Raw genomic sequence first — 127,284 nt, forward strand, 5'->3', positions numbered from 1 at the left:
AGCTCTGCCCCCGTTCCACCCCCATTGCAAGGGGCGGAGAGGGGGCGGGAGCTCAGTGCACTGCTTCCGACTCTTCCAGAACCACCCCCCTTCCCCCTGCAGAGAGGGACACTGTATATCAGCCAGGCGTGAAAACCCAGCCGATATACGATCGTCTAAATGCGCCCTTAATGTGAACGAATCATGGATCTGCTCCACCACTTCTCCATACATTGTCTGCTTTGATGTGTCAGCAATCGGCCACTTATCCAGGCAGGTCAGAGAAGAGGATCCTTGCCTATCAGACCCTTTTATGACATATGACAATTTTGGTCAGGCAACTTGCAGATAGCAGTGTTGCACTGCAATCTTGCATCTAATGATTGTCAGTGGGGGTCACATTGTAACGTGTGACTGAGGGCTTATTCAGACGATTGTATATCGGCCGGGTTTTCAAGCCTGGCCGATATACAGCGTCCCTCTCTGCGGGGGGGGGGGGGGGGGGGGCTGTAAGAGCCAGGAGCAGTGCTCTGAGCTCCCACCCCGTCTACACTATTTGCAATAGGAGGGGGCAGGACAGGGCGGAGCTAAGTCTGAAGCTGCCCTAACTCCAACACTACAGTTGCAAAAATGTAGGATTTTTGATTGTAGGCTGCAAGTCACATTTGATTTGTTTGCAACGTGTCTGCGATTTGGCTATTCTCTAAAGGGCTTTAAATGTAATTGATGGACTATCCTCAGGATAGGTTGCCAATCAGCTGATCTCTTGCCTGCTGGCAGTGCCACAATACTAAAGTGTACAAAGTGGAAGTATTGAGCTCCAATCCCTATGTAGTGGACATTGGTTTTCCAGGGAGAATACTACTGATGACCTATCCTTAGGATAGGTCATCAATAGTTGATCAGCTGGGGTCTGTCTCTCGGGACCCCGACGGATCAGCTGAGTGAGTGCATGCAGTCAGCGCTACAAATACACAGAGGTTGGAGCTGAATCAATGGAAATCTCTGTGCCGAACCTCTGTGTAGTGGCTGACGCTTGTAACTGCAGGCACAGCTCGGACCACAGCTGATCAACTATTGATGGCCTATCCTTAAGATAGATCATCAATGAATACTATTTTGTCTAGAAAAGCCCTTTAACAGCAGGAACTGCAGCTCTTAAACAATTGTGCAACAGCAAGTCACAGAAAAGTTGCACAAATAGTTTTTGGTCATACAACTGTGATAGTATCAAGAAGCCCTGTGTTATATTTATTATTCAGGGGTTAATATGGCTTGGTCCAAAGCTTGTAGAATCAGCGTTTCCTAGTAGAGGGGCCTTAAAGGGGTTGTCCCGCGGCAGCAAGTGGGTCTATACACTTCTGTATGGCCATATTAATGCACTTTGTAATGTACATTGTGCATTAATTATGAGCCATACAAAAGTTATAAAAAGTTTTATACTTACCTGCTCCGTTGCTAGCATCCTCGTTCCCATGGAGCCGACTAATTTTCGCCCTCCGATGGCCAAATTAGCCGCGCTTGCGCAGTCCGGGTCTTCTGCTCTCTTCAATGGAGCCGCTCGTGCAGAATGCCGGCTCCGTGTAGCTCCGCCCCGTCACGTGCCGATTCCAGCCAATCAGGAGGCTGGAATCGGCAATGGACCGCACAGAAGAGCTGCGGTCCACGGAGGGAGCAGACCCCGGCGGCCATCTTCAGCAGGTAAGTATGAAGACGCCGGCGGTTTGTTTTTTTAACCCCTGCATCGGGGTTGTCTCGCGCCGAACGGGGGGGGGGGGGGTTAAAAAAAAAAAAAAAAAAAAACGTTTCGGCGCGGGACAACCCCTTTAAGTGCTTCCTGGGGACCATATTTAGTTATTGTATACACATTCCCTTATGTATTCATTTGTCAGCACTAAACATTTATAATTTGTTATTTTTAGGGTGTTGTTTCCCATGGTTGGAGCAGCAGACCTTGTTCTGTACTACTTTGCTGCTTTCCAGGAGCCATAGCCTTTTAATGTTTCGGAACAAATAATATATTGTGTGCTTTTGGTTATTTTTTTTAGGGGGATTGGGGAAAAAAATTGTGCCATTTGTTTTTTGGAATTCATTTTTATGGTGTTTAGGGTGCATTCAGACAACCGTATATCGGCTGGGTATTCACGCCAGCCGATATACGGCGTGTCTCTCTGCAGGGGAGGAGGCTGGAAGACTCGGGAGCAGTGCTCTGAGCTCCCGCCCCCTCTCTGCCTCCTCTCCGCCCCTCTGCACTATTTGCAATGAGGAAGCGGAACAGGGGTGGGGCTAAGTTCTGGGAATTGGCTCCACCCCATCCCGCCTCTCATTGAAAATAGTGCAGGGGGGTGGAGGAGAGGCAGAGAGAGGGCGGGAGCTCAGAGCACTGCTCCCGACTCTTTCAGCCTCTTCCCCCTGCAGAGAGAGACGCCATATATAGGCTGGGCGTGAAAACCCGGCCAATATACGGTCGTCTGAATGCACCCTTAGTGTGAAAAATAAATGTGATAACATTATTCTCTGGGTCAGCACATTTACAGCGATACCACGTTTATATAGTATTCTTTGTTTTGCTATTTCTGTACACAAAAAAACTTTTTTTAAGATTTAATTTTGCGTCACCGCAATCCATAACTATAGCATTTTCATTTTTCCATCAATAGAGCTCTATAAGGGCTTGCTTTCCTTATGTCCATGACAGAACTAGTGGGAGAAACCACCTCCAATCCAGACAGGAAACCGGAACCTCCCAGATCTCTTTAAAGGCAGGCATACCCTTCACCTCTTAGGTTCCCGCTTCCTGTCTATAAGACAAGTTGGAGGAGGTAGCTGCTGCATCTGCTCTTTCAAGGATTCTTCTAGATGTTTAAAAATGGTGGACTGCAAGGCTTCACTCCCAAAACTCTATGGCATTAGAGGTTACCTGTCCCTGATGAAAGTCTCCACTAGAAGTCTCCGAGTGAGGCTACCTACACACAGGCAAGAAACTGTCCTATATCACGCTCATCCATGTGTATTTTCACGGCGATGGGAGGCGTTTTATGAAAAAACACACCTCCCATCACTTCAGTAAAGTAGTGCTCCTCTGGCGTGGCTTTCAGCTCATGGTATATGACTCCATTCAAGAGAATAGGGTACGTATTCGTGCAAGATCTGTGAGTTTCTCAGCCGTGTGTAACCGGCCTAAGTCTGTAATCCTCCTCATCTGCTGCAGCCGATACTATGTTCCCCTAGCTCTGAAGGGATACTTCTGCAGTTTCGGGAGAACCCTTCAGTGGTGGTGTACTCCCTGGGTTGTTGCACCTGGCCTGGAGGTTTGTGGTGCTTTCATCATCAGATGGATTTCAGGTGTGTACTGCTCTGGGCAGTGTCTAATAACCACGGACTGGAGCAGAAATGAGCACTTTCTGAGTGGGTCTCCAGCCAGTCCAGTAGAATTACCCTGCAGAAGGCTTCTTTCCCACGCTCATATATATGCCACGTTGGGAGAGCTAAAACTAGTGAACAGGCGCACAAATCAAACGTTTCTGCACCCATTTAGATAGCATGGGGCCCGGCGCATATACGCCGAGAATACCATGCCGTCGCCCCTTTTCCCTCTCTCCTCATCGCAGGCTCACCTGTCGTCCCCTCCCCACTCATTCTTTGCAATGGGAGGGGTGGGCAGAGCTAAGTCCTGTCCCACTTCTTCTCATTGATGGCTATGGACAAGGGGTGGAGAGGGTGGGATTTTAGCTCCGCCTGCATCTATTTTAGCTTCCATCCCCTCCTATTGCAAAGAATGAACGGGGAGGAGAGCAGAGGGAGAGAGTTTAGCAGCCACGCTGCTAAACTCTCTCCTACCTCTGGCCGCTGCTATGGGCTCCCATATGAGTCCATGCAGCGACCAACGTATTCCGGGCCAAAAGATAGTTCCAGGACTATCTTTTGGGACCGACGTAAAAACGCCCGGCGCTATACTGGCCAGCCTGGCGCTTTTATGTCTCAGGAATACGGCCATGTGATCTGATGCATTGGAATCCAATGCATCAGATAACAGCGTTTATCAGCCGGCTAATATACGCTCGTGGGAAAGAAGCCTAAGGGATTGAATTCTGCCTTTGCCTTAAGCCTTCATGAATGAAAAATTTAAGGGGATGGCTATATGTGCGCTGAAGGACTTGTATGGTGGTGTTTGCTTGTCGCTTATGGCCTTTGCCTTTGGATCTGCCTATGGCATAAGTGGCCCTGGATGGCTTTGCCTATAGCATCGCGGCTATGCCTGAAACCTGGGCTCTGCCTTTCTGGCCTCAACTGACTTTTACCTGTAACTTTTATGGCTTTGTGGCTTTTGCCCTGTGGCCGAGCAGCCTTTGTGGGTTTGCCTTTTAACTTTTGTGGTTTACCTATGGTCTATAGTCTTTGCCTAGATCCTTTTTGTGTTTTAATTAGGGCCTCCATACCAGACTTAGGCACTAATAGCGACTGTGCTTGGCCTAGGGCTTGTGACCTCTGGGCCTTGCCTATGCATGCTAGCCTGTAGGCTTGTGGCTGCTGAGCTTTACCTATGGTTCTACCGTATGATCTGCATCTAGGCTCTGCTTATGTCCTGTTTACTCATACCCTCTGTGTTGGGCTACTAGCCGGTGATCTCTGACTTTGACAGGTGATCTTCAGTGGAAAGACCATAGATGAAGCCTCTTTTTCCCCACCACACATCATCAGTACGGTGTCTATGGTAAAGAATACCTATGGAAATCTGAGGTAAGACTGTTCTGATGATTGCACAAGATGACAAGTACATGGAGGTTACAATTTACCTCCAATGGAGAATTTTTAGGCTGGGTTCCCACGGGACAGAAATCTCACGGAATGTCTGCAGCAGGATGGCACTGATATTCCGCAAGATTTCCGCAGCGGAAAGGCTGCTTCAAAACCCCAACCATTTGGCGCAGGTTTGAATCGGCTTTTCAGCCCATATTCTGCTGCAAAAATCTCTCCCCATAGAGTTATTAGCGGAGACAGTGATACAATTGACATGTTGTGGATCTGAATTTCCGCGCCGAATGTCAGTTTCCGCATGGCTTGTTGGCAGTGTGTGATTGAAATTTTTGCAAATCTTGTCCACTTTGCTGCTTAGTCTCCAGGTTTAAAAATGCATGTGGAATTCTGTGTGAACCCAGCATTATATAAAAATCTTTCTTCCTAAAGTTGCATCCTTTAAAGCAGGTTTCCCCAACTCCAGTCCTCAGGGACCGCCAACAGGTTATGTTTTCAGGATTTCCTCAGTGTTGCACAGGTGATATAATTATTGTCAGTGCCTCACACATTACCACAGGTGTTCTTACCATAGGATATCCTGAAAACATGACCTGTTGGTGGTCCCTGAGGACTGGAGTTGGGGACCCCCTGCTTTAAAGGGGTTCTGTCATTATATAAAAAAAAAAAAAAAGTTAATTCCTACCTATTCCTTTCCAGGAAGCCTTCTTACCGCATCTTCTCCTCACCGATCTTCTCCTGGCTCCTCTAGTCCCTCGGGTCACCTCACCTGCAGTCTTGTGGATCCTCTTCCTGTGACAAAGCGTACCTTGCCAGTATTCGGCTTCCTGCAGGTCATTAGGGGTTAAGTTTCATATGCTAGTGGCGAGACATCGCCCTGCAGGGAGTGAACTGCAGCTAATGGATGCTCTAAAAAAGGAAGGGACTTGTTATTTGTATAGCGCAACTTATTCCGCAACGCTTTCAGGTAATTTTATTTATTGCCCCCCAGCTAGCTGGGTACTCATTTTACCGACCTCAGAAGGATGGAAGGCTACCTAAACCATGCGGGGATCAAACCTTCAGGTCGTGAGCGAAAGTTTAGGACTGCTGCCTTAACAGTCCGTGCCACATGAGGCGCAGAATGCTAATGATCCATCTGCATGGAGGTGAGGTGAACTGGAGGAGCCAGGAGAAGATGGGTGAGGAGAAGATGCTGTAAGAAGGCTGCCTGGGAAGGAGCATCAAATCGTGTTCCATAGTCTAGTTGGCTCGAATAGAGAAACCAGTACAAAGGGTTAGTTGGACCATGGCATCCAAAAAGCCGTTCTGTAGTCTGTAACTTGGAACATCTATTTGGTTGGCAGCTTTCATCCTCAAAAGACAATGCCAATACTTCAGGCCTACAAGACTGTTTTGGGGATTCACTGGTGCTTTATTGGTGGATTCTCCAATGTAATGAGTTATTAGCCGTCAGTAGATTATTATTTCTAGCACAATATCATTAGCACATGGCAGGTTTGTTGTGACTGTCCATCATCTGCATAGAAATTGCAGAAATCCATGTGTTTGTCACCAAAACAACCCCATTTAGAGGAATAGGACAGACTTTTCCGTTGGTTATTTCAGTCACATGTGAATCTACCCTAGGGTTGTAATCACAGGGATGATGTATCCACAGTTCAGTCTGAAGTGGGGAGAACTTGTGGTTTTGTCATTTAAAAAACAACTCAATACTTGCCTATTCCTCCCCAGGCAGCCTTCTTCAAGCATCTTCTCCAGTCCCCCGGGTCACCTCACCACAAGCCAGACGGATCCTCCTCTTCTTGTTATGATGCATCCATTCTCAGCATTCTTCTTCTAGCAGGTCAGTGTAGGTTATGTCATTAGTGATGTAGTGGTCATAGTCTAGCAGCTAGTGCTGATTTATTGCTGAGACTGTGCATGCGAGAGTGCATATAGTATTGCAGAAAGACAGCACACATGCGCAGTCTTGGCAATAGATCGGCACTCCCTGCTAGGCTATGAATGCTACGTTACTAGTGATATAGCATACATTGCCCTGCAGGAAGGAGACTGCAGAGAATGGACGCTTTGTCACCGGAAGAAGAAGAATCGGACGGCTGGAGGTGACCCGGGGACTGCAGGAGCCAGGAGAAGATCGTCTGGGAGAAGATGCGGTAAGAAGACTGACAGGGGAGGAATAGGTGAGTAGAGAAGTTTTGTTTTCCAATGACAGAACCCCTTTAATTCACACCAGCAGTTTTTCACCAATAGTTCAAGTTTGAGCAGCGTGTCTGGCTCTGGTCTGCTAGTAGGCGGTGGGGATGTGGCGTCCTCCGCTCGCTGATGACACTTGTATCTGAGAATCTGGGGCGCAACTGGCTCGGGTGATTCCGGCCTATTGGAAAGCAGCGGCTCCCGTGTCCGTATAATGGCGCTGAGCCTGCACCCGGGCCGGCGTGGGGCTGAGGAACCCGGCCAGATATTGCGCTTGTCCACGTGTTTTACCCGCGGATGCGTGAAGCTTTTCATATAAAACCGCCTTGCATCCCTTCTGGGAAACTGCGTTCCTGCTGCGCTTGTTTCACACATGGCGGCACGTGTTCCCCATTGATGTTGATGGGACACGACACCTCACAGGGCAGCGGTGTGTTTGATGGGACACGACACCACACGGGGCAGCGGTGTGTTTGATGGGACACGACACCACACGGGGCAGCGGTGTGTTTGATGGGACACGACACCACACGGGGCAGCGGTGTGTTTGATGGGACACGACACCACACGGGGCAGCGGTGTGTTTGATGGGACACGACGCCTCGCGGGGCAGCGGTGTGTTTGATGGGGCACGACGCCTCGCGGGGCAGCGGTGTGTTTGATGGGGCACGACGCCTCGCGGGGCAGCGGTGTGTTTGATGGGGCACGACGCCTCGCGGGGCAGCGGTGTGTTTGATGGGGCACGACGCCTCGCGGGGCAGCGGTGTGTTTGATGGGGCACGACGCCTCGCGGGGCAGCGGTGTGTTTGATGGGGCACGACGCCTCGCGGGGCAGCGGTGTGTTTGATGGGGCACGACGCCTCGCGGGGCAGCGGTGTGTTTGATGGGGCACGACGCCTCGCGGGGCAGCGGTGTGTTTGATGGGGCACGACGCCTCGCGGGGCAGCGGTGTGTTTGATGGGGCACGACGCCTCGCGGGGCAGCGGTGTGTTTGATGGGGCACGACGCCTCGCGGGGCAGCGGTGTGTTTGATGGGGCACGACGCCTCGCGGGGCAGCGGTGTGTTTGATGGGGCACGACGCCTCGCGGGGCAGCGGTGTGTTTGATGGGGCACGACGCCTCGCGGGGCAGCGGTGTGTTTGATGGGGCACGACGCCTCGCGGGGCAGCGGTGTGTTTGATGGGGCACGACGCCTCGCGGGGCAGCGGTGTGTTTGATGGGGCACGACGCCTCGCGGGGCAGCGGTGTGTTTGATGGGGCACGACGCCTCGCGGGGCAGCGGTGTGTTTGATGGGGCACGACGCCTCGCGGGGCAGCGGTGTGTTTGATGGGGCACGACGCCTCGCGGGGCAGCGGTGTGTTTGATGGGGCACGACGCCTCGCGGGGCAGCGGTGTGTTTGATGGGGCACGACGCCTCGCGGGGCAGCGGTGTGTTTGATGGGGCACGACGCCTCGCGGGGCAGCGGTGTGTTTGATGGGGCACGACGCCTCGCGGGGCAGCGGTGTGTTTGATGGGGCACGACGCCTCGCGGGGCAGCGGTGTGTTTGATGGGGCACGACGCCTCGCGGGGCAGCGGTGTGTTTGATGGGGCACGACGCCTCGCGGGGCAGCGGTGTGTTTGATGGGGCACGACGCCTCGCGGGGCAGCGGTGTGTTTGATGGGGCACGACGCCTCGCGGGGCAGCGGTGTGTTTGATGGGGCACGACGCCTCGCGGGGCAGCGGTGTGTTTGATGGGGCACGACGCCTCGCGGGGCAGCGGTGTGTTTGATGGGGCACGACGCCTCGCGGGGCAGCGGTGTGTTTGATGGGGCACGACGCCTCGCGGGGCAGCGGTGTGTTTGATGGGGCACGACGCCTCGCGGGGCAGCGGTGTGTTTGATGGGGCACGACGCCTCGCGGGGCAGCGGTGTGTTTGACTGTCCCATCGAAAACAAGAGGCGATGCGTTCCGAGGAACACAAAAAAAAATCGGACATGTGACTATTTTGACCCCGCAGCATCGCTCATGTTTAGGACTGCGGGCGTTCGTATTTGCGCTCGTGTGACTGCAGCCTGACCGAGTCGTACTGCAGCAGTGCGGCGTGCCCCTTAGTAGGTGGTGGGGGCACCGAGGAGTCATTATGGCATCACAGCCGCCTTACCGGCGAGCATCTGCTACCCTCCACCACTGCCTGCCTCAGCTTTGTCCTGCATGTAACACTGATGGCGGACCGTGCAGAACGAGGGCTGCAGTACCAGACACCGCCGCACAGGTAGGGATGTCGCTGTCAGCTTGTGCCCCACACACTGCTGTCTCCCTGGAACCCCCCGGTAACAATATGCCCCTGTTGTTTATGCCAGCACTGTCTGTTGCCCCCCGCCCCAGGACCCCGCGGACATGCGGCGCTGAGCTGTGACTGGAGCGGCGCCCGCCCGCTTCCCACTCAGAGGATGAGCTGCCGCCGCTCCCGCTGTTCGGACTCGGCCGAGGGCGTCCTGTGATTGGACGCAGTGGGTCACGTGTGGCGGCGGACAGCTGGCTGCGGCTGATCGCGGTCGGTGCTGTGTGCCGGGGCTGTGCTGCTCGGCCTCCGCTTCTCGTCCTCCGCCGCAGCATGGGAGACAAGAAAAGCCCGACCAGGTGAGCGGGAGGCGGCGGTGCGGGGCGGGAGGAGGCCGCGGCCTGCAGACATGTCTCACACTTCTCTCTTCCTCAGGCCGAAGCGGCAGCCGAAGCCGTCGTCAGACGAGGGTTACTGGGACTGCAGCGTCTGCACCTTCAAGAACAGCGCCGAGGCCTTCAAGTGCCTGATGTGTGATGTGCGCAAGGGGACGTCCACCCGGTGAGCCCTGCGGCCCGTGCCGGGACAATGCGCCGCGCTGACCCCGCCGTCCTGCTGGCGGCGCTGTGCCGCCTCTCCTTACACAATGGTCGGGGCAGGAAGTAGCTGGCGGACACCATTGTGTCACCTGGTCACATCCATTGGGGGCGCTCTAGATGGCTGCAGTAAATGTACCCTACAGCTGTTACCCCCACCCCAATCTGGTAGGGACCCCCTAAACTATGCCCTTACCTGGCAGCGGGCAGCAATGGGTTCTGCAATGTAAACTAACCATCCATGCAATAAAATAACAATAGTCAGCTAGAACTCCTCCCCCTGGGAAACGGTGCAGCGATCCCCGCCGGTACCGACCACCAATCGGGTCCGCAGTGTCACCGCCGGTGGTAGCGGCATGATGTCCAGAACGGTGACGCTGCCTCTGATTGGCTGCAGCGGTCACCTGACTCCCACTGAAGTCGGATGCATTACACCGCTTCCCAGGAACAGAGGCAAGTGTGATGGATTTTACTGCTCGGGCGGCTGTTTATCGGGTTGTGTCACTGCGAAATATTGTTCTAACGGCGGGGCTTGGGGTAAAGCGGAGGGCACACTCACCGGACACAGCTGAGCGGCCTTGGCATGGACATCCAGTGGAAGATGGGTGATCATAGAGGTGGTGGGGCTTGGGGTAAAGCGGAGGGCACACTTGCCGGACACAGCTGAGCGGCCTTGGCACTTGGCATGGACATCCAGTGGAAGATGGGTGATCATAGAGGCGGTGGGGCTTGGGGTAAAGCGGAGGGCACACTCGCTGGACACAGCTGAGCGGCCTTGGCACTTGGTATGGACGTCCAGTGGAAGATGGGTGATCAGAGGCTGCAGCATCATCCAGACTCCTGGCATCAGAGCTCACTGGGCCTGGAATGCCTGGAGTTTTGGACTGTGGCCACGGCGGTCACCTGACTTCAATAACACATTGATTCCCGTGAGCCAATCAGCTGTGTCCTGATGCAGATGGGTGAGGATGCCCTTTTTGTTTTGTTTTTTTTTAAAACTGGCCAAGCTTGGAAAACTTTTTTTTTTTATCAGCAGAACCCCTTTAAAAAAAACAAGTTTTTAAAGTGACCTTGTCACCATTTGGTGTGCTCTAGTGCCTGGACAGCCCCGTGGCCCTTCGACCGTCTGTCGTCCTGACTGTATAACCCGTCCCCCCTCTCTCTTAGTGTCATGGAGGGGGTCTCCTACATTGGTCCAGATCTCACGTATGCGCGGGGACCACAGGCCAACGCATGCGCACAAGAGGCACTTTAATGTGCCAACGATAGAACTTCTGCCGGTCTGTGGTCACGTCACGGGTAAGATCTGGGCCGTCCTGCGGATGATGATGGAGACGTTCCCCACATCACAGATGCAGAGTAGGAACGGATGGCCTAGAGCGTGGGGTAACTGGTCACCAGCTTCTTGCTGCCCGGGCACGGAGGTGGGATTTACTCTGTGGGATGTGTGTATTTCATAGTGCTATAGATGGCGCCTCAGTCCCCCTGCAATAGAGCTGGGAAGAGCAGTTGGCGATGAGTCAGATACTTGCTGCAGCGGTGCGGAATTGTGGCGTGTGTCCATATGGGGGATTTACCTTCTCCGTTCAGCGGTGTCACTATGGTAAACGTAGAAGTGGTCAGAAGGTGAAGGTGCAGATACTCTAAGGGTGAAGTCTGATATGACTTGTATGTTCAGGTCAGCACATTGTGCATCAGTTAGCAGCAGGAGTGCCGTGGCCATCGTGGATCTTGTAGGGGGGCCCAGGAACCAGCAGCTGTATGGGAATAAAGGAGGGACAGAAATGTGGAAATAGCGTATGACATCCATGCCTTAAGGTACATGGGGTTATAAATCATATTTCACAATACTACCAGTAAATTGTAACTAGATCAATAGGACCTGTAGAGTGGAGGTAATGGGACACAGATGCTGCTGGGCAACAAAGTTCCATTGGTTGGGGGTTTCCAGATTTTTGTCCACCCCTATAGTATAAACCCCTCAGGTCCTGGGACAAAAGGACTGCCTGGGACCAGAGGATCACTGCAAGGGTTCGCTCACATGACACTAATTTGCTGTAGATTCTGGTGCAGATCTGTAGTAGATTTCACCCTTCAAATTGAAGGGGTGAAATCTGCAACAACATCTACAGCAAATTAGCAACATGTGAGCGAACCCCAACTGTGTGTATATATATATATATATATATATATATATATATATATATATATATATGTGTGTGTATATATATATATATATATATAAACATATAAACTTTTAAGTCATAACTCACAGTTTAAGTTTTCCGCTGAGTGAAGCCCCTTATACACAGGATGATTGCCAGGCGCTGAAGCACCCGACGGCTGTCCCACAGGAGCCATCATTGTTCAGCGCTTGGAGGCGGATCAGGCGAGATCTTCCAGCCCATCCACCTCCATTCACAGTAAGCAGGCCGTCTGTCGTGATGATCGATGCAGCGGCGGACCAACAAATTATCGCTGATTGGTCTTTCACTGCTTGCTTTTACACTGCACGGTTATGGTGCAAACTGCCCCATCTAACAGGGGGTTTGTACGCTATCCATGCCGTGGAACGGGGACTTGCTTCATCTTGCACTGATCCTTGGGTATCTGATGTCTTGCTGTTCATTGATGTGATTGGCTGTGGATTTGTCACCAGTGCAGAAACCAGCGTTGGGACGGAGCCATGGAACAGAACCCATCAGGGACATAGACCCCACTCTGGTGTCCAGTTTACAGGGTTGCCACTATATGTGGAGTATAGGACAACGTTGTACTCCAAATATGAGGCCCCCTGTATAACTGACACCACGGTGGTCTTACTGATGCAAGTGAGGGCTTCCGTTTGATCCCATCCGGATTTTAATTGCGGCGCTGTTTTCGGCAGCTGGGACTAAAATGCCGGACCTAATCGCACAACATATTAAATAATGCTGTGTGAACACTGCCACCGGGAGCTTTCTTGCAAACACCCATAGCAGAAGGCTCATATGTAATGTCAACACAACCTTTAGGCCTCATATCCACAGGGAGAAGAAGAATTAAAATCCACAGCGGATCCGCACCCCATTGGAATGCATTGACCACCCGCGGGTAGATAAATACCCGCGGATGGTCAATAAAAGTGAATTAAAAAAATTTCTGGAGCATGAAAAAAAAAATGAGCATGCTCCATTTAGGTGCCTGTCTCCCGCGGGGACGGCTCCCGCAGGCTTCTATTGAAGCCTATGGAAGCCGTCCGGATCCGCGGGAGACCCGCGCCTGAATTAAACTCGCCTGCTCTGGGCGATGCAGATCTTCCTTCCTTCGCGGCAGGATCTTCTTTCTTCGGCCTGGCGAATGTGCCCGGCGCATGCGTGCGGCACACAGCCGGCGTGCCGAGCACATCCGCCGGGCCGAAGAAAGAAGTTCCGGCCGCGAAGAAGGGAGGGCCCGCAGCAGGTGAGTTTATTCTTATTTTAATGCCTCATGTCCACGGGGCAGGAGGGACCCGCTACGGATTCTCCATGGAGAATCCGTAGCGGGCCCGATTTTTCCCCGTGGACATGAGGCCTTAGGCTGGGTTCATACAGGGCGGAATTACTGTGGAATTTCTGTGCAGACTTTCCGCATGGAAGATCCACCTGCAATCTTAAGCTCAAGACTAAGCAGCAAAGTGGACGAGATTTGAAAAAAGTCTTGTCCACGCTGCGACAGTCCCTTGTGGCCAAGCTGAAACTGACATGCTGCACGGAATTCAAAGCCGCGGCATGTCAATTGTATCGCCGTTTTAACTTCAGGCACTCTCCTCTCTATGGAGAGAGATGGTGGCGGTGGAATAAGTTGCTCTCAAAACCCACGCCAAATGTTTCAGGACTTCAGCTTTGGAATTTCCGTGCAGTCCCACTGCGGACATTCCGCGGGATTTCTGCCCTGTCTAAACCCAGCCTCAGGCCTCCCTCACACATGCGTTTGCAGAAGCACAGTGTTTTTCAATGCTGCGCTTACCTTAGATTCAGCCCAGTTTCAACAGCGCTGGAATGCGTTATGCCAATGTTTTGGCTGAGTTTTCAAAACGCAGCCTAGGCTGCTGATAAAAGAAAAAAAGTAATACTCACCTAGCAAGTTAAGTCACTGTCCCGGGCACCGCTGTCACGACCTTGTAATGCCAGCCGATCGATTGCTCCGATTGGCTTAACGCAGTTGAGTGACAGCCGGCTGAGCCAATCGGAGCCAGCACTGGATGCATCCAATCACAGCCATTTAATGAATAAATGGCTGTGATTTGATGTAGCTAACGCTGGCTGCAATTGGCTGAGTGGGCTGCCACTCAGCATTGCTCAGCCAATCAGAACAATCTCTTGTTGGGGGCGGAGACTTCAAATCCCCGTCACCACAGAAAAAGTTCCCCTGCCGGCTGACAAGCCGCTGGAGCGCCGCCGGGGACAGTGACCTCACCTGCAAGGTGAGTATTGATTTTTTTAAATTTTTTTTTTAATTTTTTGGGGGGCTAGGGCGTTTAGCGCTGCCAAAAGTGTGCTTCTAACTTGTACCGCGTGTTCGGGAGTGCTGAAACCGCTGCCCATTCATTTCAATGGGTGATGCAGGGCTGAAAATGGCAAAAAAATAGAACATGCAACGTTGTCAAAGGGCAGCGTTGAAGATTTGTGTGAACAGCCCCATTGAAACGAATGGGAGCTTTGTACAGTGTTCAGCGCAGCGCTGAAAAAGCAGCGCCAATAGCTGCACAAAAACGCCTGTGTGAGGGTGGCCTTAGGCTACCTTTACACAGGTGAGCGCGATATCTGGCCAAGAAACTCGGACCGATGTTGAGCTTGTCACCGTGCGTGTTACCCGCTGATGCGAGGTGTTTTTTTCATACAAAAACACCTGGCATCACTTCTCTGAAATTCCGATCCTCTGACACTTGTTTTACACCCGTCCAAGAATTGGCAAGTGTTTCCAATTGATTTTAATGGAAAACCTCATATTGTATTTGCATGCACATCGCACAGCATGTAATGTGTTTGACTGTCCCATTGAAAAAAATGGGTGATGCGTTCCGAGGGACATGAAAAAATAGGACATGTAATCGCTTGTGTATGATTCCATTCAAAAGGATGGCGTTCATATTCACACGTCTCACAACGCACACAACTCACATAAGATTTACGCTTGTATGAAGGTAGCCTTACTGTAAAATTAACCATTAGTAACTAGAGGCCATCAGAATGTGGGGCTTATTTACTAATGCTTTCTAAAAGGTAAGCTGGTGCAAACGTTAACTAGACAGTCTTAAAACTTATCATTCAGTGACCAATCTGGTGCATTTTAAGACTGTCTAGTCTAGTTTAGGCCACCTATTAGTTGGCTTAGTTTATGCAAAAAGTGGCGCATTTCAAAGCATATTTAGTGCAATTTTTTTGCTCAATTAGGCCATGCCTCTTTTTCGTTGAAGTCGGAAAAGCTGTCCAAAAGTGACTAAAATCACATGATAAATGTGGTGCAAGCATGTAAAAGGTTTTTCTTTTTTTCTGGTGTAATTTTCACCATAAATAAAAGTTGTATTTTGAATAGTACATAAGCCTCATTATTGGTAGCTTTTAAATGTTGGTGGGGAAGAGAAAGACCTGGAAATAAAAACTGATATCCAACAAGTAAAGGCCCATTTACACGCAAAGACAAACTTGCAAACGATTAAAAGATTGACAGTTTTAGCGATCATTTTGCATAAAGTGTTAATGGACGCTAATGTCCATTAACACTTTATTACCATGTAAAAGGGCCTCCAGGGCTCTGTACACAGCTCAGTTGTTCTCGCACAGGCTGTCAGCAGAATACAATGTAATCTCGAACTCCCGTGCAGAGCACAGTGTGTAGTCTGTGTTATCATCTTTCTGGCTGAATGATGCATTTAAAGCTCTCCTTAAAACATTGTTCAGCCGAAGAGTGTGCAATGGCAGCGTTTACACGCAACAATTATCGCTCATATGCCACTGTTTGAACGAATTTTAAGCCATTATGGTTGAGTGTAAATGGGCCTTAAGACTTGTGTTAGATCCAGCACTTGTAGATCCTTTGTGACTCAACGGAAACAATCAAACTTTATAAAAACCCAATGGTGATCGACGTTCAGTAGAAGCATGGAGAGGGTCTACATGTTGTGGCAGTAATATGGACACAAGAGAATTTGCAAAGTTTGGGCATGTTCTCATGTTTTCAGCAGAGTTGTGGCTTCTGTTGGTAACAGTGCTTTGGTAGATCCATTGTGTAGTGGATACCGCCGGCACCTGACGGACTCTGTTGTCTTACAGTGACGTCTGTCGGGTTTATACCGTGTTGTCCAGTGTTCTGCAGCGTCATTCTCCTCGTCAGATGGAGTGGGTGTCTTGTGTGCTCGCAGCATAGATGTGAACAGAGCCTTACCCAACATTTTATGCACATTTGAACTTTAAAATTGTGGAAATTGTTTATCAGAGTTTTGCTACATCATGATAAACACGTTAGTGGTGCAAAATGAGTGCATTTCCATCAAGAAGAAACGCAGAAAAATGTAGGACCAAATCTGTGGAAAAGTGCTGCAAAGTAAGGGCGCTTTTACATGACTGTTTTTGTGTTCAGTTTTTTGTGAGCCAAAACCAGGAGTGTGTCCAAAATACAGAAGAACTGCAAATCTTTCCACTAGACTTTCTCTCCACTCCTGGTTTGCGCTCACAAAAAACTGAACACAAAAACTGTCTTGTGAAAGCACCCTTACTGAAATCTTTGCCTGGGAGAGACCTTGCTGATGAAGGATAACTACCGTGTGCCTTGTTGCTCTTCTCACTCTTGCCATGGTGTATGACCTGTAACATAAAACTGTCTTCCACAGCCTCACCTTTGTAGCAAAGTTTGGCTGTTTCTGACCCAGTTTAAGCCTCCTACTCAGCTGTTTCTGTTTCAGTTAATGACTGTTTCAACCTTCATATAAAAATGCTGATCAGTATCACCTGTTTGGTATAATTGGTTAATCATACATCTGACTATAATCCTACAAGTCCCGGACTTTGTACAAGTGTACCTAGAAGAATTGATGCTGTATTAAAGGTAAAGGGTGATCACAGCAAATATTGATTAGACTTGGATTTCTCTTTTGTTCACTTTGCATTATGTTAATTGACAAACTATTAATACTTCTATTTTTGAAAGCATTCTTACTTTGCAGCATTTTTCCACCCCGGCCTAAGGGTGCATTCCCACGAACGTTTATCGGCTCGGTTTTCACGCCGAGCCGATATACGTCGTCCTCATGTGCAGGGGGGGGGGGGGGGGGAGGATGGAAGAGCCAGAATGCAGCGCACAACTTACACAGTGCTGTTATTATCCATATATTCCATAAAATAGTTTTCTTAGACATGTCTTAATTGGCTTTTGTTGGTTTTAAATCACTGGCTTGTGTAGTCTGCAAACAAGCTGGGATCGAGAATAGAGATGACCGAGCATACTCGTTAAGGCAAATTACCATTGCCATTTTCAAGTACATGCCTGCTCGTCCGAAAAAATTTGGGGGCCGGCGGGGGTGAGTTGCGGGAGTGAGCAGGGGGGAAAGAGATAGATCGGCCCCTGAATCTTTTCGGGCAAGCAGATAAGTACTCGAAAATGGCGATACTCGCTCTAGTAATTTGCCTTAACGAGTACGCTTGCTCATCTCTAATTGAGAACTGTGCATTTAAGGCCTCTATCACATGAGTTACAAAATGCATGTATGTGATGCCCAAGGTTGCCAATGGGTTCTTTCAGGCTACAAAACATAGGAATGATTTTGTAGCCCATGTGAATGAGGCCTAAGGCTGTATCCGCACAGGCGACAGCACTGCTACAAAATAGCTGCCATATCGCTGCTATGTACACACGATTTTGTAGCGTCAGTGATGCTTTTTTTTTTGGGAAAGTAGCAGCATCAACAGGGAAACATGGGCTACAAAAAATAGCAAATCACGTCTGTTTAGAGCATGCCGCGATTTTGTAGCCTCACAATGTAGTAGACTACAAAACATCGCTTGTGTGGACAAACCCATAGGAAAGCATGGGCTCTACATACGTGCGATTTGTAGCACTGTCGCATCGCTACTAAATTGCCCATGCGGATATAGCCAAAGGCATACTTCACACGGGGGACACGGTATCGCCGAGAGAAAAACGCAATTGAAATAGAAGCCCTACCCTGAAAATAAGTCATAACTGCAGGGGGAAAAAAAAGTACAGATACTCCCCGACTTGCGAACGGGTTCCGTTCCGGGAGCCCGTTCGCAAGTCCGTTTTGTTCGCAAGTCGAACAAGTAGTAGTATGGAGCGGGATCGCGGGTGGATCGCGCTCCATACAACGTCGGGTGCCGGCTGTTCTTGCAGCGGACACCCGGCGGCAGCAGTTCCGACGAGCCGCGCCGCTTGTCGGAACTGTTAACACTTTAAATACCGCTCTGACAGCGGTATTTAAAGTGTTAACAGTTCTGACGAGCGGCGCGGCTCGTCGGAACTGCTGCCGCCGGGTGCCCGCTGTAAGAAACAGCCTGCACCCGACGTTCAGGGGGCCCGTACAGCGTCCCACGATGAGATCGCGGGACGCTGTGTGGTTGCTAGGCAGCCGGGGACCTCCTGAAAGGCCCCAGGGCTGTCTATGCAGAGTGCCCATCAAGCGCACGGCTTGCTAGGCGCTCTGCATAGACAGCCCTGGGGCCTTTCAGAAGGCCCCCGGCTGCCTAGCAACCGCGATCTGACCGGACAGGCTTCTATCAGGCTTGATAGAAGCCTGTCCGGTCCCTGCACAGTATGATGTAATGCCATAGCATTACATCATACTGTGCAAAACAGATAGTTCGTATCTAGCGAAATTCGTAAGTCGAATGTTCGCAAGTCGGGGACTATCTGTATACTTTACCTAAAAGCGCTGTTCGGGGCTCCACTGCATCTTCTCCCCCGGTCCCCAGCACTGGTCGTCTTCATCTCTTCTGGCCGGGGATTTAAAAATCCCTGCCTCCTTGAAGAGCATGTTGTGATTGGCTGAAGCTTAGCCAATCACAGCCAACACTCATTGAATGGCTGTGATTGGTTCATCAAGCGCTGGGTGTGATTGGCTATGCATCAGCCAATCATAGCCAGCGCTTCCAGGAGGCGGGGATTTTCAATCCCCGGCCAGAAGAGAAACAGTGCTGGGGCTAGGAGGAAAGATGCGGCCGGGCTGACAGCGCCGGAGAGGTGATGTACACTTATTTTTAAATTTATTTTTATTTATTTCTTCCTGCAGCTAGGACTTAGATTAGCTTTGACAGTAGGATTTCCTACTGTCCAAGCTGCATTGCACTGCACGAAAATCGCATTTTTATGTGATGCAACAGAGGGGAAAGCTCCATAGTGAAACATGGGCTACAAAACCTAGGGGGTTACGTGCATATCGCCGTACCCGCAAGGTTTTTGTGTCGGGATGTTGCATGTTACAAAACATTGCACATATGGTGTAACCCATAGGAAAGCATGGGCTTCACATACATGCGATTTGTAGTATTGTAGCAATGTGAGAAGGAGGCCTAATACCCATGTTGACTTTTGCACAGAGGGTAAGAAAGATTACAAAAAAACTGCCTGAGCATTAATCATGCATGTAATTTTTGCGTATATTATATGGTTCCATGTCTAGTTTTTTTTGTAATGTTAGAAATGTCTTTAACCTCTTCACGTTTCACATATGGCTGTATATGTCCTAACTGCACATACCCCATGCAGTTAGCATGTATATACCTGTCCAGAGCGGGCTCAGGTGCTGAACCCCCTTCATACATGGCAGGTGTCAGCTGTGTCTTGACAGTTGGCACCTGTCTGCTACAGCCACTAATGGAGATAGCTCTGATCGTGGTTACTAGCCCTTTAGGCTAGTTTCACACAGGCGAGAGTGATATCAATATTGCACTTTCCACCATGTGAAAGCCCCATGGATGCGAGACATTTTATCTGAAAACAGCCTCACATCACAGAAGGGAATCCCTTCCTCCTATTGCTTTCAATGGGGCCGGTGGCAACAAATCCACAAAGTGCTTTATCACCCAATATAAATAAGAACTGGGGAGTGCGCGGGTGGCAGGGAAATTGGATGGGAAAGGGTTAAGGATCTGCGCAACTTTCGTGGCATATTCAGACAAGTGTGCCCTTTTATGTTTATATAATCCGTGTTGCATGGGTCAGTTCTTTACTTTCTGCATCTCGTGTGTTTTTTTTTTTTGTTGTTTTTTATCATTGATCTGATTTTTTTTATTTTTATTTTTTTTACAGGGATTATCAATCTGTCCAAAATCCTCATTCACTGTAATGGGTCAGTCTGCTGTCCATGTGCAATCAGTTGCAAACGCGGACCTGAAAATTGTTTGTAAATAAGCCCTAAAATGTGTGACACCGTTGTGGTGAAGTGATCATAGTGTGGGCCAACTGCAGCGTGGCGTACGTGGCTACTGCAGCAGCGCCCCAGGGCTTCTATTGATGAGTGCTTGTGCAGCTTTTGTCTTCAGCCTATATGAATACAAATATTTGCCAGACATAACGTTGCTTTCTTTCTGCAGGAAACCACGACCTGTTTCACAGTTGGTTGCGCAGCAGGTAACGCAGCAATTTGTGCCTCCCATGCTGTCAAAGAAAGAGAAAAAAGACAGAACAGAGAAAGAAAAGAGTGAGAAGGAAACCTCTATTAAAAAGAACAGTAACAAGAAAGCCAGGTAAAAGTCTTTGAAATAGTTTTACACTACATTGAACTGTCAACTGCATTTACCTAAACCCAACATATAGCAAAGTTCAATGAGGTTCTGTGCTAAATAAGGCAAAACTAACAATCGCGTAGAAAGTCCTAACTTCCTGGCATAGTCTGCATTACATTATAATGCCAGACACCTCGTACGTGGCGGATTATACACTGCAAAGTCTGTATGTAACGCACTGACTTTGGTGTGGATTTTGACATAGATTTCCTCCCTCACACAGGCGTTTGCAGAAACGCAGCATTTTTCAACGCTGCGTTTACTGCAGATTTAGCCCGGTTTCAGCAGCGCTGGCATGCGTTATGCCTGCATTTTCAGGATGCTGGAAAAAAAATAATTCAATCCCCACCTCGCAGGTGTCGTCGGGGTCACCACCGTTGCTTTCGGAGCTTTGGGCAGGCTGCCAGGATGTATGGAAGGAGATCACCCTGCAATCTCTCTCCATACACGTCCTGCAGCGGCAGAACGTAAAAACACTATAGGGCTGTCATTAAGGAGTTCATTTAGAAAGTGCATCTAATAGATGCGAGCTCTTAAATCGTCTGTTTTGTGACAGACTGAGAACTTAAGTTGAGTGGCCACTCCAACTCACTGACTGGTTGGCACAGCCCAGGAGAGAATGACTACATAAGTAAAATTAAAATAAGTGTAAAATATAATAACATCTACATTTATTTTAAATGACAAGAGATCAGTTTTAAATTAATTCTGTATGTTAATCTATATATCTATGGATTAAAAGGGCATTCCCATTTTTGACATTTACATCTGATGGATGGGGTCCCACACCTACCTTGAAAACGAAGGTCCTATGGCACCATCCTGCCTGGCGAGGCAGCTGCTGACCACCGCATCTAGGCTATGATTAAGGGGAGGGTTGGCTTGGATTACTGACCTCACCGTGATCTTCTGTTTCAATAACTTCCATTCGTTTTTATGGGTATTACAAAACCGGCAGAGCACAGTGAGCTGAGCGGTTTCTGTAATGTTGACTACCTTTCCATTCTATTTGCCACATGGATGCAGTCACCAGAGGCCACCTCACCAGGAATGACCAGGTCGGTGGAACACTGCTCTCAAGATACAGTAGATGCATGGCCCAGAGGTTGGACCTGTCTCTATTTAAGTCATTTATTTCCTTTATTTCCTATCTATGGGATTTGCCATAAATGTCTAAGATGGGATTGACCTCTCATTGTACTGTATAACTCATCTTTATTTATATTTTTCTAATAACAAACTGATTTATAGACATTAACCCCTTCCCGTAACTGTACGTCTTGGCTCCCTGGTACTTATCCATAGGGCGTAACTGTACGTCCTGTTGCGTTAGCGAGAGATCTCGCGCTGTCCGGCAGTGGGAGCCGGCTGTCACCGATTAGTCGGCTTCCCCTCTACAACAGCAGGGGTGCATTGAGACAGCGACCTCCGCTGTTAACCCTGCCGCGATCTGTGTAGATCGCAGTATGTAAAGGGTTCACAGAGGGAGTGCGACAGGTTGCCATGGCAACAAGACGCCAGATACAGGCGTCCAGATCACAGTGCCTATGATCGCTAATACAAGCGATAAGGCATTGCAGGACAGAAGTCCTGCAATGCATTATCATAGCAATCAAAGCTGCTTTGTAAAAGTCCCTTACAGAAACCTAAAGTGTGTTTTGAAAGAGAAAAATAATGTAAAAAAACCCCTTTTTGTGCTTTTTCCTAGATTAGCATAAATTATTATTTTTTTTTATAAATTAAAGTCCCACATTTGGTATCGTTGTATCTGTAACGACGCGTTGTATCTGTAACGACCCAAAACATCTATGGCAGAATTTATGCATTTTCTCTGCCTGCTATCATAAAAAATTAATAAAAGCTTTACAATAAAAACTACAGTTCACCATACAAAAAACAAGCCCTTATACGGCCGTGTCGACGGAAAAATCAAAAAGTAATGGCGTTCGAAAAATGGAGATGGAAATAGGCCAAAAATCGGTACGTCCTTAAGCCCAAAATAAGCCGTGTCCTTAAGGGGTTAATGGTGATATAGCCATAAGATTGCCCAGCTTTTTTATATTTCTTTTCTCTAGGCCACGGTTGAAAAATGTGGACAGAAGTAGTGCACAGCATTTGGAAGTTACTGTGGGGGATCTAACAGTCATTATTACAGACTTTAAAGAGAAGACAAAGTCCCCTCCTACATCCAGCGCCACTTCTGTGGACCAACATAGTCAAAGTGGATCTGGTTCAGAAAACACAGAGAGGGGAATATCCAGGTCATCATCGCCCAGGGGAGAAACCTCATCTGTAAATGGAGAATCTCATTAAAATTTGTCTAGTGTTTTCTAGATATTGTGACAAGAAACTTTCTTTCTGCCAATATTCACCACAGTTACATGGGGGAAAAAAATCTGACGCAAATCTGATATTTTTGAGAAAGTGAGTATGTATGCACTTATTTTTTTAATTCTATATTTTAAGTGCGCCTTGAAAGATACAACTTTCAAGGTAAGTGACACCAAAAGATGAAAGGGTTTGCATCATCCGAAATATTTACATGTATTCATGGTTCCTGTTGCTTGATGTAGGCACTTGGATATTTTGCAAACGGCAATAGCCCGCACTAGCTACCATGTCTACTCTGTGTGATATTTGCTTTATGAGCCTCATCAAGGTACAGTAGTGACAGGGACACTATCACAGAATTCTTTATCCAGTCATTGTTGTTTTGCTTTAAGCAGCTATACCTTCCTGACATCTTTTTTCAACATCTGTATTGCTGGACATATGCCTACATATTGGGGGCCATAAGTCGTAATCTCTTGTAATGTGACACTTCGCTCTGTAAAGGAGACAGCCATCTGTTATGGCTAACTTACTGTATGAGAGTCTCCAGCCAGCATTCGAGGACCTTCCACACTTACGGAATAGTGTGCAAGAGAGGAGAGCTGCAGTCACAGTGGTGGGCTACTAAACCTCGCCGTCTTCTACAGTACATCGGTGGCTCAGCTATTCAGGGAGTAGAACAAGTGTTGTGACTGGGTGAAGCAGTCTGTGGTGGGAGTCTTCACATCGGCAAAACACAAACTGTACAGCGGATATCTTCTTGGATTGTTCACAAATATGGAACTAGACAAAACTATATATAGTTTTATGAATGGATCCCTGAAAATGCTACTAACCCCATGAGACCAGAACAGTACTCTCCATCAACAGTTGTCCACTGCTACACGCAACTTATTTTGACAGATAAAAGCAAAATGAAATCACATGAAAACTATAGGGCTAAAAAGTGCATATGTGTAAATGTCAGTCATGAGGAAATGTATATAGACCCTTTCCGTTTTAGGTGTTGCTGGCCCTTTAAATGGACTATCTACAGTTAGATGTCATTTAATTTATTGGTTTGTATGTGGCACCTTGCAACTTCTTAGTAAAGCAATTTATATGATCTGTCAAGCAATTTGACTCCGCATTGGGTTATGACACACTGCAGTAAAGTTTCTTTAATTTAGCAGTAGCATGACCTGAAAGGTAGTGGATCAAACATTGTGTTGGAAGGACATGTAGAAATAAATTTTGAACCTTAAACTACAGATAGACAGGACTGCAGTTCAAGATAAAACTGAAGTAATTTCACCCTCAAACTTGCTAATATCTTAAGGCCCGTTTACATGCAAAATTAATCTTTCAAGCGATTGAAAGATTTAAAGTTTTAGCGATCTTTTTGCATCAAGTGTTAATGGCCAGTAATGCCCATTAACATTTTATCAGTTTCATTTGCATGTAAAAGGGCCTCAAGGAGCTGTTCGCAGAACCCAGATTTGACTAATCACACGCCCAGCTGTGCTCACATCTGCATTGTCCTTGTTGGGGCTGCCAGCAGAAAACAATTTAATCTCCTGACTCCTGCGGAGAACACAGCTTGCAGTCTGTTAAGAGATACTATATCTCTTTTCGGTTGAATTATAGATTTTAAGTTCACCTTAAAATCATCGGTTAGACAAAAAAAGCACGGTCGCAGCGTTTACACGTAACTGTTACGCTGATTTTCGGTTGTTTGAATGAATTTTGAGTGATAATCGTTATGTGTAAATGGGCCTTTAGAGTAGTCCTCGCAAGGCTCATCTGCCTTCTGTTTGTTGCCTTGAGATATTACAAATTCTTAGTTTATCTTTTACCAAACTGTTCAGTGCTGGGTTAGGGAAACTTTACTGCAGTTTTACTTGGATGTAGTTGATTGGGGTTTTTTTTGTTTTTTTTTAAATAAAGCTGGAAGTTTTTGCACAGGTAATGAATTTAGGATGTGTTTCAGTGTGTACAAGCCAATAAATTAAGGACTTCTAAATGTAGAATCCTTCTGTACATTATAGAGTTTGTAAATCATCGTGTAGACTTACTATGGAATGGCAGTGTAGAATGAAACTAAGACCTCAATTCAAAGAGTCCTCGAACACCACTAACCTCTCTTGGACCCACGTTTTAAAGGCTATGGACACATTTGTATTGATTTTTTTTTTTTAACTGTTCATTTGCTTCCTAAATGCAAATTTAATGAACTTTCCAAAGAGTCCATTAAAAATGTCCTTCTATTTTGTTGTTGGAGAGTGTAACTCCTTTATTTAGCTGGCTGTCCTGCTGCTTCTGACATGGATCCTGCTGCACATTGCTCCTGGCTGTATCTGCTTTCTGCCCCCTCCCTTGTTTCAGTGTTAGTAATGCAAACAGGGAGGAGGAGGAGATTGTACACAACAGATTGGGTGGAGGGGGGAAGAACATCTAAATTTTGAGGAAGGGCAAATTGCTCAGACTGTGGATGGATAGGTGGTCTGAAGGGGGAGTGCGAGAATCGAGTATGTATGTATAGAAAAAGGAGAGTACTGGCTGCATGGAAAGGAAGGGAATTGGACATACTTCAACATCAGTTTCTGTCAGTACAACGAATAGCGCCATCATGTGCTGTAGAAGGAGAATGCACTACAGGAATGTACTGTGCTGATGTATAAGAGCTAGTGAAGACTGCAGCATCCTGGACTTACCTCAGACGTATAAAGTATGAAAATAGAGGGTTGAAAACTGTATATCAAGGGGGCTGAAAATGACAGCCTGAAATTTAGTGGTTTTTTTTTTTTACTCTTACCTGTTAACATGTAAAAACTGTTTTTCCTGTCAAAGGTGTCCATAGCCTTTAAACCTGCAGACTTACTCTATTCACACCAAGAAAGATGGGCGATGCTTTTAGGTAGGGTAAAAGGATTAGACCAGTCCCCACTATTAGGCTGGGATCACATATAGTGGCAGTATGCTGTCATTTTGCCATATGTTTGTTGGCTGTGTGTTTGTTTTTTTTTCTTTTCTAGAGGTGAAACGTGTAATTAAAAAACAAACAAACCACATATACAAAGTTGTGGTATAACGAATACAATTTGGCCATACAGCACACTACTGCTACATGTGACCCCAACCTTGGGGTGCTTGTAGACGCAAGGTTTATCATCCAAAAAATCGTTCAAGTGAATGATAATCGTTCAGTCTAAGGGCTTATTTGGACGACCGTATATTGGCTCAGTTTTCACGCCGCGCCGATATACGGTGTCCTTGTCTGCAGGGGGGCGGGGAGGATGGAAGAGCCAGGAGCAGGAACTGAGCTCCCGCCCCTTCCCCGCCGCTCGCCACTATGGGAGGGGCGGGGCGGAGCTATGCGGTGAGACTTAGCTCCGCCCCCGTCTTGCCCCCTCCTATTGCAAATAGTGGCAAGGGGTGGAGAGGGGGCAGAGCTCAGTTCCTGCTCCTGGCTCTTCCATTCCCCCCCCCCCCCCCCTGCAGACAAGGACACCGTATATCGGCTCGGCGTGAAAACCCAGCCGATATACGGTTGTCTAAATAAGCCCTAAACGTGAGCCATCGACTGAATAATTGTTTGCTTTTTGCTCGTCACAGGAGTGTGGCCAGTACCTGTTGAAATAATTGAAAGTCTGAAGCAGCTGGGAAAGTGCTCACTTTTAATGGAAACACTATGAGCAGGTACTGGCCGCATACATCAATGTATTATCCATACAATGCTGCATACACAGGCCGTCGATTTATCGCTGCTTTGCATGCACAGAAAACCAGCGAATATATAACAAAGCATGTGTAAAAAAGACACAATTGTTCCGCTCACGCAAATACACATGCGCTGGTGTAAAGTCGGCCTAAAGGTATACATGGAATAACTGCAGTAAGGACAAAGCCTTTTACTGATGGCTGTATCTATCCTACCCACAGAAGGTGCTCCATTTTGTCTTTGTTGGATAAGGAAAACCTTGATGAATTGAGGGTCGGTTGCAACACAAATCCCATTGGGCTGCAAGTCATTTGAATAGGACTGAGCTTGCAGTATTGTTCACAGCCACTGCACAATGTATGGAGCTGTGCGGGTGCATTGCGGCTACTGCAATCAGATGATCGTTGGAGGTACTGAGATTCGGACCCACCGATTTTAATGAGTCCTGGAAATGCCCCTTTTTAAGAGTGTTTGTTTTTTTTTTTTTTTTTTTTTAGCGTATAGGTGTCAGAACTACTGACTTATTTAGCTTCTGTCTAACACTGGAGTTGGGCAGCTGTGGATGAGACAAGTGATTTGACTGCATTGGAAACAATTTTGTTACATTGATCTTACAAATACCATATTTTTCTGACTGTAAGGCTGCCTGCACACGAGCGGAAATTCCGCGGCGGCATTTCCCCTGGAACTTCCACCGCTGGAAGCCTGCATAGGATTGCGTTAACAAACGCAATCCTATGCAGACGGCTGCGCGAAATCTCGAACGGCAAACAATTCGCGGCATGCTCTGCGAGCCCCGCACAGAAACGTCACTCACCTGCCGCCGGCTCCGGTCTGCGCATAAGCCGGCACATCAAACAGCTGGAGCCGCGGGCACGGGTGAGCGCGCTGGCCCCTGCAAGCGCTCGGGTCGGGTCCCGCAGCGAGAATCCTCGCCGCCGGATCCGACCCGCCCGTCTGCAGGCGGCCTAAGACACAGTTTTCAGCAAAATAAAATCTTGCTGAAGTGCGTCTGCGCCTTATTGTCCAGAGATCGACACCCCTGACTACTGCTTGTAATCAGTCGGTGCTTTGATACCGTGCGTTGCCCCATCATCAGCAGAACTCTGCAGTCCCACATACCGTGGCTGCACAGCCCTTCCTCTCCCTGCAGATCAGTGCCACCCTTCCCAGCAGATGGCGCTGAAGATCAAAGCTCTGGCAGCAGCTAGAGGGTGTCATGTATTACTGCACTTGTATGTGGGGATTTAATGCTCATAAAAGCAGTGTTTAACATGGCAGCTGTGTATGTGTGTGCGTGCATGTAGCAGGGCTGTATGTGAATGCTACAGAACTGTGTGTATGTGTTTAATGTGAATTTATGTGCTTGCGCCATTGTTTGAATGGACACACTAAGTTTAATAGGAGCTGACCACTGTTAATCCCTTTTTCTCCATACTAGAACAGCAAAGTTAATGAAAGTAGCCCCTCCGCTTTGTTAGACCCCCAGAGACGTTTAAATTACTGTGAAATATTTTTTCCTGTTTTCTAAACCCGGGGTGCGTCTTATGGTCCGAAAAATATGTAATAGATCTTCAGTAGTGGCTAGGCTCTTAGATTGGGTGAAGCTTCCCACTGCTGTCCTAGTTAAAGGGAACCTGTCATCAATAAGTGCTGTAAACTAAGTTTAACAATGGGGTCAAGGACCTTAAAGGTGCTTTTTTTTTTTCCCTAATACTTGCCTGACTCCCTTTTAACTTGCGAGTGGTGCTTGATTCATGCTTTGGACTCCTCTCTGCAGTCAGTCTGTGCATACACAGTGTTCTCTATGGGTGTGCATACACATTGACTGCAGAGAGGAGTCCAATGCATAGACTTCCCGCTGACTTTCAGGGCTGAACCCCCCCCCCCCCCCCCCCCCTCCCCTGAACTCTTCGTTCCCTGTTCTAGAAGCCCATTAACTTAGTGTATACTGCTTATAAGTGATGACCGCTTCCCTTTAACCACAGGAACCCTTGTGAGAGGGATGACCTCCGGTAACAATTGGTCAGTATCAGGACCCCCTTTGCTATGTCTACATGATGCTTACAGTTCATTGGGCTTTTGTAAGTACAGATGAGCACCTGGTCATTTTCTTCACTGTTTTTAATCCTTTTTTTTTTTTTTTTTTTAAATCAAAAACTTGGATATTGTAAGTTTTCCCCAAATCTAGTAGTTCACAAGCATTCCTCCTTGAGTTGCTATTGGTGACCTCCTCTTTAGCTGGCTGTTTCTCTATTTTCTGACACAATGATAGGGCACACATTCTGTCTTACATGTTTCCGATTAATGTTGAAGTGCCATGGACACGTGGTGATCATTTTGTTATGCAGTGTTATTAGTAATTCCATCTTCACTTTTTAGGTTGGTGAGTACTAACACATTCTTCAATAGATTTCTATGGGCATGTATTGAATATAAATTTTCTAACATAGATGAAACTGCCTACATATGTATTCTTTGGATAATTGTATGCATAGTTATGTACACAACTCACAAATCAAGTAATTTAGTGCTACAGGAATTTCAAAGTAACTATCTTAAATGCACCTGCTGGTACTTGGTGTGAATTACATAGGAAAGATATAAATAAAGCCTTTGTATGAAATTTTGCCATTTATTTTGTTTTTATACGTGTATTTTGGGCAACTGTTACTCTGGATTTTGCTGCTGGCTGTAATACTTTGTCATGAATTAAAATGCTGGCACGTTTTTGTTTTCCTTTTTACTGTTTTTGCTTTAATGAAATGATTCATTTAACTTCCATAACTTATTAGTGAAAAGTGAATTCTGTATTTCAAACCTAAACTGAACAATAATGTTGCTTTCTCCTAACGTCCTGTTACCTGAAGCATTTTGTGTCATTTTTGACCCTCCGTTCCCATAAGTTCTAATTGATAAAAAAAAAAAAAAATTGCACCCTCCCCCCCCGCTCCCACCTGCTGACTGCCGCTACTCACCGCTCCCCCGCGCCGGCAGCCGAACCTTTTGTCTCAAGCGGGCAGGTACTCGCTAAGGGCAATGTTCGCTCAAGCAATTGCTCTTAGCGAGTATACTCACTCATCTCTAGTATTGTGTTCTGTCTGCATTAGTGTTATAGCTTCTGTTCGTATTGGAGCCATCACAACTAGGCCTGATCAGTTTTCAGATAGACCTCATTAGGGCCCATTCACATCTTGTTCTCTGGTTCCATTTAGCATATACAATGGGAAAACTCCCGATTTATACAGACAGAGCCTACCAGTGTCCTCCATTCTGATACATTATGAGATTTTTCATGGCCGGTCCATTAAACTATTATGCATACGTTTAATGTATTCATTACCCATAGGCTATAATGGCATCATTAAAGCAGGTGCTAGTACAAACCATAAGGACAGCTTTACTGCAGGACGCACAAGGTAACTAGATGTACCTAAATGGTCATTTGCATAAATAACCCGCATGAATACATATATAATCGCATATATGGCATGTCTGCTATATATATATAATTTGTGCAACCACTAGAGCTTGTGTCAGTGTTCAGACTGTAGCCAAACATCCCATTACACCTGAAAGATATGTCCTTTATGCAAATGGTTCAATATTGAACTACTGTGCCCTTTAATATTGGGGGCTCGATAATGTATTAATTCCCGATGGAAGGCTTTGTTTACGTGTTCAAAATTTCAGAATCTCCCCTGACTCCAACACTTGCCATTCCCATTACCGCCAGTGAGTGCCGGAGTGTAGAGAGCCAGTTTAATAGATCCTTCATGAAAAGCTTATGACCGATCTGTTAAGCAGATACCTAAGATGAATACCATCCATCAACCTTAGGCCAATATGCTAGCTGACCCATTGTTGTACAGTAGTGTATGCTGTTATTCCATAACTCTCCATTTTTCTAAGGTATGCTGAAAAGCACCTGGCAAGATGGAGGCCAAAAAGAAAGTCCTTTTGCTTCTGTCTGACTTAATAGAGCCCTAAATGTTAAAGGGGTGGTCTCGCGAAAGCAAGTGGGTCTATACACTTCTGTATGGCCATATTAATGCACTTTGTAATGTACATTGTGCATTAAATATGAGCCATACAGAAGTTATTCACTTACCTGCTCCGTTGCTAGCGTCCCCGTCGCCATGGTTCCGTCTAATTTCGGTGTCTTCTTGCCTTTTTAGACGCGCTTGCGCAGATCCTTCTTCTCCCTTCGGCTCCGCTCGGCAGTATCGGCATTTTGGCTCCGCCCCCTTGTACGCATCATCGCGTAGCTCCGCCCCATGACGTGTGCCGGTTCCAGCCTCCTGATTGGCTGGAATCGGCACATGACGGGGGCGGAGCTACGCGATGACGCGAAAAGGGGGCGGAGCCAAAACGCCGATGCTTCCAAGACCAGCCGAAGGGAGAAGATGCATCTGCGCAAGCGCGTCTAAAAAAGCAAGAAGACACCGAAGTTAGACGGAACCATGGCAACGGGGACGCTAGCAACGGAGCAGGTAAGTGAATAACTTCTGTATGGCTCATATTTAATGCACGATGTATATTACAAAGTGCATTAATATGGCCATACAGAAGTGTATAGACCCACTTGCTTTCGCGAGACCACCCCTTTAAATATTTTAATCAGGGGCTTTCCCAACATATACCCCAAAGAAAACCTGAGTTGTGAAAGCCCCTTAAAGGGCTTCTCTGGGACTTAAGTATTTTGTACATTTGGTAGTGGCAGTGCCTCATACTGAAACTCTGTTCCTTTGACTTGAATGGGACGGAGCTGCAGTACCTAGCACAGCTCCTACAAAATGTATAGGACCGTACTTAGTAAGTAATGGGCAGGCCATCAATGGTAAAGTCCTGGAAACATCCCTTTTGGATGGTGTCCATCAGGTTTCTGTCATGGTTTGGGTACTTTTGTAGGCAAGAACAGTGCTAAAGACAGCTTTATCTGTACTGTAAAATGTACCAGAACCTCTGAGGGCAACCCAAGAATGCCAGTGTGAATGGAGCCTAAAGTTTGGTGACCCTGCCATGATTGTAATGCTTTGAACAAAAATGGTGCTATAAGAGTGCATTCACTTCTGAATTCTGTTAACTGCGGATTAAAAATCCACCAACCCTTTTAGAAAGGTTACTTTGGTTCATTCTGTCCAATACACTAAAATGCAGTATAACCTGCGCTTCCTTTCTTTGCTGGCTTACAAAGTCATTGAAAATCAAGGAGGGTTCAAATGGCTGGACTGGAGTTGCTTTCCTAAATTTTACCTGGTTTTGGAGCAGCTGCTTTTTTAGTTTGTTCCATCTTAACAGGATATTGCAATGATAGACTTTCTTATATCTCAGACATGTCACATGATCTACACTTATATCCTGAACTAGTGGTCCCAATGATCATTTCGGTGAACAGATGATGTGTAGGTTTGGACAACTCTTGAAATTGAGCGTTCCAGGCTTCCACTGACCGGATCCGATCGCTGGAGTATATCGAATTACTATTCCCAACCCTATGCATATTCACATGGAGGCCAGGGCTGCCTTGTACCACGATGACAATTGTCAAGTACAAAACCCCTTTTTACTTTGCTTGTTATTGCCTGTTGTGAAAATCCATTATTTGGTATCCTTTATATGTATCAATAAACTATTTTTATGAACACAGGTTTTGCATTTTTGTTTACAAACACCAGTTAAAATAAACATGTAATGTTACCCATTTAAAGACTTTTGTATTTCCTGCCATTTGTGATGTATCCAATTCTGTACGTAATGTTTTAAGTCGGTACCCGATGCACAGTGGTACTGCATTTTGTAAGATGTTAGCTGTGAAATACAGTTAGTTAAAGAAAATAAGTCTTCTGTGTTATGTTTCCCGTATACATCGTACACATCCATAGTCCTGTGTCTTGGGTTTCCAGTATTTGGCTGGATGCAATCCATAAGCAACTGAAAGGCTATGAAGATGGAACAAGTAGTCTGGGCTATGTAGCAAACAGTCATAGAAAACTGAAAGTTGGGCACATGGAGGCGTATGGTGCGTCGTTCTCCCCTAGAAGCAGTGCATCTAATATGGTCCCCAAAACAAACCTGGTACAATTTGTTTTCTTCTGTAAAGGTACATTCACATGGGTGATTTTCACGCACAATATCTAACTGCTGTGATATCAGATATTGCGCGTGATGTTGATTCAAATTATTTTTCTCTCGGACCGGTTCTCTCCAATCGCTGCATGTCCTTATTTTTAGATGATTCTGTTTCACAATTGCCAATTATTCCCTATGTGCTTCAAAAAAAAGCATTGCACATACATGTAAATGCGAGTTTGATGTGTTTTGAATATAAAAGTTGCATGTTGCAGCAACGCAATGCAAAGAGCATAATACTTTTTAAGGATTTTACCCATGTGATTTAATTTTTTTGCTGCGTGGTGTGTTTTTTTTTTTTTTCAATGATTTTTTTTTCTTTCTGTTTTTAGTATTTTTCCTTGTTTTTATATATATACATATATATATATATATATGTATATATATATATATGTATATATATGTATGTATGTGTGTGTGTATATATATATATATATATATATATATATATATATATATATATATGTGTGTGTGTGTGTATGTATTTTTTTTTTTTTCCTTACTTGGTTACAAAAATATATATTTTTACCACCTATGTCCCCCATGTTGTGTTATAGGACCTTGGGTCATTTATTTCATTTCACACTTTTCCACTGTTGCTGGAATAACCATAGGACCCCCAGTTACAGGGGAAAACCTCTACCTGTAGTGACATCAGTCACTAAGAGAGCTGATCTAGGACTGCAGTGCCAGGAGCAATCGGCAGTCACGTGATCGCTCAGTTGAATAGCAGAAGTAATGGTTCTGCTTTTTCTCTTCACTGCATACCACACACAGAGCGCTATGTAGCTTGTAAGGGAGAGGGCAGAAGCTGTCAAAAACGTCAGTATTTTCCTTCAGGTCCTTGGGGGTCTTTGGCAGCTAAGGACCTAACCACCTCTTGCTAGTTCATGGCTTTAATCCTGTCCCTAGCCCTTAAGGGGTTAAGAGCACAATATCCATCCAGATTTCTCGGACCTATATCGCACTTGCCTATGATTGCACCCTGAGATCCATAAGGAATTCTATGGGGGAAAAAAACACTGTGAAATTGGACACCTATCAGGGTCCCAGCACAGTCTATGGGAACCCTATTATGGCGCTGTTGAACCCTGAGCGTTTACTCACCTTGTTAGTATTATGACCTATGTGTTCAGTTAAAGGGAACTTGTCCGCACCATAAACATTTTGCTTGGATCCTGAGGAGTTCTGGGATGTACTTTTTATACTCTCCCTGTTCCTATGCTGTCACCTGCGGAAGTCTAACATTGTGACTACGCCCTCATAGCCTGTAGAGATGCGTCCGGGTGGCATATTAACTTATTCCACAAGACTTCTGCTCGATTCACAACCTGATTGGTTGTTTGGGTTGGCTGATCACAGTGATTGGTTGTTTGGGTTGGCTGATCACAGTGATTGGTTGTTTGGGTGAGTATAAAAAGTACATCCCTATGAGCTCTGTGCCTTATTTTTTGGTGCTTATAGATGCAGACATGTTCCCTTTAAGTTCCGCTTAGTTTTTTTTTTTACCATTAGTCTAATGGCTGCTGTTAATTTCAGATTTGCTGGTCAAAAGCCATGAGAAAAAAAGTACATATCTTGTCTGCTGTATGTCTGATGAATTCTTGCGGAGTTTCATTGTGAATGAATTGTTTTGGTATGGATAAAAGCTTTTGTTACATTTATTAGGATGGTTTTATACACGTCCGTTTTTAGAAAAATGTCACTGCAACTTTTTCCCGTACGCCCGAGACCGCCTCCTATGCAGATGGCAAACAGGAACCTGCCAGAGCACCTTTCACCTCCTCCCTAAACCATCCATAAGACAGGTTGGAGAATGCTGAGGTAGACGCTGCGTGGCTGCCTCGGCTCTTTTAAGGGTTCTTCCAGATGGCTAAAGGTGGCGGACCGCAGGGCTTCGCTCCCAAACTAAACTCTTTGGCCTAAGAAGCTACCTGTCCCCACTGTAAGTCTCCACAGGGAGCCAATGGGGAAGCCTGGAATCCTCCTCTCATCTGCAGTGGATGCTGTGTTCCCCCTGTCCTTTGGAGGTTATGAGGGAAGCTGCCTATAGATTAATAGCTTATATGACTCTGCCTCAACCCATTAGCCTTTATGACTTTGCTTGTAGACTTACGGTTCTACCTGTAGGCTGATGGCTTTTCTGCCTTGGCCTATAGCTTTACCTATAACCTTATGGCTCTGCTGATTGGCCCTATGGCTGGTTTTAGCCCTGGGGCCTTTGCCTTATGGCCTAAAGATCTTTTATGGGTTTGCCCTGTGGCCTAGTGACCTTTGTGGATTTGTCCTTTTTAAGTTTTGTGGTTTACCTATCTATAGCCTTTAGGCTTTGCCTATATCCTTTTTGTGTTTTAATTAGGGCCTCCGTGTTGGACCTAGGTACGAATAGCGACTGTGCTTGGCCTAGGGCTTTTGGCCTCGCCTATGCTGAGCTGTGCCTGTTGCTCTATGATTTATAGCCTCTAGGATCTGCTTATGCCCTGTTTACTCATACCCTCTGTGTTGGGCTGCTGGTGGGTGATCTCTGACTTGTGATCTTCAGTGGAAAGACCATAGATGAAGCCTCTTTTTCCCCACCACACATCATCAGTACGGTGTCTGTGGTAAAGAATACCTTTTGGAAATCTAAGGCAAGACTGTTCTGATGATGGCACAAGAACAAGATGATAGATGGAGGTTACGATTTACCTCCAATGGGAAATTCTCTATAAGAATCTTGCTTCCTGAAGTTGCTTCCTTATGTGGAGTAGTTGGAGGAGGATTTTATACTCAGGAACCTTTATTTTGGATAAAATGAATATATTTAGATGGCTGAAGTACAAATTATATTGGTGTAATATTGTGGAAATAGGGTCTTCCTTTCTGGGAAAGATACTTCCCAAGAACACAATCAAACTGGTCCATAGGAGGCAAGTTGGATCCTGGGGTCTAAAAAATCGTTCTGTAATCTGAGGCATCAATTTGTTTGGCAGTTTCATTGGTAAAGGAGAATGCCAATACTTCAGGGCTACAAGACGGTTTGGGGGCTGCACTGGTGGATTCTCCAATCTAATGAGTTATTAGCCTGAAATAGTAACCTACTGAAGGTTATCCTGTCGTCATGCAGAATCCCGCAGACATGGGGCCTAAAAATAAGAATTACTTACGTGTCGGACGCTGCGGCTCTGCCCTCCGTCGCGGCCGGATCTTCTTCCGCCCGGCAGATGTGCAACTTTTTTTTTTGAAGTGCTCTCCCGCACTGGAGAGCAGGAATTCAGCTGCGGGTGTGCCGCGGATCCGGATGGCTTCCATAGGCTGCAACAGAAGCCTGCTGGAGCCCGCACTAAAGTGGAGCATGCTGCGGGTGTTTTCCCACACACGCAATCCGCGCCTCAGGGGAAAATGACATCCGCAGGTATTTAACTATCTGCGGGTGTCCAATGCATCCCTATGGGGCGCGGATCACACGTGCGGGTGACCGGCTGCGGATGTGTAGTCACTGTGGCTGTTTTTTTTTTTTTTACGAATCGTGCCAATGTGATAAAAAAAAGTGACAATCGCAGACGGCCACGTACATCAGCCTGAACTCCTTTACATTTCCAGTTTATTTTACACTTGCCGTATCAAGCTGCGACGGCGGGTGCGGTTGTTTTAAATACAAAAGCACTTTGCGGACAGAGGGCGTTTGCACCCAGTGCTTACACCAGTATTTCCCCGGTGGGGTCGGCATCTGGACTCCTGGGATCATGAATCCCGGTGTTGCCTGTAATTAGCAGTTTTCACCTGCCTTTTACTGGGGGTAAATCCTGGGTGTAACGGCGGCCGTGAGTTGGCGCCACACCTGGAGGGTTTTGTTGCAATTTTTCTGCAAATACAAACTGCATCCATTCATCGAAAACAGCTTGTATTGTGAAAAAGCATGTATTTTAGGCTGCCTGTCCCCAGCATCCGGCAGACGAATCTCCACAGTTCGCCTATCTGACATAGGTGCACCGTGGAGAATTGCAATGATTCTGCCCTCACGGACAGGGGGCGGCGCTTTCCATAGCAACGCTAGGGCGAGCGGTCATTGCATTCATCGCGGTCGGATTATCGCCGAGGGAAACGCAATTACAATTGGCCCGGGGACATTAGGCCTAATTGTTAAAGAACTGCAACACAAACGCATGGTGTGCACGCAGGCTGATCCGGCCTCTAGCAGGGCATTGATGGTCCCCGCCGGCAGCAGCGCAGGTCCCGTTCACACAAAGCGGCCACCAGATGTGCTTGTTCTGCGGCACATACACGGCGCCCTGACCCCACGGACCGGTGACTGGCAGCACATGCAGACCGCCTGCTCGGCCGGCAATCAGACCTGGTCCTCTGCTCGTGTAAAGGCCCCTAGGTTCTGGCCGGTCACTGACTCCCTGCAGCCGGGCCGTCCCCGGCTACTAGTAGGCAGTGCGGCGTCCGAGCGGCCTACAGTACTATCAGCCCTCCTCCCTCTCCGCCCCGCCGGCCGCGCCCCCAGACCGGGGCTTGGAGGTCCCGGAAGGAAGCGGCCGTGTAGCAGCCGACGAGCTGGCCCGGAGCAGCGGGCAGTGTGATGAGGCGGCCGGCATGGCGGCTAGTGCTGCTATGCTTGGTCTGCGGCCTCTGCTCGCTGCTGTACGCGCTGAGCCACAGGGGGAGCCCCGAGGCGGAGCAGCCCGCAGCCGCTGCAGTGTGGCGGGGGGCGCTAGAGCGGCGGCACAGGTAGGTACCGGCAGGAGGGGGCTTCCCCCACATACCAGCTGTGTTATACTGTGCCAGGAAGAACTAGCTGTAGAACCTGCCATACCATTACAGGGGGACCCCCATCCCTGCCTGCTGGTGGGGATCCCTCAGCACCTCTACAAAGAGGAAAGAGTAGGGGAAAACTTTTAAGCAGGTTGCAGTTTGTACTTTTGTCTTGGCGTTAATTTAGGGCTCCTGCCCATGGACGGATATTTGCTGCGGAATCCGCGACGGGCATCCGCAGCACATCGCGCCCGTAGCATGCTGTGGGGAATCGATTCTTCCCGCACACTTGCGGAAACCAATTGCGGTTTCTGCAAGTGGAGGAAAAATTGCAGCATGCACCATTTTTTTCGTGGATTCCGCGCGGACGGCTTCCACATTCCGCAATCACATTTGAAATGCAGGTGTTTAAAAAAAATAAAAATAAAAAATATCGTCTCGCCGTACGGGCCATCCGCAGTGCAGATTGTAAACTGAAAGTACAGGTACGTGCGGACGACGCTGCCCTAGGACCCGTCTCCGCTGCGGGATTCTGCGTGCTGAATCCGGCACTGCCGTGTACAGGCAGCCTTATTTACAGCTGTACGCAAATGTTTTTATACACATCCAGCGAACCCTGAAAAACCCCGTAAAGCGCTCAGTAATGCTGCGTTTTTACGGAACTATTATAGTTCAAACAAGCAAAAACGAAAAAAATCATTCGGTTTAAATGCGGCCAACGACTGAACGAGAACTGCGCGCTTTTCATTCATCGTTTGTGTCTCAGCCGGCATAAAAATCATCGCCGGTTCGCTGGCTTCTCGTTGCGTTTAAACGCTCCTCGCTCAGTGCTTCGCATAGGAATGTCAAACGCTAAATGAGAAGTGAGCAGTGATCCGCCTGTCTACACGTTCTGCGTGAGCGCCAATGAGTTAGCGGTGGCGTGTAGCTGAGCCATATGGCAATGTGGTGGCCCCGCACACAACATAGGAGCCGGGCAACAAGGATCACAGAAGTGGCAGATCTGGCACGTCATGAACCCGATCGGACCCCAAAGGACTGCGCTGACTATAACTGGGGCCGGCAGAGGTCCATCCGGCTACTGTGAATCTCACCTGACAGAATAGCACAATGTTGTCTGCGACAGAAGCAAATAACAACCCTTTTATACGGAACAATTAATAAGTCGTTGGAGTGTCGATCGCGCCTGAGAATATTGGGCACAACGCGCTGTGCCTGTGTAGGTACCACCCTAGGGGGATTATCAGGGAATAAGTTGGAGAAGCATTAAGGGTGCCTTTACACTGGCGATGAAACCGCACGATTTCCCAGCGCTGAGAAATAGCACCATTATGAAGCCAATGGCTCCATGCACATTTGCGATGTTTTAACGCTTGCGATGGAGCGTGAAAACAAAATCATAGCATGTCCGTTCTTTTTGCGATCTCACCCATTGCCTCCAATAGGGCCAGCAGCACCAGCCCCAATGGGAGATGATCACAATCCTCTGCCACTGCTGTGACAGCAGTGGCAGGGGACTCCCCATTGCGAGGATTTTTTTTTTTTTTGGGGGGGGGGGCGGGGGAATGAAATAGAAGCCTACCCAAAAATAATCTCAAGCTAGAAAAAAAAAAAAGATTTACATTACCTTAGAAGCGCTCTCCTCTCCAGCGCATCTTCTGGCAGGTCCCTGGCACTCTTCTTCTGCTGTTCTAGCCTGGATTAAAAAATCTCCGCCTCCTGAAAGCACTGCCACTGATTGGTCACAGCACTCAGCCCATTAGAGGCAGCGCTTAGCTGTCATTCAGCTGTCACAAGCATCTCCCATTGATTTCAATGGGGTATCGCTGCTGCTGCTGGCTCCATTGAAATCAATGGGGGAAGATCACTATCTCCTGCCGTGGCTGTGACGCGAGGCTGTTTCCCTGCAAAAGTGTCTCGCATCCAGGGCTTCAGAAGGATTGCGAGAGCGGTATTGGGGCGTCAATCACATCCCGATATCGCTCTCGCCAGTGTGCAGGGGCCCTAACAGAGTGCACTGGCCCTTTAAGTATGGGGGCGAATGCATGCGTGTGCAAGAGGCTCAGAACTGGGGAAGGACACCGCGTAGGGGAGAGGAATGGTGGCCATCTGTGGCAGCAACAGGAGTGGATGAGCAAAGATAGTGGCCATAGCAGTGTGATGTGACAATATCTTGTGTTTATAAGAAGTGAATACAAAACTCCAGCCTTACGCCTTTCAGTAGGTCAGCTTCGTCATAGCCTCTAGTATGCTAAAACAAAGCCCTGGGATAATTGCATGATTAAGGGCTCCTTCACACTGGCGATCACGATATTGCTGCAAGAAAATCACTGTTTTTTCAGGCGATTTTTGAGTGTCAGCAATGCTTCTTGTGAAAAAGTGCACATCGCTACTGTTTCCGATTTTCTCGCGCATTTTTATTGTGCGATAGACCAATACAGGTTTCTAATGTAAAAAACGCATTGCACATAAATCGCAAGTTCGTGCAATGCAATAAAAAGGAGTCTACATAGGGAAACATGGGAGATGATAAAAAGCAAAACGCAGAAAGATGGGTCGCGCTGCGATTTTAAAATCTTGCAACATCACACGAGTGAAAACATCGCAAATGGGAATGAAACCATTGAAAAGCACAGGTTCCATAATTCTGCGTTTCCTCGCACAGTCGCATCAAACATTGCGCGATTTTATCGCAAGTGTGAAGGCACCCTAAGTCATGTAGTGTTAACGGCCTTTCTAAGGGGGTCTGCATTTGCTTACTACAGGCTATGGGTGAAGTGCACTGGTGAAATGGGGAAACCAGAAGTGGGTCCACAGCACAGAAGGGGTGCAGATCTTTGCCTTGTAGCTCCTGTCTGCAGGCAGCACTCCTGTTCTTGGCTTACAGGTACTAAAGCAGAGTACTGGCCATATACTGGTGTGTGATGAGGCACTACATGAAGATTATTACAGGCTGCCGCGCTATTCTTCATTATTACAGGCTGCCGGCTCCCTGGAAAGAGGATCAGTATGCTGGGTAAATTACAGCGGCATCAGAATGCTGTTGGTATAGAAGATGGAGATATATCTACCAATACATTTACTGGCATGCAGACAAACGCCAGAAGAGATTCGTCAGACTTCTGTTTATACTTTTTCCTTGTTTTTGAATCAATATTGTGTTTAACTAAGAAACTGTTCAAAAACTGCCACAAACTTTGTAGGGTTGCAGCATTGTGTACTCCCGTGCGGGGGTTACGCACTGCCAAAAACCGCTCATGCAAGAGAGCCCTTAGGGGTTAAATAAATTATCTAAAATGAATCGTGGTTTTAGGGCGCTCGTACACGGTAAATATTTTCATGCGACTTTTGCCGCAGTGTGGGTAGAGCCCATGCTTTCCTATGGGTTCTTCCACATGAGCGATGTTTTGTAGCGTGAGAGATAGCGAGATTACAAAACCCTGTCATGCTCTATACAGCCGAGATTTGCAAATTTTTTATTTTTTTTTGTAGCCCATGTTTCCCTATGGTTTTTGTGCGGTGTGATGCAACTTTTAGGCTGGGTTCACACAGGGCGGATTTGCCGCGAAAATTCCGTCTGGAATGTCACCGTGTCAAATCCGCCGGCGGCCGCTAATCCCGGCATTAGCCAGGCATGTGGACGAGATTTGTCAAAAATCTTGTCCACATGGGATGGCCAATCCATTGCGGCAAAGCCGGCAGAAGCTAACGCTGCAGCGTGGATTCCCCAGCCGCAGCATGTCTAGTTTTTTGGGTTTTTTGTCCATTGCGACTGCGCTCACCTCTATGGCTGGGGTCGCACGGGACGTATTACCGGCGAAAATCTTGCTGTTTTCCCGCAGCAAAAACCTGCAAGATTCCAGCCGAAAAAGTGCTGCTTCAAAACCCGCGGTACTGTGCCGTGGGTTTTCGAGCGGCTTGGCCGCATGCTTCTCTGTTGCAGCCGGCGCTCCCAAAGAGAGGAGCGAAGAGAGGAGCGCAGTTTCAACGGGAAAAAAAGACATGCTGCGGCCAGGGAATCTGCGCCACAGCTTCGGTTTTTGCCGGCTTTGCCGCGACGGATTGGCTGCCCCCTGGTGTAGACGAGATTTTTGACAAATCTCGTCCACATGTTTGATAATATCAGGATTAGTGGCAGCAGGCGAATTTGCCGCAGTGAAATTCCCACGGCAAATCCACCCTGTGTGAACCCAGCCTATGGGAGCGCCGACCACAACGGAAAAGCATGCGGCAAAGCCAGTCCAAAACCCATGGCTAAGTGTTGCGAGTTTTGAAACGGTGCTTTCCCGGCGGTAATCTCTCGGTTTTTCGCTGCGGCAAAACCGCGAGATTTCCGCCGGGAATACGTCCCATGTGACCGCAGCCTTACAGTATGAAATCCTCCTGTGAAAGCCCTAAAATAAGCCCTAGCTGCGTAAAATATTGTGCTCACCATACATGGGAAATCCCCCAGGATGCAAAGTCTTTCGATGTTGACAGCGGCAGCTGAGGTTCGCGGAGCTTCTCTAAGTGTTTTCAGTGGGAGACCTTGCATCGTATCCTACGCACTCTGCGCTTTTTTTTTTAAATCCCGGCTTTTCCTGCGTTGTCGCGAGTACCCCCAGCCTTTCCGCTATGTCAATGCAGAAGGCCCACGGGTTGGACAGCTTCCATTGACTTCAATGGAAGCCGCATGTGCTAAATGTGCACTGAAATAGAGCATGCTGCAATTTTTCCTCCACAATCAGAAAATCGCAATTGAATCCCGCTCGTGTAGAATAATAATCTTTATTTGTATAGCGCCAACATATTCCGCAGCGCTTACATAGACAGGGGGGATACAGAAAGACAAAAGTACAAACATTACAGAACCACAGCGAAATAGAAATCAATTGATGGAAACAATAGGGGTGCGGGTCCTGCTCCAACGAGCTTACATACTACAAGTAATGGGGTGATACAGAAGGTAAAGGGGCTGGAGATGTGTACGGCATGGCGAGGTGGAGAGTGAGGGGTGATATACAAATAGACAATGGTCAGACATTTAGCCGTGTGACGGCAGAATCAGTAAGACTGCAGGAACGGTTTATGATGGCTAGCAGGGATTGCAGTCAGTAGGTCAGGGAGCATGTTATCAGGCGGAGTACAGAGGGGTTTATTTAGGGAATGCGGTATGCCTCCCTGAAGAGGTGCGTTTTTAGAGCACGCCTGAAGTTCTGCGAGTCCTGGATTGCTCGGGTAGCCTTTGGTAGTGCGTTCCAGAGGACCGGTGCTGCTCTGGAGAAGTCTTGGAGGTGGGAATGAGAAGTTCGAATTAAAGGGGCGCTCAGTCTGGTTTCGTTAGCAGAGCGGAGAGCCCGGGCTGGTTGATGTATTGAGATGAGGGAAGCGATATAGGGGGGCGCTGCGCTGTGGAGGGCTTTGTGGATGAAGGTAGCGAGTTTAAATTGAATTCTGTATTTAACGGGCAGCCAGTGCAGTGACCGGCACAGGACAGAGGCGTCCGAGTAGCAGCTGGACAGGAAGATGAGCCTGGCTGCCGCATTCAGGATGGATTGGAGAGGGTAGAGTCTGGTGCAGGGGAGGCCGATCAGCAACGAGTTGCGATAATCGAGCCGGGAGTGGATGAGGGCAACAGTAAGCGTTTTTAACGTGTCTACAGTGAGAAAAGGGTGGATTCTTGCGATGTTCTTGAGGTGCAGCTGACAGGTTCGGGCAAGAGATTGGATGTAGGGGGTAAAAGAGAGATCAGAATCAAATATGACCCCAAGGCAGCGGGCATGTTGTCTAGGAGTTATGGTAGCGCCACACACTGAGATGGAGATGTCAGGATGAGGTCGGTTAGTGGAGGGTGGAAATACCAGTAAGTCAGTTTTAGAGAGGTTTAGTTTTAGGTAGAGAGAGGACATGGTGTTAAGAGACAGCAGACAGACAGTTAGTGATGTTTTGGAGTAAAGGTGCAGAGATGTCACGGGAAGAGGTGTATAGCTGGGTGTCATCAGCATACAGGTGGTATTGGAGGCCAAATCTCCTGATGGTTTGTCCAATAGGGGCTGTGTAGATAGAGAAAAGAAGGGGGCCGAGGACAGAGCCCTGGGGGACCCCAACAGCAAGGGGAAGAGGAGGGGAGGTAGAGCCAGCAAAGGAGACACTGAAAGAGCGGTCAGATAGGTAGGAGGAGAACCAGGAGAGGTCAGTGTCCTTTAGGCCAATGGAGCGTAGCATACTGAGGAGGAGTTTGTGGTCAACAGTGTCAAATGCTGCGGAGAGGTCAAGGAGGATCAGTAGGGAGTAATCGCCCCTCGATTTGGCTGTCAGTAGGTCATTGGATACCCTTGTAAGGGCAGTTTCTGTCGAGTGTTGAGGTCGAAAGCCAGACTGTAGGGGGTCTAGGAGAGAGTGCTCTGATAGGTAGCTTACAAGGCGGGAGTAAACCAGGCGTTCTAGTAGTTTGGAGATGAAGGGGAGGTTTGAGATGGGTCGGTAGTTGGCAGCATCAGTCGCGTCCAGAGTCGGCTTCTTTAGCAGTGGGGATATGATGGCGTGTTTGAAAGAAGAGGGAAAGATGCCAGAGGTCAGAGAGAGGTTGAATATAGTGGTGAGATGGGAGATGACCACTGGGGAGAAGGAACGGAGGAGGTGTGAGGGGAGGGGGTCGCTAGCGCAGGTGGTGGGGCGAGCAGAGAAGAGCAGTTTGGAGACTTCTTCCTCTGTCGCTGGTCTGAATACAGACAGTGAGCAGGAGCTAGATGCAGTGCTGACAAGACTAGGGTCAGGGCTAGTCTGGGATTGGGAAGTTATTTCCTGACGGATGTCATCAATTTTCTTTTTGAAGTAAGCAGCCAGCTCTTTGGCACTGAGATCCGTCACCGGGGGCTGCGGTTTAGGGCTGAGAAGGGAGTGAAAAGTATCAAAGAGCCGTTTAGGGTTGTGCGATAGTGAGGACACTAGAGAGGTGAAGTAGACTTGTTTGGCGTGGTGGAGGGCGAGGTTGTAGGTTCTGAGCATGAATTTGTAGTGGAGGAAGTCTGCGGACGTTTGCGATTTCCTCCACAGCCGTTCAGCACTTCTAGAGCACCGCCGGATGAAGCGCGTTTGAGGCGTGAGCCAGGGTTGCTGCGGTCTACATCGGATGGCTCGGGTCCTGGGGGGCGCCGCTTCATCCAGGGCATGTTTGAGAGCGGTGTTGTAGTGAGCGGCGGGCAGGTGAGGAGAGAGATAGGGGACAGAGAGGACTGTAGGGATTCAGCAAAGTTCTGGGTGTGAATGGCCTTAAGGTTCCTGTAGGTACTGTAGGTAGGTGGGTCTGGAGAGATGTTAGGGAGCGTGACAGAGAAAGAGAGGAGGTTATGATCCGAGAGTGGGAGAGGGGAGTTAGTGAAGTTGGAAGCAGAGCAGAGACGGAGGAAGACCAGATCCAGAGTATTGCCATCCCTGTGAGTGGGAGAGGCTGTGAGTTGAGAGAGACCAAGGGAGGAGGTGAGCGAAAGAAGCTGAGAGGCAGATGGGGAGATAGGGTCATTAGTGGGGATGTTAAAATCACCTAAGATGATGGTTGGGATTTCACAGGATAGGAAGTGGGGGAGCCAGGCGGCAAAGTGAGAAGAAAACTAGTTTTTTTTCTTAGTATGCTATGGGTGGTATCTGCTGTGAAATCCAGAGGCGGACACCCACTCCGGATATCGCAATGCAAATGAGCCCGTGTGCAGGCGGCCTAAAACATACCTTTTATTAATATCATTAAAATCAATGCCATCCAATAATCTAACAAATCCAATGCATTTCTCTAGGTTGTTCAATAACCTCAGTTCATCAGGGAGTAAAAACATCCTACAAAGATAAGAGTATTGTCAATCCTCACAACCACCAATGCAGGTCATTGTATATACATTTAATAACTCCTTCCTCTGGGAGGCATAGGTACGTGCCCCATGTATCTCTCATCCCGTCCATCGGGAACTGCTTGCGGCTGATAAACATGGAGGTCCACCAAGGTAATTGACGCACACCATAGAACTTCAACTAAAAAAGACTAGCATGGGACGTCGCGTTGGATGAATGCCACGTGCTATTCCTTTTAAGCAGATTGAAGGTCTATAGCATAGTATAAATAATTTGGGCTATTTAGTAAGTTAACCCTGGATTTGACTCTTGACAATTATCATTCATGACACAGAATTTACATTTTTCTTCCTGATTAGACAGAGACATTAGTAGGTGGAATCTGTAGGACTTTCACTATAGCTTTCATCCTGTATACTTTCAGATGACCTGTTCATTAAGTATACTTTATTCGATGATTTGACTGATCCATCAGTTGTTAATTTTTTTGGCTTTTCTATTCCTTTTTTCCCGTGGTCTTAGACTTAAGCCTTTTTGGGACCACATTTCTGGCCAGGGTCTTATCGGGGTGAGTGTTCTGCCTGCCATTGCTAACGGTGAGAATAGGACACAACAGGGTATGATTTTAGGATCCCTCCTAATTGTATCAATAAAGTTATGTTCTAACTTTCTAGAAAGGGAAGACTTTTTTTCCCTCTGATATTGGCCGCCTGCACACAGGCGGAAATCCCGCGGCGGGATTTTCCGCGGGATTTCCGCCACTGAAAGCCTGCATAGGAGTGCATTACAATACGCACTCCTATGCAGACAGCTGCGGTTTGGCCGCGCGGCAAACAAACCGCGGCATGTCCTATTTCTGTGCGGGGCTTGCCGGCTCCGGTCTGCACATGCGCCGGCTGCCCGGCAGCCGGCACATGAAAGAGCCGGGGCCGCCAAGCGCGGGTGAGTACGCGCTCGTCTCTGCAGGCGGCCATACACCTGTTTATTGCTGTCTTGTATTATATTGGCCCTCTAAGGACAGTACATAGTTGGTGTTCAATTCTGCGAGTAACTGAGCTGCAGTTAACAGAATTTAGAGAGAGGCTTTATGGCAGTCTCATGGGCTAATCGCACAATGAATAGGAAGGGACCCATTGACTTCTATGGGCAACTATTCTTGTTATGCTCTTTCAAGGAAAAGGCTACATCCCTAAAATTTAAAATATAAATCGTTCAAAATAAAATGTTCAACCCCCACTTATCTGTGGTGTATAGCACCAAGCTGTATTGTTACACTCACAGACTTTTCCCAGCATGATGGAGCACCATGTCACAAGGCAAAAGTGAGAACTAAGGCCTCCCTCACACAGGCATTTTGTACAGCATGTAGCGCTGCGCTAAACGCTGTACAACGCTCCCATTCATTTCAGTGGGGCTGTTCACACAAGCGTCAAAACGCACCGTTTCGAACGCTGCGCTTGGACAGCGATGCATGTTCTATCTTTGGGCGTTTCAGCCCTGCGTCATACATTGAAATGAATGGGCCGCTGTGTTAGCACTGCTGAAACGCGGCACAACATTTTGGGCAGTGCTAGCTGCACAACCTAAAAAAGTGATTTTTCACCTGGCAGGTGTCATCGGGGTAATAATAATAATAATCTTTATTTGTATAGCGCCTGCACTGCAGGCTCCCGTCCACTTGCCATACCGTTAGAGCATCTTCTGCTAGAGACAGAGATTGAATTTCCCGCCTCCAGAAAGAGATTACTCTTAATTGGCTGAGTCGGATGTGAGTGACAGCCCTCTCAGCCAATCAAAGCCAGCGCTGAATGCACCAATCACAGCCATTCATTTAGTGCTGGCTGTGAATAGCTTGTGGGCTGTCAATCGGCCGACTCAGCCAATCAGAGCAATCTCTTGCTAGAGGCGGGGATTTCCAATCGCTGTTGTTCGCAAAAGATCCCCTGCCAGCTTGACAAGTGCAGCCTTCCCCGATGACACCTTCCAGGTGAGTATTGATTTTTATTTTTTTTTCAACGCAGCCAAAACGCTGGCATAACGCATGCCAGCACTGCTGAAATTGGGTTGAATCTGCAGTAAACTCAGCATTGAAAAACATTGCATTTCTGCAAACGCCTATGTGAGGGAAGCCTTAGTGGCTCTGTGAACAAAACCTAAAGATTTTGGGTCCATGGCCAGGAAACTCCCCAGATCTCAATCCCATTGACAATCTGTGATCAATCCTCAAAGGCGGGTGGACAAATAAAAACACAGAAATTGTGCTAAACTCCAACTACTGATTAGGTAAGAATGGGTTGTCATCAGTCAGGATTTGGCCCAGAGTCTGATATACAGCATGTCAGGGCGAATTGCAGAAGCCTTAGAAAAAAATGAAATGGCAGTGCTGTCAAAAGTTTAAAAACTTATGCAATGTGTATAATTGTACTTCAGTAACCATAGAAACATCCGACTAAAAGATCTAAAAATACTGCAGCAGTAAGCTCTGTGACTACCAAACTTTTTGGCCACAACTGTACTTAATATATTTACTGTGGCGTCACCAGGTCTGCTGGCCTGGTAACATCCTTTGTATGTCACGCGGCTTCTTGTGTAGAAGCCCTTGGTCTGTTTACAAGATGTCGCTGATTATGTCTCTGTCGGACCTCCTTTTGGCTGCAACGGTCACGTGAGTAAACAGCCACATGAACCCTGCAGACAACGAGTAAACAAAGCCATGGCGGACAGGAGCGACAGCAGGGGAAGGAGCGCCACGATATATATTTTTTAATGTCTAGTTGTCCGCTTACTACCACCAATGATTTGTATCAGAAAACCTCTTTAACCCCTTGAGTGGCACGCCCGGAAATTTTCCGGGACGAGCTCCACTGCTCATAGTGACATAGCCCGGAAGATTTCCGGGCTATGTATCACTATGGGAGCTGCAGAGCACAATGCCACAAGCTGTGACAGTGTGCTCTGCCTGCACAGACCCACAGAGAGCAAAGCAAGGGCTTTGAAAAACCAGCAGAAGATATTGCCGATATGCCGGCAATCTCCTGCACTGGTTTGTTTACAGGTTGCCATAGAGACCATCGGCTTGTCAGAAGCAAGCCGATGGTCTCTGTGGCAGGGAGAGCTGGTTGTTAGCTGTCAGAGGACAGCTAGGTACCAGCTCTTACAGCAGAGAGCAGAGAAAACCTCCGATCTCTGCTGTGTTAACCCTTTACATGCTGCAGTCTATGTGACTGCAGCATGTAAAGGGCTGTCACTGCAGCATGTAAAGGGCTGTCACCATCGGACCCCCGGAATGTGATCAGGGGTCCTGAATGGGTCCCTGTGGAAGTCCCCTAAAGGGACAAAAATAAATAAATAAAAGTACAAAAATTAAAAAAAAAATAATAAAAACACTTGTCTCCCTTTACTTTGTAAAAAATCAAAAATACAATTACACATGTGGTATCTATGCGTCGTAATGACCCAGAGAAGGAAGCTAATACATTATTTAACCCCTTAATGACATGGCCCCTTTTTTTCTTTTTTCCCCATTTCTTTTTTTTTCTCCCCTCTGTTTAAAAAATCACAACTTGTCCCGCAAAAAACAAGCCCTTATATGGCCATGTCAATGGAAAACTGAAAAAGTTATGGCTCTTGAGACGCAACTGCAAAATTAGTTGAAATTGAATGATTAGACCATTTAAAAAAACCTGCCCTGGTGGGCACGACAGGGTGGTAGGAAACCCGCCACTCAAGGGGTTCATGGAACCCCAACATACCCTACTGTAAGTGATGTGCGGGGTTCATATGCGTCATGGAATACCTGGCAATGGCATGACATTTTCAGATTTGTCATGGAATTTTTTCTGAGTAATAATAATTTCTGAGATTCTTGTGTGTTTTACTTCTGTTTGTCTAAAACAATTTCTTTATTCTATTAGAATCCATTATTGTGTTTAACACTATAGGCCAAGAAACCCAAAGAAATTGTTTTGGATTAGAGATGAGCGAGTATACTCGCTAAGGGCAATTGCTCGATCGAGCATTGCCTTTAGCGAGTACCTGCCCGCTCGAGACAAAAGGTTCAGGTGCCGGTGCGGGGGAGCGGTGAGTAGTGGCAGTGAGCAGGGGGGGGAGGGGAGAGAGAGATCTCCCCACCGTTCCTCCCCGCTCTCCCTTGCAGCTGTCTGCCCGCCGCCGGCACCGAACCTTTTGTCTCGAGCGGGCAGGTACTCGCTAAAGGCAATGCTCGATCGAGCAATTGCCCTTAGCGAGTATGCTCGCTCATCACTATTTTGTGTCAACAAAACTAAAAATACACAAGAATCTCAATACTTAAAAATACAAAAAAAATTCAGATTTTAAAGTGCATTTGAAGTTTTTTTTGTTCTGAACCGGCCTCTCGTGGTTGGGATTTATTTTTTATTTAAAAAAAAATGTAACTGAAAATGGCTTGACTTAGCAGGGTGTATCTCTTATTATTCTTATATATAAAACAATTTAAAATAAAGGTTCCTTCACACTGTCGATCGCAATCTCACAATTTCCGTACGATTGCGACAGTGAGTGAAAGCGCAGAATTATAACACCAATGATTTTCAATGGTTTCCTTCACATTTGGGATGTTTTCACTCATGCAATATTGCGAGAGAAAAAAAAATCACAGCATGTCCTATCTTTCTGCGTTTTATGTTTTTTTTCAATCTCCCATGTTTCCCTATGGAACCTCCTTATTATTACATAAGTGGGAACTTGCACTAAAAAATTGCGGCAAAATTGAGTGAGAAAATCGCAAGTGGCAGCAATGTTTTTGTGAGAAAAAACAGCTCTGATGCTCAAAAATTGGAGGAAAAAAAGTCATGATTTTGCTGCGATATAGCCATCACCAGTGTGAAGGAGCCCTGAACCTTTGATTTTTGAGTTTTGCGAGTGTCATTGAAAATCAAGATTTTGTCATGGAAATTTTTTTTTAAAAACCTGTATGAACCCTGATAGATTTGAATGGTAACCAGTCACACTACCATTCTGAATAGAAGCTGAGTACTAGTATGAACCTTATGTGCTGTGGAGTATGCCACGTTTTTTTTCCAGGTTGAGGTACAGGTAGGCCCAATGCATCTTAAGGGGTCTACGAAATGTGGTTGCTCTCATAAGGCCTAAGTGTCAAGATACATAAATGTTTGCCCCAGTTGTAAGAGCATGTGATGCAGAGTGCTAAGGCAGCAGAAATGCAGTCCTAATCTCTCGTTCACAACCTGAAGGTTGAGAGTTCAATCTTCGCTTGGTTCAGGTAGCCGGCTCAAGGTCGACTCAGCCTTCCATCCTTCTGAGGTCAGTAAAATGAGTACCCAGATTGCTGGGGGTTAATAAATTACTTGAAAGCGCTGCAGAATAAGTTGGTGCTATACAAATAAGATTTATGCAGTTGTATGCTTCTACATTAATCTAAGAAATGTGGAGATATTCCTAATGCAATATGTAAATCAAAGTATAATAAAAACTTACATAAACGTTAACATATCAAATAACTATTCTGAAATGTAGTCCAGTCATAGACTAAGGTAACAATCCATGAGACATACAGGAGGGATTTAGCTCTAAATGATGCCATCGACACAAACTTCCAAAATAATAGCAGGACATTTAGCTCAAGTAACGAAAATTACCATATGTCAACACAAAAAATCTAAGCAAAAATAAATAAATGAGATTAATGAAGAAAACTTGCATAATTGGCATACCCATGGCTCTAATAAATCATAGGTGTGATGGGGTAATGAACTGTTGCAGGGGAATCCAAATGCTAATCAGCAATAGCTGAGCCCTACCATCTGAGTGCAGTGTCTGGATTCGTAGCCCCAAGCTTTGGGGGCAATGTAGTGTATCTTCCCTCCTTAACCCTTTCCAATCCACTGTCTGACGTCTAAAGACATTCTGATTGAAGGCTGTACAGCTCCGATGTCAGAAGACGTCCAGCAGGGTATTCTTACTGTAGATTACTGGCCGCTCTGTTGTCGGGGGCCTCTCCAGCATGTCACATATCGCAGTACTGGCTCTAGCCAGCAGATGGTGCCATTGTATAATGGCAGAAAGAGAAAGCCCCCTAGAAAACCCTGAATCCAAAATTGGATTGCAAAGGGTTAAGAGAATGTAGTGATTAGCATTATTCTGCAGTTATGGAGAAGCCCCTTTACCTGTGTTTTACACTCCTTGAGAGTTTTCTAACCTTTTCTTTCCTGATCTGCAGCTCTCTAATAGCTGGAACCTTTTGTATCTTATTCTGTCAGGTGTAAGAATTATTCTGTGTCTTTCTGGAATCCCTATTGGATGCTGCCCACTGGTGTTTGTGGAAAAGACTGCTTTTGGGAAGCTGCGTTTAGGTAGGACTTGTCTTTATGGATTTGTAAAGGAATAGATGCAAGCTTTTTGGTTTGTCAAGTGGGCGTAACATTCAGGGTTTTTAACTTTTCAATATATGGGCCTGAGATGCAGCCAAAGCGAACAGTTGGAGAGACTGCAAAGTTTTTGTAGTTAGAATCAACTGGTATTGTTGTTTTTGTTTGCGTCTTTTTTTTCTTTAGGTTTCTTTTTCACCGCTGCAGTTATCCCGATCAACAAGCGCTCATTGTAACAAAAAACAAAAAAAACGCCTAGAAGGGGTTGTCGTAATTGAATGGAACTTACTATGTGTGATTTGTTACATTGATATATGATTACAGTATCAGAGAAAAAGGATCATTTATTGTGGAAAACGTAGCCCTTAAAGGGAGGCTCTAGTACCCTGTTGTACCGCCTCTACCTTGGATACAAGATGTGATATGGGAAGGCATGGAGGCCCACAGGTTCCGTATAGTATCCTACAGCATATTGGTCCACATTTGTTGTAATGGACCCTGTAGGCTGATAAAGTTGGTGCTTGTAACAGGCGCCGTCAGACCAAATGTTTTTCAGCTGAGTGCCTGGAAATGGTTCCGTCAGACACGGACCTGTAATGTTTGTGCCACTTGTCTGAATGGCAAACAAGGAAGGAGTTGGAACTGTTCGTACTTGTTAAACAATCCTCTTTACTGGTGGTCTATTGAAGGTGGCCGGAGCCCAGTCATCTTGTGGTGTGCACCCGCTGGTCCCAACAGTCTGGTCAAACGGCCCAGGTTGCAGACAATATGTCAATACGACCATCCAGCTCCTCACACTGCAATAGTGCGCCTCCTCACAATTTCTTAACTAGACAAGATGCCATTCAGTCCTCGTTCACAGGGGCGACACGGCATCACCGTGTTTCTACGGTGATTCCGCAATTTTGTAACGCTACAAAGTCGCGCAACTTTGTAGCCCCACATGTGAGGATTTTAGGGGGGCGGGGGGGGGGGGGGGTAGGGCTTGAAATATAAGTCCTACCCTGAAAATAAGCTGTAGCTGCAGAAAATAACAAACTAACAAAAAAAAAAAAGACTGTATACATTACTTTAGAAACGCTGTCTGGTGCTGCTCCTGCAGCTTCTTCCCAGGTCCCAGGACTATTCTTTTTTTTTTTTTTTATCTATTCTGCCTGGGATTGAAAAATACCCGCCTCCTGGAAGCGCTGGCTGTGATTGGCTGATGCTTAGTCAATCAGAGCCAGCGCTAGATGGATGGCTGTGATTGGTTCATCGAGCGCTGGCTGTGATTGGCTAAGAGTCAGCCAATCAGAGGCAGTGCTTCCAGGAGGCGGGTATTTTTCAATCCCCGGCCAGAAGAGATGAAGAAGAATAGTGATAGATAGATTAAAGTTTTATTAACGCAGCGATACCAAATATGTATTTTGGTTTATAATTTATATTTTTATTGTAAATATGGAAAAAAGAGGGTGGGTGGGATAACTTTTATTTTTATTACTTTTTTTTTCAATAATTAGTACAGTTTTAATGTTTTAATTTTTACTCTACGTCCTCACAGGAAACAACAACTTGTGATACTTTGATTGCTCCTGCAGTGTGATGTAATACCATAGCATTACATCCTACACCAATCGGGTAGGAATTCTATCAAGCTGCCACATGGGGCGTTTTGCTTAAACAACCCTGAGGCCTTTCAGAAGTTCCCCGGGTGCCATGACACATGCACGACTCCCTGCGATCTCCTCGCAGGGTGCTGTATGTTCGGGGGATTTAAATGCCACTGTCAGAATTGACTGTGCCATTTAAATGGTTAATGGCTCTGCTCAGCCACATGGCTCAGTGGAGATGTTGCCGCTGGGTGTCGGCTGCAAGAAATAGCCAGCGCCCGCGCTGTATGGAGGGAGATCGCCCCGCGATCTCTTTTCATACATACCCCGACCACCACAGGATGTAAATGTACATGTAAATGTATAGCGGAAAGGGGTTAAAGTCCATCTGTAATCACCTTTGAGCCCCATAAACATAGTGAGTGTCCGGGGAGCTTTTCTGATACTCACCAGCTCCCCTGTTCAAGTGCAGTTTGTGTATTCCAGGCACTTCTATGCGGTGCGGTCTCCTGTCAGCCACCATCTTGAGAGTTAGGTTTTTTGCTTTCAGTTTCACATGTATCCCACAATTATGCAATCGGCCCAGCATTAGCATTAGAATATACCATTCTACCTGAAGGGGGGGCCGTTTATCATTACTTTCTATATTCACCTAAATACGCTGCAGACCATGAGTATATAGTCAGGAGAATGAGCTGTGATCTCCACTATTATACTTGTGTGATCATCATCAGTAACTGTCACAGGAGCGCCTGGCTGCCCCTCAACACAGTGTCAGTGGTAGATCCATGTAACGGCATCACACAGACTGTGAAATTGACTAAAAAATGAATCCATAACCCCCAATAAATCTGAGCTGTACAGAATTGAAATCACATGATTATCTGAGGAAAAAGAAGCCAGGAGTTTCAAACAGGAAAAAAACTAACTTGTATATATACTGGGGGGCTAATTGCATAATGCTGAAATAGAAAAAAATAAATTCACTGGAGTAGCCCTTTAAAAATATATACATGATACATTCTAGACAAAAAATGTACAAGAAACAACTTGAGTCTACTATGCCAAGGTTGCTTATATATAGGTTCTGAAAAAGTCTGTTGCTACATTTACCTAGGAAACAGTGCCATCTTGTGACTGTTTTTCAGCACTACATAACTGAGTTTTCTATATGGAGAACCTAAGTTAAAGGTTGGTCAGTGTCTTCCAAGTGTGGCTATAATTACTACCACAGTGTTAAGTATTTAGACAGGAGTTGGCGAACTCACAAGAAACGCTTTTGCACACTGTAGCTGTGGACAAAGAGGTCACTTTAGTACATCACATGAATGTTACTGTGCTGACCTTATGTAGCATTTACATTTGCTTCCTTCACTGTATTGTTGACTGAACTTCAATTAAAAAAAAGCAGAAGTAAAGGGTATCTGCACTTAAATTTTTTTTTTTTACAAAAATGTACAGAATAGACGATTATAAGCATTTTTGCAATTGGGTTGATCAGCTTATTCTGTACGTTTTTGGTAGGAATTCCCTTCAGCTATGCAGCTAGGTGAAGATGGGGCTGAGAAATCTGTCTTCAGCTACGGTAGTTAACTGTATAGCAGAAGAGGGAGTTGCAGCTGTGCCTGCACGGCTCTCTCTAGTGCAGCTGCAGACACAGCTGTCCCCATATAGCACCTATATTATTAAAGCCTGCTTTATATATTTGAGTCTTGCAAGCATACTACTGGCTCCTTTGCCCCATGATCTTTTCCCAGTTCTGCGTTCATTAATTTGCCTCCATTGCTCTACCTCCGGTGATCCCTCAAAATGATAGTCCACTGTAGGGAAGGTCTAAATGTTAGGTGACGCCAGTGCCTTACAGATGAGATGTAGTGTAGAAATAAGAGTCCAGTCCAGTGAAACAATGGTAAACTGAAGGCACACAGTTTACTGTATACCAGCAGTCCAAATATTTGAGCAATTTGCCAATAAATATTTGATAACCGATGCAACAAATTCTTAGACAGTTAGAATAAGGTATAAATTTCTCTTCCCTCTATTGAGATTGGAGCGGGCTCTCCTGTTTGTATCACTAACTTCTGCTCTGGCAAGGACAAGATAGCTCACAGTTGAAAATGGCACTCTTCCTCTGGACTCCGCGAGGTCTACCCTGACTTAGGCTCCTGCCTAGCAGGGAAGAAAAAGACTCCACCCATTGACTCCATGACCTGACTCCCAGCGTTTTTCCCTAGGGAGTTCAGCCCAACTTAGGCCGAACCTGGGGAGCCCTAGGCTGGTCTACGCTTGAGCTCGACTTGCCTACTTCTTCCTCTTGCCTCTCCTTTCTTCTCTCTTCCCTGGCCTAGGCTTAACCCAACAACTCCCCCTAACCAATCTGGAGCTAGACAGTGATGACTGACAAGACGCAGAGCAAGTACTAAGCACGGACGCACACAGGTTGGTTGACACAGACAGTGACCTCTGTATGAAAGGGGGAGGACAGTATACATAACTCTACAACAATTAACAACACAGACACAAACCTATAGACCCATAAAGACACTCCACCTGAGGTAACTAGATAAGTGCTGTGCGGGCCCTAACTCTGGGCCACTATAAGGCCTCTTTCCCACGAACAGATTTCCGCCGCGTAATTCGCGGCGGAAATCCGCTGCGTTGCCCGCAGCTATTAGGTTCTATTGAACCTAATGGCTCAGTGCTCATGGTGTGGAATTCCACCGCGGAATTCCGCACCGTGAATTCACCCGTCCTCACCTGCGGCATGCTCTATCTGCCACGGGTGTACGCGCGGACGGCTTCCATTGCAGTCAATGGAAGCCGTCCGTTCACGCTATCTTCCGCTGTAGCACAGCGGAAGATAGCGTGAAAACGCTTCCCCGCCCACCGCCGGCGCGTCATATGACGCGGTGGGCGTGTCACATGACGCGACGGCGGTGGGCGGGGAAGCGTCATGTGGGAACGAGGACGCCGGATCCGCATGTAAGTATGGGGTCTCCAGGGGGACGCCGTGACAGGCTCCCCTGCGGAATTTCGCGGCGGAACCCGTCACGGCCGTGTGAAGCCGGCCTAAAGGAAGCAGGTGCTGTGAAGGGAAGAAGCTGTCTGCAGTATAGAACAGCTTCTCCATGTACAGCGTGCTGCCGAGGGTTGAGTAGCTGAGGCCGAAGATTAATTAACACGGCGCCGGTGACAGACATGGATGCACAGGAACAAGTTGACTCAAAATATATAAAGCAGGCTTTATTTATTTGTTATATGGGAGAAGTAAAAGTGTAGCTACTCTTTAAAGAACAGATTAGTAATTGACTGTAACGATGCCAGCTGTGCATTAGTTGTCAGAACTGGATTTTACCTATAGCAGTAGCCTTTCCTGGGTACTAACGGGGTCTTGCAGTACTTGGATACCTCCAGGACGTATGCTGCGTTTTAGACTGAACGATTATTATGCAAAAAATCGTTCAAATGAGCAAAAGTGAACAATTATTCCATCTAAACACGAGTCAAAGACTGAATGACGAACAAGAATCGTTCGCTTCTCATTCATCGCTCAGTTTCTGTAGGTATAAAAATGATTGGCTCGTTTGGTTTAAACAGCAATCATTCAGTCCCTGTATTCGCTTATGACTGCCACCTCTCCTTTGCAAACTGTACAAGATTTTTGTTATTGCTTGATCAGTGGATCCAGGGTTCTTACACTGATCCCATCTATGATAGATTTTACCTCTTAAGGAAAAATGCAAACAATACGGATCTGGTGCGGAAAATCTCTGCCGCAAAATAAATTGGCATCCATTCTGAAAAGAATAAAAAAACGGTCAACGGGTTTAAAATCTGCAATTGTGGATTCTGATGCGGATCTGTATGTAATCTGCAACAATACACTACATTGCAGGTTTTGACTTCCTCAATGAAATCGACAAGGAAAAGTTTGTGAAAAACCCCTATGATAAATTGAAATACTGCAGATTTACACTGTAGGTCTATTTCCATGCAGAAAATTTTCAGTATGTTGATCACTTATTAGTCTCCTTTTTCTCCTTCCCCTCTGACTTAAAAGAGTTGTCTGATACCTGAAACCTGCCTTTATACTACTGATTATGCTACATTGAGCAACTTTGTAATTGACTTTGTATGAAAAGCAAGCACCTCTCACTTATCTGGACTATAGTCATGTGCCCATGCTGTCAAATCCACTGCACTTCTTCTGATGTCACGTACACAATCCCATAAGTCTTTGCGGCTCGATGTACGTCATCAGCAGCTATGCCACTAGCAGTGGGCTACACTTGCATTTGGATGAACCCATTTACCTATGTAGACTGAAGGACGTCAGTACATGCGCAGTTCATCTAGATGCAAAGATGACCCACTACTGACAGACCCATAGACTGAGTCACAAGGGCTCATGGGATTGTGTATAGGACAGCAGAAGTGGATTTGACAGAAAGGGGGGCAAGACGATGCTTTTTCAAATAGCAAGTTAATTACAAAGTTGCTCAGTGTAACATAACATATGTAATAAATGAGTAATAAAGGCTGGTTTGGGGTCTTGTGTGACCAATTTCACTGAAGACTCTATCAGAATTCACTGATAAAATCCATACAGCAAAGAGCAATCAAGTCACGGCTGCCCTTAAGGCCCATTTACACGCAAAGATAATTTTTCAAAAGATTGAAAGTTTTAGCGATCTTTTTGCATAAAGTTTTAATGGACAGGAATTGCCATTAACACCTTATCATCTTCATTTGCATGTCAAAGGGCCTCCAGGAGCTGTTTGCAGAGCCCAGCATGTGACTAAGCGTACACCCAGCTATGCACACAGCTGCATTGTTCTCGCTGGAGCTCCCGGCAGAATAGAATGTAATCTCCCAACTCCTGTGGCGAACACAGCGTGTAGTCTTTTGGGAGATACTTTATCTCTCTGTGGCTGAACAATGAATTTTAAGTTCACCTTAAAATCCATCGTTCAGACGAAAAGTGCACGATGCCTGCCTTTACATGTAACTATAATCGCTCATTTTCATTCGTTCGGTACGAATTTTGAGCAATAATCGCTACATGTAAATGGGCCTTTAGAAGTCTATGGAGGGAGAAGGTGGAGGAGGCAGCTACAGTGAGAGGCAAAGATGTTGCTGGCTCTAATAGGTGTTTTGCTGTCTCAACCCAGTGCTGGATTTGTAGCTACATGGCTTCTTACGGCTGCATAATTTTCTCCATGTTGCTGCTGCTTGTGTATGAGGGAGAATTGGAAAGCATGATTTCCTTTGCTGAGTATACATAGCTGCTAGGCTTCTGCTTCCTCCTCCCCGCTACCCTCTCCATAGACTTCACTGGGCAGCTATAACGTGATCTGTTAGTGAAGCTGAAAATCGGTCTTCTCTCTCCTACAAAATTGTTAGTGGATTTGCAATGCATAATCAGTGAGGACGGGGGTTGGGGGTCTGATAAGTGGACAAAGAATCGTTTTCCTGTAATAAGATATGTTACAAAGTTTCTTATGTTTGCTGCTACCATTGATTTATGGAAAGTTGATTAAAACTGAATGTTGATTAGAAATATGAGTCCAATGTATGTTTATTTTTTGTAGATACGACCCTCCTGAAAAACATGAACTGGATCTGGATCCCATGCACTTAGCAGTCGTGGCTTGTGGTGATCGGCTGGAAGAGACTGTTACCATGCTCAAGTCTGCACTTCTTTTTAGTATAAAGCCCCTTAAATTTCATATTTTTGCCGAAGACCAGTTGCATAACGACTTCAGTGCAATTGTGAGTAATTTGCTAGAACCCGGTTTAATTTTGGTAATCTGCAATTTCCTTCTTGTTTCCTCCTAATAGTAATTTTCACTTTTTTTGCAATGATACTAAAAGCAAAATTCCTTCACGGTATGAGTTTCTGCTGGTGGCTGCATGGCTTACTGATGTAGTCTTCAGGGAGTCTTCAGCCTGGGAGCTGTATCTTTTCCACAGATGGTTGCTGCTAACTGACTGAGAATGACAGTTGGAAGAAAACCATTGGAGTTTCCTTGCGTCTTCCAGACACGACTCCTAATGTGTTTGTGCTCAGTGGCATTCTAGCTGTCATTAAATAGGATAGGGGAAAATCCTTTGGAAACCTAAACAGGACTCCAGCCTTAGGAAGATTGATGGCTGAAAAGCTGTGTCATCCAGTAATCTACACCAGGGTAAACCTACATATTGATGGCTATGGAGACATTCTTGGGACCTGTTCATAACATATTGTGCTAGAAAAAATAATGAGGTCCTTCCATGTTACTTGTGCAATAAAGAGGTCAGGGAGGCGTTACCCGTATTGGCTTGGAGCTATATGTTCTCCAAATACTTACTCTAATTCTGAATTAGAGTACTAAGACAGATGAATAGATAAATCAATTGGACTCACCCGGTGTCTGGCGAGCACCCCTATATAGCGGTCTCACCAGCACCTCCACATCCTCGTCGGCTTTAGAATAATCTGGCGTGTCCTTGCGGCTGCTGGGCTTCTGTATCCTGCTGGCTAGCAGGACCCACTTGAAGAAACTTCGTATAGGGACTCCGTAAAAAGAAAAGGCCCGCGCTCTTTGGGACCTGAACACCAGAGTCAGGCTCTGACTCTGGTGTTCAGGTCCCAAAGAGCGCGGGCCTTTTCTTTTTACGGAGTCCATGTTACTTGTGGCACAAAATGACAGAAACAAACGGAAACCTTCCAAAAATGGAGATCTTCATTTGAGCAGATTTCTACAATGGCTTTGATGGCTTCCTTCCAGGGATTGTATCCCGAGCTTGTTTTCAGGATTTTGAACTTAAACCATAAGGGGAAGCCTGATGTAAACTGGCTTTTTCTGACAGCTTTTTACAGACTGGGAGATCTTATCGCAGGAGGCCTACGGGACTCCCGAACGTTGTGGGCAGGGTGTTTCTTCCAACCTGCACCCGCCTGCAACTGCTCTGAAGAAAAAAATTCAGTAAAAAAGCAATAGTCATAAGAATCTCAATATGGTACCAAAAACTGCACGTCACCCCGCAAAAACAAGCCCTCACACTGCCGTATTGCCGGAAAAGTCAGTTATGATTTTTTTTTTTTTTTTTGAAAGTTGGGATTCCAGAACTGCAGAATGTGAAGAGAGGAGCATCAATTACCCTTGGTCATGCAAGGGTTAATAAAGCTCACAGCATTTGAGATGAGATGTTAATTATTTGCTTGACCACATAGGGCATCTTTAAAAGGGAGCAATTATCGCCCAAATTCTCGCTGGAAACAGCAAATTCCGCCAATCACCCCGTGTACATGTGACCGCCGACTGGTCATTGAGCGAGGAATCGCTCACTTGCAGTAGTTACTTGGTTTTAGCAAAACTAAAAGTGACTGTCGGACTGTATGAACGGACAGTCATTCAACTATGAACAACTGCTTGCTTACCGTGAATGGAGGCAGACCAGAAAGAACGGCTATTGCTCCTGTGTAAAGCATAGGTGCCATAGTTGGGCGGTAGACCGTTGGAAGGCTGTCGGGCACTTATGCATCTGACAGTCATCCCGTGCAAAGGTGCGTTAAGTGTGGAGACGGAGAGTAATGCTTTCTTGTTTTACAGCTCAACAGTTGGAGATCTTTTGAAAAGTTCAAGTTTACACTATACCCTATATCCTTCCCGTCAGAAAATGCTGCAGAATGGAGGAAACTTTTTAAGCCATGTGCATCACAGAGATTGTTCTTGCCGGTAAGGAGTATTACATAATGTACTTATTTGTTACATTTTATTTTCCGGTTTTTACAAATCGGCCCCAAGAGTGTAAACCTGTCACAATCAGCTGCATCATTTGACTCAAATTAGTTTCAGCCAGGGCTGAGATCTTGGAGAAAAGATGAGCACAAATTCCCCCCTATATAGGGTTTCTTTACAGGTCCGTTTTTACACTCTGTATTCTATATAATTATTTATTTCACGAATTGGGTTAAATGCCATGGAAAATGTTTTAGAAGTTAGTTTACTTACTTCCCTCTAGCAGGAGCTGGTTCTGTATTGGGAAGTTACATACAAAAAATGCATTATTTGTGTTATGGCCCTGGTAGAATGTAAGGAGACCCAACATGAGCATTGCCCTCATATAGAAGAAACACTTGCTCCCTTCATGTCCCCGGCACTACTCCTCTTCTAACAGGATGGTACTGTAAAAGGCAGCTACTTGCCCTCTCATGCCAGTGGCAATACAGAAGCACCACTCTATGCAGCATTGGTATATGAGAGCGAGGGGGTAGAGGAGGTCTGACGTTCCTGCCCTTCCATTTGTCCACTACTTTTGTACTAATTACAGAGTTGGTTTGTAAACGTGTAGATTGGCATAAGAGTTGGAGTGTAGGCACAAAGCTTTAGTGAGATGGACCTTACCAGGAGATGTTAAGGCCCATTTAGACACAACAAATATTGCTCAAAATTCGCTCAAAAGCCATCTTTTGAGTTATAACCGTTGCATCTAAATGCTCGGCCATCATGCACTTTTCTTAGCTAGAAATCACGGATGACTCTTATCAGCGCCGCACATTGATTTTCTCAGCTGGTGGCGCTGATAGTATTCTTTCAGCTGGTATACTGCTGGCAGTTCTCAGCGGGACACCAACTGAATGCTCTGAGAACAATGCAGCTGTTGGCATATACAAAACAACTTCATTGTTCTCTGAGCTATTGTGGCGGTATCCTACTCTGCCTGCATTAACTCTTAAGTAGCTAGCTACTTGGGGTTATGCAAAGATGATCAGTCAAACCTTTAGTCGCCATTTATTAGCAAGTTGGAGATGTGCAGCTGTGGATCACAGGAAAACTGCAATATTATTTCAGTGCATGTCATAATGCTGTTTTTCTTTACAGTTAATTCTCAAAGATGTGGACTCTTTGCTGTATGTGGACACAGACATTCTCTTCCTCCGTCCTGTGGATGATATCTGGTCCTTTCTAAATAAGTTTAATTCTACCCAAGTTGCTGCTATGGCTCCAGAGCATGAAGAGCCCCGCATAGGATGGTATAACAGATTTGCACGCCACCCTTATTATGGAAAGACTGGCATTAATTCTGGAGTTATGTTAATGAATATGACACGTATAAGAAGAAAACACTTTAAGGTAAAGAAATATTGATTTATAGAAATGATCTTCTCATTTAAAGAGAAAAAACAACCAGTGATTCCATATTTTAGCATTTTCATACACACAGACATGAACACGGGTTTGTGTAGATCCCTTCTAATTTGTGGGTTTGGTCATTTTAGCTGCATCGGTAGAAGTAGTTCAATAAGGTTGTCAATTGTTGCCAGCTTTCTACACGTTCAGTCCGTGCTCCCATACGCCTATTGTAGAGGTGCGAGGCTCACAAAGTTGCTAAGTATAGTATAAATGGCAGTTATGCCATTAAACGTATGGTGTATAGCCATTGATCAGTTCCTCCATTTGACTTCTTGAGAGAATGTTTTAGGCATGATCTGTAGAGATGAGCGTACCTACTCAGCCACGCCCCTTTTTCACCCGAGTACCGCGATTTTCGAGTACTTCCGTACTCGGGCGAAAAGATTCGGGGGGCGCCGTGGGTGAGGGGGGGGGGTTGCAATGGGGGGGAGAGGGGGAGAGAGAGGGCTCCCCTCTGTTCCCTGCTGCTACCCCCCGCTCCGCCACGCCCCCCAGCGCCCCCCGAATCTTTTCACCCGAGTACGGAAGTACTCGAAAATTGCGGTACTCGATCAAGTAATTACTCGAAACGAGTACGTTCGCTCATCTCTAATGATCTGTGTCCTATGCCAAGATCACTGAAAGAGTCGTCCCCTTTACTTGTTAGTGTGTTCTAAGGGGATCATACTTTTAACATTTTGGTTTACTGCAAGTTGATGTGGTTTTCCAGTTATTTGACTTGTACAGGTGAAGTACACAGGCTTCAACTAGAAGCAGCACAGCCTAAAACGAAAACTGCCGCAATTTATGGTAAAAACCACGTGCAATTTTACCGCATGTTCCCAGCCGCTCAGCACAAACTGCTATGACTATAGGCCACCTAATACATTTTTTTTACCTATAGAGAAATATATGGAAAAGCACCAGAAAAAAAGACTGAAACGTGTGCTGCATTAAAAAATAAATAAATACAGTGGACCAAAAATGCACCCAAAGTAATGAAGGGGGAACCACAAAAAATGTTGTACTGTGTTTAGCATATCTTATTAACCTACAACTAACATCCAGCCATGGCATTTTTCTTTAAATGCTATGCATGGAACCACCCTAAAGTTGTTACTTGTCACTGTAACCCTGTTTGGGATGAGCGATCTTGAGGCTCAGAGGTCAGCTTAAAGTGGCAACATCTTATTTTAATGTAGATCAAGAAAATTAAATGCACACCAAACAAAAATTAGTCAAGAAAATAGATTGTATTTAAATAACTAACTTTTCAAACTTCTGCTTATGTGATAGCCAGCAAAACTGTTATTTACTTAACCGTTTACTAAAATTACACACTTGTGCTGAAAAGCCTAAAGTGCTAGTCATTAGAGGTCTCCATTCCTCCTAACTGCTTTCCACTGCCTGCTGTTGAGCGGGTCACTGGATATATATCCTATATTTATAGGATTGTATTACTAGACTTCCAATAGTTGCCAAAGTTGTCCAACAGGTGGTGCTATAAGATTTGTAAATTTCAAGCTTCCGATCTACACTTACTATAACGTTCACTCTCACAAATCTGGTTCTTTAAATGTAAACCATTACGGTAAATTCTTCCATTGCAATCCATGTTTTGAGTCACAATCAGAGACTTATAATTAGGTTGAGTTTTTAGTTTGTTTGACAATATGTACAGTGTAACGTTATTTGTAACGGTTCTCAATGAAGATCTGACATCGGAATATGAGAATAACTTGATATAAACCATCATTTCTTTCCATATAGAATGACATGACCATTGTTCGCCTGCATTGGGGGGAAATCCTTATGCCTTTGCTGAAAAAGTACAAGCTGAACATAACTTGGGGAGACCAGGATCTGTTGAATATTATATTTTCCCACAATCCAGGTAGGTCTTTACAGCCTTTTTGTCTTACCATGGGTTCCACAGCGAGAATAAATGGGTTCACATACACACATGCCAAATATTAATCAAGTTTACTTGGTGATAAAAAGTAGATATACACACAAGATCAGGGTTCATACGCGTCATGGAAAACCTGGACTTTGATGAACGTCATTAAATACCTGGAAATGTCATGCAATTGTTTTTTGTCATGGAATCTTGCTAAGAGTCGATTTGGTGCTTCTGTCACCCGCATCACTGAGGGTTTACTTTTTCTTGTATTTCAATTAATTGACTGCAGTTCACTCGCTAAAGATGGGAGGATGGTTGGGTGATCGACAGAATTAATATACGTCTTAGTTGCCCCAAAATATTTAGTTTGTGTAGTTAAATTGTTTTTTCTTAATACATTTTCACTTGGGCATACCTCATCCAGGAACAAGATTTCAATGGCTAGACCCTACGTCTATTTTAAGAATTTGGTTCGCTTTTAATTTTCGTTTTATATCTTTCTAAAGCTCTCAGTTGATAATATTGAAAGTTCATTTTGCAAAAAGACATATAGATTTATATAATAATAATTTCTAAGATTCTTTTGTGTTTTTAGTTATGTTTGTCCAAAACCATTTCTTTCTTCCATTACAATCCAGTATAGTGTTTAGCACTGTAGAAAGACATTATTTTGGATAAACCTAACTAAAATCACACAAGAATCTCAATACTCGGTCTTAAAAATACAAAAAATATTTCAGATTGTAAAGTTCTCAACTGGCCTCTCATGGTTGGGGATATTTTTATTTAAAAAAAAAAAATATATATATATATATATATATATATAATTTTTTTAAATTTTTTTAACTAGAAATAGCTTGACTTAGAAGGGTGTATCTTATTATTTTTGTGTGTATATGTATGTGTGTGTGTGTATGTATGTGTGTGTATGTATATGTGTATGTATGTATGTGTGTGTGTATGTATGTGTGTGTGTGTATGTATATGTGTATGTATGTATGTATGTATGTGTGTGTGTGTGTGTGTGTGTGTATATATATATATAATATATATATATATAATTAGTTATATAATATAAGAAAAAAAAAGATAAACCTTTGTGTGTATTTCGAGTTCTGCGAGTGTCATTGAAAATCAGGATTTTGTTATGAAAATGTCATGGAAAAAATGTTTTAAAAACCTGTATGAACCCTAAAGATATCAAGAAAGATCTAATCAAAAAAGACATTTCAGATCAAAATATACTATGTATATTATATACATGCAGCAAGATACAAAAAAAGTGAAAAAAATATTATACTTAGCGTTAAGGTGGCACATAGAGTTATGGCAAAAAATAAAGTGGCAGCTATACAGCCAGACACCTCCCCAATTTGTTACATTGGCTAATAGTTATGTTAGGGTAAAGTGTTTTTTTAGCTTTAGGCCTACTTTCCACGGGTGATATGTCACTGCGTTATACGCGGCGATAATCCGGCCGCAGGTAACGCAGTGAATGCTTTCCATAGACTTAACTGTGGAAAATGCAGCCCCCTGTCCATGAGCGGAGAATCATAGCGATTCTCCGCTCACGGGTTTCAAATCGCGGCATGCTGCAATTTGCTGCAGTTCTCCGGTGAGCCTATCTATCACATAGGCTCACCGCGGAGACCTGTCATTTCTCCCTCGTGGCGGAACATTTGCTAGCGATGTTCCGCCTCACCCATGGACAGGCAGCCTTAAATTCCAACTGCAAGATGGTGCTCAAAACTGATGTATATTATGAGACATGGAGCTTAAGACGTCCAACTCTACAAGCTACAGGATTAATATTAACAATTGGCTTTTGTAAGAGAATCACTATTCTTGTATTGACAATGGCATTCGTCCTGCCAATCTACACATGTGTGCTGTTCCTCCAAAAATGCCTACAAATATATGAAAATAGTCACAATTATGACCCAAATCCTTGTCAGTCAGTGCTTAAGGACTGGACAGCAGACTTCTTGGTAATCTATTCTGGAACAGCCTTGTGATTGGCTTCCACAACTTAAAGCAACAGTTTTTGATCTTCTTTGTCATTAGTAACAAGTCTGATAACCCATGGTCTTTGAGCGCAACCTTGTCATAGACATAAGAACTAATGATTAGCCAGCATACTCGCTAAGGGCAATTGCTCGAGCGAGCATTGCCCTTAGCGAGTACCTGCCCGCTCGAGAGAAAAGATTCGGCTGCCAGCGGCGGGCAGGGAGCTGCGGGGAGGAACGGAGGGGAGATCTCTCCCTCTCTGCCCCCCCTGCTCTCCCCTGCTGACTGCCGCAACTCACCGCTCCCCCGCGCCGGCAGACGAACCTTTTATTTTCTCTCGAGCGGGCAGGTACTCGCTAAGGGCAATGCTCGATCAAGCAATTGCTCTTAGCGAGTATGCTCGCTCATCTCTAATAAGAACTTGAAACTGCCCCAAATAAAGGTTTGTTAAAAGGAAAAAAAGTAAAGGGGGTGACTTGCTTTGTAGTTGAAAGTTGAGTTTTTTTTGGGCCACCCTACTTAGTGTTCTTGGTACATGGCAAATCAATCTGGGGCCGGGGAGTCTATGTTGATCAGCCCCAGAGATTGAGATTAGACTTCACCAACACCATTCCGTGGTGAACTCCCACTGCCTTTGTCTGCAGTGAACTTATAAACTGTGGATGATGCTACATGATATTTCTAAGAATTTATCCAATAAGAGGAAAAACTTTCCTCTTAAAAACAGTCCTCAATCGTGATGTTTTGCATAGTTAAGTTTTAGCCTATGCTAGGTGTAAGATAGGCCATTATAACACGGCCCATAAGGCACATTAGCCTTATGTTACCCTCATAAAACTAACTTTATTATATAACTTAAGACCACCTCATGTGTGATTTTAAAATTTGCAGACTGGTATGCACTATACGAAAGATACCTGAAGGTATCTGCATAACCAAAGTATTCTGTTTGGATAGCCTGACTCCCATGAAGAGCTGTGTGTGAATTTTTTTTAGGTGTAAGATAGGGGCTTTTCAAGCTATGAGCATATGTTGAAGCCCATTTACATGCAAAGACACGTTTTCAAACGATTGAAAGTTTAAGTAATCATTTTGCATAAAGTGTTAATGGACACTAATGTCCGTTAACACTTTATCATCTTCATTTGCATGTAAAAGGGCCTATGGAAGCTGTTTGCACAGCATGTGGCCTGTGCTCTGCACACAGCTGCATTGTTCTCACACAGGTCGTCGACCGAGTACAAGGTAATCTCTTGGCATCCGCTAAGAACACAGCATGCGTTCTGTGTTATTGCTCTGCGGTTGAACGATGGATTTTAAGTTAACCTTAAAATCATCGTTCAGCCGAAAAGTGCATGAAGCCCGCATTTACACACGACGATTATCGCTCATTTGCAGTTGTTTGACTGCATTTTTGAGCAATAATCGTTGTGTGTAAATGGGCCTGAATGAGTTTATTAATTTAAAGGTATAAAGGCAAAAATACTTCTTCCATACACACTGTTGTACTCTATTTGTCTGTTGCTACTGAAAGCACTCTACATTGTACAAGCACTTTTCTAACCGTTTAGTCAAATTCAAATAATACTGTGCAATGCAAAGGAGCAGAACATGCTCAGTATAGACACTGCACCAGCAGGGGGTGCAGGGAAATACTAACATAGATACCAATCAACTGTTGTACATAAAGTCTCTAAATGTGCAATGAATGTATGAATTTCATTGTTGTCCATGTAGAACTAAGCTTTACTTTTTACTTCCTTACAACAGAAAGTCTTTATGTCTTCCCTTGCCAGTGGAATTACCGTCCCGATCACTGCATCTATGGAAGCAATTGTAATGAAGCTGAAGATGGAATTTTTATCCTTCATGGAAACCGAGGTGTATACCATGATAATAAGCAGCCCGCTTTTAGAGCTGTATACGAAGCACTACGCAACGTACGGTTCAGTATTTTATACTTTCTATCACCGTTTCATTACAGAGCAAAGTTTACCCCGTAAATGTTCTGTTTAAATGTATAATTCCTGTTGATTGCTTGGATCCTTTTGTTGACCCTTAGGTTATGTTCACAAAGCAGAATCGCAGCGGAATTTTCTGCGGTGAATTCCGTCTCAAAATACCACATCAAAGTCTGCAACATTCTTCCCCGTTTTTGGTGTAAAGCTGCACATAGATTTTGTCCTGTCAATGGGCGAAATCCGCATATGGAATTGATGTGGAAATAAGCACTTCTGTGGCAAGAAGTGACATGTCGCTTCTTGATGTGGAGACTCGCAGAAACGCAATTTTCCACGTCGAAATGCACCGCAGATTTGCGCCGTAAACCGAAGCAGAATGCAGTGGATTTTAATGCAGTTTTTATAAGCGGATTTCACGTGGAAAATTCTATAGTAATTCCGCCATCTAAACATATCCCTGGAGGAAAACTGAGTGTAGGAAATGTGCAAGAACGTGTCCCAGACGATCAGCCATCCTGTTAAGCTTTGTTGTTTATGTATTCTTTCTAGATTTAGTTACTCCGTTAGATGCGACCAGTGAGGAGTCATATACTCTCTTGGCTGTGGGCAGCATCTTCTAGAGGTAGAGAACTGGTTATTAGAGTTCTCCTTCATCCCTTCCTGTGAAAACTAGATTGCAGTTTACTTCTCAGCTAAGGTGTAAATTCCCCGGGGAGCAGCTGCTACAGAGGTTACTTCCACCCTTAAAAGCACCTCCATAACAGACTGTTAATTCTTTGTTTTCTTTTAACACTTGCCTTGCCTACTTAAAGAAGTTATGGTTGCATTTCCGCAACCATAACTTATGTAAGTAGGCATGGCGGTGAGAAAACCTATTTTGTGAGCGGAGGGGGAAAACATTTTTTTAAAATTTAATTTCTGTGCATTTTTTGGTGGAAATATGGAAAAAAGATGAAATTTACTTTTGTCCCCTCTGCCACTTTTTTACAATATTTTTTAACCCCTTAAAGTGGTTGTCTAGAAATAAAAAGAAAAAAAAAATAGGAAAAAACCCAGCGTATTCAGTAGTATAAATAGAAAAAAAACCCTAAAAGGTATTCAGGAATCTAACTGCTTGCTTTGTCTAGGGAGCAATCATCCTGGAATGCAAATGCCTGCTAAATACAGGGCCGAGAGCTGACCACCTATCTAAGCTCTCCTTGCTCCTCTTCCTATCTATCGGGAAGGATTCCTCACCCTAGAACGATTCAGATTCCCACGATCCAGCAAGAATCTGATCAATTATCGTTCAGTGTAAATACATGCACCGACTGAACAGGAAGTCTTTCACGTCTTGTTCGCCGTTCAGTTTCTGCGTGCAGAAAACTGAACATATCATTCTGTGTAAACAGGCAGTCGTTCACTTATGAAGGACTTCCTGCGGACTGTGAATAGAGGCAGGCGGCCTGAGCGATCCCTGGCCAGCTTCGCCTCCATTCAGTCAGCTGTTCTCATTCCCGTGTAACAGCAAAGGAGCAATTATCACTTGGACGACCTGTTGGGCATCTGTTGCCTGACAGATCATCTCCTATAAAACACCCTAACCCCTGCGTAAGTGGACAAACTAGTCTAGATTGTTATCACTGCTGAGGTCAGATCTCCGCTGTGTCTGTGGGCTGCAGGATTATTTACCGCACATGTGAAGAGGCAGAGCGCACCAAGGAGACCATCTGCTGTGGGGCTGATGTCTAACAGCATGTGACCAGCAGCGTTGGTATATAGGCCATTGGGTAAAAGATCTTACCTCAGTAGTAAGGACCATACAGATTACTGTACTTTGATCAATTATACCTTAAGGTGCTTTAACCCCTTGAGTGGCACGCCCGGAAAATTTCCGGGACGAGCTCCACTGCTCATAGCAGCATAGCCCGGAAGATTTCCGGGCTATGTATGACTATGGGAGCTGCAGAGCACAATGCCACAAGCTGTGACAGTGTGCTCTGCCTGCACAGTCCCACAGAGAGCAGTGCAAGGGCTTTGAAAAACCAGCAGAAGATATTGCAGATATGTCAATCTCCTGCACTGGTTTGTTTACAGGTTGCCATAGAGACCATCGGCTTGTCAGAAGCAAGCCGATAGTCTCTGTGGCAGGGAGAGCTGGTTGTTAGCTGTCAGAGGACAGCTAGGTACTAGCTCTTACAGCAGAGATCAGAGAAAACCTCTGATCTCTGCTGTTAACCCCTTACATGCTGCAGTCTATGTGACTGCAGCATGTAAAAGGGCTGTCACTGCAGCATGTAAAGGGCTGTCACCATCGGACCCCCGGAATGTGATCAGGGGTCCTGATGGGTCCCTGTGGAAGTCCCCTAAAGGGACAAAAAAAAAAAAAAAGTTAAAAAATTATAAAAAAAAATAATAAAAACACTTGTCTCCCTTTACTTTGTAAAAAAAATCAAAAATACAATCACACATGTGGTATCCATGCGTCGTAATGACCCAGAGAAGGAAGTTAATGCATTATTTAACCCCTTAATGACATGGCCCCTTTTTTTCTTTTTTCCCCATTTCTTTTTTTGCTCCCCCCTGTTTAAAAAATCACAACTTGTCCCACAAAAAACAAGCCCTTATATGGCCATGTCAATGGAAAAATGAAAAAGTTATGGCTCTTGAGACGCAACTGCAAAACTAGTTGAAATTCAATGATTAGACCATTTTAAAAAACCTGCCCTGGTGGGCACGACAGGCTGGTAGGAAACCCGCCACTCAAGGGGTTAAAACTGAATTATTATCGTTCAAACGAGCGAAAGTGAACGAACCATCAACTGAACGACGAATGAGAATCGTTCACTTCTCGTTCGTTTTGTTCTGGCGTTAAAATCCTCATTGGCTCATTCATTTGCCCCATTCAATCAGCACTCATTCAGTCTTTCACATTCGCTAATATGAAAGACTGAATGATTCTCGTTGAACGAGTCAACGATGAATCTGTCTGGCTAAACCGTCTGAAGTCACCTATAGCTTGTTCGCTCTCTTGCACTCACTTGCTCACTCCTACTCATCTAAAAGGAGCCTTGGAGTACAGTACTGCAGTATACGGTATTTCTGCTGACATTTTAATAAGACAGGTCACATGGCTCCTTTCTTCTTAACACAGCACCACCCTTTTCGATAGGGTTGTGTCTGGAATTGCAGCTCATTTCCATTGAAGTCAATGAGAGCTGAGCTGCAAAAGCAGCCAAAACCCGTGGGCAAAGGTGGCGCTGTTTTTGGAAGAAAATGGCTGTTTTTTCCAATCTTAGAGACAACCTGTTTAAATACTGCTGTCAGAATGGACTAGGTTATTTAATGGGTTAACGCCTGCTATCGGCATAACCTTCAGTTGGGAACTTCAGGCTGGATGTGTATGGAGCAGGCCCAGCTTCCGAGCCCGCACCATATTACCTTCACACGCCTGGAATATATATACGGTATGTCTTGTGGCATGAAGCGTTCAAAGTCTGTAAGCTTCACATTGAATACTCCGAATAACCCGTTAATAGTTCTTGAGGTTATAACGGGCGCATGGATAATGAATTATTTCTTCTTTTTTTTAAGTTTGTTTAATTTTCTTTTAATGCTGTTTGGGAGTTGCTATTTTACTATTTTATGGTTATTGGGTAGTGTATTAGTATTGTAGTACATTATCCTCTGTGTCACTATGGCAAGGGCTGCTGATAGGACACAGTACAAGTTCTCCTAACGGCAGACTTGGGGTTGTTCGTGTCACAGCTTTATTGTATGTTTCTCTAAAATCACCTTTATTTAAAAGCTTTGTAGTTTAATGTATTTTTTGTTTCAGGCATTTAAGAACAAAAAATGCATATATTAAATGTGTGGAAACATGCAGCTTTATGCATCCTATTCACTGGAATGCTTAAAAAAAGAGAGAGGTCAAGTATACTTTTTTTAACGGGACAGAAAAGCCTGCTATGTTATGCTTTCATATCCCATAAGTATGCAGTTTTGAACCGTTTGAGTGCATCAGGCATTATGTTTTAATGCTTAAAAAGTATACACTTGACAGATGGCTGAAGGTACCTTTACTCAGGGCGATTATCGTACAAATTCTCATTGCAAACAGCGAATTCGGGCAATAATCGCAGTGTGTACACACAGCCGCCGACAGCACTGAGTGAGAAATAGCAGAACTAAAACCCAAGCAAATATTGGACCGTGTAAACAGGAGCCGCTCAATATTTAGGCGATGCCTTTTTGCTGTGTATGGGGGTGGGCAGCTCAAACAATCCCAGCCCGCTCCGCCTCCATTCACTTCAACGACTATCGCTACTGTGTAAAGAGTTAACAACCAATATGAGGTGGCCCGTGGGACAGCTGTTGAGCCAGTTTTGCCGATTGTTTATGAATGATATCACTGTTTAAAGTGGTGGGTCCACCAAGTATGTGATTTCGTGAATCCCAACTGTCCACTTTAACATGATAAACTCATTGTCACGGATATTCTGAACCATGCTAAGGAGCCAGTGCCCAGCAATCGGATGCTCGCTGCAGTTTTACAAATGGCAGGCAGAATTTGATTTGTTGCTATAGGGGTTTCTTTTAATATCATATTATATATCTCATCAGAGCCCTGTCATATAAACCTTGAAAAACTGCACCAACTAAATCGTACACATGGCTTCAGCAAAACCCAATGTTGTCTCCGTGGGAGTAATGATGCATGCTCTTCTTGGATGCTTCGTTGTTACTTTTGAAGCCTCATGCAGCACAGTGAGCCCTGAAGAACAACTACCTCTGTCATTTAATGCAGTGTGGCAATGCCATTAGAACTTGGCCTGGTTATTTGCCAACTTTCTTAGATTAAATGTATGCATGGTTCTTCAGCCAAGCCGATCTAATTTCCTTCTTTCGAGCTATAAATAAGCCTTCTAATAAACAATTTATTACTTGTAAACTCACTGATGAGTTGTAAAACTGGTTGGCACTCATTGTCCTATAAGAGACTGCCTTGTATATAACCTTCAAAAATCAATACTATATTTTAATGGTGCTATATAACTGCTGTCAAGTGAAATAAAAATGAAAAAGTGTACTTTTGGGGATGTGAGGTTGCTCTGCATTCACTCAAACGGTTTCATAAAATTCTTTTTTTTGATGCTTGGAGAATCTGTCCTTTTCACTTGGAAGATGTCCTCTTTGTAAAGTAAAACTTCAGCATACAAGACTGATACAGTGTCAGTAGAGCTTTCTGTTAATTTGTGTGCATCCTTACTTCCCCTTTGTTAATGCATTGATCACACTTCTACACAAGAACATTCTAGAATAACACAATTTTTGTTACCAAACTATTTTAAAAATAATCAAAAAGGTATGCAGCCATAATAAAAACCTGACTAAGGGCTCATGTCCACGGGCAAAATAAGAATTAACCCCTTAACGACCAGCCCATAGTGTTTTTACGTCCTCCCGAAGTGGGCTCTATTCTCTGAGGACGTTAAAACATGCTTCCTGCAGAGAATAATGCCCCTCGGGCTGTGGACGTGACAGCTCCATGCTGTCGGTGTCCGCAGGTCGCCGACAGCATGGAGCTGTCTTCCCGGGCTGTTCGGACACCCCCCCCCCCCCCCCCCCGGCATTGCGATCGGCGCTATGCAATGGATAGCGCCGATCGCAAAAAAAGTAAATAAAAGTACACAAAAGTTAAAGATTCAGCTGCTCTGATGGATCGGATCCATCGGAGCAGCTGAAATTACCCACCCAGGTCCGGCACGCTGCTCCCCGCTCTCCTGCCGCTCCGTGGCCCGAAGCCGGTCTTCTGCGCATGCGCGCCAGGCGGTATTACGTCAGCCGCATGCGCAGAAGGCCCGGCGGCGCGGGAGATTTAAAATCTCCTGGCTCCTGTAGGTAGCCGGGAGGCAGGAGATGTCAGCGGGGACTGCGGTGAGCGGTCCCCGGTACCGCGATCGCCGTTATCCAATGGTTAGCAGCGATCGCGAAAAAGTTAAAAAAAAAGTTTTAAAAAAGTCAGTTTCACCTCCCCTCATGGATCGGATCCATGAGGGGAGGTGAAAATACTCACCCCCAGTCCTCAGCGGTGTCCCGATGTCCCGGGACCCGAATCCCCGTCTGCGCATGCGCGCCCGATGATTGACATCGGGCGCGTGCACAGACGGGCTCGAGCCCCGGGGAATTTAAAATCCCTCTGCTCCTGGCTGCCATGTGTAGCTAGGAGCAGAGAGATTATACCGGGGACATGATCACTGTCATCCAATGGATGACAGTGATCATGTAAAGTGAAAAAAAAGTGTAAAAAAGTAAAAAAAAAAAAAGTAAAAAAAAGTTTTTAAAAGTTTAAAAAGCGTACGTTTCATCTCCCCTCATGGATCATATCCGTGAGGGAGGATGAAAGTACGTACCTAAGGCCCCCAGATTTATCCGCGGACCTTACCACAGCTCCTGCACACGCGCCCGTCGCCAAAATGGCGGGCGCATGCGCAAAAGCTGTGGATTGCCAGGATAATTTAAATTCTCCCTGCTCCTGGCTACAAAACGTAGCCAAGAGCATGGAGATTTAATGGGGGTCCGCGGTGAGCGGTTCCTGGTCACGTGTTCGCCATTATCCAATAATGCCGATCACGTAAAAGTAAAAAAAAAAATGTGAAGTTTCATCTCCCCTCACTGATGCGATCGGTGAGAGGAGATGAAACTTTTTACCGGAGGCCTGCGTATTTGAATCCCGACGCGATCTTCCTCCGTGGACCTTCCAGGATTCTGCACATGCGATTGCCGGCAAAAAGCCGGACACATGCGCAGGAGTCAGGGAGCCCAGGAAACTTAAAATCTCCTTGCTCCCAGCGATCAACGGTCACAGAGAGCCTGGAGCAGTGACGGGTGGCCTCGTTGAGCGGTCCCCGGTCACGTGATAAAAAGGTAGTGATCTACCTTAGGCCGGTCTCACATGACCGGATAGGAATTACGGATTCTGCATGCTTCTGATCCACGGTATTACGCAGATCAATCGCATTGGATTACACAATTCCGCTCACATTAGCGGGTCGGAATTGCGTAATCCACTCGCAGAAAAGAGAACGCAGCAGGTTCTATTTTACTGCGGATATCGGCAACATAGAGCCCATTGTGCTCCATGGTCGTGGATATATCCGCTGCCCATACGCAACTACATTGTATACGGGCTGCGGGTACCCGGGTCATCGCTAAGCGATGGTGCGGGAAATACAAACAAAGGTGTACTGTGCATGACTGCCTGTGTGAGTAGGCAGTTATGCGCAGTACATTACGCAGCCGTACGCAGGGTCACAGCCGGGCTCACAGATGGGATCCGCTGTGGGCCTCCGCAAGCGGATTCCGCCTGCACCCGCGTGAGCCCGGCGTTATTCAGACAGCTACCTGTGATACGTATTTTACAAGAAGCCCCGGGAACGCTCGCCTTCCTGCAGTTCCAGGAGCACCTTGTTGAGCGCCTTCTGTGTGAGACCGCCGCACCTCATCAAGCTTACGGAGACTCACGGAACGCCACTTTTTACACCCCATACCCGCCACTGAGGTCATGAAATACCCCCAAAAAGCATGAGAGGAGGGGGGGGGGGGGATACCCGGTTTTATTGCCCCATGGGCCCATTCCAACCAGCCTCCGTAATTACCCCTGTCTTCGGAAATACTACACAGTTCACATTTTTACTTTTATCTAAGATTTGCGAACGCCAAAAAGGGCGCGGAGGGGGAGGGGGGGGGAATTTTTAGGGAGTCAATCTTTATTCTGTACACATAAGCAATGGGGCCTGGAATTTATTCAGTTGTGCCCTAAAATCCAACAGGTGTTCCGTCCTTTATAGGCCTTGCCATGCGTCCTGTAAGTAGATTAGGGCCACAATGGGTATGTTTCTGAACTCGGGACAAACGGGGGTATCCATTTTGGGGTGAACGTCTTCATTCCTATGTGCACTGTACAAAAAAACTGTTTTTAAATTGAAAAAATTGCCAAAAAAATTGAAAATCGTAACTTTTTCCTTCTGCTTTGCTTAGATTCATTCAAATACTGTGGGGTCAAAATACGCAGTACACCCCTAGATGAATTCGTTAAGGGGTCTAGTTTTCAAAATGGGGTCATTTGAGGGGGTTCTTTATAGTTTTGGCCGCTCAATGGCTCTATAAGTGGGCAATGGGGCCTGAAATTTATTCAGTGATACCCTGAAATCCAACGGGTATTCCTTTCATTGTAGGCCTAGCCATGTGTCCTGTAAGTCTATTAGGGCCACAATGGGTATGTTTCTGAACACAGGACAAACAGGGGTATCCATTTTGGGGTGAAAGCCTTCATTTATATGTGTGCTGTACAAAAAAAACTGTTTTTAAATTGACACAATAGCCCAAAAAATGAAAATCCTATTTTTTTCCTTTTGCTTTGCTTGAATTTATTCAAAAACTGTGGGGTCAAAATATGCAGTACATCCCTAGATAAATTCGTTAAGGGTTCTAGTTTTCAAAATGGGGTCATTTGTGGGGGTTCTATATGGTTTAGGGCGCTCAAGAACTCTACAAGTGGGCAATGGGGCCTAAAAGGACTTCAAGCAAAATCTATGTTCTGAAAGCCACCGATTACTCCTTTTATTTTGGGCCCCGTTGTGCATGCGGACATAAGATTAGGGCCACAATGGGTATATTTCTGAAAACAGCACAAACAGGGGTATCCATTTTGGGGTGTAAGTCTTCCTTCATATGTGTGCTGTACAAAAAAAGCTGTTTTTAAAATGACAGAATTGCCAAAAAAACAAAAATCCAAATTTTTTCCTTTTGCTTTGCTTGAATTTATTCAAAAACTGTGGGGTCAAAATACGCAGTACACCCCTAGATAAATTCGTTAAGGAGTCTAGTTTTCAAAATGGGGTCATTTGTGGGGGTTCTCTATGGTTTTGGGCGCTCAAGAACTCTACAAGTGGGCAATGGGGCCTAAAAGGACTTCAAGCAAAATTTGTGTTCCAAAAGCCACCGGTCGCTCCTTTCATTTTGGGCTCCGTTGTGTATCCAGACATAAGATTAGGGCCACAATGGGTATGTCTCTGAACACGGGACAAACAGGGGTATCCATTTTTGCGTGCAAGTCTTCCTTCATATGTGTGCTGTACAAAAAAAAAGCTGTTTTTAAAATGACAGAATTGCCGAAAAAACGAAAATCACAATTTTTTCCTTTTGCTTGGTTTGAATTCATTCAAAAACTGTGGGGTCAAAATATGCAGTACACCCCTAGATAAATTCCTTAAGGGGTCTAGTTTTCAAAATGGGGTCATTTGTGGGGGTTTTCTATGGTTTTGGGCGCTCAAGAACTCTACATGTGTGCTATGGGGCCTAAAAGGACTTCAAGCAAAATTTCTGTTTTGAAAGACACTGACTACTCCTTTCATTTTGGGCCCCGTTGTGGACTCAGATATAACAATAGGGCCACAATGGGTATATTTCTGAACACGGGAGAAATAGGGGTATCCATTTTGGGGTGTAAATTCTGATTTTCATGTAAACTATAGGAAAAAAATATGTCTTTAAAATGACAGATTTGCAAAAATATGAAATTTTACTTTTTCTCCTCTAAATTGAATTAATTCCTGAAAAAAAACTGTGGGGTCAAAATACTCATGACACCCCTCAGTGAATACATTAAGGGGTGTAGTTTTTAAAATGAGGTCATTTGGGGGGTATCTATTATTCTGACACTCATGAGCCTTTCCAATCTCGGCTTGGTATAGGAAAACAAAGTGTTCCTCAAAATGCTAAAAAGTAATGTTAAATTTGTACGTCTCCTAAATAGTTAAAAAAAAACCGAAAGTTTTTCCAATGTGCGCCCAAAATAAAGTAAACGGGTGGAAATATAAATCTTAGCAAAAATTTCTATATTATGTTTGCACATATTTAAGATATTGCAGTTGGAAATATGAAAAAATGACGATTTTTTTCAAAATTTTCCCAATTTTGGCGCTTTTAATAAATAAACACAATTTCTATCGGTCTATTTTTTCCGCCTAAATGAAGCACAACATGTGGCGAAAAAACAATGTCAGAATCGCTTGGATATGCAAAACCTTTCTGGTGTTTTTCCATGTTAAAGTGACACATGTCAGATTTGCAAAATTTGGCCTGGTCATTAAGGCGCAAACAGGCTTGGTCACTAAGGGGTTAAAATCCGCAGCGGATTTTAACTCTTCTCCCGCCCGCGGATCCGCATCCCATAGGGATGCATTGACCACCCGCGGGGTAGATAAATACCCGCGGATGGTCAATAAAAGGGATTTAAAAAAAAATGGAGCATGAAAAAATCTGGACCATGCTCCATTTTCATGCGGGTCTCCCGCGGGGACGGCTCCCGCGGGCTTCTATTGAAGCCTATGGAAGCCGTCCGGATCCGCCGGACACAAAAATCAGATTTTACTCACACGCTCCGGTTCTTCTCTTCGCCGCGGCGCCATCTTCTCTCAGTCGCGGCCGGATCATTTTGCTTCGGCCCGGCGCATGCGCGGGGCACGTCACCGACGTCATCATGCACATCCGCCGAACCGAAGAAAGAAGATCCGGCCGCGACGAGAGAAGATGATGCCGCAGCGAAGGAAGTATCCGGAGCGTGTGAGAGGTAAGTTAATTCTGATTTATTCCTATTTTAAGCGCTCATGTCCGCGGGGCAGGAGGGACCCGCTGCAGATTCTACATGGAGAATCCGTAGCGGGCCTGATTTTCCCAGTGGACATGAGGCCTAAAGTTACGCATACATGAACAAGGTGCAAATAACAGACAGCTACCAAAATACACATACAAATTACCGTATTTTCTGACGTATAAGACGACCCGCCCCCAACTGTCGACTTATACACTGGGAATACGGTGTAGGGAAAAAAAAAACAATACTCCCCTCGCGCGGCGTTCTACGGCACTGCTGCAGGTTGTCGCTCCCTCCTCCTCGCTGACAGAGCATTGCTTTCTGGATGCAGGGCTTGAAATCCCTGTCTCCAGAAAGCTAATGCTCTGATTGGCTGACGCCGCCTGAGTTAGCCAATCACAGCCATTCAATGATGTCATTGAATGGCTGTGATTGGCTAACGCAGCGCCAGCTTTCATTGGCTGACACCGCCTGAGTTAGCCAATCACAGGCATTCAATGATGTCATTGAATGGCTGTGATTGGCTAACGCAGCGCCAGCTTTCATTGGCTGATGCCGCCTGAGTTAGCCAATCAGAGTATTAGCTTTTCTGAAGGCAGGGATTTGAAGCCCAGCATCCAGAAAGCAATGCTCTGTCGGCGAGGAGGAGGGAGTGACAGCCTGCAGCAGCGCCGCGTGAGGTGAGTATTGTTTTTCTTTTTTTCCTACAGCTTACACCTGGCGTATAAAACGACCCCCGACTTTGGAGAAGATTCTCCGGGGTTAAAGGGTCATCTTATACGCCAGTATTTACGGTAGTTTAAAAAAACTCTCATACTAATAAGTGTAGTAAAGTGCAACAGTATTTAAAGAAAAAACAATGTGTTCTTTAAAGTTTAACACAAATGGCCCAAGAAAGTATTAAATGATATCAAATAGCCAAAAAATACAATAGTAGCATATATGATAGCAAACCTGAAGTCTGCTACCCCCAATGCACATTTCACTCAGCGCTTCCTCAATACATTTATTACATTGAAAGAATTTAACAGCTACTTTGAGTATTTCAGCCAACTCTAAAATAACTTTGACTGGATTTTATATCTTATCTTTCATATCTTTTGGGAAAGGATAGTTGATAGTGTTATAAATTGCTGCTCCTGAAATTCTTTTGCAGTCAGCCATCCCTCCATGGAAGTTAGCATACAAATGTGCATATTAATGAGTGGCTCAGTGTTGATACTTTCAGTTAAATATGTTCTTTTATCTATGGGCAGGTTTAGCGAGTAAACTCTCACATAGAAATAACAATTAAGGACCATTTACACGCAAAGATCTTTCAAACGACTGAAAGATTGAGCGAACTTTTTGCATAAACTGTTAATGGCCATTAACACTATCATCTTCATTTGCATGTAAAAGGTCACACATGCTTTGATCGCTCCTGCAGTATGATGTAATGCCATAGCATTACATTATATTGTGATCTGACAGGCATTCTATCAAGCCATGCCACAGGTTACAAGACATGGCTTGATAAGCATTTTGCTATGACATCCGCACGGCAACCTGCGACCTCATCACCGGGGCCGCACGGCCCCCCTGGAACATCGGCCAGGGGGATTTAAATGCCGGTGGCATTTAAAGAGTTGACAGCTCCGATGAGCGGCGCGGCTTATCGGAACTGTTATGGTCGGGCATCGGCTGTAAGAAACAGCCAGCACCTGCCTTGTATGGAGCGAGATCGCCTCGATTATGTAAATGTTTGAGTCCATCGCTTGGTTCGTGTATGTTTATATTGTGCACCTATGACTCTTATCTGATTTTCTTTCATAGAATTAGGCATTTCTTAGTTTACTGTGAAAACTATTGATTGTCCAAAAAATTCTTAGCATGAAGCGAGATTTTCGTTCACTTGATGAGATGCCTGGTTTTGAGGAGAACAGCTGTACTTGGGAATATTAGTAAAGGCGAAAGTGATCTATCAATCATCTGAAGGGTCCTCCTATGAAGCGACGCATGTGGCAGATTAAATTGAAGGTTACCATTACATCATAGCGGTGAAAACTTGGTTTGCTATGAATGCTATTCTATTTTCAGCTTCTAACACAGATATTTGTCAGTATGTCCTGTAACCTGCTGGCCTTTCCTTTCTGGAAGCAGTAAGGGCACTTTGTGTCATGATTCATAATAATTCCTTTTTTCTTATTTTCCTTAGTTCTCATTTGGAGATGACCTCTTTCGTTCTTTGTTGAATCCTTTAGAACTGGATTTGCAGAAAACCGAACACACCTACTGCGGCAGGATACATAAACTATTCACAAAACAGCTTACAAAAAGCATCGATGACTTTTATACAAGGCAATCAAATGTAAGGTGATGCTTTCGGCTGAACTGCATTATGTGTGAACTAAATGGAATTGTACAAAGAACAGAGCCACAGTTGATCATACGCTTCTGTTCATAGGAAGCACTACATGCTGTGTACTTTTACTGGAAACCTTTATGGCCATTTATCAGAAATGAGCAAATGCTTTCAAAATATCCTACTGTGTTTGCATAATACCGTACAAGGATCAGAGCAGGTTTTATATGTAGGAATGATTTTTGGGACAATGTTTTGTAGCTTGCATTCAAGCCAAATGAAGGGTATCGGCAGTTTTTATGCATTTATCTTTATAACACTTACCATATGTTCTACTTCTGACTGATGGGTGGATGTTTTATCACATTAGGAAAGCAGAGTTGTTCCCCGTGCACCATCAGGTCCTTTGTGCTACTCGGTGTGGTCTTTCCACAAATTTACCGTTTGTAATACTATATGGAGAAAAATCCAAGACACCTGAGGTCTCCGAAATAAAATGTAGTCTTTATTTATCTTCTCCTTTACAAATGCAAAGCGGCACATTTGTACAGCAGGCATAAGGTAAGTACAAGCTATGTCGAGGTGACCATTGCATTTAGACAGGCTCCCACCTGTAACAAATACCTCTCTTTGGACCCAACCCTCCATGTGGATTCAGGAAAAGTAGGATCTATATTGTCTAATTCAAAGGCTTTAGGACCGGTGGGCGGATGGAATGCATGACAAAAGTGGAAACTGCCACTCTTTCACACATGCACAAGTCAACGGTTCCAACAAAGTGCGGGTGCACGTAAGCTATGGATGCAACAAATGCAGTAATGCATTTAACCCGTTAAGGACCAAGCACTGTAAATTTACAGCGTTCGGTCCTGGGCTTTTAATCCCAGCCGATGGTAAAAAATTATGGTGCGACATTAAAACTCTCGCTCCTGTAATATAGCAGGAGCAGGTTGGATCCTTGGCTGTTAATCATAGCGGAGGACCTGGGAAAAAGGCAGAAGTGGTTCAATGAGCACTATGTAGTGAAGAGAGAAAGTGGAAGTGTCCCTTCTGCTTTTCGACCCAATGATCACGTGACTGCCGAGTGACCCCTGCCAAGGCAGAGTTGCAGGGTCTTGGCAAATCTGATGAGCTCAGTTAATGACTACTGTCACTACAGGGGGATGTTTTACTCTCTAATTTGGGGCTCCTATGGAGTCCACAGCTACGGCAGAAGAGTGTGAAATAAAAACAGTTAGAGTGATTATGACCCACCGCCAACACCAACCTAAACCATCACCATATGCGCCCCTGTAATCCGCGACTATATAAATTATATATCAAAATGAGGAACCCATTACTCTACTTTATTTTTAAAATTAGTATATGTATGTTAAAACAAACAACTGTAAATTTAACAAAGCATAGTTGTTGTTTTTGTTTTGTTTTTAGCTTTTAACTCCTAATAAAAGTACAAAAAAAGGAAAATTCTGTGAAATATATATATTAAAATAAATAGCCAGATTTTGTCACAGGTGGGGGGGGGGGAGGGGGGGGGGCTGGGAATAACTTTGGTAGCTGAGAAAAAAAATAGGACCATAAAATCACTACATGGGTAAAATCCCTAAAAAGTGTCTGATCCTTGAGAACCAAAACCTTTGTCCTTAAGGGGTTAGTATTTCTAGTGATTTAATAAAATTGCGTAATGTTATGTATACTAACTGCATAAAAATGCCAGGTTCTTGGCACACATTTAGACCAAAACGTGAGCCCATCCACCATGTCCAGGCGACCATTACTAGGCTATAAAAGTGATCAAAAAGTCATATGTACCTCAAAATTGTACCAGTAAAAACAATAGTTCCTTATTCAAAAAAACAAGCCCTCACACAGTTCTGTCAATGGGAAAAAAAAAAAGTTGTGGGTCTTTAAATGCAGCAATGCTGAAAAAATTATTTTAAGCTCCCCCCCCCCCCCCCCAACAATCTTGTTAAGATTAAAAAACCCTCCCAGAAATGTCACTATTTTGATAGTAGACTTTTAATTTATGTCTTATGTGAATGTATTTGTCGCAGAACTCGGTCACCATTACTGCATTTTAAACCTTTTAGTGACATAAATAATTTGAGCCTTGAGAGCCAATAAATCATTTCCCATTTTGTGTTCCAAAGCTTGTAACTTTTTAATTTCTTTCACCGTTTTGTAGCTACATGACAACTTTTATTATGGATCACGAGTTCTAGTCAATATGTAACCTATAGAAAACCCAGGTTTTCCACTGCCCCTAGCAAAAAAAAAATAAAAAATTAGATTTCTGACTGCCATGTACAGTGGTTTATATCAGAGGGCAAAAAAGCAGTCACACAGTTCAGTTGGCTGGGAAATAAAACAAAAAAAAAATTCACTATGGGCGCCTGCACACGGGCGGAAATTCCACGGCGGGATTTCCGCCACTGGAAGCCTGCATAGGTTTGTGTTAACAAATGCAATCCTATGCATACGGCCGCGGTTTGGACATGTGAAATCTCGCACGGCAAACAAACCGCGGCATGTCCCATTTCTGCGAGCCCCGCACAGAAACGTCACTCACCCGCCGCCGGCTCCGGTCTGCGCATGCGCCGGCAGCCAGCACATAAAAGAGCCGGAGCTGCGGGGCACGGGTGAGTATGTGCTGCTCTCTGCAGGCACTCGGGTCGGGTCCCGCGGCGAGAATCCTTGCCGCCGGATCCGACCCACCCGTCTGCAGGTGGCCTATGTCAAATGCTTTTATTGTGCCAAAGTATAAAAAAAATTTTTTAAAACCTACACAATTTGGTATTTCCACAATCGTACTGACCCACATAGTAAAGTTTTGAACGGCATTAGTAAGAAAAAAATGCTACCAATGAAAACCTGAGCTCATATCGCAAAAACAAGCCCCACACATAGCTCAGTAGTTGAAAAAAATTAAGTACTATGGCGCTCTGACTATGGCAATTCAACTTTTTCCTATTATTTTTATTTTTTTTTTTAACTGTGTAAATGTAGTGAAACAAACTATATAAATTTTACATTGCTGTAATTGGACTGACCCAAAGAATAAGGGTAACATGTAATTTATACTGCAAGGTTTCAATTTACCCCTCCCGCCACCAAAAAATAAAATAAAATATATATTATGGCTTCATGTACTTATACCACTAGATGAATACCCTAAGGGGTGTAGCTTCAGGTATTTCACTGTACTTGTACCTTAGAGACTCAGTAAATGGGATATGGTGCCCAAAACCCATTCCTGCAAAATCTGTGTGACAAGTTGTTATCCTTCCATTTAGAGCTCTGCCGTCTTCCCAAACAGGAGTTTATAATTGCATAAAAAGATGTGTTTTGTTTTTTTTTGTTTTTTTTTTCTCCCTACTGCCTGTCCTTCGTGAACATGGGCTGGGGATCTGCAAATGTGACATGGCTTTCAAAAATTATTCCAGCCAAATAGTGCTACTTCCCTTCTGAGGCTTCTGAAATGCCCAAACATTAGTTTACATCCACATATGGAGCAATTTCGTAAGCAGGAGAAATTAGATAAATTGCAGGGTGTGTGTTTCACTATTGCCTCATGTGGAAATGATAAATTTGGGTCTAAGCCTGCATATTGAAAAAATTGTAATTTTTTATTTTTATGGCCCAATGTTAACAAATTGCATGAAATATCTGTGGGATCAAAATAATCACTACACTCCTTGATGTATTCCCTGAAGAGGTGGGGTTTCTAAAATGGGGTCTTTTGAGGGGTATTTCTTATGTCTAAGCACCTCATGGCCTCTGCAGTACTGAAATGGTGCCTAGAAAAAGTGCCTAGAGTCTGCAAAATCTACAAAATGCTTCTTCATTTCAACAGTATTAATAATATTGCACACTACGAATACTTGTTGGATATTACAAAATCTAGCCAATTCTCTGTATTAACTCCTGCTCGTTTTAAAAATGGTTTAAAATTGAAAATCTGCAAAAAGAAACAAAAAATTACATTTTGGAATTTCCCCTCCACTTTAATTTCTGTGCGATACTTTAAAGACTTGGCAAGCTTTGTAAATGTCGCTTGAATACCTTGAGGAGTGCGGTTTAAGCCACGAAAACTGAATTGATACTATAAAAATGGATTTGGCAATTTTTTTCAAAAATTGAAAACTGCTGCTAAACTTGCAAACCATCTGACAACCTGAAAAAAAAACAACATAAAGTAGACCTGTCATAAATCTTTAACTGGTTTTGTGGTATGAGAAGCCTCTCTTACAAGCAGAAAATTTCAAATTTTGCAAATGCTATTTTTTTTCAAATTTTCTCTAACTTTATATATTTACATTTAAAATTTCTTTGACATTTTACATTTATTAAAATATATATTTTTAAAAATGCAAAATGTCAAAGACGTTTTAGCACCAACATAAAGCACAATGCGTCATGAATCAATAGTCTCATAATTGTTTGACTAAGCGAAAGAATTCAAAAGTTAAAACCACGTAAAGTTGAAAAACCAGGCTGTGTCCACAGGTCCAAAAGTGTCTGTGGCTCCAGGGGGTTAGTATTTTTCACAGTTACATACTCTCATGAGCAGGTAAGCGGAAATGACTTTAGATACAGTATACAATCCCTTTCATAACTAATACATTTATTGCATCAGCCATTCTTTGTCAAGGATGTAAACTCTAAAACAATTTTTGCTTTTGTAGAAATACATCTAGTATATTGTACTACAAATGCACTAAAAGCACACATTGTGGACCGTCTAAATCCGTGTTCCCCAACTCCAGTCCTCAGGGACCGCCAACAGGTCATGTTTTCCGGATTTCCACAGTATTGCACAGGTGATGTAATTATTGTCAGTGCCTCACACATTGCCACAGGTGTTCTTACCATAGGATATCCTGAAAACATGACCTGTTGGTGGTCCCTGAGGACTGGAGTTGGGGACCCCTGGTCTAAGCAGCCGGATTTTGTTCAGCTAGTCTTTAATTTCAGTGTAAAATAGAACTATGTTTGACCAAAGCTGGGGAGGAAGGGTATATGTACGATGGTAGTTTTGTTGCAGGAATCTCTTCAGCTGTTCCATCTATCAGAATGCGGTTATGAAATATCCATGCTCATGTTGCTAAAACAACTAATTTGCTGATGTTTTTGCAGCAATTTCTGCAACATATAAACCTTTTTTCTCTTTTGTTTGTTTTTTGTTTTGTTTTTCTATTACTTAAATGTGAAAAGTATCAGTTTACATTGTCTTCTGATATTTTTAGAGAATCTGTGCCTTATTTTATTTTGTGGTTGTACACTGTGTGTTTGTGAGTCTCGACAATCATTAGTAGTTCAACTTTGATCAGTTTTGTATGTTTTGTTTCTTGCCTAAAAATTATAATTGTATGTTTGTTTCTTGTTTTAAGTCTTTGCTTGTCATGTTTTCATAGCTGAAGTGCCAATTTCACCGTATCTGCCTCTCAGGTTTACTTATTATTTTTTATTTCAAGTTTTCCTGGGCTTTCTGGAATAAAAAAAAGATTTGTGTACATATTATTCAAATATTCATTAAATATATAAACCCTCTGTTGATTATCATTATTTTAAAGTCTCTCTGTAGAAAAACAAACAGAAATGCAAGAAACATTTCTTCAGAAACATTAATATGGATGAGCATGAGTACACAAACAAGCTGAGGTAAAATACAGTTATTAAGGCGAAGATCAGTAAGATTTCTTTCACTAATTTAAGCCATACACAAACTTTTTTTCATCTGTTTTTATTTTCCAATTTGTAGGTATTTTTTCTTCCTATATAGGATTGTACAGGCTGCCATCTTGCCTAAGCTGTAGGTTTTACAACAGTCACAGAAACATAAGAAAACTGTGTATGCTGGAGATGACTCATCTACTTCTAAGGAAGAGTGTTCATGGCATACTTTTGCAGAGGTCATTTTGCAGAAAGGGTGTGGAGGTGAACATTGCCAATAGCCCATTATCAATGGTAGATCCTGATTTATCAGCCTCCAGCTTTATAAAAGAGCTTTAAAGTGCCACTCCTGGGACAACACATTTTTCCATCCCTTCCCCCCCCCCCCCCCCCTTAACTGTTTGCCTATCACACTCTGGAGGTGGTCTCTGTATATTGCACACTCTGCCATGCCTGTCTGATGCTTATCAAGCGCCATCTTGACGCTGAGATTTTTGCTTTCACTTTGACATCAGTTACATGATTCATCAGCACAGCATTAGCTAGAGGCCATACCATTTCTGCCTGCTGGCTGCACAGTTTATTACCTTTTAATAGACCTTTAAAAAAAGCTACGGACAAGAAGTATGCAGTCAGGAGGATGAGCTGTGAGCTCCTCTATTATAACTGGGACAGGAGCTGTGTCATCATTATCAGTAACTCTAACATGAATGTCTGTGTCCCCCTCTTAAGTTTCTATGCTACGGTCTATATAATAGCATTGCACAGATTTAGAAACTGCCTAGAAATAAAACACGCAAATTTTAACTAAATCTGAGATGGTCAGAATTTTAAATTGCATAACCATCTGAGTTGAAGGAGATTAGGAATTTCAGCCAGAAAGGAATAACCAACCAAGGTAACACTAGCTCACTTATAAATACTGGGGGCTATCTACATAATGGAAAAAGAATCACCAGTCTTGCCCTTTAACTTTCATTGTAGTCCTTCTTGTAATAATGAGATGACTACTGTAGGAAGTGTCAGCATTAGAGGTGAGCGAACGTACTCGTTTAGGGCGATTTCGCACTCGAGCACCACTTTTTTCGAGTAACTGACTACGCGGACGAAAAGATTCGGGGGGGGGGGGCCGGGGGTGAGCGGGGGGTTGCAGAGGGCAGTGGGGGGGGGGAGAGAGAGAGAGCTCCCCCCTGTTCCCCACTGCTACCCCCCGCTCCACCACGCCGATCCCCGAATCTTTTCACTCGAGTAGTCAGTTACTTGAAAAAAGCGGTGCTCGAGTGCGAAATCGCCCTAAACGAGTACGTTCGCTCATCTCTAGTCAGCATTGAGATTTCAGGTTTTTTTTTGTCTTCTATAGAAAGTAGATGGAAAATTTGAAAATATAAAAATACCAATTTAAATATTGAACACAAGGTCTGTGAAATGCTATAAATGGATATGGATAAGCTGTAGTCTTGGGCAAAAAATGAGGCAAATAAGGTTCAATATTGATAAAATTCAAGTTTTGCACATATGCAGGGAAAATACATTTCACCATTACACACTAAATGGGAAAGTAAAATGAACGTAAAAAAAAGACTTTGGAGTTTTAGTTGGCAGTAAACTTATCTGGGGCAACCAGTGTCATATAGCTGCTGCCAAGGCACATAAGATCATGAGGTGCATTAACAGAGGCATAAGTGTACATGATGAAAATATTGTACTTCCTCTCCATAAACCACTAGTCAAATGACACATAGAATATTTAGGGACATTTACCAAGCTTGGCATTTCCAATGCCAGTCTTTAGTCAAGCTGGAGAGACTGCAGTTGGTGGTTAATACATTGCTGTCTGTTGTGGTAATAATAAAGAACACATCTATGTTGATGTGAGGGCTATCTTTTTGCACCCTACATGCTGCTCTCTGGCTAGTTACTTGCTGATTGATGTTGGATCGGGCAGTCCATATCCTTGGATTGAGTGAGCATTTTATTCCTATGTACATGCTTCTCTCCATGAGTTTATTGATGTGCTGCTGACACCCCTTTCATTTCTTCCCCTGCAGAAGAAAAAATACTCAGCTTGAGAAATGCATTTTTTCACTAATTATGCTACAATGTTTCTTCACTTGTGTTTCTGTATTGATATATGCCTGTTTGATTATTCTAATGATGGTATGTACTGCGTTTTTTAAACATGTTGCTAGGAGTCGTGAGAAAAAAGTTTAAAAAAAAAAAGAAAACCAGGAAGCCATTGCATGACTGTGCGTAAAATATGCTGTACATGTGTAGGCAAAAATGCAACAATACATTGGGTTGCATAATTCCCTATGCAAGTAAAATGCTGTGGTTTTTTTTCTTTTTTTTTCTTTTTTAAACGCAGCGTTTTATGATGGTCATGTGAGCTCGGCCTCAATTGGTTACAATTTTGACCACTAATCTACAACATTCAACTTTTATTTTTTCTGCCACTTGACAAGAAGTTGCCAAGATTTTACAAGTATACTGCATACCGTGCTGTGAAATCAACCACCTGATGTCTTTATACACTTGTACACTTTGCAAATTATATGTCCGTGGTTACCCATAAAACATCACGACTAGCTATAATTATTCTGCAGCACTATATGCAGCTGTTCAGAGTGTAATTAGCATCGTAATCCAATGGACTTGTTGATTGACTTTAGTCAAGATTAGTATGTCAATTTTTCTAAATTGTTTTCTGTGTTCTTTTTCAATCTAGAAACAATCAACCACTTCTCATCTTGGATTCTGATGAACGTGATAAAAGATTCTAATGTGCAAAATATGTTAACCCCATATTCATTATCCTTCTGTCATAGATACTATCATTACATTAGTCCTCTCATTTCAATAGTTAGCTTCACACTTTGTGTGCCCAAGTTGCACCTGAGAGGATTGGCCGCAATTCGTATCGGACACCACATGGACAGCTCTCCGTTTACTGTCAAATGCACGGCCTGCCCAAACATTGACATGCATTTGCATGTCCTAATTCTTCTCAGTGATTGAACTCTAGGGAATATCCATGCTTTTTATGATGTCTTAAGACCCAGCTGACTCAAATAATAAACCATGAATGGAAGAAACTTGATAATCTGGCATCAACCGCCACCAGCGAGGATTTGGCATCTGAATTCTGTTTTTGGTTAACTCGTCCCCTCCGGCTTTTTCTAATTTTTGTTTTTCGGATCTGTTACGATATCCTCTCAAATTTTCATTTAAGTTGGTAACTGCCATAGTTTTTGAAGAAATTCATAAAAAGTCCAAGAGCAAAATCACAAAGGTAATCGGCAGTAATCCTTAAATTTGATACTTGATATAATAATTTGTCTCTAGAAACTCCATTCTCAATATCTCTACTGAGTTGGTTCAGCCATAATTGAAGATCTCTAGATAAAAGTACAGAAGAGAGAGCTCCTATGTTTAATTGTCCCAAGTTACTACAAAGTTCTTTTCATCAAAGTATCAGATTTTTTTTTTTTTAATGCATTGGGTATCTAATTAAAGTAGCATTGTCTGCTGGGGAAAAAATAATGGTCTAGATGGATTTGCTATAGCTGGATCCACTTTCTAGTATCGGATTCCCATTTCTCAGACTCTGAGGAATCCAATCTATGGACCATTTTAAATCTTGACCAGAAGTCCAGTTTTTTTTAATCTGGCTTTTTCCAGTTTGCCTCCATAATAGAATTTAACACTTGATAGCCTGGGAAAGGAAGCAAAATCACTTTATCCTAATATGATTTGCCTTTCTTGGTTTCCGTAATATCTTTAACTGTCCTTATTAATTTTTCGTTCTCTTTTTTTTGAAGAGAAAATTTTCTGATATATGCGTAGGAAAAGCAGAGTCCTCAGAAGAATCATTATCTGAATAATAAAAGGAGGAAGAAGTGACTATATACTTTTATGTGCTTGGGAAACTCTTTTTTTTTTCTTCTTTGGAGATTCACAAAACATTGTAGACCTTAATCAAGGAAAAAAACTTTGTGCTTCTCTCCTCATGGCAGAGCTCTCTGGAGGCACAGAGCAGTCAGGGCGAATGTCAGAGGAATCCTTTTCTGTCAGTGACTGAATACAACTGATACTTAGTTTGCTGACAGAACTGTGCCTGCTAGGTTTTCTGGTAGAAGGAACTTCAGATTGCATAGGGCAATGGTCACAGAGATCTCCCTGCTGCTCCTCAGGAAGAGGCTGATCACAAGACAGATATTCTATGCTTGGCTTTTAGTTTTCTTTTGCCAGACGCTTTACTCGAAAGGCTTGACATTTATAAAAAGCACATATATATATCTTTGTCAAAAAAATATCAAGACAGTCCTCTATGCTGGTGGTCTGTTGAGGGCGTCCTGAAACTGATCGCTTTGTGTGCGTTCCCTCTCATATCTACTGATCCTAACAATCTGGTCAGAACAGCCCAGGTGGCGGGCAACTTATCGATACGACCATCCAGCTTTTCGCATTCTAATAATGCGCCCCCTCTCAAACTGTGCCAATTAGGCAAAATCTCTTCAATTGCCTCCATAGAAGCATGTCTAGCAGTCTACATAAAAGAGGTCTATTATATACTAGTAGCCTCTGATAGCCTTTTTAGGGCCTCAGGTGGCAAGACTGTTCATCTAATCACACCACAACTCTATAATCATTTACAAATCGGCCTGAGATGTAAAAGCAAGCAGAGTTTTACAGCAAAATGACAACTCTTTCCTGGTGCTTGATTTTATTTTATTTACAAAGTGCATATACAAACATACAAGATAAAAAGATTATAGACCACTTCATAATTGAATGCCCTAGGGCCTGGGCGAATAAGGATCCGGCTGCCAGCCACAAAAGTGCATGGCAGAACAAAATCTGTGGCAATAATAAAATGTAAGCCATAGGTCTCCTTCCCGCACAGCCTCTTCCTCCTTGATGGGAGCAGTTACAGGACAGCAGAAACTGAGGCTGAGAAGAAGACCGCACCAACCACACAGCCACTCTTGCCACAAAAAACGCTGTCTGGAACTGGAGGCATCAAAAGATGTTGACCACTGAACTAGTAGGGGTGTTTTTTTGTTTAGCCGGATCCAAGTATGGTGGCATCTATGTAGCTATAGGTGAGGATGATAATAGAGTTAAGAAACAGAAGACACTGCATTTATGATATTACCTACATACTCACTCTTCATTAATTACTGAGGATTTGACAATAAACCATCTACCCAAAAACCTCTACTGGCATTGAAGAAAAAAAAAGACCAGGTACATTTTACTGGTCCTGAGCTAAAACAAAGCTAAGCAACACCCCCACTGGCATAAAGGGGGCAGAACAGGGATATAAATTTGAAGTGCTCCAGAAATTAGAGAGAAAAAAAGTCATAATAAAAGAATGGTGGGCAACACCTGTAGGAAGAGAGAAAAAATAAAACACAACTGGTCTTGTCATATGCATCTTTATGTAGTCTATTAATCTTTGTTTTGGATAATTGTTTAGTTCTAGGTGGGTGCTCCTAGGGAGAAGACTAAGGATCAAAATAACCCTTCGTTGCTGAGTGAAAATGAAAACTTGTTTTTTTTTTTCCTTTTAAAATGTTTTTGTGCTAAAAAATCACTCTAAAGAGCTGACCACTGGGGTTGTCACTTCCTTGTAATTTGATGTTCGCTGCTTGTCAGGTAACTATCTCTAGCAATCGACATTGAGCTGGAACACAGGAAGTGCAGGTTGTTGCTGTTGGATGCTGCCAAAAAGGGATAGGGAGGAGCTGCTGCAAAGTGAGAGAACTACAGAGACTTGCAGGTCTTATAGACTTAGGCCTTTTTCACATTACTGTATGCGTTTTTACGCTCGTCCAATCGCAGCTAAAAATTGCATGAATGAAAAAAAGCCGCAATCAAGTTCCGCTCTTAATTAGCATTTTCTTGTCCATTCACATAGATGACATATTGGTGAAAAAATACGCTACAGAGTGGAAATCCCTCAGTTATCAGAAATCCACAGAAGGACTTCTGATGCTTAAGTAGCCAGCTGTCTTCTTTTCCCAGCATTGAACACAGCTAAACTCCATCCCCCTCCCTTTTTAAAAATTTTTTTATTTCCCATTTGAGTCTATGGGAGCTTCCAGTGTATCTCAAGTACACTAGCAGCGTATATACAGTCGTGTGAATAAGGCCTTACAGAGACTAATGGTAGCTCTACTGTATCACAGCTACTGAAATCACATCTAGACTGCTCTGTACTGCTATAAAATGTTCTTCATGATGCTATAATTTCTCTGTGTGCAACAGAGGGAACAGAATCTGCTGTTTTCTCCATGTGCAGTGTATAGGAGATGACATACCAGCTACTTTCCACCCACCAGCTCAGGAAAAAGTGAAAATTAAAGACAGCCTGATGAGCTAAATTGGTGACATTTTACATATAGAAGCCATATAATGGCCACAAATAGTGGTATTATTTGTATACACATAGAAGCTTACTCTGTAAAGTCAACTGAGAAACACAGTATGTTAGTCTGAAAAAATACATTTCTCCACCTAGTTTAACCTATTACCACCCACCACCCCTCCCCCAATGTTGTTTCAGAGAAAGGGAAAAACCCCAATGAGCTAGAAGCAAATTTTCTTAATTTATGGGAAAAAGTTGCTTCCTGACTCTAAGTCTGGCAAGTGGAATAATCCCTGAATCAACAACCCGTGTGAAGAATTAGTGACTATAACATGTAATATTATTAAACTTCAAGGCGTACAGACCCCTCTTGTACTCTTTTAGTGAGTTTGCAATCACTATGTCCTCATGCAGAGAGTTCCACATTCTCACTTCTCTTGCAGTAAAGAACCCCCTTCTATGTTAATGTAGAAACTATCTTTGCTCTAAACTAGAGGTTTCCAAAGTGGTCTATATGGACTCCCAGGGGTCGATTTGTGACTTGCTGGGGGTCTATGTCAGCAAGAAAAAAATTTGGGGTGCACATGATGTAAATGGGGGTCTACGTGAGCAGACTGCATTTAGGCAGGCCATCATCAGCATTTAGGCTTTCTCTAAATGACAATGCACCTTCCACAGATTGTGTGTACATAATACTTTTGTAATAGACATAGAAATTACTTACCTCTTTGAAATGTCATAAAATTGTTTGTGTAGAATTCGCGCAAAACATCTTGGGCTCTGGCGATAGAAGAAACAGATCGGCACAATAGCTAATTTACTTATACAGTTTCTACTGTGCATCATTTTCACGTGATCTGCCAGAGCGCAAGACATTTTGTGCAAACTATACCCATGTTCATGTGCAAGGTTTTACAAGTTTTCATACCAGCAGCAACGCATTGCAGACGTATCTGTTGTATATCCTGCATTATGGACTATCGCAAGAAACTTTGATAGCTTTTCCATCTTCATACCTCGTCGAAAGGGGTTTTAGCGCGGTCGCCAATCTTCTTACGAAAAAAGAAATCAATTGAAAATCCCTGTACCTGGGGATTCGAGACCCTACCTCACTTATTTAAAGCCAAATATTAAACAATTGCTATCAGAGTATCAGGCTCATCCATCCCATTAACAGCATTATTTGTGTATTAATTTTATGCAAGAAGTTTACTAGGTTCTAATTAGTTTCATCCCAAATCCAAATATTTACTTGCATTTTGTGTCTTTTCAATAAAGAGCTAAATAAAAATTGCACGTTTTTCTTTTTTACATTTGTCCACTCTACGAAAAACCCTATCCAAGGCCTCCTTCACACAGGGACCTATGTGCACAAAAATCACGATCTTGAAAAAACATTGCGACTACAATCAATGGATTTCTATGGAAAGGGTTAGACAATATTATTTTAAGCACGTAACAAAAAAAATATTGCATCGAAAATAATAGGACATGCATGACTGAAATCCTGCAACTGAAATTCCCTGCTGCGTGAAAAGATAAGACCTGACCTATCTTTGGTGCGTGATGCATAGGAGTTTCCATATTCTCCTATGGGATCTGGGTAACAAGGGAGGGTGGAGGGAGTTTAGCTGCGGGAAAAAAGACAGTTGTCTGTAGTGTAGACATTAGAAGTCATTAGGAGGATTTCTACCGACTGAGGCAACTTCAAACAGCAGGGCATTTTTTTCCTGCAACATGCAACTTCCGATCGCAAGAATGGGCAAATTCACCACTAATTAAGCTCCGGACTTGATTACGGAAAATCATTCAATCACGCTATTTTTCGCATAGTTAGCCCCCATTTTTTGGAGCGGGTAACCGGGGTGATTTTCACGCTTGTGTGAATGAGGCCTAAGTGAGCAGCACTGTGTCAGCTGTGAAAACCCCATTTGACTTTAATAGGTTAAGAAAAATTCAATTTTAGGTGGGCAGTGGGTCTACGAAAAACAAAAAAATTGGCAAGTGGTCTACGGTTCTTTGGGAACCTCTGCTCTAGACATAGACAATGCCCCCTTCTTTAGGCCCATTTAGACTGGGCGAATGTTGGGCAAACTATGCCCGCACATACTCGCTCTCGTGCTACAGCTGGCTTGTGCTATTGCTAGCTCACGGCAGAGCAGCTGGAGATTTCTCTCCTCGCGCTCCTCCACCCCTTTCCATTCATTTATCATAGCAGCTGTTCAATACTGAATGGCTGCTATTTACACTGAACAATCATCAACCTGCTCATCGTCCATCATTTATGCTGCATAAACGATTGACTATGTGCTGAACGCTGATTGTTCAGTGTTAATAGCAACTGTTCAGTGTTGAACAGCCGCTATGTTAAGTCAGTGGAGAGGGGTGGGGGAGCGTGAAGAGTGAAATCTCCTGCAGCCTCCCCGCCCCCCTGCTGCAACAGCACTGGGGAGCGAGTGTATGCAGGGACGAGTGTTGGGCATTGTTTGCCTGACATTTGTCCTGTCTGAATGGACCCTTACAGTCCCAGTCCTGAGTACAAATAGATTGTGGGAGAGATATCTGTATTGACCCCTGACAAATTTATAAATAGTTATTAGGTTGCTCTTCAGCTGCTTTTTTCTGTAGTGAATAACCCAAATTTTGATAACCTTCCTGGGTATTGTAGTCTACCCATTCCATTTATTAATTTAGTTGCCCACCTTTTAACCCGCTCAAGATTTGATATGTCCTTCTTGAGCAGCGGTGCCCAAAACTGTACACAATATTCCATGTGTTGTCTGTCCAGTAATTTGTAAAGAGAAAGAACAATGTTCTCATCATGTTCCCCTAAACGTCTTTTGATGCGCCACATGATCCTATTTGTCTTGGCAGTAGCTGCCTGACACTGGTTGCTCCAGTTAAGTTTACAGCTAACTAAAATCCCCAAATCTTTTTCCATATCAGTTTTGCTCGATGGTTTTGCATTTAGTGTGCAATGGTGACATGTATTTTTCCTGCCCATGTGCAGAACCTTACATTCATCAGTGTTAAACATTATTTACCAATTTTCTGCCCAATCTCCCAATTTATTCAGATACATTTGTAACCACATTTTGTCCTCTCTTGTGTTAATTACATTGCATAATTTTGTATAATCTGCAAATATTGATATTTTACTGTGCAATCCTTTTACCAGGTCATTAATAAATATATTAAAAAGGGATAAGGCCCAATGCTGACCCTGTGGTATCCCATTAGTAACCGTGACCCAATCGAAGTATGTACCATTAATAACCACCCTCTGCTTTCTATCAGTGAGCCAGTTATCCACTTGCGCACATTCTCGCCCAGACCAAGCATTCTAATTTTATATACCAGCTTTTTATGTGGCATAGTATCAAATACTTTGGATAAGTCAAGATATACAGGATCCAATAACTCCCCTGATCCAGTCTCAAGATTCTTCCTATAGAAAACAGGGAGAATCATGGCCAACATGGCCACCAACCGAGTGCCAAGCTATAATTCACTATTTAGCTTCTCCAGCTCATTTAAATAGCTGTTGGTTGATGAAACGTTGCCCAGTATAAAGGCGTAGTCATTTATATTTGAACTACAGTAAACCCTTGAGTAGCATTGCTCTTAAGTAAAGCTGTTTTCAACTAAAGTCAATGTGTCAGGGCAGCGGTGGTCCCTCAAATAAAGTTGCATTTCTCAGATAAGGGCGCCATTCAGTGAGCCGGCGCGCAGCTGATGCCGGTCACTGCCTGCTTCTCCTGCATCAGTGCGCGCCTACTCTTCCCCCTCCCCTCTCCACAGTGGCGGCTGAACGTTGCTGTGTCTGCCTGCCTCCTGACACAGTACAGCAGCTGAACCCCCAAAGTGCCGACTGAACTGAATCCCCACTGTACTGCACAATGTAAGTATTGTACAGATGAGTACAGTACAGTAAAGAAACGTTTGCAAATAAATACTACAGTCCTATGTCAAAGCACAGATAACACAGTTATACGTACTGCTATAATGATGTCCCTGCAGTCCTATGTCAAACCACAGACAACACAGTGAATACGTACTGCTATAATGATGTCCCTGCAGTCCTATGTCAAACCACAGATAACACAGTGATACGTACTGCTATAATGATGTCCCTGCAATGTTAATTTATTCTTTACAGTTGTGTTTTATATTCATTCAGTATTGTTATTCTTTTTGGTATTAAAGACCAGAGTTATTCTCTATTAAACGGGGTTTGGTGTTTTTTTTGGAACGTCTAGAACCAATTAATTGGGTTTACATAAATTCCCATGGAAATAATGTCCTTAACTAACATTGATTTCTACTAAAGTCCATTGCTTCCGGACTAATTAATGACGTTAGTTGAGGTTCTACTGTACTTGCGAACAAATCTGCCTGGAGAATCTCTGCCTTTCTCTTTCTCCTCCCGAACAATTTCTTGCAGAACTAATAACCAACGATTCTCACTGGATGTTAAAGCTATTGTTCACATTGTTCAACAACTTCTGGGCAGCTAGTTGGATGCTAATAGTTTAGTGTAAAGGTACCTTAAGTAAGCAAACAGGAATTGGGAAAGAGGAGGGAAAAGTGTAGACCATCAAAGCAGTAGGTTGGATTTACATGATCCATATACAATACAACAGATCTTTATTGAAAAGGATCAGTTATGTTCTTTACTAGTGAAAATGAATAGAAAAGCCAAAACGTTCTGAGCTGACAGATTGTGCAGTCAGAGGAAATATATAGTTCCCTAAATGTCATCCATGGTTGCTATAATTTAGCAAATTTATCATGAGATCCCAATTAGCTAGCTCTTCCAATGTGTATATCTTTCATTAATTTTCTTGAGCAGATTGATGGGGGATCTTTACTCAGCCATTTCAATGGTAGGAACAATCTAGTTACCTGAATTAGATGTGAAGTAAGATTTGGTTTTTTTCTAGGTACCCAAGTTGGTTAACATAACCTGAGAAGAACAGACTTAGCGGTTAATTGGATAGAGGGTGCACATATGGTTCTTAGAATTCTTTCAATTTCCAATGGTCACCTTTAACAATTATTCACAATATGCTATTTACATTTTGTAAAGATATTAGATCACATTTTACTTTTGCTTGACTTGTACAAAGTCCTTATATGATTGATGCTGTGCTTACTGTGTCAGGAGTAGGATAGTAAATCTGCCCTGCACTTTGCTCCTCTCCTAAGTGCCCAGTGCATATGAGCAAGGTCTTTTCAGCTGTTAAAGGGATGGCATATTGCTTTAATTTTTTTTTTTAGAATCGGGAAGATGTTTTTCCAATATATCAATGAAGACAGTTGGCTACAAGCAAAGCAATATTTTTAAGTCAGTGCTGATGTATTGTATTGATTTTTCTGGGATGTGCTGGTAACCTTAACGCCACTGTCATAATGGATACAGAGCCTCTAGCAGAAGAGGACCTCTATTGTACACATTTTCCTGTGTTTCTGTATGTTGGGACACTCATTTTATCAGTGTGTCTTTTAATAGTTTATTCCTTTTATTTAGCAGATACTGGTGGTCTTGAGTTCCAAAAATACATTAACGTTGCCTGGAAACTTAGTGTTTAAAGGCAGGAGCTCTTCATATTCCCTGTTGAATTCTGAGGCTTGTTTGAAGTGCACTTTTGATAAAAATCAAAAAGCTCTCAAATTATTTCTGTATAACCTGCAGATATAGAAGTGTTTTCTCTGAAAAGCCTTTAAAGTTCTTTTTTTTCTTCTTTAGTGACATTGGAAATGCAGTTTCATTCTTAGCAGTATGTATGCAGTCAAAACAACCACAACAATTTTCTATGTTTGCCAGTTTTATCTTTATTGTATACATAAGTCAGTTTTATTTAAAACCGTTCTATGATATATGTACTTTAGATATATTTTTCATATTACAGGACAGGAGACAGTTTGCCAATTTGATCCACCCTTTGTACTTGTATTGACTGCCAAGCTGTCATTTCTCAGTCTGTCGTGACTCAATTGTCCTTCATTTTAAATATAATATTTCCAATTGCCTGTGCCTTCTTATGTCCAAAGATGGCTTTAGTCTGGTCATTTGTGCTTCAAGTGGAGAAATAAGCAGATTTAGATGGTGATCCATAGACAACTATCGTCTTTGCCAACAGCAACATTCATCCATATTTTTCCGACCCCACTCTTGTGTTCACCTCTATAGAGAGCCACAGAAAATCCTTCAAAGTTTTTTAGTTTTTGTGTTTAAGTAACATTTTCCCCTGAAGACATTTGTAGTTGGTTTATTCTTGTTCTTTCACATGTCTGTCTTGTGAAATGATTCAAGTAGAAAATGGATATCTCAATCTTCTTTACTAGTTAAGGGCATACATGTTTTGGAAATCCTCATTCATTCTTCAAGGGATCTTGACTATGGAGAAGATGGTTCCAATAGAATATGCAAAGAAAGCATTGGTCATTTTTCAAAACATTTCAATGGCTATATAATTTAGGAAACTGTCAGAGAGGTTTACAGCCACCTAGAAAGAGATGTCATAAACAGAAGACTGATGGGATCCTCCAGGAGAAGGAAAAGTGAAACAAGCTCTGAAGACGAGCATAAAAATTTGTAAAATAACCAAGTGAACGGATAAGAACATATTGTGGTTGACTTAAATTGGGATTTTCTAATTGCAGATGGCTTGCATTTCACAAGGCATTTGTTGCTTTTGGCTAGACGAATACTATGGTCTGTTAGATCTTGATAAAGTTAATGGGATCCATTGTAATCAGTTATGTCTGTTTCAATCTATTAAAAATGGATCAACCGGAAATGGAAGCTTTGCTGTGGATATGAGCACAACCATGCTGCTGTGAGTCCATGTATGGGAGAGTTGCGGAGCTTTATGCAACAACTCTGTTTGAATGTACCCTTACCAGTAGTGTAACTTGAAGCTGCTGGGTCCCTGTGCAAAATCTGGAACTGGGCCCCCAACTATAAAGCTTAATTGATAGTATTGGTTTGCAATATGGGGAAGAGAGACTTTATGGGCCTCCTGGTCTCAGGTGTGGCCGCACCCTCTGCACCCTCTATAGTTATGACACTGCTTATACCTCTTTCTTCTATTGGAAGCTTGTTTTTCTATGCTAATGGAACCAATATACTGTATGTGCATTGTATTAGTACAGCTTATGGTAGCTAATTTCATGTTAAAAAAAATTGTGTTTTTATGACAGACTTTCATTGAACCTTTACTTGCTCACTTGGCTAAATTTCCAGAAAACCATTTCAAGCAGCCTTGACAACAAGCTAACTATTTCGGAACTGCCAAAACATGTATTTCATATGTTTAGGTTTCTAAAAAGACTTCAAGAAGTTTTATGGGTAAACACGCAGTCTCTGCAGCCATAAGGCATTCGCTAAAACAATGCTTTTAGGGGAGAATAGCTTTGCAGTTTATCTCATTGGAAGTATCCACATAGGATTATAGCTGTAGTGACCCAGCAACATGAGAAGACTCATCTCTGAATACCGGTAAGGCTGTGTTCACACTTGGCGTTTTTTGGTGTGCTTTTAAACTGCAGCCAAAAAAAGGCTGAAAAAACTGTATACACTTTTAGAAACTGCATGTTTTGTGTTTCTTTTTGCTTTTTAAATGTGGTTCTTGAAAAGCACATGCATTTTGAATTTCTTTTTTGTTGTAGTTCAGAAAGGCACCAAAATTGCCAAGTGTGAACACACGCCGCTCATTGGGTTTTGTTTTCTCATGTGACCTGTCTGGTTTTGGTTACTTCAGTACTGGGTTGAGAGGTTTATTTGGAAGATCACAAGCTTGAAAAGAAGTATTCTGGTAGCACCCCTCCCATTGTTCCTTAATTTATGTTCTTTTATCTCATGGCTCGTTATTAGACTCTGGGTGGGGTAAAATTGCTTTTTGAGTTAATTTTTAAATGCTGGTTTGCTCAAACTTTATAACGAAGCTTTATGTATAGAATGTTTAAAGTTGGTTAAAGAAATGTAACTTCATTTAATTTTTTGAATAAAGAAGGCTGTGTTGAAATTTACATGACCTAAAAGGTTGTCATTTGTTGATTTATTTCTTGAAGGGTGCCTCTGTAGATACTCCAGTTGATCTGCTCTAACCACATCTGTATCGGTGCTAATTGCCAGGTAGCGCCTGGAATTGCTATTGAAGTCCAGGTGCCATCCAGCAACTAATCCTGATCCAACATGGATACAGTAAATCACTGTAGTATGTATGGGCTCCCTAAAAGTTAATGTTTTTTAATTAATTGTCACAGTGTGCTTCTGCTATGGTTCACCTGCTCCTGTAGCTACTGGTGGTTGCTGCCACATGTGCAGACACATTACTGGGGCTATATGTGCATGTAATGGCTTGGGGGCCTTGCAGCAACGACCGTATCTCACTTGGAGGGTCAAGGGTAAGAACCAAGGTACTCCAGGTGCCGCCTCCACAAATAACCCAAAGTCAAAGTGGTGTTTTGCAAGGTGGATCCACATCCTGATATTAATGATATCAGCAACCTCTGTATACCTCAGTATGAAATTAGAAGTATAGGTTGGTACTTTAGAGTTCCATAGACTTCTACAGATGTTGTATTACAGCTCCATGCAACCTAGTGATTGTACTGAGCTATACTACAGCCATGTACGGGAAGATTTAGGCTTATAAAAGCATTTGGCTAAATGTTGTGTTATATGTCTACTTTATGTAACCATCTTGACACTACTAAATTGTAGAGCTTGCTCCCAAAACTAGTTCAGTCCATTTTGCACTTGTTTTAGTTGGTCTACATGTTATATAGATCTTTGTAGTCTGCAAATACAAAATCTTGACTTTGCTGGGTGGCTAGTATTGATCGCTAAAGTCGTAGTCTTTAGTCTTAATCACAGCAAGGCAAATCCATGAACTGAGCTTGTTTTAGAGCAGTTTGTCCAGTTTGTGGGGATAAAATATGTAATATTTTCCTACTCTGGTCAGTGTCATAGTTGATCAATTATTTCAGTTCTGTGTGTACGATCAGCTTGGTATATAATGTAATCATTATTCAAAATCAAGGAACATAGAGGGACAGTTATGAAGGCTTTGTGTGTGGTTTTTTGGTGTAGAAAAGTCGCAAAAGTTTTGCAACTTTTCAGCCTTTTGCATAAGTTCACCACTTTTCCGAAAAGTGGGCGGAGCTTACCAGAAGGGGCTTGGCTGTCTGAACCGACAAATTTATTTTCAAAAATGTACGCCTGACTGAGAATAGGTGTATATTTCTGTCAAGGCACAAGGAGCAGCTGGAGTGCACTGAATCCATGCAGGAACATGCGCCTCTTCATGTATTCAGCGCACAATGCGCTGGGGGAAATCTTACTAAGCTTGGCACAGGAAATGCCAGGCTTAGTAAATTTACTCCGTAGTACTTTTTATTTCATCGGAATGTGGACTGCACTTTTTTTTCACAAAGCTAACATCATTACCACAGGGAATTCATTTTCAAAATGATTCTCCCGCTTTCAAGCAAAGCATCTGTAGATGTTACTCATTTTCTGCACTTTTGGACTGAATTTATTTTGGGAATGAGCAATTAAATAGCTAATATAAATAAAATCCATTAATGTAATTGGTCAGTGAATAGTAACAACATACACAAAACTAATGGTAGCTTTTCATGGGCTAATTATCGTCTGGGTAGTCAGTCAATCAAGCGAATGTAAGTGACATTTGTTCCATGTAAACACGGCTATCAACAGGGTGGCTAGTGAGAATTCTTTCACTAGTGGCTACGCACTTCATTTCAGCCAACCTAAAAAATAGTCGCTGATTGATCAATTATCCTCCGTCGTAAACAGCCAAACATTTGCTTTTCAATGGTTTATCCAGTGTTTTCTCTCTCTCTCTGAAATTGAACAGTTGCTATGTAGAAGAAACACAGAAACAAGTCGTTCATAAGCTAACCCCTTGCAGTAGCGAGTATTTCGAACGACTGGTCGGATGATAGTTGTCCAATGTAAAGCCACCGTAAGATACATATAGCTGTATATGTACGTCTGTTTTTTTGTTTTCCTGTTTTTTGGGTTTTTTTTAGCCTTTAGAGCGCAGTAGTCAAGTCCATTCAGTCATAAATACACACACACAAAGTTATTATCCTCCGTTGCTGTTTACAGTAATTCTCTACAGACAAAAGGTAAGCCAAATTACGATGAGATATTTCCACCAAAAGTTCTTTTACCTGCAGCAGTCATCCTAATAAATAATGATCTGTCTTCTGTAATGTGCTTTTTGCACCTTGGATGAAATTGAGGTATCTTTCGTGTCTTTGGAAGTCGATAGAGAAATGTTGGTAAGTTACCTGTGAGAGCCGTTCTCAAAATAAGTAATCACTAGGTAGCCCGCAGTTCTAAATCGATGCTCTTAAATCAATATTTCCTACTCCTTGTTGCATTTTTCTTTTCACCTCACACAATATTCACTAAAAATCAATAAGTTACTTCTCTAGAATTTGTGCACTGACAGACATATTTATTTTGGATTTTGTGCAGCTATTGTCACTGCCCTCTGAGAATTCTAAAGAAAACTTATAGAATACCCAGTAAGAGAACTTATCAATAGAAACATTGAATGTTGGCTGTAAACTATGTGAATATCCTTGTGCTACTACTGCATTGAAAGGCTTAGCGTGCTTTACCTGGTGGATGGAAGCCGCAGTTCACAGCTACAATTTTTAGCAATTCTGACTCTTTGAGTTGAGTTTTTTTTGTCATCTGGAACGTATATGAGAAAGTTATAGAAATGCAAACATTATTGGTTACATTGTTGCCTTCTAAGCCAAAATGTTGGGACTGACTAGGAAAATATTTGTATGATCTTTGCATGCTCCTATGCTATTACTGTGGGCTCCGTTTGCATGGGTGAAAGAAAAAGGATATTTACAACGAGGGTCCCACTTGTTATATTTGCCAATGTAACTGTTCTCCCCCAAGCTTTAGGAATGCTTAGTCACAAGTAGGGGGTGTATATTCTAATAAATCCAAATAGTACCAAAAGACATGGACCACACAGTCACATAATATACATTGTTCCATTGTTTCTCAGCAGTATTTAGAAACATGAGATTCTTTGTTACATTTTGATTAAAATGTATAGGGCCACAGCAGCCTCTTACTGATTCGTAATCTGGCCACATGCACAAGACTGAAGTCTTGTTCACATAAGACACACACATTATAACAATGCTGGCTGGACACTAAACCATGGAATTTGACTTCACTTTTAGCAGTTGCTTTTCCTGGCTACTAACCGTGTTTCCCAGTACTCAGCTACCATTGCAAGAATAATAGATATGAAGCATGTATCACATAATACAAAACACAAATACAAAACTAGATAATCGCTATTAGATGGAGAGCAGAAGGTGATGGTAACCAGATGAAGATGATGAAATAAACAGTGGAGTCTGGAGTCGATGGTTTGGAACAGAATTAACAATCCTAGAAATCCTACACCTAATTCTGTCTTTCCCTGTTCTCTCCCTGACAATAACCCTAATACTGTCCCTGTATAGCCCTTAGTTATGCCTACTGGAACCTGTCTAAAATACTGTCCCTGAGAAGAAGAGGGGACTAGAACCCAGAAAATGAGCCAAACAAGAAAGATGAATAATGAAAAAAGGTTTTGCAGATAAAAAAAAAGGATAAGCAGACAACCAGAGGCTAGGTAACAGGACTGGCTTACACAACCAAGGGGATTGGACCACAGTGACAAGAACAAAGTGTTTGGACTAAAACAATAGTGGATTTAAATGCACATTGTTCCTACTATTACCAGCAATCACACAGTACAAGCCAGGGAATCTTAAAGGGAGGCAAGCCAATGAAGAACTTTCTAAATGTGACTTGCTAAGCAGTGAGGTCTGCTGCTCCACTCTAATGTACGTTAGAAAACAGGAGATGACAGACCAGCAGGAGAATTCCTGTTGGCTGTAACACATGCAACTACATGTATTACAAAACTTACTAAAACTGCAGGAATTTTGCAAATCAAATCCAAGTCTGAGGATGTAAAAATATTCTTGGGGATGAATACAGCTCTATTCAGACTAGCATTGTAGCTTATATGAATAACAAAGTACAATGCATTACAGAGTCTGTACACAATGAATCTTTATCACCTCCCAAGATCTGAGCAAAGATCGAAACGCGTACTCCGTAGACACCTTATAACCATGATGCTGTGAGCCCAATGTTTAAATAAAGCAAGAAAGTTGCTTTTAAAAAGTCCGAGCTCCTGTATGTTATTGCATATTCTACATAAGAGGCCGGTTGGATCGAGTGGCAGCAGACTAAGAAGTACCATGAAGAAGCTGCTCCCAGAATACCACAAAGACAAAAGAAAGGGAAGCATACCCTGACGTGGAGGTGAGCGTTTTGTATTACATACTGCAGTAAGATGGTCTGGGTAAGTGACTACTCAGTCACGTTCTGGAGAGAGTCTCACTGACTGAGTAGTGAAGACTTCAGATTTGCACCAGTGCTGCAGCTGGATATTATAGCTGCACTATGGGCTGAGATGGAATGATTATAACTAGGGCTGACGGTGACTGATTATGGTCTAACCAGAGCTGTTTAATGGACTACTGGGCTTACTGATATGGGGTTGTAGTGGGCCATGACTGAATCAGGTCTGACCATACTAGGCTAATTGTGGCGTATGGAGCTGACCGTGATTGAGTATTGGCTGGGCTGCCATGCTTTCAGTAGCCTGTAGTTAGTGAGGTGACATATACTTATATATGAACCAGGCTGCTATGATTTCTGTACTAGGGGCTTATATGGCGAAGGATTGTATAACTTCCAAGGGATAGATCAGCCTTTAAAGCTCATAGTAGCTCCCCCCCTCCCTCATATGAGCTGCTGAAGTTTGAAACTAGTATGGCTTCTGCCCACTGGGATAATAAGATCTCACGAAGACTGAGATTGGTAGTGATTGATAATACAATCCCCACTAACAGGGATCTCCTGTTGTCCTGTTCCTATCGATTGCCTCAAAATGATCAGCAGTGTTGATTAGGCCCCCAGAGCTTTTTAGTCAACATACTTCATGGGCTTTAACATATTACTCGTGATTCACTTTTTTAACATTTAGTCATATTGTGGCCTTGCGCAAATTTAAAAAAAAAGCATTTTTCCCCCATCACTTTGCACTCGATACCCCATAATGACTAAGTGACAACAGAATGTTGGAAATATTTGTTTTTTGTTTTTTTTTTAGTGAAAAACTAACATTTTGCAAGTATTAAGACCCTTTTTGTATGACAATTGAGCTCTGGGGGCTCTCATTTCTTTTCACCATCTTTTGAGATTTTGATTGGAGTCACCTGTGATAAATCCAGTTGATTGAACATAATTTTAAAAGGAACATCCCATCTATATAAGGTCTCACAGCTCACAATGTAGATCAGAGCCAAGGCCAAGCCATGAGGAGGAAATAACTGCCTGTAGAGCTCAGAGAGGTGGCCAGGAACCCAATAGTCACTGTGGCTGTGCTCCAAAGATCGTGTGTGCAGATGGGAGAAACTTCCAAAAAGTCAACCATCACTGCAGCCTCCACGAATCTGGACTATATGGCAGATCTGCGGCATAATGCTGCAAATTTTGGCATGTGTTTTAGAGGTGGAATTCACATGGAAAATTTTGTGAGGAATTTCACCATGCAAACATACCCTTGGACTCCTAAGTATTGAGCCTCGTGTGGCGCAGAATGTAAGCTCTCACTCACGACCTGAAGGTTGCAAGTTCAAACCCCAAATGGTTCAGGTAGCCGGCTCAAGGTTGACTCAGCCTTCCATCCTTCCAAGGTCGGTAAAATGAGTACCCAGCTTGGTGGGGGGTAATAAATAAAAAATTACCTGAAAGCGCTGCATAATAAGTTGGTGCTATACAAATAACAAGATGTAAAGCATTATAAACAGTGACAGGATAATAGTGCTTAATGTCTAATGAACTAATCTAATTTATATTTTGCACTTGTCTTCTTTGTGTTCTTTAAGAAATGCACCAATCTTCAGTAAACCTATACTGTCATAAAACTCCGCAGGTTTGACAGCACATGGAAACTGAACTCCTGAACCTGAATGATGATGCTTTTAGCTTCTAGCCATCTGAGTATCTGCCATACCCCTGGTTCATGTCTTATATATTTGTGAAGCTTTCTTAGGCTTTTCTGTATAAGCTTAAAAAGCACAGTAGTACGAAGAAGCATGTTCTACTGTCTCACGAAATGTAACTGCCACTAAACCAACTGCAGATGGCACTGTTTTCCCCTCTATTGCAATGTACTGTGGGCTCCCATTCAGGACATACGTTTCCAGGGAATTAATTCACATTTTATGAAAATTAATTTGATCACAAAGATACGGGCAAGAAGTTGAAGAACAAAATATAAAGGCTAATATCATTAAATGTTGTTGCATATTTTCAATATAAAATTAGGCAAATAAGTTCTCATCAATTGATCATGTTTTTTTAACAGATGTTCGAGGATTCCCACATATGTCCTTTGATAGACTGGGCTCAGAATGTTTTTTTTGTGCTTTAAAAGAACATAGAAATATCTTCAGTTTGAAAGGTTTTATATTATTTTTGACATGCCTTTTTGTACAGGTATTTTTGAAGACCGGCAATAGATTGAAACACTTGAAAAGCCATTATCAACTTCAGCATGCTGCATTTGCAAAAAGAATGCAATTGACCCCAGAAAAACACCAAAAACCAAAACGCTATCTGTAGGCATTTTCATAATTTGCTATTGACTCCCATCCAGCGTCTGAATGTAGAATTTTAGCCACAAAAAAAAAATGCTGAAAGAAACTGAGAAAAAGTGTCCATAAACTCTGATACTAATTCAGTGGTGATAGAAGACTCAGCTTAACCATATGGAGTTCAAGGGATCTTCAGTCTAAGGCTGCATTTACACATGCCAGTACTATATCAGTCTGAGAGACTCGGACTGATAACATACTCATACACATGTGACTTTACACACGATTGCAATGCATTTTGAAAGATAAATGCATTACATCACTGTACATGTGAGTTTCATGCAAGGTAAAATTGCATGTTGTCCCAATAGTAAAAGTTGAAAAATGCATAGCACGCGCATGAAAATCACATCTACATCCAAGTGCAATACTATTTTGTAAGCTCCCATAGGAATTAATGGGCGATTCTCACAGTACAGTCTTCCAAAAAAAAAAGACAAGTTGTGTTTTGTTTTGTTTTTTAAATCGTGCACTATTGGTGTGAGAGAAAAATTGCTCATGTAAATTAACATTTTGGAGAGGGAACAGGAAGTCTGGGGAGCTGCTTTTTGCACTCACTGGGTTCCCAATTCTATCACTGTGCCCCCAAGAAATCAGTGCATGCATAGAGCTAGAGTGTTTTCACAAGACCATCTGCTTGCTCTGATTTCTTGGAGACACAGTGCAGGAATGGGGGATCTGGCGAATATGAAAAGCAGCTCCCCCCCTTTCCCCATCACCTTACCTTTAAGCCCCATAGCATAGTTTATGAGTGTTGGAGCTTACTGCTGGTATCTATTGCTCTACATGTTTTACCAGCAGCTCGGCTTCACAGGTGTGGTTGATTGTGCTGGCTGGGTGTGGTTTGCTCCAGTGAGCCAATCTCTCAGCTCTGTTGCTTATATATACCAGCTCCTTTGTCAGTGTCTGCTAGTTTTCCTTTTGCAGTGTGGCAGTCTTGTGTTCTGGCTTCTTGGTCTTCTGATCTGCCTGTGCTGGCATGGTTGCCAGTTCTGATTCTGTTCTGTATATTTGTGTGTGTATACCTGTGCTGCTTTGATCATTTGTCATCTGGGGCTAGTTAAGTCCTTAAGTTCCAGTGTGGGGCGGTCCCTATCACGGTGATCGCCCTGCTTGCAGATAGGTATCCTTGGGTTAGTTGTCTCAGTAGAGTAGGGACCACAAGACAACGATCACCGTTGAAGTGAGCTCGCGGCTTAAGTGACTTGGCCAATCTATTAGCTAATTCATCGGACTTATAGCCATTCCATCTGTTTGTGCTGGTATTCTGGTGAGCGTTTTGGGTATTTGGCATCTGTCTTTCCTCTGCCTGTCTGCAAGTATGTAGTCCGTCTCTCTGTTCTGAGTTCTTTTTGAGTTTGTTCCGTAGTTCTGTCTGTCTTCTGAGTTCTGTGTATGCAGTCTGAGTTCTGTCTATATTCCTGAAGCTGAGTTTGTTCTGCATTCCTAGCTACAGTCCCTCTATCTGACGAGTCAGCTGTCAACCACTCCAGGACTGATCAAGGTTGGTTGGTCCAGTGGATCCACAATCCGTAAATCCTGTAGCAGTATTGGGAGGCCCTGGATCCCGTTGATCTCCTTGGGTGGTAAAGACGTAACAATGAGGCTCAAAGGTGATGACTGATTTCCTTTAAGCCATCTTGCTCATTAGAATGCCTGATAAGGATGAAGATGAGTGAAATGTTATTCATTTATTTTATTTTATGTGCAAAGCTTACCCTTTTAAAAAAAAAAAACCTAAGAGATGTCGCTAGCTTGTCCTGTGTATTTTGGAGTCATCTGATCATCGGATAAATAACACCTCAGTTATAAAGCCAGAGGCAATAATTTAGGATCACATCACTAAGCCTTGATGAAGGACACTGAGAGGTCCAAAAGCTCGCATTAACATCATACATTTTTGTTAGCCATTAAAAGGTATTATATCTCCAAGATTACTTTGTTTCTCTTACTGAGAACAATCACACTGACAATATATGAAGGAGCGCCTCACCACCTCCGACGCCTGCACCGATCACAGAGCATGTTCCCAACTCTTTGAAATATAAATCAATGGGAAAAAACCCTTTTAAGATTTGCATGTTTCTGGTAGATGCACTTTAATAAATATATGCAAAAAATAGAATTACAAGAAATCATATGGCACAATAACTATGACATTTCATTTATTCTCTATTTAGATACTTATTTAATGTGTAGGTGAGAATAAGGTGACAGAAAAGTGTGTTTTTCTCCTTTTCACATTTGTTTTTGTTAATTGCTACTTACATTAAACCTACCTTTCATTACTTTAAATAAGACTAACAAAAAAATCAATATAAGAGGGCAAGATCTAAATAACCCTTCTAGATGGCAATTAAACGAAATACTGTACAAAACTAATTTGCAAAGACACATTGGTTATTTGTATGTAATTGTATTCTCTGGTAGTTAAAAACAGTTTTAATTTGCTTCAAAAACTTGTTTCAATTTACAATAGCTCCAGCAACTGGAATGTGCGGTTTCAAGGTGTGTACTTTTCCTATGCAAGACCATATGTTGAATCTATACATATACCTAGGCTTTGATGTAGAATGCACAACCACAGACTTGCTATATGAATCTGTGTACAAATATACATCTCCCTACAACATGGGCCCTAAAATGTCTGCAAGATTTTTATACTTAATACTTAAAATGGATCTGTTAGTCGGTAAATGCTGCCTTATTTACAGGTGTTGTGTCATTACAAACATCCCCTTTAAAATGAAAATCACAGAAAGGGAAATATCATTCAGACGAAAAAAAAATCACAGAAAGCGTCCATATACTCACCGTTATGCTAATACAAGAGGGCAGGCATATACACCACCAATACTTCAACATGCAGACAGTCAGGCTGCTAAACAGAGGATCAAGAAACACATGTGAAGGATATTGATGAGCAACCACTCACTAACCCTCCTAAATAATGAGGGTTTTTGTGTGTGTGTGTGTGTGTGGGGGGGGGGGGGGGGGGGGGTGAGGGGGGGTTGCCTGGTGTTTACTCCTGCACAGAAAAGTGCAGGGTGTCAGGCCACATGGTACATGTACTGTACCATGCAGGCTTGCAACCTATTAATGAGCCATATCTGAAACCAGTGGGTTGCCCTGCAACCCAAAGGCAAACCACATTACCATCGGCACCCTGGAATCCCCCAGCATTCAAAGCCAAACTGCATGCTATGGATAAATACTGATAAATGCAAGGTATTAGCTGATATTTCGGCCAAAATACGTAAGCCTACAACAGTCATCACGGGTCTCACTTATTGCAGGTCCCATCACTAATAGGTTGAAAGCCTGCATGGTGCACTACATGTACCCTGTGGAATAGACACTAAGCAGCCACCCCACACAATATTAAGGTGGTTTTGTGAGTGGCTGACTCATCAGTGTGCTCACATGTGTTTCTTGCTCCTCCATTTAGCAGTCTAGCTGTTTGCATTTTGGGGGTTACGTGGTGTATATGTCTGCCCTCTTTTATCAGCATATCAGTGAATGTATGGCCACTTTCTGTGTTTTTTTTTTCTTTTTAAAATGACAGCAGCTGGCTTCGGAGACTCCTACAAAAGAGCTGCTTTTGCTAGGTAAGTTGGCGTCACCTGATTGTTTCTCCTGCAGCGACCGTAACAAATAGTGAGATATCACACATGTAAATAGTTGTACAATATTGTTCACATAAATGCTACTGTTCCACTGTGCACATTAATTGTACCACTGAAGTGTGGAGAAAGTGCTGCTACGTAATCTACATTAAATATTATTAGAAGGTACGCATAAATAGTGACAACCATAAAAATAAATAATACTGCTATACTGTACACATAATAGCACTATATGATGCACAAAAATAATTTGACAGTGTCATAAACATGAATGGTGCTGCTATACCTATACCATATGCATATACTGCATAACACTGATTTATTGTACGCACAAATAGTACCACTGCACTGTAGACACTCAAATTATATTCTGGCTGGGTGTAAAGTTCTCCAGTCAGCCAATTCCCCACTGGTCTGCTGCACATATATACCAGTCCCTCTTACTAAAGGGAGCTGGTTTCCTCATTCCCCCTTGTATTTGTATTCATTTTTGTTGTTCTATGGGTGTGAGCTGCGATGTGTTCTGTGGGTCTGAAGAAGGGTGCTGGACATATGGTTTGAACTGTCCTGTTCTGTGTGGTATTCATTCCGTGCTGTGTTGGTGTGAACTTTGCCCTGTGCTGCTTGGATAGTTTTTCATCTAGGGCTAGGCAGGTCCCTGGGTTCCAGCACGAGGCCATCTCTATTGGGGCGATAGCCCCACTTCTGAAAGGATTCATGAGGTAAGTTGTTGTGTGAGAGTAGGGACCCACAAGACAACGAGGACCCTTGTCGGCAGGCTCATGGGCTTAAGTATCTTGGCCAAAATACGAACCAATATGTTGTACCGTATCTATTCCATCTGCTTATGGGTGAAGGTATGCTAGGTGAGTGTTTTGTGCGTTTTGTCAGTCGCTGGCTTATGTCTGTTTTCCATTCTATGTTCTGATCCACCCGTCCGTTAGTTGGTGACACCCAGTTCTTATTTGTTTGGCCTACCCGTCCGTTGGTGGGCATATGCCGGAGCCTTATCCTGTCCCCTTCGTCCGTCATGGCTGCCATAGTACTAAGTGATCTCTGGGGCTCGGCAGTCCAGGATGAACATAACATTTGGGTTCTGAATATGTAATTGAAGTATAGACTTTCAGCTTTAATTGAAGAGGTTTAACAAAAATATTGTATAGGTCATAAAAACAAAGTAATAATTCTAAAAATTATGCTAATATCTGGATGCAAATACTTTACAGTCAATGACTGCTAGAAGTCTGGATCATATGGAACAGCACTAAATACTGTTTCCTCCCATGAGATGCTTTGCCAGTCATATACTGCAGCTGCTTTCAGTAGCTGCTTGTGGGTCTTTCTGTCTTCAATTTTATCTTCAGTAGGTAAAAAGCATGCTCAGTGAGGTTAAGGTCAGATAAATGACTTGCTATTGAAGAATATTCAATTGCTTTGCCTTCATCCCATGCAGACCTACAATATAATAGTACTGCATATGAGGCTATCAGCTGCTAACCTGTGCCATACTGTTATGGTGCTGACATTAATCGTTACTGTGTGAAAAGCTAGGCTGATAAAACAGTGATGGCAGCTGTCGTCGACAGCTGACCATCTCTATTACCAGTCGGGGACCAATCACAGTGTCCCCATGCAGTAATTTTTTTGTGATTTGTCAGATTTTGCAGGCTGACCAATCACAGCCTTGATCTACTGGTTTTGATCGTCTCATTTCTCAGATCAGAGAGAACATTAAAACACCCTACCACCTTTGGTTATGACAAAACATTTGACCCATCTCGGTATAGTATTCCCAGGATCTCACTTCCCATGTGAGACTGTAATTCACGACAGCATGCACTAAACAAGGATTAGCCAGTACTTTTCAAAAGTTACTGCTGGGCCGAGCGGAACCTGGGATGCTCCAGCTTACGATATGGGGCCCTCACATAATTATTCTCCCCAAAGTTTTACTTTATAGAAAACACGCTGTTACTGACACCAGGATAGAAAAAGGGTGAAGGGTTAGGTAACTCACAAATGGATGGAAGTGGATTGAACTTCTCTCCCCCTTACTCTGACTGGGTGATGGGCACTCTACTAATGCCCCCTGTGGAGACTACTATTATGTAAATGGGGATGTTCTCCAGTGGCAAGACTGTCTGTGAGACACAAGCAGACACTGAAGTTCTAATATAATTAACCTCCAGACAAGACTCCACTCAGACACCCCAGTCTAAACATTCAAACCACACAAATCGTGACCTACGGTGCAACTACAACATGCCACCATACTCACTTATGCACAGTCATTATCACATTTTTTTTTCTATTAACATTATGACTTTTTCTCACACCAACTATCCCAATAAATAATCAACAGGGACTCCATTACTTTCCTGCACCTGCAAACAATAAACTTTAGCAGGCAAACAAAATCCTTTTTTTTTCAGGAACGGCATAAGTTAACTTCAACGGTTCCACAGCAATCAACACAAATGTCCCAAAATGTCTTACTGCATCCTTAGCACCACATAACCCTGCTAGGTCACATAGGCTCCTCCGATTCTGATTCAGTGTTGAACCCAGTGGGAGTCACGTTACTTTCCCAAGACTGGATCCCAGTGGACGAATACAATGATGGACTAGGGCATGTCCATCTCCTCATCTCCAAGTCTTCCTCTGTACAGCCTCCTTCATTCCTAGCCAAAGGTGGTGAAAGACTGGCACATTGCTTTGGGAGAACACTCCGACCAGTCCATTCAGCAAGGGCGGTGATATTGGGAGGACCCAGAAGTAGTCCCTATGGTTGTCCCGGAACACAAATATGTATCCTCTCTGTACTCCTGCACAAAGGGCAGTAAATGTTCTGGTATAGGCCGTCGAGCCTCCATATTGTCCCGATGAATTAAGATCCTCAGTGGGTAGTGAATGTCCTGCAGTCCTGGAGAAAGTCCAGTGGGCAACGGGCAAATGGAGGGCAACAACTCCTGTACCTCTTTTTCATCCCTGAAATACCTTTGGGGTTTGGCTGGTGGGTAGCCAGCTGGCCTGCCTGCAGAGTCCGAGCAGCAGCCATCACTTTGCAGTCCTCATCGTCCTGACTCTCCACTCTTGTCTGAGCACACTCCTTGTGGACTCCTGCAGATGTCACTAGCTCCACCTCTGGGCAGTTTCCGACACCCTCTCCGTCCGACTCTGCAGTGGGGGAGTACTCTTCCCCCCTGTGATTTGCTTTCCAATGGCGGGAAGAATTAGTGGGCTTTTCCAGTGGGAAGGAAGGAGTCGTCTTGGCACCATTTTGAGAGTCCATATTGTTGCCAAAATTTCCTGTATGCAAATGTCCAAAAATGCCACCTCACCCAACAACACAACACAGTCCTCCACTAACTTGTAGGCATCTTTGACATATACATTTCTGTGCTGTTTGCTCTTTTTTTTCCCTTTTTTTTTTAATAATCCCACACAGGCGGACGTTGAAAACTGACAAGTCCCATTCACCTGGAAACTTGACACACTTGGTGCAGAGGTATCATCCTGTGCATGACGCCATGGTCCATTCTGCAGTGACCAAAAGCCAGGCCTTCAGTTGGGGAGACAGCAGAGTACAAGATAGCGGTGTATTACGGTGGCACTACAGTCTACATTCCAGAGAGCCAAAGTACAGCTCAGCTCAGCCATATTATTATATAACATATATGAGGTATCAATGTTAATCTTACTTTATATAACCATATTGCATATAGTCATCCTATAAATCTCATTTATGAATTCATAGCCTTAGTATAACTTTTAATATGAACATATACTTTAAAGTCAGCATGTAGTTTCTTTATAGAACCAATTTGCTGTTCTGAGACTATGTTGTTTAAGTTTTCGTAACCCCTGCTGCGTTTTTAAATTCCTTGGTGAAGATAACACTCCTTTCTTGTGACTTGTCATAACCCTACATTTTTGTGAGACTTTGAAAGTAATACCTCCCTGAGAGTGTTCTTGACTGGGTTAACTGTTGTGGCGGGACTTTTCTTTATCATGGAAAGAATTCTACAACCACTTTAGTTATCTTCTATGCTCTTCCAGCTCTCTTGGTGTTGCTGAGCTGACTAGTGTTTTCCTTTTAAAATGTACAAACATGTTGATTTGAGACTAAAGGGACATTTACACAGGACGATCGCTTAAAATTCGTTGAAATGAACAAAATACAGTGATAATCATCCCATGTTAATGCAAAAATGTTTTTACTATACATTCATTTCTCATTATGGGATGTGAAGCACTGAGCGAGAAGGCAATGATCCAGTAGTGAAGTCTGCCTGTCTAAATGCACAAGCGCTAATGACCTTAGCGGTGATCTTAGCACTCGTGCAGTCATTTAGATGACTGTTGTGCTGTCTAAATAGGACATTATAAAGTTCTGCTATCTCTATTCGACCACATATTGAGATTTCTCATAAACTGCTACTAAATGTAAGTTCAACATTTGGAATTAACTCCAGTCCTTTTTAGAGATAAGCGAGCACCCAAATGCTCGGGTCCGCGTTATTCGAGTCAAGTTTTTCGTAATATTTGAGAGCTCTACTCGAGTAACGAACCCCATTGACTACAATGGGAGACTCAAGCATTTTTGTATGTGGGACGCCGGGTGCCGAGCTTTTTTTTTCTTTCTTGGTTTCTCTCTCTCCCTCTCTCTCTCCCCCCCCCTCTCTCTCTCTCTCTCTCTCTCTCTCTCTCTCCCTCTCTCTCTCCCCCTCTCCCCCTCTCTCTCCCTCTCTCCCCCTCCTCCAGACAAGAAATTTGCCAATGACGCGCGCTGCGGCGGGGAGGGGCCAAAACAGGCACGTCACAGTGGGGAGGAGCCAAAAACTAGGGCAGGGTCTAACACAATTTAATGCTCGTTCGAGTAACGAGCACCGAGTACGCTAATACTCGAACGAACATCAAGCTCGGCAGAGTATGTTCGCTCAACTCTAGTCCTTTTATCTTCTTAATTCATCATGAAATAATGAGGTAACAGGCCACATCAGACCATGACTCTGTCAACTGTTCAATTACTTTTGAACTATGAAAATGGCAGGACTATGTAATACATGGCTGTAATTCCTAAGGCCGGTTGCAAACAGGAGCGAGAAAATCATGCAAGATTTGTGCTTTTGAATTGAATCATACACATGAGTGATTTTTTTTTAACTGCTTTGCATTGTGGAGTGGGAAAAAACTGTGGCATGCCCTACCTTTGGGTGTTCCCTTGGATCGCATTGCATTGCCCATTGTTTTCAATGGGGCTGGCCCAGCCTTGCATAGCGTGTGAGGAGAACCGAGTGTGATGTAAGGCTTACCCATTGAAAACAATGGCAAACACTCCATGATCCTCCGCTGTGGCTTTTAGGTCTGGTCCAGCGCTTCTTGCAGTCCTCAGCTGCCCATAAATAACTTCCTTGTTAAGGGAATCATAAATCCCGCCTCCAGAAAGCAATGGCTCTGATTGGTTCTCGAGCACTGCTCAGCCAATCAATATAGTGCTTGATGAAGCAATCACAGCCATCGCATTTGGTTTATCGAGCACTGCATTGCTTGGCTAAGCAGCGCTCCAAAACAAATCACAGCCATCGCTTCCTGTAGGTGGGATTTATGAATCCTGTAACCAGGTATTGATCTTCTGTGGGTGGCCAAGAACTGCAAGAAGCGCATTGGAGCTCCAGAGAGCAGCAGGAGGGATCTGGATCAAGGCTGCTAGGTAATGCATTCTTTTTTTTTTTATGTAATGCAGTTAGGGCTTATTTCCGGGGTAGGGCTTATTTTAGGGGAAGCGGGGTAGTTCTGGACCTAACTGTATACACACAAAACACATTTCATACTGATATTTATACATCTAAGGGCTCAGTCAGACGGGCGTTTTTAGCCGCGATTTGCGCATGCGCATGCGTCCGGCGATTTTTTAAAACCATTGCTTTGCAATGGTATCGGACACATGAGCGCTTTTTATGCGCTCGTCCGATAAATTATAGAACAAAAAATCGCAGATCGCACCTATCTGCGATCTGCGATTCCTGTTCTCTTCCCTATATGCGCTCAATGGGGCCGGCGGCAGCAGCGCCGACCCCATTGAGAACATATTGAAGACAAATCATTCTTCTCTGCCACAGCTGTAACAACTGTGACAGAGAAGAACGATGTTTGCCCATTGAATTCAATGGAGCCGGCAATACGGCGTGCGCGGGGTGAATTGTCGGGAAGGGGTTAAATATATAAACCCTTCCCTGCAATTCATCCTAAAATGTGTTAAAAAAAAAAAAAATTGTATACTCACCTTTCCGCTGCAGCCGGAGTCCAGCCGCTGCCGCTGTCAGTTCTCCTGAACTGCTTCTCGGCACTATTCAGCCGGCGGGGCTTTAAAATCCCCGCCTGCTGAATGATCTGCCTCTGATTGGTCACAGCCTGACCAATCAGAGGCCGGTTTCACTCACACACCCATTCATGAATTCATGAATGGTTGAGTGACTGCTGCCTCTCAGCGCTGAGCCAATCAGGGGCAGGTGTGACTCACATCCATTCATGAATGGGTGTGAGTGAGGCATGCCTCTGATTGGCTCAGCGCTGAGCCAATCAGGGGGCAGGTCTGACTCACACCCCCTTCACACCCACTGCAGGACGGCCGCTCGGAGCTCCGGCTGCCGGCAGGTGAGTACACAATTTTTTTCTGTTTTTACACATTTTAGGATGAATTGCAGGTAAGAGCTTATATATTTAAGCCCTTCCCGACAATTCATCCCGGGCTCGCCCGCAGCGCATTGCTTTCAATGGAGACGGCTGTATTGCCGTCTCCATTGAATGCAATGCGCTGGACAGCTCCGGCCCGTTTCTAATGAAACGCGGCTAGGAGCAGATTTTCGGGCGATTTGCGGGCGACTTGCGCGCACCGGTCACGCGATTTGCGGATGCGCATCCGTCATGCGATCCGCAAATCGCGTGAAAAAACGCCCGTCTGACTAAGGCCTAAGGGTGGTTTCAGACGTCCATATGCTCAACTATGCTCGCCGATAACTAGTATTAATAAAATTTCTGTTAGCGCACAGTGCACCTGATACATGAAGAGGCACACAGCTTTTCATATATTAGGTGCATCTCACCTCCTCCATGCACCTATGCAGAAATGTACGCCATATCTGATCTAGTGTTCATTTCTGGTATAATTTACACCAATTTCTGGCATAAATTATACATATATGTGTTGGGGTCCAGGGTAGTCACACCCCAACTGACAAGCAACGCCTCCTTTAAAAAAGTGCTGGGCAGCAGAAAGTTGCACATTTTTGTGCAAACCCCCACTTGTGCAAAAATGTGGGACTTTTTTATGCCGGAAACTGCTATAAAACTTTTTATCGATGTCCTTCTACAGTCTCCTACAGATAACTGCCTCTTTCCAGCAGTGGGGAGGAAGCTGTGATAAATTGAGGACAGCTGTTCCTGAGCTGTTGTCAGCACAGTCCCTCTGCTTCCCTCCCCAGCATTTTCCTCCAGGGCACTCTTGACTTAGACCGGCATGTGCTAAGTAAATTTTCTCCAAAGTCTCCATTAGTCATTCACATTGGATTTCAGCCTTTTCCCAAACCTTACTAAATTATGATCCTTCCACGATATTTTACTCTTATCTTAATTTTATATAATCTTAATCTTAGGGCAAAAAGAGAAATAGTGGGGAAGTCAGTGTAGCTAGCGACCCGGGTCTAAGCAAGGGGAGTAGGGGTCGGGGTTAGTACAGTTAAAACTGTCAGATCAGCCAATAGTATGAATAGCAACAAAACGAATTTAACCCCTTAATGACACGGCCTATTTTGGCGTTGAGGACCAAGCAATTTTTTGGTATTTTTCCATCTCCATTTTTCAAAAACCATAACTTTTTTATTTTTCCGTCGACGTGGCCATATAAGGGTTTGTTTTTTGCGTGGCGAGCTGTAGTTTTTATCGGTGCCACTTTTGGGGACATAGACTATATCGTAAAATTTTTATTTTTATTTTTTTTATGATAACAGGGAGAGAAAACTCATCAATTCTGCCATAGATTTCTTTTTCTTTTTTTTTACAGCGTTAATCATGCAGCATAAATGAAACACTAAATTTTTTCTGCGGGTCGGTGCGGTTACAACAATACCAAAATTGTTATATTTTTTTTAGGTTTTTACACTTTTTTGCAATAAAACACCCTTTTTTTTGGAAATCTTTTTTTTTCTCTATAGCTGCATTCAAAGTCCTGTAACTTTTTTATTTTTCTATGTACGAAGCTCTATAAGGGCTTATTTTTTGTGAGATGAGGTGTAGTTTTTATTGGTACCATTTTGGGGAATATACGGCTTTTTTGATCACTTTTATTGCATTTTTTGGGAGGCAAAATGCTAAAAATTAGCATTTTGCCTCAGTTTTTTAGCGTTTTTTTTACACTTTTTGTCGTACAAAATAAAAAGCACGTTCAACTTTTTTGTACACGTCGTTACGGACGTGTCAATACCCAATAGGTGGGGTTTTAATTTTTTTTCCCTTTTTTTATGCTAATATTAGAAAAAGCATAAAAAAGGGTTTTTTTGACATTTTTTTTGAACATTTTTCTTTTTTTTACACTTTTCTTTTCTTTTTTTTACACTATTTGAGTTCCTCTGAGGGACTTGCAGCACTATGCCTATGATCGCTGTTATAAGGCATGGCAGAGCTACTGCTCTGCCATGCCTTATCGCTTGTACAGCGATTATACGCACAGGCAATATAGGACACCAGTGTCTGGCGTCCTGTTGCCATGGAGACAGGCCGGGATCTCGCGATGACATCGCGAGAGCCGGCCGGAGACACAGAGGGAGCGCGCTCCCTTTGTGAACTCTTTCCCTGCCGCGATCTACTTAGATCGCGGCAGGGAAGGGGTTAATAGCGGGGGGCGGGCATCTCTGATGCCCCCCCCGCTCCCGCTGCGGGATAGCGTGGGATCTTATGTGATGCCGCGCTATACCCAGGACGTACCGGTACATCCTGTTGCGGGAAGTACCAGGCTCCCAGGACGTACCGGTACATCCTGGAGCGGGAAGGGGTTAAAGAATTAAAAAAAACTGTATACATTTTATGACCATAAATGCAAGAAGTCTGATCGGTAAAGTGGGTGAGCTTGAAGCGAGAATGACCGATGAAAACTATGATATAGTCAGAATAACAGTAACATGGCTTGATGATAAGTGCGATTGGGTGGCAAATTTATAGGGTTACAATCTCTTCATAAGAGACCGTGGGAACCAGAAAGGGGGAGGGGTATGTCTGTACGTTAAATCGTACTTAAAGCCGAAACTACGGGAAGATGTAGGAGATGAACAGGTGCAATCCCTGTGGGTAGAAATACAGGGAGAAAAAAATAACAAAATCCTGCTAGGTGTTTTCTATAGGCCACCAAAAGCAACAGAAGAAGCTGAAACCTTACTACTAAGGCAGATAGAAGAAGTGTCAAACCGCAACAAAGTAATTATCATGGGGACTTTAATTATCCAGATATAATATGGGAAAACGAAACCTGCAAATCTCCTAGGGGTGATAAGTTCTTGAGATCAATTACTTCACTTGTGCGGGAACCAACAAGAGGGAGGGCCATTCTGGACCTAGTACTAACTAACAAACTGGACCGAATAAAGGGGGTACAGGTTGAGGGGCACCTGGGGAACAGTGACCCAGCTGTCATTCAATAAAAAAACTTTATCAGGGAGCGACAAATAAACTAAACTTAAGTAAAGCAAAATTTGATCAGCTTAGAACTACTATCGGTAACATTAATTGGGACAACACCCTCAAAAATATCAATACAGAGGACAAATGGGAAAAGTTTAAAAGGATCCTAATCACCCCATGTGAGCAGTTTATTCCCTTTAAACATAAAAGAACTTCAAGTAAAAGGAAACCAATGTGGCTCGACAAGACATAAGGGGGGCAATAAATGAAAAAAAGAAAGCGTTTAAACTACTAAAGCAAGAAGGCAGCGAAGAAGCACTAAAATTGTACAGGGAAAAAACAAAATATGCAAAGATAGGATCAAGATTGCTAAGGAGGAGGCAGAAAGACTGATCGCCAAAGAGAGCAAAAACAACCTGAAACTATTTTTCAAGTATATTAACAGCAAAAGGATTTGCACTGAGAGCACTGACCCTTTAACAAATAATGCAGGAGAAATCATTGAAGATGATGGAGGGAAGGCAAATCTATTGAATAGTTTCTTTTTAAGCGTATTCACAAACTAAAAGGAAATGCCACACAAGATGCAGGGGAATAAAATGAACCCCTCACAAAATATCTCATACCCAACGCAGGAGGAAGTGCGGAACCGGTTAAAGAAGATTAAAATCGATAAATCGTCAGGCCCAGATGGAATACACCCAAGGGTTCTAAGGGAACTAAGTGATGAGATAGCTAGGCCGCTATATCTAATATTTCTGGATACTATCAATGGGGTTGTACCATTGGATTGGCGCATTGCCAACGTGGTTCCTATTTACAAAAAGGGGACCAAAAGTGAGCCTGGAAACTACAGACCAGTAAGTCTCACTTCAGTAACGGGAAAAATATTCGAGGAGTTTCTGAGAGACGCCATCGAAGAGTACCTCAAGGAGAACAACGGAATAACTCCTCACCAGCATAGATTTATGAAGGGTCGATCATGTCAGACAAATCTGATCAGCTTCTACGATGAAGTAAGCTCTAGGCTGGACCTGGGAGACTTTATTGATCTCGTATATCTGGACTTCTCTAAAGCATTTGACACCGTGCCGCACAATAGGCTGATATATAAAATGAGACAGCTCGGTCTGGGCGAAAACGTGTGTATCTGGGTAAAGAATTGGCTCAATGATAGAAAGCAGAGGGTGGTAATAAATGGCTCATACTCTGATTGGGCCACCATCGCTAGTAGGGTGCCACAGAGTTCAGTATTAGGCCCCACTCTGTTTAATATATTTATTAATGACCTGATAGAGGGGCTGCACAGTAAAATATCAATATTTGTAGATGACACAAAATTATACAATATAATCAATGCAACGGAGGACAATGTGCGGCTACAAATGGACCTAGATAAGCTGGGGGCTTGGGCAGAAAAATGGCAAATGAAGTTCAATGTTGAAAATGTAAGGTTATGCACATGGGCAGGAGGAACGGATGCCACCAATATACACCAAATGGGGTACTGCTGGGGAAAAGTGAGATGGAAAAAGACCTGGGGGTATTAGTGGACTGTAGACTAAACTGGAGTAACGAATGCCAGTCAGCTGCTGCAAAAGCTAATAAAGTCTTGGGGTGCATTAAAAGAGGTATAGGGGTGGACTAGAACATTATTCTCCCACTATATAAGGCACTTGTCAGGCCTCATATGGAATACCGTGCACAGTTCTGGTCACTGCTACTCAGGAAAGATGTTACAGTACTGGAGGGGGTTCAAAGACGGCCAACTAAACTAATACATAGAATGAAGGGACTGGAATACCCAGAGAGGCTATCCAAATTGGGATTATTTACTCTAGAAAAAAGACGGCTAAGGGGCGATCAAATAACTATGCATAAATACATGAGGGAACAATACAAGGATATCTCCCATGATCTGTTTATTCCCAGGACTGCGACGGTAATGAGAGGGCATCCGCTACGTTAAGAGGAAAGCAGGTTTCATCACCAATACAGAAAGGGGTTCTTTACTGTAAGAGCAGTTAGACTGTGGAACTCTCTGCCTGAGGATGTGGTGATGGCAAAATCCATAGAGGAGTTTAAAAGGGGACTTGATGTCTTTCTAGAGTGGAAGGCTATTACAGGATATAAATCTTAGGTTAATTGTTAATCCAGGTATACAGGCAGGTAGGAACTATTAGGGGTTGATCCAGGGATTAGTCTGATTGCCATTAGGGAGTCGGGAAGGAATTTTTTTCCCCAAAAGGGCTAATTGGCTTCTGCTCTTCGTTTTTTTTTTGCCTTCTTCTGGATCAACAACACAGGAGGATAAACAGGCTGGACTAGATGGACATTGTCTTCATTCGGCCTTACAAATTATGTTACTATGTTACTCTTTATCAGCTAACAAAAAGTAGGTTCATTAAAATTAATTATACAGATTTTACTTTGCTATGAGTTAATATTATTTTGTGTGTGTGTGTATGTGTATATATATATTGTATACACTGATGATGATTCATCGGTTCAGTCGTTGACTATCTTCGGTCCCCTTGTGCACTAGCAAACCCCATGCTTCCCTGTCTTTGGCCTCTTCCTTCAGATTTTCCACAGTCATGTTTATGTCAACCTTGATTGTGTCTAGCCATCGTGTTCTTTGGCATCCTCTTCTTCTGGACCCACCGACTGTGCCGAGTATTAATGTTGTTTCAAGGGAATTGGCTTGTATGACATAACTAAAGGCCTCAATCTTTCTTCTGTCTTTTCTTTCTTGAATGTCCAGCTTTTGCATGCATATGTAGTTATTGGGAAAATGATTGCATTGATTATTTGGAACTTTGTATACATTACATCCATTAATTACAAGCTATTACTTAAAGTACGGCCTAACATAACATTTAGCAAAAGATTTTAACAAAAGATGTTTGAATGAAATTAGTCATTAGTTTAGTTTACACTAAACTAAAGACTAGATTTCATCTAGACAGGTGAATCTAAATGCAGACACTAATTGAATTTGTATTACAGGGTTGTGCTTTGTGTCAGCCAACTCCTTCCTAGTGAAGCTTTTATTAGAAAGTTGCTAATGTAATAGAAATGCTAATGTGATTAGGTGATATTTATTACAGTAATGTTGTTATTCAGGTCAGTGATCTTTATAATACATTAGCACAAATGATATTGCTAAAATGTTAGATTTAGGCGAGACTGTGCAGAAGATGGTTAAGATTTATAGCAAAAACTTCTATGAGTTTTGTGAGGATGGAGTCATTCCCCAAATTACATATCATTGGACAATTTGGATCACAATGCAATGCTTTGATGTAAGTCAAAATAGAAAAGAATCTATACTAATAACATTTTTGAATCATTTAGATGGAACTGCTACATTTTGTGAACTATTTTCAGATAAATTTTGTGCCAACTTAAGAGAGAAAACTGACCAGTAATCTGAATGTGAGAGGAAAATAATGCTTTGCAATAGATAACAATTCATCTATATTGTGTATTAATTGGAATGTTCCCAAACACGACATTTATCACTTAAGGCCCATTTACATGGAGCGATGATCGCTCAAAAATTGCTTAAACGACAGTTTGAGTGACAGCTTTAAGGGATCATTTTGCATAAACTAATAAGTAGCTACTCAGCTACTTAATAGCTTATTAGCGCGCAAATGAAGCCTTTAGCTGAATGCAGTTAATAGCAGAGGGCTCTTATCTGCATTCAGCTGCCTTGTTCTCCGACAGGTTAAATAGCTGAAACAACGCTATCAGCACTACACATGGAGAACTCGGGGTGCGGTCCTGATAAGACCACATGGTGATTTTTAGGTTGGCTTGAATTTAACGGATCCACAGGAGAGGTGATAGATGGTAGTCATGTACACACTCTCAACATGTGACTCAGGTGCAACTTCCAGGTGTTCATCTCTCTCAGTCACTCAATCTTGTGCACACCTTCCACTCAGGCTGCAAACTGAGCATTGATCACACCCCAACACAGTCCATACATCCCAACTCTCACTGCCACCACCTCTGGAGAAGACCAAATGCTCTCAAGGAATCAAAGGGGTATCATCGCTGAAGGCTTAAAAAGTTCAGAGCAGCAAGGACCAAACTACAAAAAATGTGCTGCTTACAAAAAAGCTAAGAAGAAGTCAAAATAAAATGACACAAAAAACAGTTATGACTATAAAATGGAGAAAAATACAGAAAGTTAATACTTACAGCAAGTTCTTAATGTCTCTGTGGTCAAGAGAATGGATAGAAAATGGTACACACTTCAGTCAAAGGCTGCCCTCATCAAACGTGATACATCTTTTGACCCCAGTACCTGGCTCAGTTTGCAGAACTGCCCATTAGTTCATTAAGCAAATCCCTGAGTTGGGATGGGACAGTGAATAAATAAGGAAAACATACAATGAACATTAAACAGTCAATCTTTCTGTACTTCCTTCCCCAGCTGGTGGGGGACTGCTGGATTTGGATTGCGAATTTCCATTTGATTTTTCCTTTGAGGCTTGTCCAGTCTGTCTTCCTATGAACTAGCTTTAGGTGACTAATATGACTCTCTTCTCCAAAGATAGGACATCCCCACAGAACTGTTTTTGATGCAGTAAGAGATCTTGACCAGAGTGAAGAGCTTACTATATAAGGCCACATTAACCTTGCAGGCACCAAATATATTAAATAAATAATATATATAGTCATCATATATTGTCATAACTACGGTAAATTGCTGGGAGCTTCACCATTAAGATGCTGATGTTTAGTAGGACCTAGATTATATATCGCACAACATATGCATCTATATCTTGGTAAGTAGCAGCAGTTAAATAGTTAACTTCTTCATAGTATACACTAGTATGTATTAGATTCTTGCTTTTACCTCCTACATGCCTTTCTCACAAAAAAGCCTAAATTCTGATAAGGGAAGCTAGTTGTACCCACCTTTGCATATTTTACTGCTGCTCTATACAAACTTTTCACCAACGTTGTGCTGGTAGAAAATAAAAGGTGAAGCCTGATCTCCATTCCCCTAGTGATGTGGGATCATAGTGGTGGGTCCCTGAGTGATCTAAAATTTGTCACCTAACTTTTGCACTGGTGATATGTTAGTGGGAAAACATCTGTAAGGTTCTTTCTTCAGCACTTGTTAAAATAGCTCTAGTTACATAGGTTGAAAAAAGACACAAGTCCATCAAGCTTAAAGGGGTTGTCCCGCGAAAGCAAGTGGGGGTATACACTTCTGTATGGCCATATTAATGCACTTTGTAATATACATCGTGCATTAATTATGAGCCATACAGAAGTTATTCACTTACCTGCTCCGTTGCTAGCGTCCCCGTCTCCATGGTGCCGTCTAATTCCAGCGTCTAATCTCCCGATTAGACGCGCTTGCGCAGTCCGGTCTTCTCCCTTCTGAATGGGGCCGCTCGTGCTGGAGAGCTGCTCCTCGTAGCTCCGCCCCGTCACGTGTGCCGATTCCAGCCAATCAGGAGGCTGGAATCAGCAATGGAACGCACAGAGCCCACGGTGCACCATGGGAGAAGACCTGCGGTCCACCGTGGGTGAAGATCCCGGCGGCCATCTTCGCAAGGTAAGTAAGAAGTCACCGGAGCGCGGGGATTCGGGTAAGTACTATCCGTTTTTTTTTTTAAACCCCTGCATCGGGTTTGTCTCGCGCCGAACGGGGGGGCTATTGAAAAAAAACAAAAAACGTTTCGGTGCGGGACAACCCCTTTAACTTTTCTCAATAAATTATACATCATCCATTACTGGATTAATTATAACTCTCAAGTCATTTAATAAATTCATGGGGTGGATGTGCTATGCATCATCCACAGAAAGCTATGGTATATGGCAAGTGAATGAGGTATTTAAAGGAAAAAAAGGAAACACTGTAGAAATATTCAAAGTAGGTTC

At 43.7% G+C, this 127,284-nt stretch overlaps 2 protein-coding genes across 3 annotated transcripts; both read left to right on the forward strand.

Annotated features, from left to right (window-relative positions):
• The first annotated feature begins 9,237 nt into the window (after positions 1-9,237).
• YAF2 (YY1 associated factor 2) lies at positions 9,238-22,883 on the forward strand. Its single transcript, XM_066591743.1, has 4 exons — positions 9,238-9,556; positions 9,633-9,758; positions 20,359-20,511; positions 22,626-22,883. The coding sequence occupies exons 1-4, from the start codon at positions 9,531-9,533 to the stop codon at positions 22,861-22,863; spliced, it is 543 nt and encodes a 180-aa protein (XP_066447840.1). The 5' UTR covers positions 9,238-9,530; the 3' UTR covers positions 22,864-22,883.
• Positions 22,884-37,224: 14,341 nt separating this feature from the next.
• Positions 37,225-86,787, forward strand: GXYLT1 (glucoside xylosyltransferase 1). 2 transcript variants are annotated; one of them, XM_066591744.1, is made up of 8 exons: positions 37,225-37,426; positions 51,532-51,624; positions 58,820-59,000; positions 60,824-60,949; positions 62,096-62,347; positions 64,157-64,280; positions 68,067-68,236; positions 81,091-86,787. In XM_066591744.1, exons 1-8 carry the CDS (start codon positions 37,278-37,280, stop codon positions 81,250-81,252), a joined length of 1,257 nt encoding a protein of 418 aa, XP_066447841.1. In that variant the 5' UTR covers positions 37,225-37,277; the 3' UTR covers positions 81,253-86,787. The 2 variants fall into 2 exon arrangements, with proteins under 2 accessions (XP_066447841.1, XP_066447843.1); XM_066591746.1 differs by lacking the exon at positions 51,532-51,624.
• The last annotated feature ends 40,497 nt before the right edge of the window (positions 86,788-127,284 follow it).

This window comes from Eleutherodactylus coqui, chromosome 2 (genome assembly GCF_035609145.1).
Source record: "Eleutherodactylus coqui strain aEleCoq1 chromosome 2, aEleCoq1.hap1, whole genome shotgun sequence".
Taxonomy (NCBI): domain Eukaryota; kingdom Metazoa; phylum Chordata; class Amphibia; order Anura; family Eleutherodactylidae; genus Eleutherodactylus; species Eleutherodactylus coqui.

Bases quoted from the DNA above. Each gene is read 5' to 3' on its own strand.
- GXYLT1 (XM_066591744.1), top strand. From the start codon at position 37,278: ATGAGGCGGCCGGCATGGCGGCTAGTGCTGCTATGCTTGGTCTGCGGC. The intron at 37,427-51,531 runs GTAGGTACCGGC...TTATTCTGTCAG, and splicing joins GCGCTAGAGCGGCGGCACAG to GTGTAAGAATTATTCTGTGT. The intron at 59,001-60,823 runs GTGAGTAATTTG...CTTGTTTTACAG, and splicing joins ATAACGACTTCAGTGCAATT to CTCAACAGTTGGAGATCTTT.
- YAF2 (XM_066591743.1), top strand. From the start codon at position 9,531: ATGGGAGACAAGAAAAGCCCGACCAG. The intron at 9,557-9,632 runs GTGAGCGGGAGG...TCTCTTCCTCAG, and splicing joins GACAAGAAAAGCCCGACCAG to GCCGAAGCGGCAGCCGAAGC. The intron at 20,512-22,625 runs GTAAAAGTCTTT...TCTTTTCTCTAG, and splicing joins AACAGTAACAAGAAAGCCAG to GCCACGGTTGAAAAATGTGG.